At 40.2% G+C, this 115,343-nt stretch overlaps 4 protein-coding genes across 9 annotated transcripts in view; 1 reads left to right on the top strand and 3 right to left on the bottom strand.

Annotated features, from left to right (window-relative positions):
• Positions 1 to 1,922, bottom strand: part of ARMC9 (armadillo repeat containing 9) — a 104,669-nt gene extending 102,747 nt beyond the window's left edge. Inside the window, exon 1 of one of the 3 annotated variants that reach the window (XM_006082633.3) lies at positions 1,776 to 1,922. The gene's annotated coding sequence lies outside the window, so the exon portion shown is untranslated. The remainder of the gene's footprint in view (positions 1 to 1,775) is intronic. The other 2 variants (XM_023762312.1, XM_023762311.1) reach the window with 2 other exon arrangements.
• Positions 1,923 to 20,101: 18,179 nt separating this feature from the next.
• Positions 20,102 to 104,963, bottom strand: PSMD1 (proteasome 26S subunit, non-ATPase 1). Of its 3 annotated transcripts, XM_006082631.3 has the most exons (25): positions 104,791 to 104,963; positions 98,838 to 98,881; positions 97,998 to 98,071; positions 97,644 to 97,813; positions 94,450 to 94,655; positions 92,713 to 92,856; positions 90,134 to 90,360; positions 87,635 to 87,695; positions 85,768 to 85,896; positions 84,800 to 84,888; positions 84,043 to 84,121; positions 83,373 to 83,546; positions 81,757 to 81,868; positions 80,764 to 80,960; positions 79,503 to 79,598; positions 78,384 to 78,448; positions 44,645 to 44,759; positions 40,327 to 40,443; positions 32,985 to 33,087; positions 32,170 to 32,339; positions 29,193 to 29,285; positions 26,706 to 26,792; positions 26,087 to 26,233; positions 22,110 to 22,265; positions 20,102 to 20,325 (listed from the first exon to the last, which is right to left on the bottom strand). In XM_006082631.3, the coding sequence occupies exons 1-24, from the start codon at positions 104,804 to 104,806 to the stop codon at positions 22,119 to 22,121; spliced, it is 2,862 nt and encodes a 953-aa protein (XP_006082693.1). In that variant the 5' UTR covers positions 104,807 to 104,963; the 3' UTR covers positions 20,102 to 20,325; positions 22,110 to 22,118. The 3 variants fall into 3 exon arrangements, with proteins under 3 accessions (XP_006082693.1, XP_023618056.1, XP_023618058.1); XM_023762288.1 differs by lacking the exons at positions 98,838 to 98,881; positions 104,791 to 104,963 and adding an exon at positions 98,212 to 98,275; XM_023762290.1 differs by lacking the exons at positions 94,450 to 94,655; positions 97,998 to 98,071; positions 98,838 to 98,881; positions 104,791 to 104,963 and having other exon boundaries at positions 97,644 to 97,783.
• Positions 54,021 to 71,954, top strand: HTR2B (5-hydroxytryptamine receptor 2B). 2 transcript variants are annotated; one of them, XM_014463637.2, is made up of 4 exons: positions 54,021 to 54,571; positions 55,451 to 56,056; positions 66,546 to 66,746; positions 70,701 to 71,954. In XM_014463637.2, the coding sequence occupies exons 2-4, from the start codon at positions 55,534 to 55,536 to the stop codon at positions 71,588 to 71,590; spliced, it is 1,614 nt and encodes a 537-aa protein (XP_014319123.1). In that variant the 5' UTR covers positions 54,021 to 54,571; positions 55,451 to 55,533; the 3' UTR covers positions 71,591 to 71,954. The 2 variants fall into 2 exon arrangements, with proteins under 2 accessions (XP_014319123.1, XP_023618074.1); XM_023762306.1 differs by lacking the exon at positions 66,546 to 66,746.
• A 5,105-nt stretch (positions 104,964 to 110,068) lies between the features above and the next one.
• The window catches only part of CUNH2orf72 (chromosome unknown C2orf72 homolog), a gene marked incomplete at its 5' end in the record, with an annotated part of 9,939 nt that continues 4,664 nt past the window's right edge, over positions 110,069 to 115,343 (bottom strand). The window contains 1 exon segment of the mRNA XM_006109994.3: positions 110,069 to 112,625. Coding sequence (XP_006110056.1) covers positions 112,486 to 112,625 — 140 coding nt within the window.

Below are 115,343 nucleotides of genomic sequence, written 5' to 3'. Positions count from 1 at the left end.
TGATCTGGAGTAGCGTTGAGAGCAGAGAGAACCTGGGCCCCCCCTGCCGCCTGCAGGCCTGCCAGATTCATAAGGTGGGAGGAGAAAGACAGCTCCTGTTTGAGGACCACTCACCGCTTCCCTACAGCCTTTCTCTGGGCCCGTCCTTTTCCCAACTCCCTTCTACCACTGGCCCATGTCAGGCCCGGCCAATAGTGAACTCCCAGTCACTGTCCCATACAGCATGCTCTTTCTAAGCCCTCTGATTGATGAACTCGCCCCACCTCATAGGCAAACTCAACTCATCACACTAACTTCATCCAGACTTGACCTCCTTTAGGAAGTCTTCCATGAGCCCCTCCCCTTCCTTCCCCATCAAGGCTCTCTCCTCCGGGGTGCCTCTGTACCCTACATCTATTTCTACTGTTATACTCATCACCCTGTTTACCAAGGCAGGAAGCTGTATTTAATTTTTGTATCTGCAGAACCTAGCAGAGTGCCTCATAGGCATGATAGGCACCCAAGATGTTTGACGAATAAATGAAGCCCAAGCAGAGGGAACAGCATTTTTGAAGTTCCCAGAACAAGAAAACTTTGTTATTTTTTGAGAATTCAAGTTCCTTCCTCCCTCAGGGCCTTTGCACATATTGTTCTCCTTGCCTGCTAACACTTGCCCCATCTCCTGCTTCACCTGGCAAACCCCTCTACTTAATAAATACTTAATAAGCAATTTGTGATCATCATTCAAATAGGATTCTGTTGTGATTTTCTATCAGTGAAGGTGAGCCACTCACTATTGGGTATTCTATTATTCTGACATCCTTACAAATTACAGAATTTTCCTCTAAACCTTTATATCACAATAGGTTCATTTATTGAGGATTTAATGTATGCCAGACAATGTGCAAAAAGCGTTACATTTAATTTTCACAATACACCTGACAGGGCAATATGACGTACATTCTCCTTTTGCAGGTGAGGCAACAGAAACTCAGGGAGGTTGTGGTGCTCCCGGTAACTCAGCTAGCAAGTGGGAAAGTGGGAATTTAAATCCAGACCAACATTAACCACTGCACAGTATTATCCAAAGTTTGCACCACTTGAATCCAAATCACCTGGGATGCTTGTGCAAACGGAGGTTCCTAGCACCACCCTGATCTCACTGAACATCACGGCAGGCACGACGCCCCCAACTGTTTAAACAAGCTCTCCGGATGATCTTTATGCACATGCAAGCTTGAGAACCACTGCTCTGCTTCATGCAGAAACTAGAGAAAACTTCTTCACTTTTGAGGGCTGCAGTGGCAGCTTCTGAATTCCTATATAATAAACAGGGTTTGTGACTAAGGGTAAGACTGTGGGATGTGTCTGGAAGAAGAATTTGCACAGCAAGCATCCTGTTTTTGCTTAGAGTGAAGGAAATCTGGACTTCATGGGGTGCTTGGGAAGGGTGGTTAGCTGATGGAGATAACGGAGGGGGTGAATCTAGAAGTCCCAGGCCACCCGCTCGCACCGCCACTACGATCTGAAGGGACCCCCGCCAAGGGCGGCCCCACCGAAGCCAAGATCAGGGACTACTGGCGGGAAGCAGCTGGGCCTGTCCTCGGCCCACGCCGCGGGGAGAGCCCCGGGCCGCAGAGGAGCGGAGGCAGCTACAGCGGCTGCCGAGCTGGCACGTCGGGACTTCTCTCTGGGGCGAGGGCTCAGCACAACCGCGGCCCTCGGGTCCCACCGCTGCTCCTCCCTCCCGGGCGGCGGGCTCGGGGGTGGCCCGGCCCCATCGGGGACGTGCTTACCTGGGGCTCTGCCGCGGGGACCCGCGCCCACCCCGCCCGGCCGCCAACTCTCCAGCCGTCGCCCCGGCAACCGCCGCCGCCTGCTCAGCGTCACGTGGGGAGGCGCAGCCAATCACGGGCACGGCGGGCGCGGCGCACACTGGGAGGAAAGGCGGGAGCTTTGGGAATGCAGGAGGCGACTTTCCTGGGGCGGAAGAGAAGCGAAGTTGCCGCTGGGGGTCGCGGGCTGCGTGTCGGTGTCTCGGGTCCGACCCTCCACCACGGCCGTTCGTTCATCTCCCCACGCGGGGCCCGGGCTCTGTTCCCAGCTCCGGGGATGAGCCCGAACAGGCTCAGGCTCAGGCTCTACCCTCAGGAGCTGGTTGTGTCACCGGGAAAACGGAACCCGCAAGAGAAGATCCGCTGTCAGTGTTCGCGGAAAAAGATGGGCTTCGTGATTTTCATTTTACTGGAGTGACCCGGGACCGCCTTAGGACATGTCGCCCGAGATCTGCTTAACGCTCCAGGCACAAGGGGTCCACTCCACTTCAGCAGGTTCCAGGGATTTTTGGAGAAACCTTCCCACCCCACCCCCACACGAAATTTGTTTTTTAGAAATAAAACTGGAGCCCTGGCCGGGTGGCTCAGTTGGTTGGAGTATTGTCCTGTACACCAGAAGGTTGCAGCTTCGATAGTCGTGTAAGAGACGCAACCAATCCATGTTTCTTTCTAACATCGGTGTTTCTTTCTCCCCCTCCCCCTCTAAAATCAATAAACATATCCTCTGATTATATATATATAACTGGAATGCAAATCCTTGTAATGGTGTTCTTGAACTGAAGTTGCACAACCCTGGCTGGAGGCTGGGAGGTGGCTAGAGATGGAGAAATCCTCTTCCCGACATTGAGGCTGTGTGGCGGGAGCCTCTGTCTTCCCATCTCCATGCATCCAAGAGGGTGAGGCAGGGAAGAGGGCATGTGAAGGTAGGGGAGCCTGCCTTTGGAGAAGCCCTGAGATAGTCTGTGGCCACCATCTGCCCAGCCACCAGTCCCCCCAGCCCCCACTTCCCTGTGCTCTTTTGAGATTGTCTTCAAAGAAAAACTGTATTTAGCAGGAAATGACATCCTCTCCAGGTAATGTGTATTGAAAATAATTTTTCTGTTCATAGTAACAAAAATTAAATTGATTGTCAACTCACTGTGTGGCTGGGATTGTCAGAAAAAATACAGGACACCCAGTTAAATTTTAATTTCAAATACGTTTTTAGTATAAATATATCCCAAATATGACCTTATTATTATTATTGCCTATACAGGACATTATATTAGCGAAATATGGTGACTGTGTGTGTGCCAAGCATTATGATAAGTGAATTACACAGATAAATTTTTTAAATTGATTTGAGAGAGAGAGAGAAAAAACAACAACACACATCCATTTATTGTTCCACTTATGCATTCATTGGTTGATTATGCCCTGACCCAGGGATCAACTTGCAACTTTGGTGTATCCAAATGATGCTCTAACCTAACCAACTGAGCTACCCGGCCAGGACAGATTATTTTAATTCTCACACCACATCCATATATAATGTGGATAATGTTTTCACAGTTTCACAGATTAGGCGTTGTACTTTACCAGAGCCCTGTGCTCGTGATAAACCATAATGGTTAAAAAAAACTCCCTCTACCTCTTTTTGTTCTGGGAAGCGGTTTACCAAAAAGAACTACCTTTCCTTATGTGACTTGGATGAGGCTCACTGCCCATGGAGTGTAAGACTTAACCTATTTAACCTGGTGTGAGTACAAAGAATACTTTTGTCACAAAGGCAAAACAGCTTAGGACTGAAGCTTCACCTGGCACTACCCAGGGTGGCTCTGCTCTGTATGTTCCATGAGTTCCGAGCAGTACACTGAACCCGCTGCCTAAACTTCCCAGTTCTTAAGACTTGCCAAGCATCCCGTTGACCTAATGGTGTCTTGTTTGACACTCCAGTTTTCCCAAGCTGCAGAGGGCCCAAGATGCCAAGATGACTTTCTATTTAGTTTAATTATGAAAATTTCGAACACAGGCAAAGGTAGAATCATTTAATGAATCCACATAAATCCATCTCTCAAATTCTAGAATTATCAAGATATTGCTGCTGGGGAAAACTTGATACCAAATTCAATTCTTGGAATATGCAGAACACTCCAGGGGAACTAACCAGCCTTGCACTGGACATCAAAGCAACGGACTGAGCTCTGCATTCAAGAAAGGATACAGCTGAGTCTTCTGCAGCCGACAGCCCGCGGTGGGCCCCTGCCCTTGAACTGCTTAGGGGTTGGAAGCCATGCATCCCTGTAGCATGTTACACAGCTCTTGAATGAAGTCATCTTTGCAGCTGTAGTAGGCAACTAAATGCCTGGCAGCTGAGACACAAGCAGATGAAGATGGTACAAATCCCCAATGAGGGGGGGAGCTGGTAAACAGTAACCCCTGAGTTGGATGAGGGGGTGAAGCCCTTTGAGGCTGACCTGCTCCAACAAACCTGGCAGCCAGCTGGACTGAACTTGTCTTGGAGCTCCTGCAGGGGGCGCCCAGACCAAGAACATGTCTCGGAGCAAGTGCAGGATCTGGATTTAATCAGCAGGTTGAACAAGCAGCCTACTGAAATATAAGGCACCAAGCTGAAAGATGAGCTACTGCAAGACACTGCTTAGGAAAAAAAACATTCCTTCCAGGAAAGTTGTGTTTTGCCCCAAACTCATGATGTGTGAGGGCTGCAGATCCACCTTTCTTCCTGGCCCAGAGTCTACAATAGAGGTGGAGGAAGTGGGTGTTGGTGTGTCTCACAGGCTGCTTGATTTCTTGGAAGGAGAGCACACCCTGCTGGGAAGACAACCCTCAAGGGAGCTGTCAGGGAGCAGGAACACAGGGAGACCTGAAAGTGGGGGAGGCCAGATTTCCACCTGGGCCATGAGTGCTGTCCTTTGCCTTGTCCCAGAGATGTGAGTCACATCACAGCCCCCAGTAGTTCTGGGGTCTGGAGGAGGTTGACAAAAAAGACCCAGGCCTTAAAATGCACTTCCCAAGGAGCAATCTGGATCCAAGATCATCTCAAAGAAAGTACACTTCTGCTGGGCTCTCATCAGGGGTGTTCCCAGACACAGACACTTCAGATTTTTTGAGGAATATCACTAGTTTCCAAACAAGTTAAAACACACAGTGTGGGGCACGCGAGGTGAGCAAAGAGGATGGCACGTTGGCCTGAACTGGAAGAGCAGATGCTAAAGTGACTGAATTTGGGTGGTTTCCTGAGAGGTCCTCGCACCTGGAGGACCAGCTAACATGGTACACACAGAACATCCGGAGTTATGTGGCTGTCCCTGTCCTTTGCACGGAATGTTTCAGGTGAGATTTCTGGAGCCACTAACGATGCACACCCTGGCCTCCTTGTCCCGGCCGAAGAGCCAGTCCTACCTACTTGCCCCAGACCAACGTCATCATCATTTATTGGGTTCATGGTGAAGCCTATGATGTGAGAGAGGGTGTGAGACAAAGTGATAACTGGGTTACCAAATAAATATCGGATTAATCTTAACAATAAAACGAGTACTTCATGCTGATACAAAGTGCACATCGTTCCATTAAAGCTCCCTCTTTACCCTTCTCCCCAGGGGCTCCGCTGCACCTGGGACCAAAGCTAAGATGCAGAGCTCCTTTCACCCCTGGGTGAAGCCTTTCACTGCAGGACACACGAAACCAAAAGTGAAACTATGGGCGGTGAGGAGAGGATTGGGCAGGTCGCTGAGCCTTTCCTCGTGTGTCCCAAGCGGCCGCAGAGTCACCTGGGGCCTTAGACCTGCCCGTTCTCGGACCTGCGCAAGCATTAAGTCTGGAGGTGCGGGCAGCCTCCTGGGCGGTCGGGGTGGGCGCTCCAAGTGTGGGACCCGCTGGACGGAAGGTCTGGGGAGAGCGCCAGGCGCCTCTGGGCCCGCGGCCCGCCACCGGGACAGATCGGGCCCCAGGCGGGCGCCCCGCGGGGGTAACTCTCTCAGCCGAGCAGCGGGTCCTGCCGCGCGAGGAAGCTGTCCAGACGCGCCAGCTGGCTCGGGGCCGGGTGCAGCCGCGCTGCGCTCCTCAAGGAGGGAGCGAATGCGGGGCCGCGAGCTTTCACTCAGGTGACCTGGAGTCTTGGGCGCGGGCTTCACAGCGGTTCTTCCATCCTGGGAACAACGGGATCAGCGGGGTCTCGGGTACGGTCTTACGGCATCAGCCATCCCCCCGCCCGGCGAGAAAATTTGGCTTCGGCTTGGCCCCAGGGCGGCCGGCCCCCGCCCCCCCCCGCCCCCCTCCCCCCTCGCGGTCACTTCCAGGAACCCGGACTTTGGAGGTGCCAGCCCTACGGTCAGAGCGCGGACAGGTTCCCAGAAATCACACGCGCTCTGGAGCGGAGCCGTCCCCACCCGGCGGCCTGGGCATCTCTGTTTTCTTCCCATCACTGGACCCCAGGCAACACCCCCCACACACACACACCCCACACACCCCGCCTCCGCGCCCCAGCTCAGACCCTGAAGGATGAAAGCGGAAAAGTACGCAGCTGCCTCGGGGACAGCCGCCCAGCCTGCCCTCCGCCTGCCCTTTCGTGGGGCCCCTGCCCTTTCCTTCCCTCCCGCCTCAACTCCTACAGAGTCAGGCCGAGACTCCTCCGCAGCCGGGACAGAAACCCGGCTCCACACAGCTGAACTCAAGGGGCTTTGTCGGTGCACATCACAGGGAAGTCAGAGGTGGAGCCGCCGAGTCAGACGGAGCTGGAGGGGGGCCCCAGCAATGGGCCTCGGCTCTCAGCGCCTCCGCCTCTCTTCTCTGGACTCTGCGTGGGACTGAGCCTGAAAATCAGTTCTCACTGCGGCTTGGCCTGTACCCTGTGAGCCCAGAGCGGGGGGCGGCCTGCACAGAGCTAGGCCCCTGGGGGGTTCTCCCTGGAGACTGGGGATCCCCTGTCTGATTCCAGTGCTTCCGGAGGAGGCTGCACCCTGCCCTTGGCTTTTTAAAACACCTCTGCGTGTAGGGGGTAAAGTCTCCTTCGCTGAGTGTGTTCAAGCTGGTTGCTTGCTTGACCAAGTCATCAGGAGTCTGGACTCCACAGGCTTCTTGCGGGCAGAGCAGGTTCCATTCCAGAGAGGAGGAGAGGCAGAGGGACACGGACATGTGCCCCAGCCTCCAGCTCTGCGACCCCCTCCTACCTCCCGCTTGGAGTCAGGGGAGTGGCCTCCTTCTCCTGTGACTCCATGCCTGGACCAGGTCGCAGGAGGGCCTGCCAAGACCCGGGGGAGGTGCTGAAGCCGGCAGAGATGTTGGAACAGCGTTCCCTGTAGCAACTCTTGTCCTGGCTCAGATGTTTCTGGTAGATAAAGTTGTCACCCCTTCCCCTGAGTATTTGCAGCCCTACTTTGAGAAGGTCCAGGAAAAATGAGTCTAGGAAAACAAGAAGATAGAAGAGCATGAGTCCTGTCACGGGGCACCAGGCCAGCCCTGCACTAACTACCCAGCGCTTTGCTGAGCAGAGGGAAACAAGCATCTGTCTTATTTAAGCTGCTATCACCTTGGTTGTTCAGAGACCTGTGATCAAATCTAATTCACACTAATATGGCCCCTCAGAACCGCTCATGCCGTCTGCACATTTTTCTGTGCGAGGATTCTTGGGTGGGGGCCCTTGAAGGGGGAGCTGAGTTCTCTTTATAGATGGGCACAGGGTGAAAAACAAGAGAGAGGACCTGGTTGCTGGAGCCTGAGGGGGAGGAGCAGCTGACATTTGTCTGGATGAGCCACATGTCTGCTGAGCAGCACTTCCTGTGCTGAGCACTCTGGTTTGAGAGGACTGAGCATCCAGTGATGTGTCCACGAGGCAGAGCCTAGGGCAGGGTCCTGGGAGCATGAGGAGGCTGGACCTGGCCCTCCAGGAAGGTGGGGGTGCTGAGTGACCCACTGCTACAACCGGGGTGCCCCTGGATAGTGGTGCACTATGGTGACCCTGCCCCCAAAGTGTCCAGGTCTTTGTCTGGACACCAAGGCCTTGTGTCTCAGCTGTCTGGGTCTGGAAGGCCAGGTCTCAGACCAGGCCAACTGTGGCCACACAACCACCCGGCCAGGCCTTTGGCCATCTCCACCGGAAGCGCCAAACCCAGAACATAGATCTGGGGAAAAGGCCAAAACAAGGGACAGTTTTCCGTCCCTGCCCTTCATCCTGGTGTCAGGAGCCTTCGGAGCTCTGGTGTGTCCTGACTCAATAGAACCTCTGAACTATGGAAATGTGTGTACATGTGTCTAGAGGGCAGTAATGGGTGTGGACAGGCAATGTTCCTTTCTTGCACTTGAAAGTCTGACCTGCTCTTGATCTGATCAGGGACCCCTCAGGGGCATGGGGCACAGTCAAGCCCAAGTGTGGGAGGGGCCCTCTCTTGGGTGGCTGCTTGGCTCCCAGCCTCCAAAGCCCCACCCACTGCCCTCAGGGCAACCATGAGAGCTGCAGGCGCCAGCGAGGGGAGCCCATTCATTTTCTCTGCCTGCTCAGCCCTCACATGGCCTTATAGGGTAGAGGCAGCCAACAGCCAAGGCCAGGCCCGCTGGGGGAACCGGCAGGGAGGCCTCAGAGGGGCTCTCCAGTGAGGCTGCCTGGCCACCCTGGATGCTGAGTCTCTATCTTCCCAGACTCCCCCTTTAATAACATGTTTTGTAATATCTTCTCTTCTATCATAAAATGAAGTTCCCAGATAACATAGCTTACTCACCCACATAATTTAGAAAAGAATCATATAATGCCCTAACTGTAATAGAAATGAAAGGAAAGCAACTTGTTATAAAATAATATATATTTCCATATAAGTGGTTGGCTAACTACCCAGGAGACAAAAAGAAGTCTGGCGCACGTGGCCTTAGGCCGTTGCTGAGCCTGGTGCAGGTGTGCTGTGGTGGCGACTGAGTAGCTCAAAATGATGAGCAGCTCCCCAGCCACACTCCAGGATGTCCAGTGTGGCAGGCTCCCACCAGGAATGCCAGTTGAGTTCCCCAATCATTGTGGAAACCCAAAATACCCCACCAGTGTGTGAAATGCCTGGCTCCCAGGGATAGCTGCCCCACCTGAGAACCTGTGCTCCAGGCTATGGGAGTGGAGCAGACACAATGTGAGTTGACCAGGTCCAGCCCCAGGAGCTAATAACCGGTGTGGGAAGAGGCACAGGACGCAGAAAGGACAAACAGGTACAGTCCACAACCACCACTCGCTGCCTCTGACTTTGCTCCCTTCCCTAGTGGACATGGATGGGCACGGCACCATCAGCATCCAGCCGGAAGCTTGATATCCCTTCCTTCAATTAGACATTGTCATAACCAGGTTGGGTCAAATAGGCCTGAAATTTCTCTCAAATCCATGTTCATCTTCTTCTCTTCATTGCTTCCTCCTCCTCCTTAGCTCAAGCCTCGTTTCCCTGGTAGATGATTGCAATGATTTCCTCACCCTGACTCCCCTCTTTCACGCCCCCCTATTCAATCACCTCATCTTTCCCCCTGGTGAACCCCGTATGTGTGTCTGCTAGGGCTGCCATAACAAAATACCACAGGCCTTGTGGTTTAATCTCCTCTTCTTGTAAGGACACCAGTCATTTCAGGTTAGGGCCCACCCATATGATTTCATTTTAACTTAACTACCTCTTGCAAGGTCCTTTCCCACATCAGTCATATTCTGAGGTACTGGAGGTTAGGACTTCAACATGTTAATTTTGAGGGGACACAGTTCAGCCCATGACACCCCTCTGCAACGGCTCCTCTTTTGGTATCAAATTCAACTCTAGGCAGCTTGCGTTTTAATTAAGCAAAGAAGAGAACTTATTGCTCCTGGAACTTCACAGTCTGGAGGCAGAGGCACAGCTGGACCTGGGGCTCACAGGATGCCATTTGGATCTGCCTATAGTTCGGGTTCTTATGGGTTGGAGCAACATTCAGGCTTCACGTGGGGGAGGCTCAGCTTGAGGCCACGTCAGAAGTGGAAGAGAGAGTGGTTCTCAGTAGCTAGAACCAATGACCCAGAATTGGTTCCCATTGCCTCGGATTGGCCTGACTTGGGCCGGGTGCTCTTCCTAGAACCAATCACGGTGGCCTTGGGACGGAGTGTAGAAACTCCATTCTGGGCTGAGCTAGGAGGTCATCAGTTCCCTCAGGGAGAAATGAAAGTACAGACATCATTTACCAGAAGGAATGCAAATGGTGGCGGGGCTAAAACATTATAGAAGTTCTCTAGAGAATGGGTGAATAAATGGATGGATGAGCTTTTCTTAGATCTTCTCTAATGTGGTATAGATGTATGAGCTAAATCTAGTCATCTATAGATTTGATTTCCCAGTTTGCTCTGGTCCCATTGGCTTTCTCCTGAGATGCAATGCTTGTCCATATTTTTCATTAGCATCAGTCCACTGCCAGAGCATGGCTTTGTCTTGAACTTGTGATTAGAGAATGCTGAGGGACTGAGCACTGACTAAGCAGCTCTGTTAGTGGCTGGATTCGGACTGTTATTGACTCCTTGCCCACATTAAAAAGAAATACATTTCTAAACCACAAAATACATGTAAGTAAGCCTATTTTCCCCATAAAGATCATTAAAATTACAAATATATGTTGATCAAATTATTTTAAGAAAAATGAAATTATTTTTTCCTGGGCCTCTGCTATGTTGGCTCCAGCAGGTGCTTTGTCTGCTGATGGGAATTCTGGCCCGGCTGTCCTCGCTTGACCCGAGAGCCATGGTCTTCTCGCTTCTGCTTGCTGATGGCTGAGGTGTTACTGGGGGAAGTGAATGCAGTTCCCCTTACAGCGCTTTGGAGAGGCTGAGGCACCCACGTTCAGGCTGTGGTGGGGCCGGCCTGACTGCATGGCATCCACTCACAGGCATTGTGTGTTCGGGTAATGTGATGGTATCACTCACCCTGAGCCACTGCAAGCCACAGTCTCAGGTTGGGGGCCAGAGTGGGGTACTTCTCAGAGTAATTGTTGCATCCTGGCTGCCCCTGCGTGCTCTTCAGTAGGCCAACCCCAGGGTTCTGGGAAAGAGAGTAAGAAGCAGCTCATAAAATAGGCTGCTGCCAGAGTTAGACAGCCCCCAAGTCCTTTAAAAAAATTATTGGATAGAGTGTCGGCCTGTGCACTGAAGGGTCCCAGGTTTGATTCCGGTCAAGGGCACATGTGTGGGTTGTGGGCTCAATCCCCAGTAGGGGATGTGCATGAGGCAGCCGATCAATGATTCTCATCATTGATGTTTCTATCTTTCTCTCTCCTCTCCCTTCCTCTCTGAAATTAATAAAAATATATTTTAAAAAATTATTTTTAGAGAGAGAAGGGAGATGGAGAGAGAAACATCGATCAGCTGCTTCCTGCACCTACCCCCACTGGGAATCTTACCTCAGTATGTGCCCTGAGTGGGAATCAAACCTGCGACCTTTCAGTGCATGGGACAACACTCAACTAACAACCACACCAGCCGGGGCCACAAGTCCTTTTTGATGGTGAATTGCAATTGACATGGGGAGTGCAGGAAAGCCTGAAGGTAGGAAAGCCAGGAGGCCTGGTGCCATATATCACATGTACTACAGAGACCTGTCCTAGGGGCCACAGCCGGACAGCAGTTCCACTTTCTGACATCCTTTTCATTTCTGGTGACCTCTCCTTGGAAATACATTCTGTCTCCAGGTATATTCAAACTCTATTGGTAGTGAGACATCCTTCCTCTAAGGAGGGCTTTTGCTGATGGCTATGCTTTGGGGGTTCTGGGGACTTCCCTATCTCTGTATACACACCCCATCTGAACAGCCAGGGGACTCGTCTTCTAGAGGCAGCTTTGCATAGGACAGTGTTTCTCAGTGTGGTCTCTGGACCATCTGTATCAGCATCATCTGAATGCTGGCGAAACTTGATGGATTTCTGAGTTGGTCTCCAGATCTGCTGAATCACTTCCATAGTAGCTAAAATATAAACATAAGAAAAACCAAAAAGAAACAGATTTTGTAGTCAGCATGACCTGGGTAACTATGTGCACTGATCCTTCCTAAGCCCTTTCTGTAAAATGAAGATAATATTTACCTCGCAATAGAATTGTGAGGATTAAGAATGGCAATGTGAATAAAGCGGTGAACAGAGTGCCTAGCACACAGGAGCTAAAGGATTGTTTGCCACTATCCTCTGTCCATCCACCCATCTGTCCATCCTTCCATCATTTATCTAACACTTACTGAATGCCTACAATGAGCCAGGAACTGCTGCTCTAGGCACTAGGAATACAGCAGTCATTAAAAATAAACCCCTTGTCCCCATGTAGTTCACATGCTAATAGGGGGCGACAGACAATAAACAAACATATAAGTGCCATGGAGAAGAGTAAGTCAGGATCAAGGGCATCACCAGACTCCCCAAGCTAAAGCAATTATTTAATTTGAAACCAGCAGGCGTTATCAAACATTCTGGCAGGCTCTTTGGGGGATACTTTGGGGCTTGCTGTTAAGGAGCTTATATTCATAGACTGGCTGAAAAAGGAAAATCCTACACACATAGGAAACCATTGGAAAACAACAAATTGCTGTGCCAATCATGTGCCATACATGCTTGCAAGCTGCTCGGAGGAGACTGGGTGCTGGCAGTGAGGTGTCAGTGAGTACCCCCACCTGGGTTTTTTTTAAAAATATATATATTTTATTGATTTTTTACAGAGAGAAAGGGAGAGGGATAGAGAGTTAGAAACATCGATGAGAGAGAAGCATCGACCAGCTGCCTCCTGCACACCCCCTACTGGGGATGTGCCCGCAACCAAGGTACATGCCCTTGACCGGAATCGAACCTGGGACCCCTCAGTCCCCAGGCCGACACTCTATCCAGTGAGCCAAACCGGCTAGGGCCAATATATATACATATATATATATATATATATATATATATATATATATATATATATATTTGTTGTTGTTGATTTTACAGAGAGGAAGGGAGAGGAATAGAGAGTTAGAAATATTAATGAGAGAGAAACATGGATCTGCTGCCTCCTGCATGTCCCCTAGGTACATGCCCTTGACCAGAATAGAACCTGGAACCTTTTAATCCGAAGGCCGGCATTCTGTCCCCTGAGCCAAACTGGTCAGGGCCCCACCTGGTTTCTTATCCAGGAACAAAGGAAGGAACTTGCTTAGGGACCTGTTGCCCACCCTTATTTTGGAGAGACTAGTTCATACCCAGCATAAGCAGAAAGCCTTGGATGCCTGTAAACCCCTTAAATCTTTCAAACATGAATCAGGGCTTCTGAAAGATCCTGGCACAAGTCAGAGGCTGCTCGATCCAGGTCATGGGAATACTACTTAATGGGAAATTCTTTATCTCTGTCCCACTCTTTGCCAAATCCCGGCTCTGTGTAATGCCCAAGGTCTTGAAGGCAATTACCTCCCGGATACACTTTTATTACACATAAATAACTTTGATTTGGAAAACAGTGCACGCACCAAACGAACTGCACAGATCCCAGCAAACAGATGGTAGATGCCACTAACAGCGGCTATTGTAGAGGCTGTGGGTGTTTGGAAATACTGCTTCTGTTGACAATCCCTCTCTGATATGGTTTAGGAGTATGGAGGAAGACACTAATTTAGAGCAGAGTGTGGGTATAGGATAGGCAAAGAAATGGCTATTTGCCATTTGTTTGTTGTCAATTTGGATCAAACAAGGCCAGAAAAGAGGCCAGAGACCAGCTTAATGCAAAGATGAACTGAAAACACAAATGTAAAAAATGGCCTTCAATATTGAAGAGGTCACTCTTGAGTGTCCCCATGTGTGAAATGAGGGGTTAGGGCAGGGGTGGGCAACTTTTGACTCGTGGCCACAATGGGTCTTTTTTTTTTTTTAATATATTTTATTGATTTTTACAGAGAGGAAAGGGAGAGAGATAGAGAGTCAGAAACATCGATGAGAGAGAAACATCGATCAGCTGCCTCCTGCACACTCCCCACTGGGGATGTGCCCGCAAACCAGGTACATGCCCTTGACCGGGATCGAACCCAGGAGCCCCCAGTCCGCAGAGCCGACGCTCTATCCACTGAGCCAAACCGGTGTCGGCGACACAATTGGGTTCTTTAACTGGACCGGAGGGCCCGGAACAAAAGCATGGATGGAGTGTTTTGTTGTGAACTAATATAAATTCAAAGTAAACATCATTACATAAAAAGGGTACGGTCTTTTTTTTTTTTTTTAGTTTTATTCATTTCAAACGGGCCGGATCCGGCCCGCGGGCCGTAGTGTGCCCACGGCTGGGTTAGGGCATACCATTCTGATTCAAATAAAACTTAGTGAATGCCAACTAAGTGTTAGGTTCTTAAACATAGATTATTTCAAACAATAGCACTCTCTTCTTAGGGTAGTTGTGAGGAATGAGGACATCAACATGTGTGATTCCTAGCAGTGTCCAGCACATAGTAGGCAGGTAATAATTAGCTATTATCATTCGATCCCCGCAACAACTTTGAGGTGGACATCATTTCCTCTGTACAAATGAGGAAACCACTAAGGAACAAGTGAACCAAAGTTCACTATCTTTCCATTATGCAGCTTGGCTTAGAAGGGCCCTTAAGCTTTTAACTGTAAAAAATGAGAGGGTATAAAGGAACTTGAGCTCTAGGAACAATCAAGCTAAGCACCCTCTAAGGCAGTGGTTCTCAACCTTCTGGCCCTTTAAATACAGTTCCTCATGTTGTGACCCAACCATAAAATTATTTTCGTTGCTACTTCATAACTGTAATGTTGCTACTGTTATGAATCGTAATGTAAATATCTGATATGCAGGATGGTCTTAGGGGACCCCTGTGAAAGGGTCGTTTGACTGCCAAAGGGGTCTCGACCCACAGGTTGAGAACCGCTGCTCTAAGGGATTTCCTGTAGAAAGTGGAAGTGTTGTCTCATTTATGAAGAAGATAAGGGGGTTTGGAGAGGGGTCTGGGACAAAGCCATAAAACCTTCTTTGCCCAAGCTCATTTCTTCTCATCTTATGTCAGTTAGCTTTCAGAGACACGATCTTGTCTACACACACAAAGAAAAGCCAGGGTTTCCAAAGAGTAAAACCAATTGAAAAACAGTCCTCAGGAGAAGTGTTAGTCACTGCGGGAGAGGAATAGGAAGAGACATTTAGACCCCTGGGGAAGAGGTTTGAAGACAGATGAATGAATCACCTCTTACGCACTCATGGGCTGTTCCAATTATTCCTAGTGCTCACTTGTGGCTTTCACTGTTCTGGACAATACAGGTAGTCAATGAATATGTGATCATACATTTTGTGCTAGGCTTATATCGGTGAGCAAGATTAATGTGGAGGAAGATAGGCAAGTCAACTAGGCAAGAGATGATAATATGGTGATGGGAACAATCGGGAGTAATACTGGGTGCTGGGAAGGCAGAAAAACCTAGTCCAGCTCTGGTGGGGGAGTCTGGGGAGGATTTCTTGGAGAAAGTCTCTATAAATGGAGACCTAAAGACCTAGAGCAGCGGTTCTCAACCTGTGGGTCGCGACCCCTTTGGCGGTCGGATGACCCTTTCACAGGGGTCGCCTAAGACCATCCTGCATATCAGATATTTACATTACGATTCATAACAGTAGCAACATTACAGTTATGAAGTAGCAACGAAAATAATTTTATGGTTGGGTCACAACATGAGGAACTGTATTTAAAGGGCCAGAAGGTTGAGAACCACTGACCTAGAGGGAGAGGTGGGAGTGAAGAGAGGAGGGTAATTCAGGCAGAGGGGATGATATGTGCAAAGGCTAGGAGATGGCAATGAATTTTTGGAGGAAGTGGAAGTGGTTCTGAGCAGGAGGTGGGAGGAGAGTGAAGAAATGGGAGGCTGGAGAGGTGAGCAACAGCTAAAGCCTTGAATAACTTTGCACACACAGCAACATATGTGGGCATTATTCAACAAAGAACCACTGGGAGAGTTTAAGCAGGAGACTCATATGATTTGCATTTTAAAAAGCTCAATTTTGGAGAATGGATTAAAGTGGGTCAAGTTAAAGGGAGATAGTTAAGTGCTTGAACTAGGGGCACAAACAGTGGGGGAGGGTGGATGAACTGGGGATATTTGAGAGGAGTCAAGGGTGAATCCTGTTTCTCATGTGGACTACCAGATGGAGGGGCTGTCATTAGCCCCAAGGAGGAGAAATAGGAGGCTGGATGTGCTTTGGATACACTGTTATAACTGCCCTAGAGGCAGCCCAAATAGGAATGCCCAGTGGTTGGATGTGCAGCCAGCTCAGATGAAGATATGGGAGGGATGTGGATTGGGAGTCATGAACACAAAGACAGTGAATAAATAATAATAATAAAAAAGACAGTGAACGAAGGTGTGGGACGGACAAAATTGCTTGGAGATTGGGCAGAATGAGAAAACCCAAGACCAAATTCTGAGAAGGCTAGAGTTAAAAAGCAGTCATAGGGAGTGGGACCTGCCAAAGAGCCCAAGAATCCCTGCACAAAGAAATCCTATATAATAAAAGGCTAATATGTAAATCAGGGGTTCCCAAACTTATTTGGCCTACCGCCCCCTTTCCAGAAAAAATATTACTCAGCCCCTGGAAATTAATTTTTTTGAAATTTTAATAGCAGTTACTCATTGCCCCCAAATGCACCTGTGGCCATCACGGCCCCCCTGGATCGCTGCAGCGCCCACCGGGGGGCGGTAGCGCCCACTTTGGGAATCACTGATGTAAATCTACCGACCGCCTGAACGATTGGTTGCTATGACACGCATTGACCATCAGGGGGTAGATGCTCAATGCAGGAGCTGTCCCCTGGTGGTCAGTGCACTCCCACAGGGGGAGTGCCGCTCAGCCAGAAGCCGGGCTCACAACTGGCAAGCGCAGCGGCGGTGGCAGGAGCCTCTCCCACCTCCGAGGAAGTGCTAAGGACCTCTCTGGGGATGTCCTAAGCCAGGGGTGGGCAAACTTTTTGACTTGAGGGCCACAATGGGTTCTTAAACTGAACCGGAGGGCCGGAACAAAAGCATGGATGGAGTGTTTGTGTGAACTAATATAAATTCAAAGTAAACATCATTACATAAAAGGGTATGGTCTTTTTTTTTTTTTTAGTTTTATTCATTTCAAACGGGCCGGATTCGGCCCGAGGGCCGTAGTTTGCCCACGGCTGTCCTAAGCCGACAGGTGGACATCCCCTGAGGGGTCCTGGACTTTAAGAGGACACAGGCCTGGCTGAGGGATGCCCCCTGCTTCTTACCCCCAGTGCATGAATGTTATGCACTAGGCCTCTAGTGCTCAAATAAAGCTAAATATTTACTCAATCTGTTAAACAAAGGGGGTCAGGGACAGGAGGAAAAAAATTGTCATGAATGCCAAGAAAGAGTATTTAAAAGGCAGAGCCAGCAGTCACTTATCTGCAGATGGGTAGTAGAAAGACGATTCCAGGATTAAGTCCAATCCAAGAAATCAAACCATTTCCTTCCATCTGTGCATCCCACAAGGCTTCAATTCTGACAGTGTGCCACAATGACATCATTGGGAATAATTGCATTCTCCTTTCTTGTTCTTCCTAATGCCGAAACCCTTTAATACAGTTCCTCATGTGGTGACCCCCAAATATAAAATTATTTTTGTTGCTACTTCATAACTGCAATTTTGCTACTGTTATGAATCATAATGTAAATATCTGTTATGCTATATGTGTTTTTCGATGGTCATGACCCACAGGTTGAGAACCGCTGTTCTATAGAATGTGTCAATTCTAGCTCCAATCCTGTCTTCAGACATGACTTATTTCACTTTGGACTTCTTTACTCCTTGGTTAGCTCTCCTTCAGTGCTATGCATTCCTAGGAAATCTAGGGGGAAAAAAATCCCATGAGTCTCATCATAATCTGATCCAAGTAGCCATTTTTCTTTTTAGCTTGTTTTTTTAAAAAAAAAAATATATTTTATTGGTTTTTTACAGAGAGGAAGGGAAATGAATAGTTAGAAACATTGATGAGAGAAACACCGATCAGCTGCCTCCTGCACCCCCACCACTGGGGATGCGCCCGCAACCAAGGCACATGCCCTTGACCGGAACCGAACCCGGGACCCCTCAGTCCGCAGGCCAACACTCTATCCACTGAGCCAAACCAGTTACGGCTTTAGCTTGTTTTTTAAAGCTAGAGCCTCATCATTTAAGACCAAAATATAAATTCTAAATTGCACTGCATACTAGGAACTAATGTTGCCTGCTCCTGAAGTTCAGTCTATTATTTTGGACTGAATTTAATAACTTTGGCCCGAGGCCAGTGAATGTACCACCTCTTCCAGACTACTCAATTTTGGACAATAACATCATTGAGACTTCTGTTTTTTAAACATTTCATATATTAAGGGAAATGTCAGAGATCACTCTGTCTGAAATGCTAGAAGCTTGAATAGGAAGGTTGAACAGGAAGGACATAACTAATTAAGTGTCTAGGAAATGAGATAATCTCTTTTATAGAATCATCTGATATTGAGGAAGCAAGGACTTTACAAAGAAGGGGACACAATGAAATTAACCAATGAGTGAGCCATCCTTTGGGATCAGTAACCTTTAGACCTGGACCTAACAAAGCTGTAGTAGACGGATGTATTAGGGCTGATCAACCTACCCAAGAGTTTGTTTCCTCTAAAAAGTGAAAGGATCAAGGTTGGAGCAAAGAATGATTCATGTATAAATGTTAGAAAAACCCCACAACCAACCCCTGCTCCTCAAATCTAGCTCTTATTGCCATATCCCAGTAAATCAGAGATCCATTTCACATGCCAAGAAAACGAGTTGTCAGAATAATGACCATGCTTGCTTATTTCAAAAGTTCACCTTTCAAGAAAGGTCTGGTAATATAGAAACCAAACATGTACTTGTCAAAACTCATCAAATTGCATACACTTCAAATGTGTCCATTTTAATTACATTTAAATTATATTTCAATTAATAAAAACAAAAAATGGAGAAAGAAAAAAGGTACATTATCAGATTCTGTAGCTAAATGAAACGGAATAATTTATATCTGTTGTTCTTAACAAGGTCAATAGCAGGAAACAATTAAGCAATGATTATTTTTTAAAAAATGCATCTGAATTGCATAAACAGACTACATTTCTCTTGGATCATTAAAGGGACTTCAATAAATGATGGCATTCACACCTTCAATACTTTAAAAAAAAAGAAAAAAAGAAATCCTAGCTGATTTGGCTTAGTGGATAGAGCATGGGTCTTTAGACTGAAGGATCCTCGGTTGCAGGCTCGATCCCTGGCCCTGGTTGGGGCATGTGCAGGAGGCAACCAAGTGATGTATCTCTTCACATTGGTGTTTCTCTCTCTGCCTTGCCCCTTCCCTTCCACTCTCTCTGAACCAGGGTTGATTTTTTTCCCCCTCTTATTTTTCAAATAATCTATGAAATAGTTTAACTGTCATAAATTTGAAAATCATGTGCCCTGGCTGGTATAGCTCAGTTGGTTGGGCATTGTCCCATGCACCAAAAGATTGCGGATTTGATTCCTGGTCAGGGCACATGCCCCGGCTCAATCTCCGGTGTGCTATAGGAGGGAGCTGATCGATGCTGTACCCTCACATCAATGTTTCTCTTTCTCTGAAAACCAATAAAGTATTCTTTAAAAAAAATATATCTATCTATATATATAACCCTAATATGCAAATGGACCAAACAGCATAACAACTGGTCACTATTATGTGTGCTGATCACCAGGGGGCATGCGTGGAACATGGCGGGCATTAGCCACAGTGGGATGGTGGAGGTGAGTGGGGGTGCCAGACCGAGGCGGGGCACTGGTCACTGTCATCGGGTTGAGCCTTTGGTGGTTACTGAAAATTCTTTGCTGCCACGCAACCGTGGTCCCGCCTGGCGCTCACACCTGCTGCTGGCACTGGCCCTGTTTGCACCCGCTGCTGGCACTAGCCACAATTGCTCTGCACAGTCAGTGGGTGTGAGCGGGGCTGGTGCCGTCAGCATGTGGGAGTGGTGGCGGTGGGAGCGGGGCTGCCAGCAGACAAGGGAACAGGGCCCATGGCGGGAGGGGCTGGGCAGGGGCACAGAGGGTGGGCCAAGACCTGCCCCTGTGCCCACTGCAGCCCACAGTTCAAGGTGCACGAATTCGTGCACTGGGTCCCTAGTGTATACATATAAAAGTCATACATATTCATCCTAGCAATCAAGGTTTTAGCTCTTTCGGTTTAGGCATTTCATGAAGGTGGTGGTGGTGGTGATGAAAGGCATTAAGCCCATTTATTTAAAACCCAGGCTGAAAATCAAACAAACAGTCCTTGTCCATCTGGAGATTTTAATATATTTATTTGAAAACCAAGTTCTGTGAAAGCACATACTAAATAGTCATATATCTTCTCTTCAACCCAAGACTTGCAAGACAAGGTTCTTCAGGTCAGCGCAGAGGCAATGATACATGCAGTGAATAGCAGGTCTCAACATGAATTTCCTCATAGACATTTCCAATATGAGCCTGGACAACCTTCTTCAGGTGAGCAATGAGATCCTGGGGGAGGGAAGAAGGGAAGTAAAGCTAGGGTCATTCTTTATTTCAAAAACGGTTTTTTTTTCTTTTAAACAACTAGCTGTTGAAGTCTAAAACTAGCCCCTAACCATGCCTATACAGTCCTCATATGCCAGTTTGTGCTACAATAGACTCTATTTTCACATTTCTATTGGATTGAGTATTTTATCCTTTTGAAAACTATTAAGAATTTAACTTCCAACTAAAAAATTTCTAAACCATCTTGTACTAACTGCCTTGAATGACCTAATCAGGGGTCTTCAGTGAGGTGCTGTGAAAGGAAGAAAGGGCTAACGTGAGTCGGTTATACAGAGACTGGGTGCTCATGGTAGTAATACTGTCATGTGCTGGCTGGGAAAGCTGAGGAAACATCAAGATTTCCTGAAAAGAGAAATTCTCTGAAAGAAAATTTTCAAGAGCAAGTCCAGATAGAAAGGACGTTAGTATAAATCACCTTCTCTCTAAGGTCCAAACTGTCTCTCAGAGGCTTGAATATATTTTCCTACTAATGACAGAGTTTATGCTTTAATATATAGCTGACATTTCTGTAAAAGCTTTCATTAATTGCTAGTCAGTATATAACACTCATGGTGTTAGATCTGTAATCTGACATTTAAATTTAAATATATTTTTATTTTGTAATTAAGTGATACTGTTCTTTTTAAAAAATATATATTTTTATTGATTTCAGAGAGGCAGTGAGAGGGAGAGAGAGAGAGAGAAACATCAGTGATGAGAGAGAATCATTGATTGGCTGCCTCCTGCACGCCCCACACTGGGGGGATCAAGCCTGTAACCAAGGCATATGCCCTGACCGGGAATTGAACCGTGACATCTTGGTTCATAGGTCAATGCTCAACCTCTGAGCCATACCGGCCGGGCAATGATACTGTTCTTACTTTATTTAAAGAGTTGAATAAATTAATATCTGTCTGACAATGTATTTGAACTAGGGTAAAATTAAGGAAGCTTGATCATATATCTTCAAATATGTGATGACCATTCAAAAAAATGGGAGAAATATGAATGACAATTTTGTGAAATTAGATTATTCCAAACTTTTGCCTCTAAACCCTCCCGTCCCCCAACATTGTTAGAATGCTGGCATAATAATAATCTTTTTCAACTGGACAAAGCTTTGTGTTACAGTCTAAATGACCCCAAAGTACCTATATGCACTGTGTTTTATACATACTAGATGTTCAATAATTTCACTATATAAATAAATGTTAAGGCTTTTAGTGCTGAAAGTATTGCCAAAGGAAAGGGAGAGAAGAATCAGTGAGAAGTCCAGGCCTGTGCTACTCAAAGTGTAATCTATGAACCATGGCTGGTCCACAAACTGTAACTGATCTACAACAAGGAGCTTACATCACAATGTAAATCAGCTCCATCATTTAGCAAACTGTTTGTTTAGCTGACTTCTTTTGGGTTGAGGGGGAAGCAAAGAAGCACTGAGCAGATTAACATCCTAAAGCAAGCTCTCTACCTCCTCACAGACCTATAAAAAGTTTGCAGACCAGCTACTTTGAACAGCATTGGTAGTACACTATAGGGTAGATTCAAAGAAGAAAGAAAAAGGAATTGGTGGTTATGATTGTAAGCAGAGATAAAAAAGGGGAGGGGGCAATTATTTAATACTGTTTAGGTAAATAGGGATTAAGCACAAAAGAAAGGGAAAAAGTAAGACAATGTCCCACATAAAAAAACTTTTCTGAAGAACTGACAAAGAGATTTCTCTTAATATACAATTTTGTTCCACACACCTCTGGTTCTTAATCATCAATATACTCAAATGGTTCTGGGGGTTCTGGCTCTTGTTCCTCCTCCTCGATTTTTGGGCCATGGGCTGCCACAGGTTCCACCAGCTCTTCAATGTCTTCACTGGTATCCTTCAGAATGATGACACCTCCAATGGAGAGCTGTCAACACAATGCAGGGAATAAAGAGGCACAAGCTCTACTCATAGTCCAGGTTGCTCCAGAATCTAGAGTGCATATTTGTTAATGATATTTTAAGATTGCCTGAATAATTTGGAAACAAGAACTGGGCTAGAACTACACTTTACTAGGTGAGTCAGGAAACCTGGCATTAGTGCCTGTGTTATGCTAATCTTCCTGACCTATTCTTTTGGGTTAGTGAGGCCTAATGAAGAAAGCAATGTCAATGCCCATTATAACGGATAAGGAGTATTTGCAAACTTAACCCAGTGGCTCTGGAAGGCAGAACAAGTGGTACTGCTCTATTTGGATAATGCATACCAATTTAAGAATAGTATTTACCAGCCCTAGCTGATTTGGATATAGCGTCAGCCGGAGGACTGAAGTGTCCCCGGTTTGATTCCGGTCAAGGGCACATACTTCGGTTGCAGGCTCAATCCCCAGCCCTGGTCAGGGCAAGTGTGGGAGGCAAACCGATCGATGTGTCTCTCTCACATTGATGTTTCTCTCTCTCTGTCTCTCCCCTCCCTTCCACTCTCTAAAAATCAATAGAAAAAATATCCTCAGGTGAGGATTAACAACAACAACAACAACAAAGAATAGTATCTCACAGTACTAGCTTTAGCCTGACTGCAAGGAGAATGTTTACTATCCAAATATGATATTCTAATACTATATTCTAGTACCATGCCTTTCTACTCAAATTGTGGTCCAGGACCAGTAGCATCCTTATCACCTGGGAGTTTGCTAGCAATACATAAAACTTGTTCCTACCCTAGATCTACAGAATCTGCATTTTAACAAGATCTCCAGGTGATTTATACACACATTAATGTTTGAGAAGCACCCTAGTCTAATAGCAGACACTTTATTATTTGTGAAAAAACCATAATTTTAGACTCAAAAGACAATCTACAAAGGAAAAGTCAAATTTTCTTCAGCAATTTCAGAATGACAGAGAGAACATAAATACAACAAATACCTGAGTGTTTTTCACTTTGATCTACAAATTCGTGTGATGTAAGGCAATGAAGACATAACAATTCTATTAAGGCCTCTCCCAAACTTATTAGCAGAAGGTAAATTCAAACACCAAACTCTGGTGTGCTAATCTTATTCTATTTGCTTGCCTGTGTGAAAGGAAATGGAAAGCTGCTCTCTGTAATTAAATCAGCGCACAGTGGCAGGGCACATCTGGAAAAAACATATTTTCTACCAAAGCACATTACTGGGAAGGAAAAGAAGCACAAGAACATTAGCTAAATGATTCACAAATGTATAAGCATCTCTGCAGTTCAACCTAATCTGATTTTTTACTCATCAGAACTCTGCCCTGCCATACTAGAGAACTGGTGTGTCTTCATAAATTTCTAAGCTATTTTCCTTCTCTTAACAACACATATCCATACACTTTAATCTAGATTTTTTGCTCTTAAAAAGTTTGCTTTTCTTAAGAGGAGCCATTTTATGAATAGACCCTACTTTTACTACCAATATTCACCCAAGAACAATCGGAGTACATGGTTTATGGCCTAAAAGTTTACTCAAACCTTCTAAAGCAGCGGTCGCCAACCGGTGGTCCACGGACCAAGGTCTGAAAGGTTGGAGACCGCTGTTCTAAACGACCAAATACTAGAAATACATGTTTTACTAAACGGAAGAAAATACCCATGTTCACAAAAGGACTTCCTACAGTTTGGAAACATTTGGCTTCAGCTTACAACTACTTATTTCATGTTTAGTGAAATGAAATAATCAACTCAAATCTTGCAATATAATCAACATATGGAAAGAACTTTTTATAGATACAGGGTTTAGGCTTACTAATGTGTTATATGTTAGTAAGAAAGTTCAAACTTTCTAAACAGAAAATTAGATATATGACATTCTGTATTCTGAGAAGACTAGTGACAACTGAAGATACACACAACGGAACAGGTCCGGTTGTCAAGAGCTCTACACTCTCTTTAAGACATCTTTTTTAAAAAAAATATTTTAAAAATATTATTGATTTTCAGAGAGGAAGGGAGAGGGTGAGAGAGATAGAAACATCAATGATGAGAGAATCATCGATTGGCTGCCTCCTGCATGTCCCTGACCTGGGGGGCGGGGGGGGAGATCAAGCCCACAACCTGGCCATGTGCCCTGATTGGGAATCAAACTGAGACTTCCTCCTGGTTCATAGGTCAACACTCAACTACTGAGCCAGCTCGCCAGCCAGGTATCACATAGTCTTTATTACAAGTCCAAACAGAACTCAGTCCTATAATACTATTTTGTTCTCTGGCAGTATCTTTGAAATTGGGAAGTATAATTCTTCCAACTTTGTTCTTCTTACATTGTTTGGTCTATTCTGGGTCCCCTGAATTTCCATATGAATTTGAGGATCAGCCTGCTAAGTTTTACAGTCAGTAGGGATTTTGATAAAGACTGTGTTGAATCTGTTATCAAATTGGGGAGTACTGTCATCTTAATAATACTAAATCTTCCAATCCATGAACACTGATTATTTTTTAAAAATAGGTTCTTATTGATTTTAGAGAAGAAGGGAGATTTTAGAGAGAAGGGGAGAGAGAGAAATAGAAACATCAATGTTGACAGAGAGTCATCAATTAGCTGCTTCTTCCATGTCCTCTACTAGGGATTGAGCCTGCAACTGGGGCATGAGCCTTGACCAGGAATCAAACTGTGACCTCCTGGTTCATGGGTCAATGCTCAACCACTGAGCCACACGGCCAGGCATGAACATTGATTACTTATGTAGTTTTCTTTTCTTGTGAGGTCCTTGTCTGGTTTTACTATCAGGGTAATACTGGCCTCACAGAATGAACTGGACAGTGTTTCCTCCTTTTCAATTTTTTAGAAAAGTTTGTAAAAGACTGGTGTTAATTTTTCTTTAAATGTTTTAAAGAATTAACCAGTGAAACCATCTGGTCCTGAGTTTTTCTTTGTAGTTTTGATTCTTACTTCAATCTCTACTTGTTATAGGTCTATTCAGATGTTCTAATTCTTCTTGTGTCAGTTATAGTAGTTTGTGTCCTAGGAATTTGTCCATTTCATCTAGATTACTCAACTTGTTGGCATATAGTAATTCATAGTAATTGCTTGTAATAATCCTTTTTATTTCTATAAGGTTGGCAGTAATGTCCCCTCTTTGTTTACTGATTTTAGTAATTTGATTCTCTCCCCCCTTTTCTTGATTAAATAGATAGGTTTATGTATTTACCATAAATAATAAAAATAATTATAACAATAACCAACTTATTACAATGCGGGGCTAACATGAAACATTCTGTCTTAGAATAAATTAAACGGCATGACAACCCTCTTTTCTAATTGTAAAATTCAATTCTTTCAGTCTCATGAATTAACTGTATTACCTTGTTTAATCTCTGCCACATTCCTATGAGGCAGGGATGATAATTTTTACTTTATAGTAGAGGAAATTAAGGCAGAGAGAGGCTTATTAGTGCCTGATCTAAGGTCACATAGGCTGTCAGTGGTAGAATCAGGATTCAAACTCGGGATTTCTGGCTCCAGTCTATGCTCCTAATCACTACCTTGCATTAGGAACTTCTTTGGTGTAAGTCTCTGGTAGATGAAGGTATTTCACAGGATTATACAAAGGAAAGTTCCCCCATATCTATATGGAATGGAAGAAAATGTTCTCTCTTTTGCTAAGAGATTTATTAGGCTAAGAGCTTTCCCCAGTGCTTTGGAGATTTATCATTTTCTATAAATATTATATTGTCCTATGGGTTAATATCCCTTGGGTATATAGCTAAGGGCCGTAAGTAACTTACTGGTTTGAAAGGCTGGTATCTACAAGTCTCTGGCATCGTCAGAACCTTCAGCTGAGCAGGCATAACTCGGGCTGGGTTATCCAGTAACTGGAAGTTTGGCTCAGGTTCTTTTTTCTTCTCTTTTTCTTCCTTTTTCTCTGCCTCATCCTAGAAAATATTAAAAAATAGCCCAATAAAGGTTCACTTCTGTTCCATATCACTGAATAACGTTGGATAAGTTTACTGAGCAACTATTAGGTACAAAAGGTACTTAGGATTAGATATAATAGAGGTATAATTAAAGTAATATCAAACTCAGAGGAGGGAGAGGGTAACTCTGCTTGGGGGTAAGAATGGTACTGAACTTGGTTTAAAAGAATGAGGTTTAAGTGGACCATTTCAATTGTCATTTCATCCAAGAATTCATTCCTGATTTGTACCATGAAAGATTCTATTCTTCCCATGAATAAATATACTTTCTAAGTCTCTTCCAATTAAAATTATACCAGTGTCTATACTTGGAATAGTACAATTATTTAAAGGAAGCCAAGGGTAAGGTATAATAATATTCAATTAAGGAATAATCTAGATCATACAGAGATGGATAAATCAACTCATGTGACCACCAAGTTATACCTACCACTTCCATTTTTTCCTCCTCCTTTTTTTCTTTTTCTTTTTCTTTCTTTTTAGCCTTGGCAGTAATAGATAAAACAGCTGTGGAAACCTAGAGGAAATAAATAGGATATACCATTGTGACTCCTTATCGACATACAAATGTACAAGTCCAAAGAGAACTCAGTTCTATTATACTATTTTGTTCCCTGGCAGTAACATAAAGAACAAAATAACCGAAGAATAAATGGGAAAAGCAAGCAGGACATTTATTCACATAATTACTACTATGTTCATCAAGTAAAGCTTTAGTTCTTGGAGGTTTGTGTCCAATGTAACTTTTTTTTTTTTTTAAATATCTGCCACTTACCTTGGATACGGATTTGTTGTTTTTATTTATTTGTTTATTTTTTGTTAATCATCAGCCGAGGATATTTTTACATTAATTTTTTTTTTTAGAGAGAGTCACATCGATTGGTTGCCTGCCACATGTGCCCAACTGGGGCTGGGGATCGAGCCTGCAACTGAGGTATGTGCCCTTGACCTGAATCGAATCTGGGACCCTTCAGTACTCAGGCCAATGCTCTACCCACTGAGCAAAACCGGTTAGGGCGGCTATGGATTCGTTATCATATGCTTCTGAGATAGAGATTTGAGTGACGTACCCTTTATTACTTCACAGGGAAAGCACTGGAAAACACAGATTTTCTCCAAACTTGGTTGTAAACATACTCTCATTGGACTAGATGCCCTACATTGGTAATATACAGTGGGTGAGTGATTAGCTTGGAATTATTCTCCTTGATAGATCTCACTGAAATCAAAGGTGAAACCAGGACTGTGAAAGGCTGGCAATATTGATTTAAACTGACTTCAAATAATCAACTGACTAATATGAAACATTCTCTTGAGATGAAGACCATTATCCTAAATATAAGGTATCATTAAAGCCCTGACCGGTTTGGCTCAGTGGCTAGAGCGTCGGCCTGCAGACTGAAGGGTACCAGGTTCGATTCCGGTCAAGGGCATGTACCTTGGTTGCAGGCACATCCCCAGTGGGGGGTGTGCAGGAGGCAGCTGATCGATGTTTCTCTCTCATCGATGTTTCTGACTATCTCTCTCCCTTCCTCTCTGTAAGAAATCAATAAAATATATTTAAAAAAAAAAAAAAGGTATCATTAAAAGGTAATTTTACTGAGAAAACTTCTGGAGCAATTGCAGCTAATTCACCAAAGTCTGATTTAACATGTGTCAACACGTGTCCTCATACACTGTTGGTAGGAGTACAAATTGGTTATATGCATTTTGAAAGGAAATTTGGTTAATACCTATAAAAATAAATAATGTGCATTATTTCTGATCAAGTAATTCCACATCTAAGGTCTTAACCTATAGATATATACTGTACATGTGCACAAATATCTATAATAATAAAAGCTTAAGCAACCATCGCAACCGAACGGACGACCGAATAGGCTGCGTAGGGCGACCAGGCCGGCAGGGGGGTTATAGTGAGGGGCGACCAAACAACCGAACAGCAGGCTGCGTGGGGCAACCAGGCCCGCAGGGGGGGCAGTTAGGGGTGACCAGGCAGGCAGGAGGAGGCAGCTAGGGGCGATCAGGCAGGCAGGCAGGCGAGCAGTTAGGAGCCAGTGGTCCCAGATTGTGAGAGGGATGTCCTGGGGATCAGGCCTAAACCAGTAGTCAGACATCCCCTCAGGGGTCCTGTATTGGAGAGGGTGCAGGCTGGGCTGAGGGGACCCCCCCCCCCCACCTTGTGCACGAATTTCGTGCACTGGGCCTCTAGTATACGTATAAAGACTGTTATTATAGTTTCATTTGTAACAGTGATAAATTAGATATAACCTTAAATGTCTACCAGATAAGGAACTGGTAAGACAAATAATAATATACACATAAAAGGACGGCTTGAAGTTTGAAAAATATAGAATTCAGACGGATTGAAAGTTTTAAAGATAAACTGTTCAAGTGAAAACAAGAAGCAGAACAGTATGTAGAGAATAATTCTATTTTGTGGTATGAAAAGTAATGATATATACAGAGAAAACATTGGAAAAAATTCACAAATTGTGATTCTTGCAATATGGGACTTGAATAATCAGGAGAGAAAAAGGGCTTTTACTTTATAGTCCTGTATATTAGATTTTACCATAAGAAGCATTACTTTAAAAATATCTAATTTAATTTAGCCACGGCTGGTGTGGCTCAGTTGGTTGAGCGACATTCCATGCACCGAGAGGTCGCCCATTCGATTTGCTCGGTTCCTGGTCAGGGCACATGCCTGGGTTTTTGGCCTCAATCCCCAATAGGGGGTGTGCACGAGGCAGCTGATCGATGTTTCTTGCTCTCTCTCTCTCTCTTTCCCTCCCCTTCCTCTGTCTCTCTAAAATAAATAAAAACATTAAAAAATATTTAAAACAAACCCAAGTAAAACACTAAGTAGCTCCTATATATTGAGTACAAATGCTGTTTGAAGTAACAAAGTACCTACCTTTTCCTTTTCTTTTTCTTTTGGTACTTCCAGTGGGGCAGGATATGCAAATGTGGATGGTTTACAGTTTGATTTATACTGAACTTTCGGCATCTGAAGAAATAAAAGAATTTCCCTCCTCCATTAAAATAATCAAAATAAAGATTTAAGTATTATATGCTCTTAACAAGTATACAAATGTAAAGGGATGCCAGAAGTTTCAATCCAGGCATCCCTTTATCTCATCTTTACTGACCATAAACCTGGCTCAGTGGGTTAAATCCCACTTATGGTGTGAGCATCAGATTGTTACCTCTTTTGTAAAGTGTTATCTGATTATCCAGCCTGCATACATAACTTCTATATCCCTTCCGGTACCACATTAAAAACCTATACCAGTTTGTATACAATTTCTACACCACATAATTATACCTTATAAGAATCTAACATGAGCCTCATGAAAAAATCAGCTTCACAGCACTTATTGACCAGGTTTAAAGTTCTCTGGTCTTAATTTTTCTGTTTACCCAGTTTGCATTGATAAAGAATGATCATAAGCATCATATATACTGGGACAAGAAATCTTGTCTTTCCATCTCACTTTCATTGTAAAGAATGGAAATAGATGCTCCAGCTGGTTTGGCTCAGTGGATAGAGTGTTGGCCTGCGGACTGAAGGGTCCCAGGTTCAATTCCAGTCAAGGGCATATGCCCAGGTTGCAGGTTTGGTCCCCAGTAGGGGACATGTAGGAGGCAGCTGATCAATGATTCTCTCATCATTGATGTTTCTGTCTCTCTCCCTCTTTCTTCTCTAAAATCAATTAGAAAAAAAAATATATATATATATCTATATGTATATATAAAAGCCTAAGCGACCGTCCAACCGTCCAGTAGCTATGACACACACTGACCACCAGGGGACAGACACTCAACGCAGGAGCAGAAACCACAGCCACGGAAACATGGAACAGGACTGATGAATCTCAGAAGGAAGGGGAGAGGGGGGAGGGTGGGAAGAGATTAACCAAAGATCTTTCATGCATACTCCAGGCCAGGTGCATGAATCCGTGTACCTGGCCTCTAGTGTGTGTGGATGTGTATATATATACACACACACACTGAATGGCCAGATTATTATGACCAGCCAGATTATTATGACCACCCCATCAGTACTTCGTTGGGCCACCTTTTGCCATCAATACTGTGGCGAATCTTCTTGGCATTGACTCCATGAGATGTTGAAAGGTGATGCAAGGAATCTGACACCAGGCCTGATGAATAGCACTGTCCAGTTCTGTGAGATTTGATGGTTGTGGAACCAGCTGCCTGATGGCTCTTTTAACTTCGTCCCACAAATGCTCAATTGGATTGAGATCTGGTGATTATGGGGGCCACCTAAGCAAGGTAAAGTCTCCCTCATGTTCTTGAAACCACTCCTGCACAGTACGAGCACCGTGGCATGGAGCATTGTCTTGTTGGAAGAAGCCATCTTCATTGGGATACGCCATCAACATGATAGGATGAATCTGATCAGCGATGATACTTAGGTATGTTGTGCTATTCAGACATTTATAATGATCTGGCCCTCTAGCAACTTCAGCGCGAAATTATAGCTAATTTGCCTACAAACGTCAGGTGGTCATAATAATCTGGCCACTCAGTGTATATATAGAATAGAAATAGAGATCATAAAATTATGGGTCAGAGGAAAAAGTCCTTAAAGATTCTACAATATATTTAACCACATGTTAAAGGTTAGGGACTGGGAAACCAAGATTCTTGTTCTGAGAAATAAAACTGCCCAATATTTACACATCTGAGTAATTTAATACTGAACCACTTAAAGGATAATTTTCTGAACAGCTATATAGAAAAAAAAATCAATTCAATGAAATAATCTCTATCAGCCATTTTTTTTTCTTTTTGCCTAAAATTTTTCCACTCTAAAAACCTAATACAACATTTTAACAGTAATGACCAGATATAAAATTATTTAAGGGTCAAACAGGTCTCTGAGAGGATGGAAGAGTAAAAAGTATTGAAGAGCCATAGAACTGAGAAGACCCAAGCACAAGCCCCATTAAAAAAAAAAAAAAAAAAGATGAGCCCAGCTAGTGTGGTTCAGTGGTTGAGCATCAACCCATGAACCAGGAGATCACAGTTCAATTCCCAGTCAGGGCACATGCCTGAGTTGTGGGCTCAATCCCCAGTGGGGGGTCGGGGGGAGGGGGCATGCAGGAGGCATATCAATGATTCTCTCTCATCATTATGTTTCTATCCCCCACTCCCTTTCCCTTCCTCTCTCTGAAATAAATAAAAACATATTAACCTTCATTTCTTATTAAGATTTAGTTTAGGTCCTTTTCTTCCTTGCCCAGATTATTATAACAAATTTCCATTGATACCAGAATGATGTTTCTAAAATGCAAACCTCATCATATTATTTATCTGCATGAAATCATCCAATAGCTCCCAGATTTTTAATAAGGTTCATCAGAGTAATCTATAAAGCCTTTTCATGTTTTTATATTTTGCCCTCTCCCTCACCATTCCCTCTCAATTGATTTACCTAAGGTTACAAAGTTAGTAAGAAGAATTAATTTTTAAAATTTCCACCAACACATTCTACTCAACAGGTGATGATTCAATTTAAGGGGGAAATATCTTATTTAAAAAAAAATATTTTATTGATTTTTTACAGAGAGGAAGAGAAAGGGATAGAGTTAGAAACATTGATGAGAGAGAAACATCAATCAGCTGCCTCCTGCACACCCCCTACTGGGGATATGCCCGCAACCAAGGTATATGCCCTTGACCAGAATCAAACCTGGGACCCTTCAGTCTGCAGGCCAATGCTCTATCCACTGAGCCAAACCAGTTAGGGCGAAATATGTACTGATGGGTACTAACTCATCTTTAAAATTTCATGAAAATATTTGTGAGTAGATAGTGAACAGAATGTGAAGATACACTATAAAACTGAGGTCTCACAAACATACCTTTAAGTCCTTGTTAAGGCCAATGACACAGGTAGGGGTATAAGCCAATGACAGGAAGTGTGAAAGAGGAAACCAGAACCAGAACTGGGTAAAGACAAGGACGCCAACCACAGAAGGCATATGGGTGTGTCCAGTCCTAGACTGTAAGGAGATTGTGACATTATGACCACCTGTAGAAAGAGAAACCATTAACATGAATTTAGGAGGGCAATAATAAAGATTTTTAAGTACTGTAATAGGGAAGCATTAGGTGATTATTTTAAGAGTACAGTTTATAAAATCTAATATGGAGTTGCTGGAATTAGCCAGTGAGCTATCTAGGGTCTCTAAGACTGAAAGTGGCATATTTTAACTGAACTCAGGGTAAAACTAGACTTTCTTTCTATAGAGATAGGCATTTTTGGTTGCTAGAATTTGTCTAAAACATAATTTTTCCTCCAAATTTTTTCAATTTCAACTTGTTTAAAACTAATATATACTAAGACAATTGAAAAAAAAGACAACCAACACTAATTGAACACTTTAGTAAGTGACAGGCTCTGTTCTAATTGCTTTACATGTATTTTTTATTCTTACATACTATGAGGTAGACTTTACAAGACAAGAAAACAGACATAGAGAAAGGGAAATACCTTCTCAAGATCATATGGCTAGTACTGTAAAGGCAATGGGATTCAAATCCTCATAGTATGCACTCTGCTAAATTATTTCTATGAATAATTTACCCCAGACTCAATTTCTACCACATCACACAGTTATTTTATTCGGCTTAGTGTAAACCGATAAATATATCTGGAAGACTTAAAAACACTTACCTGCATCCAATATTCCCTGGGCCAGAATAGCACCAAACTTGGCCATGACATCATCATGTTTATCATTGATGACTTTGGAATACAGTTGTCTAAACTGACTCACCTGAAGGAATAAGAGAAAGAATTATAGACTAACTAGAAGGCCCGTGCACAAAAAATTGTGCAATGGCAGGGAAGGGGGGTCCCTCAGCCCAACCTGTGCCCTCTCACGGATCACCCTGCGGCTCACCCTGCCCGCCCTGCCCACCCCGCCCAAGACACGGCAGGCCAGGATCTCGCCTTGGGCGGGGCAGCGGGATCTGCCTGCAGTATGCAAATTAGCCGCCATCTTTGTTGGCAGTTAATTTGCATATCTCGCTGATTAGCCAATGGGAGCCGTATCGGAGGTACGGTTAATTTCAATCTTTGTCTATTATTAGATAGGATTCTATTCATTTGCTGTGTCATTTTAGAGCAGGAAAAAACAGGTTGCTCAATTGGTAATGAAATTTGAGTCCTGAATTTCACAACATTCAAAGAGAGGAATATGGACCATATTTGAAGGCAACATAGTTCTATGGTTGAAATTATGGTGTTATGACTTTTCTGGTGTGGGAGCACCAGTTCTGTTTTGAGTCCTCATTCCACAGTCAATGACTCAGGCTCAAAGGAATGTTGAATCCAACAGTAAGGCTTTCATTGCACTGTGAATTACAGCTATTCTGCTTACCATCAACCTTACAGATTTCTTAACAGGCATGGTCCTTCCGGTCTACCCTAAAGTAAATTACCCTTCAGTGAAGTTGTGTGAGGTATATTTTGGATTAAGTATATTCACACATACAGCAAAGGTTCATTATGCATAAACACAAATTTTTTGAGGACATGTCACAATAATTACTCTTATGAAAAGGAACAAAAAAAAAAAAAAAAAAAGAAAAGGAACACACTAAAATCAAACATGTGCTGACTCATTTAGGATGGGATTACTGGTAATTTTGTTTGCTTCTTTATTCTTTTCTGTGTTTCCTAAACTTAATATATGACTTTTATAATTAGAAAATAATACTCATAAAATTATGTTCTTAATGTATTTGTGATTCCTTTAAAACGATTTGGATAACAATAAGTGAACTATTTTAGACTTCTTCCACATCTTACAGTTCTCTGTTTTCTCACCAGTGCTTTTCAAATGATAGGTACCCAGGAAGAATTCTGCTTGTTCAAGAAGAACATGATGATGGAGCTCTCCACATTTGCCCAAAGCAGAATATACTGAATTTGAGCTTCCTAATGTGATGACTTTATATGCATGAAATAGTTTCAGATCTCTTCCCTTCTTCATTCATCTTGGCCTGGCAGGCCACATTGTGATAGTGCAGAGTAATATAGAATCAGACAATGCTGGCTTATAAATACCTCTGCTCTAATAAGCTGTTTGGGTAAGTACTTAGCTTTTCCGAGTCTGTTTTTCCTCATCGCTACAGACATCACAGCATCTACCTTACATGGCTGTTATAGGATTATATGGAAAAAAAAGATGTATAAAAGGCATTTTATAGTTCAATAAGCATGGCTCTTACCATACAGAGGCAGAATCCTACCAGTCCTTCTATTATCTCTGTAACCTAAATACAGCTAAAAAATTATATTCCTTAAACATGGTTCTCGTTATTATTCATAGGCAGCAACAGAATGTGATGGAAAAACAATGAACTAACTGCCACTACCAAGCACATGAGCATTAGTAAGCTACTCCTTTCTCTGGGTCTTACTTTTTCTAACTATAAAACCCAGCATGATTAGATCATCACAAAAGTCCCTTCTAGTTTTAAAAAGTCTAAGTTTTGATGCTTCTATTCTGGTTCAGCAGGTCAAATTCCTTTGATTCTGAACTTCTTTCATTTATTTTTCTTTCTTTTTGTTTCCTTTTCTGTGAACTTCTTTTAGATGAACACTTATGTTACCTTATATAGGATGGAAATTTTATGTTGTAAAGAATGTTATAAAATATTTTAAGAACTTATAAAAAGGAATACTGGACAAAGCACAGTATGTACATTATAAGGAAGAATTTAAATATAAAATTACACCTAAAACAATAGGAAAACATCTGGTGAACTGAAAGACGGATTTAAAAAAAATCAATGCAAATACATAATGGGCTATCTAATTAATATTAAGTATACTACTTTAAAAAACTAGTATTTAATCACTTAAAATTTTTTCTTCACATTTTACTACTTATGTAGCAGTAGTTTAATCTCATTATTATGATTCCTCATAAATTATTATTATTTTTGTAGGTTAGGATAATATCTTAAATTTGGAAGTCAACTTCAAGATCATCTGGTGTACTCCCTCTATTTTACAAATGTGAAAGCTAAAGTAAAATAGGTGAAATTACTGGCTTACTTGTGATCACAAACAACTAACTGCAATTAGGGCTAGAATCAGGATTTTCCGACTCAATTTCATTATTATGAATAGTATGCCCCCCCATATAAGAAAGAGTTTGTAGGAAAAGAATCACATTAATTTCCCATCTTATCTATAATAATAAAAGTGTAATATGCTAGTTAGACTTGACGTCCTTCTGGACACCTTCTGGATGAAGCTGCGGTGGTGGGGGCTGAGGCAGCGGCAGCCGCCAAGGCAGTGGGGGCTGAGCCCCTGGCACGAATTTCGTGCATCGGGCCTCTAGTATTATAATCTCACAGAAAAGAGACAGTTAAATCTACCTTCTCCAAATTAATGAATTTTTAATATTCACCCTGTTTTAAACTCTAAACCTTATACTACTGGAGGGAAAACACTCTTAGATGTCAGAGAAAAAATAAAGAATGGGAAGAAGGGAATGAAGTTTCTTGGGAGTCATTTTTGCTGGTACTCATCACCTGGCTATATCTCGTCTTTTCTATTTTTTTTTCTATTTTCCTGAATATAGAACTGTAGCTGCCCATGAGGGATCAGTTTGGGAGTTTTTTCCTTTATTTCCTTTTCTCTTTCTATTACATCTGCTGTTATGACTTAAACTACAGGTCTCTAATTCTTTCCAAGAAGTACTTGAGGCCAGATGAATTTTGGAATTCAGAATTTAGAAAGCTAACATGGTGCATGCACTATATATTAAGCAATACTCAGAGTATAGTGTGGAGACAATGTCCCATAATAAAACAAATTAATGTTTCTGAAGCAGCAAAATGCTTGAATATTAACACTAAACAGAATAAAGGTTACAAATGAGTTCATATTGATTGGGTCAGGTTTTACAGCCAAATGAGTCCTTAAAAACTAAAAAACCTCTTAGTTTTTAGAGCTTTTTGAATTGTAGATAAGAGCTATGCACTTTTAAAATTTCTCTGTGGCTAGTTTCCAAATCTCTTTCTTTAGTTCTGACTCTTTTGCTATGCTCTCATCTTAAATCCAGCAGACTTACTATCATATCAAACTCAACACACCTAAAATAAAAATTCTTTATTCTTCTTTCAAGATATTTCTGTCAGTGCTTTCATGATTTCCCCATTATCAATATCCCAAATAATTTCAGCTCCTTCTCAATTTTATTATTAATATTTTGCTCATGGTAGTTGCTTGTAGCCCTTTCTTTATATTACTACCTACACTGTTAGAGTTCAGGTCCCTATCTTAAGGCAACAGTATACTATAGATTACTATTTACAAATGTGTTATGCTGTAAAATATTACCATATAAGATTATAATTTCATCATATAAAAAAGTTCACACATTTCTCTACAGAAATATTTCTAGGTTACCATGATAGCTCACAAAAGCCTAATCTACCCGAACTGGGGTTTATTTTAGAACCTTAAAAGCTTATCAAGCTTGACCAAATATAATTCTACTTCAAGAAAGGGTATCTTCTCAGTGGTGGGTGAAGTTTCTTTATAGCAGACCAGAGGACAGATGGTATTAGGCGAGGAGGAGCATGAGATCCATTCTTATACATTAGTATTTTTATCTGATTCTATATACACATTCAAATAACTGCTAAAGATAGATTCCATGTCACAAGAAAAAACAAAAGTCAGATCCGTCATAAAAAGCAGAGTTGGGTTCCTGGGAGAAAACAGCTCCAAGGACCTATTCCTGTTTATGTCCAAAGGACATTATTCTAGTTAAATAGTTCTGAGCCTCTGGTCAAAGGGCTTCCTAAATTGAGTTTGTAATCACCCAGGATGTATGCATGTTGCTGGGTATATGTTTGTGAGACTGAGCAAGCAAAAACTGGCAGAGGAAAAGCAAAGATGTACTGGAGTTACTTCAACTAGAACTACAATTTAGAGCTAAGTGTTAAGATGGCATTCTGTAAAAGAATGTGACCTGTATCCTGATTACAAAAAAATATTTCCTTGGAAATGTCAATTATAAATCTCACAAAATATCTGAAATATGTTCCTTCTGAATTCTTTTGAGGAGGGTCTATAGTTTTGATGAAATTAACACTTAATTTTATATTTCAAGGTGTTTCCACTTTATTGCATGTACTGGTTTACAGCCTTTAAAACTTCTATTCAAGCTTGTTAACAGCTTTTTCTTTTCAGCAAAATGTTACATACCACTCCAAATGAACTGTCAATGTTGTCTTATTAGCAATTATCAGATAGAAATGATAGAAACTATAGTCCACAAAGCTTTTTATCACATGTTAATAGCAGAAAACAATGAGAATTTTAATCTCTCCACTCCCCAGGATATTTTTTCATTGCTTTTCAGAGTGGAAGGGAGGGAGGCAGGGGAAGAGAGACAGAGGAGAAACACTGATGTAAGAGAGATAGACAGATTGGTTGCCTTCCACATGCACCCCCATGGGGCTAGGGATCGATCCTGCAATCCAGGACGGGGAATCAAACCTTTCAGTGCAAGGGCTAATGCTCTAACCACTGAGTCCCATTGGCCAGAGCAAAGAACATTTGATTTTTATACTGCATACACAGTTTTGTTTTTGTAGTCTGTGGGGGTACAAACTTGACTTTCCCCACTGAGTTTATATTAATGGCAAGGACAATTAGCTGTTACTGTATTTCAACATTCTTAATCAATACCCAAGATTGTGATACAACCTGAGGATGGAAGTGTACCCCATGTATTTACATGAGCTAATAAGACTTGGCTCAACAATATTTTATAGAATGATTTAAAAATACTAATTATTTAAACTGCTGAATTTTTGTACTTTTTCTAAAAATGAAAAAGTTTTATTTATTAGAATAAATAGTTGAATGTTTTCTCAAACTACAGTCTCCCCTACCCAATCACTCCCTATTCCAAAGGACTCTGCCATTATTGGTACAGAGCTTATGATTATGAAATCCTACAGCAGATGCCCTGGCTAGTTTGGCTCAGTGGAGAGAGCTTTAGCCCTTGGACTGAAGGGTCCAGGGTTCAATTCCGGTCAAGGGCATGTACCTTGGTTGCAGACTCAATCCCTGGCCCTGGTCATGCCACATGCCATAGGCAACCAATTGATGTGTTTCTTTCACATTGATCTTTCTCTCTCTCCCCCATCCCTTCTACTTTCTCTAAAAAAATAAATAAATAAATGGGAAAATATATCCTTGGGTGAGGATTAACCAAAACAAACAAACAAATAAACAAAAATCATCCTACAGTAGAAATGGGAAGATGGTAAACATCTTGTTCACAATACAAATAATGTGCAACTGACATGTGAGGTCAAAGTGAATAAATATCTGTTTATTACCATTAGGGGAAGTATATTCCATTGCCTAAACTTTCTTCTTCTAGTGCTATATTACTCAATTGGATAACCTCCAACTGATAAAGATCAGCAGAAGGTCAAAAGCAAAAATAAAAAATGCAAAAGCTATTCATAACTGCTATATTTAAAACAAAAACCAGAAAGAAATGTGGCCTGTGTGAAAAAATGTTTATGCTCTAGAAGACAATGATTAAAACAGATGAGAAGACTGATTCTATCTGCAATAATGTAATTTTTGGATGTCTTAAAATTTTGACAAAGAGAGAAGCACTGAAAATGAAACAAAAATGATAGTAACTGCTCAGAAAGTGAAACCTATTAAATAAAGTTCCATAAAATAAGAATGAATAATCAAGGAGTTCTGGAAATTTTTCTCTTTTATCCCCATCCCTCATATTAACCTATTTTGCTGAAAAGAATGATGCTGGTTTAGCGCAGTGGATAGGGCATCAGCCTGTAGACTGAAGGGTCCTGGGTTTGATTCTGGTCAAGAGCACATGCTGGGATTGCGGGCTCAATCCCCGGTAGGGGGCGTGCAGGAGGCAGCCAATCAATGTTTCTCTTTCATCAATGATGTTTCTATCTCTCCCTCGCCCTTCCTCTCTGAAATCAATAAAAATATATTTTAAAAAAAAGAAAAAAAAGAATGATGCTGAACATCTGCTTGATAGGGCAAAAGACAATATACTAATGTTTGTTTGTTTTTCTCTGTTGTCAATTTTTTGACTGCTTCTCATATGAGAGCAGAATTAATATGAGGCTGTTAACTGCCCTAATTTTAAGTTAAGAATGAAAAGATCTGAAATTATTGCACTAGCTATCACATCTATTTAATATATATCAAACATGGTAATTGTTAGCACATGTAAATAAGACCTATGCATTTTCTATTTCTCAACAAAATAGGCTTCAGAGGGACCACATGGACTGCTTAATATGAACAGCAGTCACTGTGCACTGACATCTGGCACATAAAGTGAGAGGCATTAGCTATTGACTGAGGGACTAGCGGGGGATGGTAGGGAAGAAGGAAGGTGGGAGGGAAATAGAGAGGGAAAGAGGATGAGAGAGACAAAGGGAAGAGCAGGCAAAGCTGCACTGAAAGGCTATTATACTTCCACCTACATAGAAGAGCAACATATGCAGGGGTGTTTCTTTGGACAGATGTGGGTCAAGAGGGAAAAGATAGCTGTCCTGAAGTCATCTGAAATCCTGTCCAAGAGATTACACAAGAGGGCAATGTCATTTCTAAACTGAAATTGTATGTACTGCCTGAGTTTAACTACATCCTGTATCAGAGGAACAAGTTATCTCACTGAATAGATTTTAAAAGGACAGTAAAGGAGACAAAATTAAAGTTGACTTTTATGATTTCGTGAACTCATGAGTTCTATTTTTCAAGTATGGTTATACAGTTGAATTAACAAAGTGACCATAAATCTGCAAGAAATGCATTTAAAGAGTATTATATATTTAAAGTTTTCCCATTCTCCTATCTCTTGGCTTTCTATGAGTTAAGTGTTCACCACATTTGAGGTAAAAATGTCCTCAAAAGGAGGTAAGTTCCTAAAGGAAAGCTTGAACCAGCTGTATTCTAGAGTCTCGTTTTGTTTGCTCACCTTTGGACAAGTGATTTCAGTCTGCTGGATCATGATGAGAGCCGAAGCTATGAGAGCTCCTTGCCTCACATAGTTCACAGGGTCATTTGTCATTGGTTCTAGCAAATTAATTGCTTCCTGAAAGCATTAAAAAACAACAACCCTTAAATAAAGTTCATATAGCTGGGTTTACAAATTAGTTACGGCATTCTAAGTTAACTATCTTCATCTGACATTGTAATAACAAGTTAATTTAAGACAAACTGGATGCACAGTTCAGAACAGAGTATGCTTTAAGCTTCAATATAACTGATGGCATGTGAAAAGGAAGCTTGTAGAACACGACTGCTCCTGTTTTGAGGTAAAAGAGGTCAAAAAGAAAGAGAAAATGATTAATGTTTGATAAAGCACCCATTATTTCCTAGGCACAGTGGTAGGTATTTTATGGATGTTATCCTAGATAATCCTCTTAAACCTAAAAATAAAACAAAAACAAAATAACAATAGCAACACCAAATAATCTTTATAAACAAAGAAACTGAGAGTTAGAAATGTTAAGTAATTTGCCCAAAGTCACATAAGTAGCAAATTGAGGTCAGTCTGACTCCAAAACCTGTATTAAGTATCCAACTTCCTTCAAATACCAGGGTATGGCAATGTCTTAGGTAATTTTACAAGATGGGGTGGGAACAGGTGGAGGAAGTTAATGGGGGGACATCTGTAATACTTGCAACAATAAAGATAAAGTAAAACACAATCAACTAAAAAAAAAACCCCACTAAATCAAAACAAAAAACAAAGATAAACTTCTAAAACAAAAAAGAGTTTACTTGCTAGTAGCATGGTAAAAAATTTAAAAATAGGACTAGAATTGATTTCATGGTTATACTTCACAAGACCACATATAATGAATGGGACTTTCCAAACTGTTTACCAGGATTTCCTCAATATCATATCCTTCGGAATGTGATCAATACTATGAAAAAAGGATTTCTTGCTTAAATATGCCTGGGAGTTCCTGCATACTATATATTACCTCCTGTTACAGATTCAAATGTATATATCATATCAAAGGTTCTAGGAATGTACAAAAGCTCCAGGCACATAAAGTGATGTGGGATGTTAAAGAAACCACTGGAACTTTTGTTTTTCCCAGTATTTGTCCATAGTAATGTTACCAAGAACTCTTTTCCTCATATAGTAACTTATTAACACCCTGTAGAACATTAACATCCTTTGTTAAGTGCCACTTTTTAACATCCCTTATAAGGTTCTTAGGTATAAACCTGGAGGAAAAGAGAAAAGGGATTTACAAGATTATCAAATTTATTTCTTAATACGTATGCAATTTCTCAAATATTATTTCTTCCAAGGTCAAGGAAAGAAAGAATAAATTGAATTTTTTTTTTTTGGAAAATGACGTTAGATTTCTTTAGATGTGGATTTAAAGTTATATGCCACTTAATGTTGGGGATACATTCTGAGAAATGCGCAGTTAGGTGATTTCGTCATTGTGTGAACATCATAAAGAGCACTTACATTAAAGAGCAGATGGTATAGCCTGCTACTCTAATTGTATGTGCTGTACTTTCATATGACTGGCAGTGCAGTAGATTTGTTTATACCAGTGTCACCACGAACACAAGAGTAATGTGTGGCACACTTACTGATGGCAGTTACGACATCACTAGGTGATAGGAATTTTTCAGCTCCATTTTAATGTTAAGGACCCAAATATCAGTATATGATGCACGACTATATTTATTTGTTTTTAAAAATGAGAGTTAGCGTCAACCCATGAGCCACAGTTTGATTCCCAGTCAGGTCACATGCTCCAGTTGTGGGTTTGATCTCCAACAAGGGGCGTGCGGGAGGAAGACCATCAATTATTCTCTCTTATCACTGATGTTTCTATCTCCCTCTCACTTCCTCTCTCTGAAATCAATTAAAAAATATATATATTTAAAAAGGAGAGCTATTAACAATATTACACATACCAGATGTTTTCTTTCTCCCACTTCATTAAAAACTGTAATGACAGTGTGCAGAGTTTTTCAAACTCATATATTGTCAATATAGTTTATGAAGTAGTCATGATAAAAATATAACCAAATTTCCAACTTGCAAGTTAAAGACACTAACTTGGCTTTTGAGGTCTCCTATATAATAAAAGGCTAATATGCAAATCAACCAAACGGCAGAACGACTGGTGGCTATGACATGCACTGACCACCAGGGGGCAGACGCTCAATGCAGGAGCTGCCCCCTGGTGGTCAGTGCGCTCCCATAGAGGGAGCACCACTCAGCCAGAAGCCGGGCTCATGGCTGGTGAGCACAAAGGCAGTGGTGGGAGCCTCTCCCACCTCTGTGTCTGTGGCACTACTAAGGATGTCTGACCGACAGCTCCCGGACTGTGAGAGGGTGCAGGCCGGGCTGAGGGGACCCCCCGCCCCCGCACGGTTTTCATGCACCAGGCCTTTAGTGTGATATAACATCAAAGATATATTTTAGCATAAACAGATGTTTCAGGTTTTTAAGAAACAAAAATAACCAAAGCACCAAATTTCAGACATGTATTGATATGAAGATCATACAAACTAGAAGTAAAGCAGACTTGTATAAAATTTTTTAATTGAATTAACATATCAGATGCTGTGTCTCAAAGAAGATTTGCTCCAAGATATTAAGTTTAAAATAATCTGGAAAGAAAACAAAAGTCTAATTTACATTTAACTTATGAGGCTTGACATAAATGTCTATTAAAGACCTGAGGGGGGAAATACTTAGTAAGACATTTAACTTATATGAAGGCCAATTTCTATAAACTGCACTTTATATAACCAACGACATTTCTAATAAAAGTGAAGATTCATCTATATATATATAAAAGCCAAGCAACTGGAATGACCAGAACAACTGGTCGCTATGATGCACACTGCAGCTGACCAACCTCCCAGGGCCCCTCCCCCAGCCGCCCTCACCCACCCATGCACGAATTCGTGCACCGGGCCTCTAGTTCTCATATAAAAATTTCTCACCCAAAAGAAATGAAAACATTAAAAAAAAATTAAACTCCGTGAGGGCAGAGACCATGTCCAACTTGTTCACCATCAAATCCTTAAATGATCTTTCCTCTATCATTCATGTGACAAATATTTACTGAAAGTCTACTATGTGCCAGGTCTGACTTTAGATTCTAGCAGTGAACACACTGTTCCCAGGAACTTGACATTTCAGTGGAGAGGAGTCAGACAATCAATAAAATAGGTGTAAAAATATGTTAGGTGGTGATAAGTGCTATGAAGAAAAATAAAGCAGGGTAAGGAGAGAGAATTGAGGATACTGGAAGGGGATGTTGCCATAAATTTTTACACAATTCCTGCTACATGTAGTAAAAATGCCTATTTTAATCCCTAGCTTCAATTATGCTTTATATGGTTAGAAGAAGTTTTAGTATCTAAAAATAATACCCTTCTTAGAGAAAAAGTAAAGCAAATTAAAATTTAATTACTGAAGTCAATCAATAAATGAATAGCTATACTTTGTTTTATTTTAGTTTGAACAATAGATGGTAAAAAACTGACTTCTTCCCTCTGATGTAAAGACTCTGGTAGTATAATCTCTCTCTCTCTCTCTCTCTCTCTCTCTCTCTCTCTCTCTCACACACACACACACACACACACACACCTGCCAACCCTATTAAAAGAAAAGTTCACTAAGCTATGGGCATGTGTGTTATAAAAGATAAAATTTGATATGTTATTGCTGTGAAAAAAAGAACAAAACACAACACTTGTTATTTAAGCAATGACAATGCATTTCTTTATGAATCTCATGAATTGTGTTTTTAAATCATCAACTTGCCCAACCTAACTCTGTCACTTTGGAGGGCTTAACAAATATCAGGTTAAGTTCACGAGGAGAAAATAGGCAAATAGCAATAAAATAATTTGTTTAAAACCAAATCAACCCCAATAAATTCAATAAAAATTAAAACAACAAGAACAACAAAAAATCAAACCAAAGGAATAAAACTGAATTGGTGGCCTCATACGAGAACCTTGATTTCCACAATACTAATTCTGCAAATTAGACATGTAAAATAACCAAAGTCAACAGCATTTTTCCCACTACAGCCACCTGTATAATGTGGTAGTTTGTTCTTAAATGGCTTTGAGCCATCCAGAACAGTAAAGTAATGAAGTTCTGGGAAGCTTTGTGAGGCAAGTCTTACAGATCACACCACTCTTGTATTTTTACAGCTGTTACATAAACCTTTCTGTGAAGGAAAACAGTCTGGCGCCAGGAAAGAACTGATCCCATTGCTGTTGGGCTTTACCTTGTTTCCTGTACCAGCACAGCAGATGCCCAGGGCCATGGCAGCTCCATAACGCACATGAGGATTATAACTCTCTGACAACAATGAAACAACGCTGGGGCACTGTTCAGGGGTCCTGATAAGAAACAGAGGAAGTGAAGACAGTGTTATACATAACACATTTTAAATCAAGATGGGAGAATTTTAACCATTTTTTTAAAGTTATGAGAAACAATAGCTATATTTAACACAGAAATTAAAGAATTAAAAATCTACAGAATTAGAATTATTGATATTAGAAATCTATCTTCAATATTCAGAGAATATGTGCAAAGAAAGAGGAATGTATCAGTGATTCCTCAACCACAATTCCGCCTCACAGAATTAGTCATTCCTGGTGCCTCCTCCATAATCGGGACTAACCATGGGGACCTGAGGGGCGCACACTTCTTGCTCTACACCCATATTCTTATATTTCCTGCTTACTCTCTGTGTCTTGTTTCAGAAGACGTCATTTATAGAGATTCTAGGATGTTTCCAAAACTGCATGAAAGATTTAAATCCCCCAGCATTATCCTGGCTGAATATTAAACTAATAAATAATCTTTGATAATGAGAAAATTCTGATTTTTCTGTCTTTTATGTTGATAAGTAGAGAAATTGTTCTTTTGTCATCTTCGTATGTTTGCAAAAAAGAAACAGGACAACCTTGACTAATGAAGTCTCTGACCTCTAAACGACTCTTGTTATAGTGGTACCCTTGAGGGGTAGCAGGACAGGGGTAGTAACTAGAAGAAGAGAGTGTAAGGAGAGTTTATGGCAGGCTGGTAATGATCTTGAATTATGTACTAGTTATAAAGGTGTATTCAGCTGTGAAAATTCATCAAGTTGTAGGGCAATGATTATGAACACGTTTTCAGAAGTATATCACACTTCAATAAAGTTTGTTAAAAAAATACTATCCTGGACTGAAAGGTCCCAGGTTCGATTCTGGTCAGGGGCATGTGCCTTGGTTGCGGGCACATCCCCAGAGGGAGGTGTGCAGGAGGCAGCTGATCGATGTTTCTCTCCCATCGATGTTTCTAACTCTCTATCCCTCTCCCTTCCTCTCTGTAAAATCAATAAAATATATTTAAAAAAAAAAATACTATCCACATTTACATTTCAATAACATTTTAAACAAAGACTATCCCATTGTGAATGAAAGCAGTTACCACCTATAGACCAATTCAAATCTATAATTCAATGCTGGAATTGTTCTCTAGCCTTAAACTCCAGCTATTAGTAAATTCAAATTTCAAATGGAGCAGAGCCAAGGTTATGAAAACTGTCTATAAAAGTGGAATTTTGCTATAAGGGAAGGTTGGATTATTTCCCCCTATAATAGAGTCCATTAACCTTTCTTAAAAATGTTCTCAGTTTGACAAAGTTTCCTAGTATGAATAACTTGGAAATAATAATAACGGCAACAATATGGAATATACTAACAAGATCTGGGTTCTAGTCCTAGCTTTGTTAATTTTTTAAAACATGACATTAGGCAAGTCAATTACATTTTCCTTTCTGTAATTAGAGATAATTTTTTTCTCCTATTCTGCAGGAATAATATAAAAAACAAATGGGCAAATAACTAAAAATATGGTAATAGCATATGAACATTGAGATAAATAGTAAGTTATATAAGAGGAAGCCATGGAGTAAAAAACCCATATTTAAGTTCCTGTTTTGTCTACAAATAGTTGGGATAATTTAGATTAAGGTTCAATTAACCAAATACTTTGGGGTCCCTTTCCCCTGCAAAAAGGAATGGGAGTAGAAGTTCTATAAGGTCTGCTCCACTTAACAAAAATTCTATGGCTTCAATGAGAAATGTTCCTATGAAATAAAAATGAAATTTAAAGTAATATTACACCAAAAAGACTGTTGGACAGTTATTCTGCAACTGTAGTTGACAGCACCAGCATTTAACTTTTATTTAACTCCTATTAGGTTAGGAACTTAAAGCTCTGTCCATGGTTTGATACCCAAATTCTCGGACAAACAAGATTGCACACGTCTCAAGGGCCAAGAGCTGAGAGTGTCTTCTATATTTCCATAAATTATTAGCACAGTGCTAGGCACTAAAAATAAAATAATTTTTATTTTATTACTTAGTAAAAGACAAAGGGAGCCAAATTAAATTTATATTTAGAGACTTAACCAACAAGTATTTTCTACTAGCTTCAAAGCTTAATGGTTAACCACTGGGAAAAATAATCAAGCCCTTCAGTGTTCCTCTTCTCCCTTAATTTATAATTCAGCTAGATAATAAAAGAAGGTAGAGTTAACAAGTCCCTGTCAGTGTTACTTGATAAGGGCTGAGTGTCTCTGAATTTTATGTGCTTTGAAGTTCCCAGTAGGGAGAGCAAATATAGGTCTAGGGAAGGCTGCTTTTAAAAAGTACAATACACACTGGAACAGGTAACTAAGTTCTGATTTGTAATTTCAATAAAATTTCTTGGCTTGTAGCTAATAGTCATCTTGCCAACGTTACTATTTGTACAAACCTTCCACAGAGTAGGAATTGTGCAAGGGCATATGCACAAGTCATTGCCACATCATCCGACCATAAACTGCACATATGAATTCCATTCTTTCAACATACTGGCTATTAACTACCATTTTTTAATTGAATATTTTCTGCAACCTCAATGTTAAATCATATTAATAAATCAAGATGCTATCAAGAATATGGTGTCTTTGCTCAGCTGGTGTGGCTCAACAGTTGAGCATTGCCCCAGGAACCAAGAGGTCACCGGTTTGATTCCCAGTCAGGACACTTGCACAGGTTGCGGGCTCCAGCCCCAGTAGGGGCTATGCAGGAAGCAGCTGATCAATGATGTTTCTCTCTCATAGATGTTTCTATCTCTTTACCCCTCTCCCTTCCTAACTCTTAAAAAAAAATATGGTGCCTTTTTCTAATTTATCTTTTCCAGGGGAGCAAAAAGTACAGCAATATACATATATAGGCAGAAACACTGTTCTAAGAACCTGGGGTCCATCACAATGGGAATTTGGTGTGGCCATAAATCTCTGGTAGTCCCTTGGTAAAATTATGAATTTATAATTTTCATTAGGCAAGTACCACATGATTAACACAATGGTACAGGAATTAAGATTATCCTCTTCACCACTCCTGTCCTGGTTGGTGTGGCTCAGTTGGTTGAACATCATTCCATGCACTGAGAGGTACCAATTTGATTCCCGGTCAGGACAGGAGGCAGCAGATAGATGGTTCTTTCTCTCTCCCACTCTAAAATCAACAACAGACTCCAAATAATCTGAGTAGCACCCTAAATTTCTAAGTACCTACTGAATATCATTAACTAAATACATTACAAACACCTCAATTGACATACAGAAAAAGGAATAAGGAATACGCCTCCCTTAAATTGCTTCTCCCACCATGATCATTCATCTATATACCCAAGAAACTCACACCTTCAATCATTTTAATCCCTCACTCCCCACATCTAATCTGCTACCAAGTCAAGTGAAACCCTTAAATCTTGTTTCTGTTTCCATTGCAGGTTTCAGGCCCAGATCATCTCTTACTGGAAATAATACAGTGATTTCTTAAATTATCCTTCCTCCTCTTTTCCTCCTTGCCTTCAGCTGTGGTAGAGAGAACATGGGCTTGGAATTAGAAAGACCCAGATGTGAATGCTAGTGCAGACATTTATTAACAGAGTGGCAATCACTACATCTCTCTGAACCTTAACTGCTTTATCCATAAAATGATATCTGCTTTAGTTAATGCATGCTGGCGAGAGTTGGTGGTGTGGTATCTATAGAACAAAAGCCTAAGCGACCTTTACAGCAGAACCAGAACAAGTGGTCGCTATGATGCACACTGACCACCAGGGGGCAGATGCTCAACGCAGGAGTTGCCCCCTGGTGGTCAGTGTGCTCCCATAGGGGGAGTGCCACTCAGCCAGAAGCTGGGCTCATGGTTGGTGAGCGCAGCGGCGGTGGCAGGAGCCTCTCCTGCCTCCTCGGCTGGACTAAGGAGCAGCGAGCCGAGCAGTAAGGAGCAGCGAGCAGGCGGGCAGTAAGGAGCCCGGACTGTGAGAGGGTGCAGGCCAGACTGAGGGACTCCCCCCCCCCCCGCCCCCACCCAGTGCACGAATTTCGTGCACCGGGCCTCTAGTAGTATAACACTATACTATAATCACTGAAATCTAGACATATAACTGAACTTGTCTTTGGGTCAGAACCAGAATTTGGTTACTAGTATGCTATAGTTTGGACTCTTATTTTGGCATACAGAACACTTAGCCCCTTGTTTTTTAAGCAAGGACAGAATATTACAGGGGAAACAGATTCACAGCAAAGTGCTTATCATAAATGCATCTTAAAACTACATTTTACTAGTACTTTATGATCCTCACTTGTTAAAAATTATACTTAGACTAGGGCATTGACAACTTCATGAGATTTAGGAAAAAGAATGTTGCCTGGAACACAAACACTGGGAGCTTTACCTAGTTGATTACCATAAAGACTAAAATAGGTTGTGAGGGCTATAAACTCAAAAGCACATAAAAAATTCTTGTAGATTTCTCAGTCAAATAACAGTTCCAACTCTGAAACATTCTTCAGGAAAGTGTTAAGGAAGGACACATTCTTTAATAAATTAGCTTAGACATTTAATCTCCTCAAAAGTACAAACCATAATATTCTTTGTTTACTTCCATTTTTCAGCAGGTAGCTCTAAAAGGACAATAGAATCTTTCTAAGCAATGATCAGAATGCAAACATTTACTTGCATGTACTAGTATATGTGAAACTTTAAAAAAGTAATGGTTAATAAATGAATAGAAGGTAAAATCATGTCATCATCATTTTGCAACTTGGAATGAATTAATGGATCTCAATGATCAATGACTACAAACTTCATAAAATAAGAAACAATTAGACCTTATTGTACATTGTTAGCCCTACCTCTCCAAAGAGAGAGGAGAGAGAAATTGAACCAACTATCAATTTAAAGAAAATACAGAAGACCAACATACACATATTATACATAAGGTTGCAATCAGCAAAATCCATACTGTGGGAAATGACAGTAATGATGACATGGTTTCTTCAACAAACTGCAAGGAGTGGGGAAGAGAGAGGGGCAAGGAAAGGCAAGAGAAGGAAAGATACCTATAAAATAAAATAAAAAAAATACACCAAGTCTTTAATTTCATTAGACGCTCTTTCAGTCACCCTAATAAAAGGGTAATATGCAAATTAACCATCACTACATCACAAAGATGGCGGTGCCCAGTCCTCTCAGCCGCGCTGGAATCCCCCAGTCCCGGGGGGGGTGGGGGGGGAGAGGGAGGCGGAGCCGGCTGCTGAGAGTGGGCAGTGTGAGCAGCTTGGTGGAATGCTTGCTTCGTTGCCACGGTGACGAGGCAAGTGTTCCACCCTGGCTGCAGAGGACCTCTGGGCCGTGGAGAGCTTCTGGGCAGTGGGTGCGGAGCGGCCAGGCCCCGCAGAGAGCTACTGGCACACAGTTTCGTGCGCAGGGCTACTAGTTTTAAATAATTCTGACACTCCTTAAATCTTAGCTTTTCTATATAAACAGTTATCTCTTAGATAATATTATTATTGGTGGGAAACCCTCTGTGTCCCCACAGATTTCTAGTGGAAGTGGTCTTGTGGTGTCATGAGAAAAGGAATTTGCTGAGACTGACACAGGAGAATGAGTGGCATTTATTTGAGTGGAATTAAACCCCTGAGTTTCCAAGGGCTCCTCTCCCTCTGTCCTGCCATGGATGAAGTGTAGCTGTGTCTTTAGCAGAGCTAGGATTATTGCCGTTTGCTCAAAGTTTCTGTTCTGTTTTTGCACAGTCCAATCAAGCATCAGGCTAGCTTCACTTGTGTTCCCAGCTGCAGTTCATTAGTCCATTGCATGTGGGGTCTACATGGCCATGGGCCATGCGACTTCTAGGAACACAGACGAATGCAAGGAAGCAGGAGGCCTTGTTGAAGTGAGCTAATCTTAGCTCTACCCTGTCTGTATTATAATTATCAATATACCAGAGGGTCCGGTGCAAGAAATTCGTGCACTGGTGTGTGTGTGTGTGTGTGTGTGTGTGTGTGTGTTTTTCCTCAGCCCAGCCTGCACCCTTTAGCACTCCGGGATCCCTTGCTCCTTACCGCCCACCTGCTTGCTATTCCTTAGCGCTGCCGTGGAGACGGGAGCCCGGCTATTCCTGCACTCGCCAGCCGTGAGCCCGGCTATTCCTGCACTCGCCAGCCGTGAGCCCGGCTTCTGGCTGAGAGGCACTACCCCCTATGGGAGCGCACTGACCACCAGGGGGCAGCTCCTGCATTGAGTGTCTGCCCCCTGGTGGTCAGTGCACATCATTGCGACCCGTCGTTCTGGTTGTTCCCGCCGTAATGGTCGCTTAGGCTTTTATATATAGACTAGAGGCCCAATGCATGAAATTTGTGCAAGAGTAGGCCTTCCTTCTCCCGGCTGCTGGCACTGGCTTCCCTTTGGCACCCGGGACCCAGGCTTTCCTCTGGCAGCCGGCAGGCACCCGCGATCCCGGCTTCCCTTGCAGCCTTGGCTTCATCCAGAAGGTTGTCTGGTCTAATTAGCATATTATGCTTTTATTATTATAGATTTGTTTGTATCACCATAAGCTTATAAATTACATACGGGTAGAAAATGTTTACCTTGTTCATCTCCACAGCAAACAGAACTAAACGAATACTTCACAAATGAATGAATATGTAAGGGACAAAATGTGCACATTGTTAAAAATTTCTTGATGGTTGGTGCTTGAGAGGTAAAAAAATATCCTTGGCTCAGATATCAGTTGTCCTCCTAGGCCTATAAAAGATAGTAGACTATCTTTTAAAGTCAAAGATAGTGCCCTAGCTGGTTTGGCTCAGCGGATGGAGCGTCGGCCTTCGGACTCAAGGGTTCCGGGTTCGATTCCAGTCAAGGGCATGTACCTGGGTTTCGGGCACATCCCCAGTAGGGGGCGTGCAAGAGGCAGCTGAATCGATGTTTCTAACTCGCTATCCCTCTCCCTTCCTCTTGTAAAAATATCAATAAAATATATTTAAAAAATAAAAATAAAGTCAAAGAATTTGTTCAATAAATTAAAAAAGCATCAGAAAATTCAGTATTTTAGAAAAAACGCACCAATTAAATTTTTTAGTTATTGTTAAATTAGAGTCTGAATCTCACCTTTAAGCTACTTTAATTAAAATTTATCTGGAGTTCTTGGTAAATGAGAAATTCCACACAAATGAAGTTTTCACATATTTGAAATGTTATTCGACCTTTAAGAACAACACTTTATATCATTTTGAAAGGAAATATTTTTTAAAATGCATGTTACAGCCCAGACTGTGTGCTCAGTGGTTGAGCATCGACCCATGAATCAGGAGGAGACCAGTTTGATTCCTGGTCAGAGAACATGCCTGGGTTTTGGGCTTGATCTCCAGTAGGGGGCGTGCATGAGGCAGCCAAATCAATAATTCTCTTATCATTGATGTTTCTATCTCTCTCTCCCTCTTCCTTCCTCTCTCTGAAACAAATAAAAATATATTAAAAATAAATAAAATGTATGTCACATATTCCTGCCATACAAAAAAGCTGAAGATGATTTAACCTTTCAAGTGTGGTAATTACCACTATGACATCAATTATTTTATCACATATCGTTGTGGAAGGCTGAGTAATATGAGAGCTATAAGTCTCTATTCTGAGTAGACCTACATACCTATACTTTTTAATTCCTGTTTTTTTCAGTTGACTCTGTCTGCCATTATTAAAGTGCTTGTCCAATTTTTAATTTGTTATTCTCCTCTGGACTTGGCAGGGAAACATGTGTATTAAAACTGTCTCAAGAGTGAATTTATCACTGAACATTCTTTTGTAATATTTAGATTTACCACCATGTGCAAATGTTATTTTCACTAAGGAGGGGAAGAGATAGTTTTTGTGTGTGCATACAGCAAAAAAGATCTGGAGTAGGGACTTACAAACTGCCTTCTATCTAATACGAATGAGGTTTTAGAGCATGATTTAGTTATTTGCCAACTGAGATATTTGCCTACCCTTTTATTTATCTCTTTATTATTCTGCTTTCTTTGATTCTCAACTATGCTTCTAATAATTCGGGGTTGCCAAATAAGTGGTTGTAATAATTAGTTATGCTCCTTAGCCATTAAACTAAAAAAATTAAGAATAATCTAAGTACTGCCCTAGCTGGTTTGGCTCAGTGGATAAAGCGTCGGCCTGCGGACTGAGGGGTTCTGGGTTCAATTCCGGTCGGGGGCACATGCCTGGGTTGTGGGCTCAGTCCCCGGTGGGGGGCGTGCAGGAAGCGGCCAATCAGTGATTCTCTCTCATCATTGCTGTTTCTCTCTCTCTCTCTCTCTCTCTCTCTCTCTCTCTCTCTCTGTCTTCCTCTTGGAAATCAATTAAAAAAATATATATATATAAAAAGAATAATCTAAGTACCAATTTTAAGTACTTTCAGTTAAGATTCCTTTAAAAAAGTGAGTGAATGTGTGTGGGAGGGGTTAGTATTGACAAAGTATAATAATAATAATAATAATGGTTAGTATTTTATAATATACAGAATATTTATAAAAATTTGATCTATAAACACAAATAATGAAGGTTTACTTCATACAAGTCTTTTCATTGAATACATTGGTGCTGCTATTTCAATATGATGCCATTTGTTTTGCAAACCTCTATCTACCCGTGTAAGCACAGAGGCCAAAATGTAATTTCATAATAAAACAGTATTTAAAAAATATTTCCATATTCCTAAAGACAAATTCTGGCACACTAAATCCATCTGATTGTTCTTGAGTATTATTTTATTTGTTTTTACCTCAAATTCTTAGCAAATATTTTTTCTAAAATATTGAATTTTGAGTTTTAAAAAAGTAGCAAATATTTAATAAAATCTGAAGTGCTCAGTAGAACTGAAATGAACCAAGTATTTTCCAGTAACTACCACACAAACTAAGAAATATAATTTGAAACAGTAAAAGGGTATAAGTACTACCAGTAATCAAAGTAATTAAATAATTTTAAAATACAAGTGACCTATGATGATCTTTTAAAAAAGGAAACTGAAAATGCTGAAGTTCTAGTATGAGAAACTTAGATAACATAGCTGCTAAGATTTTTAATATCCATTTTCTGCAATAAAGCAGAAATATATTTCCATTACATATCACATGCTTTCCCCAACATACCTGTGGAAAAACAAAAACTGTCAATGAACCAACTCTAAAATTCAGAGGCCATTTGTTTAAAAATAAGCAATGAAAAAGTTTCTGCTAAAACTTATGTATACATGTAGAATCCAGACCTTCCTGTGCTTTTCTATATAAGGCTGCAACCAGAGCAAATTATGTTCCACAGCAAAGGCATAAAAAGCTGGGTAAGAATCTTGTTTCACAGCTACAAGTTAGAATTCTAGAAACTGCTATAAGGCTCACAGGGCAGACTCTTCTCTTCACAGAAATAAAAGCTCTACAATCTCTAGATTGTGTCTTACTTTTCCTCAAATGGGAAAAACAGCCCAGGGTTAATACACAACAAATCTATCTTAAGCTAAAACAACAGAGTTTATTATAATTCCCCAAATATTAAAGAGAGCTCTTAAGAATATAACTTGAATAAGGGTCATGAACTAGTTCAACATATTTCACTGGTGATTTTATTAATTATAATGAATGCTGCTACTCTCTAAAAACGAATATATCCAAGAGGAAATAACCTCCTTGGCATGCTTACAGCTATACAACACATTAGTTTCATTATTTTCAAGTGCCAGTGCTGGAGGCTCAGAATAAGTCAACGGGAGGAGGACTTCAGTCACAGCAGCAAGCAGGTCTACTGAGCAGATAACGGAAACAAGCAAATAAGAGGTAAGTGTTTAATAAATAATAGAGTTAATATATTTTTTCTTCAAAAATTGTGCTTCTATAATCTTTCATTTCTATTTAGTTTAAAAACCAAAATGAAAAATTTACCAATGTTAAATGGAAATTTTTTAATATGGGATCTGTAGATTTTATGAATAAATGGTTTAATCTTCCTCTTAGCTTCCCCTCCTTTCCAAGGAAACTGAGAAAGTTAAGAAAAAAAAATTACTATTTAAAACAAACAAAAAACTGGTTCAAATCTGGCAAAAAGTGATACACTTGGAAAAAAATATCTGTTGCAGAGACATGCTTTCTTTACAAGATGAAATTACTGAAACAATTATTTGGATCCTAGTAATACCTGTATTTTTTTCCCTTCTCTCAAACTAAAGAAGTCCTAAAATGCTTTATGAAAACAGCATTTATATCAGTATTAAGATAAGCCTTGTCCGAAAAATAAAAATTTCTAGCTGGTAAAAAATTTACACTTTAGGTGGGCTGAGAGTGTTTCTAGGTGTGTGGCTGGCTAGTGTGTACCAAAAAGTTCCATTCAGAACTATTTAGTACTTTGATGTTTATATTCTTCTGTACATATTCTAAGGTAAAGTTAACAACTCGTATTTTATTATAAATCACTAAATCACTGAAATATCAGGAACATGTTTATGGAAACTGGCTGCACTGTCACAAATGCACAAGAGACCTACTGTGAAGGGAAAGGCTACTAAGTTCAAGTGTTTGTCCTGTTTTTATAAAGTAAATAAAATAACACAATCCACATATTTTATACCTAGGGAAAACTCTCAGATATTCCAATTCTAACACAACTCTACCACTACAGAAGGAAAAAAAAGAGAAACTAATAAAGTCTTTTTTTTACAGCTATTGTTTTCTTTCACTAAGCCTTCTGAAATGGGAGCCTCTACAGAATACTAAACTTGGGCTTTACCTACAGACATGGACAGATGCATGTGCGCTCTCATTTTAGAGAACTTGAAATTGTTCTGAAAGGAAGGAATCAACTTTGGCTTCAAGTATTTGGCATGGGTAAGAATGCCTTAAAAAAGCAGATGACCAGTTTATTTACTGACCATGCTGACCATTGCCTGGAATCGGATCAAATCACAGAAAAACAGCGAATGGCTTTCTCTTACAGAACATCTGAACAAAGCACAATTACTGAGCTCATTTTGCAGAGCTCATTTGATCACTTAATCTCTTCTAACTGGTCTGGATTACAGACAGAATCGATACCAGAGGAAATGAAACAGATTGGTGAGGAACAGGGAAACAAGCCACGCTGGGCAGCTCTTCTGATAATCATGTTGATAATACCTACAATTGGTGGAAACATCCTTGTTATTCTGGCTGTTTCACTGGAGAAAAAGCTGCAGTATGCTACCAATTATTTTCTAATGTCCCTGGCAGTGGCTGATTTGCTGGTTGGATTATTTGTGATGCCAATTGCCCTCTTGACAATAATGTTTGGTAAGTATTTCACTTTGCTCCTGCCATCAAATCAAAGAACTATGATATACTATACTACTAAAGAATGAATACTTACTTAATCTTTAAAGGTGGACCTTGACTATTAAAACACATAGTGAGTAAACAGTTTGTTTTTTAATAATTTTCTATGGTAGTTTTATTTATTCATTAAACCATTTTTTATTTTTCAATTATAGTTAACATATTATATTAGTTTCAGGTTTTCTATGGTAGTTTTAAAAAGCAAAAATAATTTCTTAGAAATAATTCTACTCCCTCCTTAGCCTAATAAAATAATTTGAAGTCATCTAGCAATATTCATTGATTCTGCATACATTACCAAAAAATTATAGTGAAAAACAGACATATACTTCAACTTTCCCATTATTAATGCTTTTTTACTTGACAAAGCCATAGCTAGGACACTTCTGTAACAGTTATGTGCTGGGTTAATTATTAATGATAAGATCTTTGAACCACTAAATTTTAATTTAAATCACCATTTAAAATTAGAATTATTCTAAAATTTCTTGTTGTATCCTTTTATAGTTTGTGTAATTTAGACTCAAACACAATTCTTACACATGTGTCATGTTTAAGAAAAAATTATGTTTAGATGCTGAAGGAAATGGTCCGGCTCAGAGTGTCCCATCAGATCTCTAGGTTATTAAAGTAAGTGACCAGCACCTGAGTTCTTACAAAAAATGTAGTCTGACACTGAAGTCTTAGTTTGTTATTATAAAAAGATAATATTAAAATGATATAAGTAGTTTCTGATTCAGGTATATTATCTTTAGTTATAGAATTTGAGTAAACACAAATAATTCTGCTGATGAATTATGAAGACTCCTAAGAATCAATATTAAGAGTTTATTTAACTTATTCAATGTTTGGTGTAAACTGGTATTCCCTTCATTAAGTGCTTAAGAAAAATAATTATTTGTAAGAGAATAGGGCTTCCTGGAATTATGCTTATATGGCAAAGACAAAAATATTTCAGGTTATAGAAGTAAAATTTATTTAACTTCAATGCATATTAGGAGATGAAGAAAAACTGCCATTCAAAAATATTATATTCAGGTTGAAACATTACATTTTTTTACTTATAGAAAAGATATCTAAAATTAAGCACTTGATTCCCCAAATATAACCAAATGGTGATGAGCTGAAACTTCCCATTTTAAGCCAATATTTACGCAGGCTTTAATTTCTGTGGCAGAGCAATCAGTGAATAAGTTCTGCTGCTTTAATAGGTTCTCTAATCATTCATACTGTCTATCTATCTATCCTCCTCCCTTTTATAAATTCATAATCTTTTGAATAATCTAGTGTTACACATAACCGTGAAAAATAATTAAGAAATCTTACTCTAAAAGAGAACCTAAACAATTTTGATTCTCAATAAAATTTAAAAGAAATACAGTAAATGAGGATTATGTAGGAACATTTATGCATATTTAGTAAAGACTGTACAGGTACTGGATTCCAGTTCTTATCTCCATATACATAATTGTAGCCTTATATGTAAAATCATACTCCTTAAAACTGTACTTTGCTAGGCATACAGAAAATGTTAAAATGTTCACCTCCTACTACCATAAAATTTAATTGATAAGTTAAATAAATGAGATTGAACAAGTTATGTAGAAGTAAATTTTAACTTTAATGTCCCGAGTCCATAAATATCAAACATCTACTATATATAAAATACTGTGGTAGATATTTATAAATTATCAGCTAAATAGTTAAGGAATTTGAAAAGGCAAAGCTCCATAGTATTAAAGTGAGGTGACAAACAAAACACAAAAATAGATGAGAGGTAATTCCATGTATTCCATGGGAAAAGAATAGGTATCCAGCAGCTGAAAACTAAGGTTATATTATTTAAAGTTTTGGGGCCCAAGATATTTTTAGCAAAAAAAAAGTTAGCAGGAAATCCAACATATTTTAACATACGTAGAACATCTTTCTATTTATGTCCTAAATAATATATGTATTTTTAACTACATTACATTCTTTCAAGTATAGGATATCCCCAAAAAATGTATACACACATTTTGAATAATTATAAAGGCAGTGTTTATTAAAATACATTTCATTTTCAAAACTGAGCTATTAGCTGTTAAAGTGTATATACATTTTTGGGAAGACAACCTGTATTAGTTAATTTTAAATTACAAAATAAAATCTTTCATACCCCCAAACACTTTTACTATCAGTAATCAAGCTGTAGTAGGGCTAGATTTTTTTTTAATGAATTAACCTGAGCACTTAACCACTATTTAAAACATTGCATTAATTCATTACTGAAAACATTGCATTTTTATGTGAAAGTATATGAAGAAAATGCATGCTGTCCTCTTTAAAGCTTCAAATCAATGCATTTAAAAATTGGGAATTGCACATATTATAAGACTTCAAATATTAAGAAATTTTGACGGCCCTTTATATGCTAATAATTAGTAAGACTTCCTAAATTAATTAGTAAGAATTTCTAACTTTAAATGGAACAGATTTTGTATATTTTCTCTCATTACAGAGAGAATCCTCAGAACTTCTGCAAGTCTGTACAAACAAAAGTATCTCTAGTTCTATACACATAAAAAGTTAATTACCACTATGATGATGAGTGATTTTAGTTATTTCAGGGAAATTCAATTAAAGTAACAAAGAAACTTTATATTAGCTAATATTTTAATAAAATTAAGTTTTAAAAAGAAGAGAGCACTGAATTTTAAAAAAGTGGCTCTTATACTATACCAAGGAATATTTTATTCCACCAATGATTTACATAATATTTGATTATATATTGTTTGAATTTTTATTTTACCAAGATTATGACTCCTGGCATAACATGGTTTTTCAAATGAGTTGTGCTCTGTCAACTTTTCTGTCACTTGTTCCTCTCTGGCTTTAACACCCCTATTATACAGTTCTATTTTTTAATTTTTTTTTTTACTGTCTTGCCTATACAAATCTAGGATCACAAATCAGTAACTTATAGCTTAAGTCCTGAAAATGCCTACATCAGAAATAATTAGGTAGGACACAAAGGAAAACAGAACAACATATGCTAATATAAAAAAGGATGTTCACAGTGTAAGAATTTCGCTAAACGTTTCCTTTTCTCATTATATAAATACTAGAGGCCCGATGCACAAAATTTGTGCAAGGGGCTCGGCCCTCGCAGCCCCGGCTTCGTCCGGAAGGACGTCTGGAAGGTCATTCGGCTGTCCGGTCTAATTAGCATATTACGCTTTTATTATTATAGAAGATTTACAGCATTTGGTCATCCATTGGTCATTATTGGTTTATTTATAACTTAAATTTTAATCCATGTCTCATGATCTGTAAGTTAAATATTATCTGTGGTACAGTTGAAAGAGGATGTATAAAATGGCTAAAGGAAAAAAAAAATGGCTAAAGGATTGGGGGTGGGGGGCAGTGTTTGAAGAAAGACACCCAGGCTTTGAATCCTGGTCTCCTATGTTGCCTTAGGTAAATCACTTAACATATCAGAGTCCAATCACCTTATCTGTAATATTGGTTTGCTAAATCTTACATTGCAGGTGTCTTGTGAAATTGTCAAATAGGGCCCAGGACATTATAGGCACTAATAATTGGCAAGTATTATCAGTATAGTATGCAAAAGGGTTTATATCCTTAAATACGTCATTTAGTTTAGATATGATTTAGTTAGATGTGTGTCTGAACAGAGAGGAAACAGATGTATACTAGTAAAATTTTAAAAAAAATCAGTTATAAATTTATGTAATAAAATGCTGCTCTATCCAATTATTAAATGAGGGAGCAAAGCAATTAAAGGCACTTCATTTTGGAAAGCGGAAAATTTAAAAACCAAGGAAAATTTTTCATAAGTATTAAATCACTTGAAACATTTTAAGCACTATTATATCAGACATCTAACCCCAGAATATTTCATATGCTCAAATGTAGTGGAAAAACAACAAATACAAAACAGAAGCTTCATAATAAAAATTAAAGCACTTATCTATGTCCCCCTTTTCTGGAAAGTAAAGATGAAAACAAAAATTTCTGAGATTAAAAAAATGTATACTTGAAAACTATGTCTTTTTTGGATTTGTCCTGCTCTAATCTGTTCATGAACTGTTTACCTTTGTGAACTCCACAGCACAGCCCCCTAGGGGGAAAGGCTTTAAAAATAAATACGTACGTGGTCTTTTAAATCCTCCAAAGGGAACTATCTTATGGTCCAGACTTATAGATTACTGTGAATTATTTCCTAAACTGATGACATAACTCAGTTTTCCAAACTAAAAACTTACCCAAAGGGCAAGCAGGTTTCAGAAAAATGTGCGGACTGAAGGGTCCCAGGTTCCATTCTGGTCAAGGGCATGTACCTTGGTTGAGGGCTCGATCACCAACCCTGGTCAGGGTGTGTGCAGGAAGCAACCAATTGATCTGTTTCTCTCACATAGATGTTTCTCTCTCTGTTTCTCTCCCCATCCTTTCCACTCTCTAAAAATCAATGAAAAAAATATCCTCGGGTGAGGATTAACAAAACAAAAAAAAGAAACACACACAAAAAACTATTGTTTTTTGCAAAAACAAAAACAACAGGCATGGCAATGAATATAGGTTATTTGTGTGTCTTTGCCATTTATATATAAAATAAATTCAGCTTTAATAAAAGGCACATTTTCATTACAAATGAAAAGTTAAACCGGTAAACATGTTCTCATACCCTCTTTTTGAAGTACAGTTTTAAGTTCAATTGGATGGAGGCAGGAGATATACTAATTTTATACTGATGATATGGGTTATTGTTTCTAAGTAGGAGTGTTTTAATGTCTGGGCTCATTGGCTAGTTTCTGTCAAACAATAGTAGTACATTTATTGAGTGTTTTCTCTATGCCAGACATTGTTTTAAACACTTTACATTTATTATTGCATTTAATCCTCAAAGCAACCCTATAAAAATTATTATCATCATCCCTGCTTTATGAGAGGACATAAAAATAAATAAATAACAAAGACATGATTTGAACCCAGGAGAACTGACTAGAATTCACACTCTTAATATGTATTAAACTATTTCCTCAAATGAAATGAGAAATTATTTCAACCAAAAATGTCACATCCAACATACATATTTTAAATCACTCTAACAAGAGGACCATAGAATTTTCTCTAGGGACAAAGGCAGGACACCCAGTGTTTTTTAAAAGTTATATTTCATATTAAATGATACAGAATAACTGGGTCTTAACCAATACGTATATAAATTCTTAAATATTAGACCTATGCATATGATGTTGTTGAACCTTCTCTGGGAGACAAATAGAAATGTATGTAACTGAATGGCAATTCTATCACCCCTTTGGCATGGTTGTATCTAAAGCATACAAGTCCTCATTTTAGACAACAAAACACTTGTGCTACTAATATTTTTTAAATGTTTATGAAAATTTATTTGAGCCAAAGAGAGGATACATCTGGAAGCAAGATCTCAAAAGACGGAGATAAATACTTCCTATGCTACGAATATTTTAGGTAAATAATGAGCTGTCTATAACCTAAGACTCATCTAAGACTTGTTTTGCTTCTATAATTATCAATTTGTGATTATTTCAGGCACTCATAGAAATGCAATTATTCAAACCTTATTGAAATTAAATTCTCTTGAGTTTAATTTGGAAGTGGGTGGGGGAAAGAGGTACACAATGAGATATTTTTCAGAGAAAAGTTGTGTGCTTTCTTTTTGCAGGACAACAAATGCTATATAATTTAAATGTTTTCCACCTTCTGTTGTTTTTATGAAGTCAAATTTAGAGTCCCAGAGTAGCAGTAATTTTTTTATAATATGTTTTCATTGATTTTTAGAGGGGAAGGAAGGGAGAAAGATAGAAACATCAATGAGATGAGAAACATCATCAATCAGCTACCCTCCACTTGCCTTCCTACTGGGGATCGAGCCTGCAACTCAGGCATGTGCCCGGACTGGCAAATCCTTCCTGGGCCGACACTCAACCTCTGAGTCACACTGGCCAGGCAGGGTAGCAGTAATTTAACTAAACTGTCTGATAACTTATTTCCCATAGATTGACTCTTAGATACACCTTTCTTTCTTTTTATGTAAATCTGCAACTGTTCCATTTTAAATACGTTCTTATGGAAATAAGCTGGACATAATACATTACAACAAATAAATGAAACTATAAATCGTTAAAACAAATTGAAACTCCTAATAAAAACAACATAAAGTTTTGGAATAGTTAACCTATCTTGCCATGTCAACTGAATCTTTTATAGTTATTCTGAATAGTAAGAAACCTTTCTTACCTTGAGCCTATGAAATTAATATTAACTGAAAAGATAATTTTAGAATGGAAGCATATGGACTAGAAGAAGTCCCTTTATAAACCGAGAATGTCTAGAATTGTTTTTAATTTGTATAAATTCTTAGATTACCTGAATCTACTTAGGCAATTAAATAAACCTTTTTTTCTTTTTGCTTTGTATAAAAGATTTCTATTAATATAGTCATCTATTTATTTTATGTTAGTTTCATAAAATGTCTATTCACTAGTATTTCATAAAACTTGGAATCATAAAGCTTAATCCAAATGATCCATCTCTCTTAATCCTAAACCTCATAGTCTCTTTCTTTCTTTTCTTGTTTTGTTAATCCTCACCCGAGGATATTTTTTCCATTGATTTTTAGAGAGAGTAGAAGGGTCGGGGAGAGACAGAGAGAGAAAGATCAATGTAGAGAGAGACAGCACGCATCCAAGACTGAAATCAAGCCTGCAACCAAGGTACGGCGCCCTTGACTGGAACTGAATCAGAACCCTTCAGTCCACTGGCCAACGCTCTAACCAATAAGCCAAACCGGCTAGGGCAGTCTCTTTTCTTTTCAGAGAAAATTCTCTTCCATGCCTCCATATTTCTACTATTTTCAATAAGAAAGCATTGAATCAACAAAATTATAGCGATCTGAACTGACTTTAATACATATTTCCTGTTCCAAAACTGGAGTTATAAAATAAATTCATTGGAAAATGAGGCTAACGAGGCTTCATAGGTTTAATTAAATTAGCACTAAAGAACTTTCCCTCTTAGCCCACAATTAGGAATATGTGGGTCAGATAATATAATTCCAAAGACATGGAGAGTTCTTTGTGGCTTCTCATTCATGGCTATTAGATTTATGATCAAAATTTTCCAGATCTTTTTTTTTATACTATTTTTATTGATTTCAGAGAGGAAGGAAGGAGAGGGAGAGATAGAAACATCAATGATGAGAGAATCATTGACTGGCTGCCTCCTGCACACCCCACACTGGGGATCAAGCCTGCAACCCAGGCATGTGCCCTGACCAGGAATCGAACCGTGACCTCCTGGTTCATAGGTCGATACTCAACCACTGAGCCATGCCAGCCGGGCTCCAGATCTTAATTTTAAAAAATATAACCCATAGTTAGAATAGCTAAATAGGCAAGTTTAAAAATTATTTGCAACCCATTAACAAGAACTTATATGCATATATGCATAACCCATGGATAGGCAGTAGTGCAGGGAAGGCCTGGGAAGGGGGTGGGAGTGAGGTGGAGGGGGTCAATGGGGAAAAAAAGAGCAAGCATCTGTAGTACTTTCAACAATAAAGATAAAATTTAAAATAATAATAAATAAAAATAAAGCCTAAGATACGGCATTAATTATCTGGCTTTTACAATCCTTAACTATTATCAGTATCTGTGGATGCAGCCCCAGACTTGAGCATTTTTCTATTTCCTACTCATCCTCAATCTAGAACTTCAGGACAGTTCAGAACACAGCTCACTGTAAGCAGTTTACACTGCAAAACTCTTAATCACACGCGACTCTGTTCCCTCTACTTAGACCGCTGGTTTGCTTAAGCTCAGGGCAAACATTGCTACCTTGGACTGCATTGGTCTTTTCCCACTAATTAACAGAAATCTGAATAAGACAGCTAAAAGGGAGAAAATTTAATTGATTCTTTCTACACACAAATTTTTCTGCCACTCTTTATTTTGAGATTTCCCATAAGTTCCTTTCTGAGGCATTCTGAGTGCCCAGCCTACATTAGTTAATATCAAGCCAGACACAACCTTTCCCAGGAAGTCTTCGAACAGTGTTTCTTAAACATTAATTGCATACATATCATCCTGGTATCTTGTTCAACTGCAGAGTCTGATTCAAGTGTCTGGGATGAGGCCTAAGAACTTGCAGTTCTAACAAGTTCCCAGGTTATGCTGATCCTTGCTGATCTGAAGAGCACACTTTGAGCAGCAAGGCTTGAAAGAAGACTTTCAAATTTTGATAATTAAATGATCCCTCTCATATTCAGAGACTTAACTGTACCTGAATTCACTCATCTGCAAAATCAGTGATATAATCTCTAAGGTCCCTTCCAGCTCAGTGACTCTATAATTTATTATCTTCATCCCTTATCCCTAGCCCCAATTCAGTGAAGTAGGAATGATATAATAGTAATTTACTTAAGAATATGAATTACTCCTTCCACCTGATACTTTAATCCTTTTTCTAAAGAAGCTGCTGAACATGGAATCAAATATCACGCAATAATTTACCCTTTCTGAACAAAAATTCATACTGATTTTGTTATTACGTTCCTAAGAAGAAACATTTTATTTTATTTTATTAAATATATATTTTGTTGATTTTTTACAGAGAGGAAGGGAGAGGGATAGAGAGTTAGAAACATCGATGAGAGAGAAACATCGATCAGCTGCCTCCTGCACACCCCCTACTGGGGATGTGCCTGCAACCAAGGTACATGCCCTTGACTGGAATCGAACTTGGGACCCAGTCCGCAGGCTGACGCTGTATCCACTGAGCCAAACCAGTTAGGACAGAAGAAACATTTTAATATGTTGAACTGGCTATCTTTCTGTGAAGTATCCAAATATTTTTTCACTGAAATCCTACTTGATTCTTGAAAAAAAAAGTAACTAAATTCAAGTCTATAAAACTTCTTTCTCTAAATTATGGTCTTTTTTTTTTTTTTTTTTTTTGGCCCAGGACGCTAATCTCTCTCTACCCCTAGGCTTCTTGAGTTTAAACAGTTTACAATAAAAGGGCCGGTTGGTGCTCTGAAATCCTGAGAAGTTATCTTTGTCCTCCTTCAATTATCTCAATCATCTTATGCCTGTCAAAGTTAGATACACTTGCAAAAACCAGGAAAAGTAGTTTATATTTTGTCAGCGGACATAGGACAAGTTGTAAAAAGGATTTATTTAATCCTCACCTGAAGATATGTTTATTATTGATTTTAGAAAGAGAGGAAAGGGGCGGGAGGGAGAGAAGGGGAGACGCAGAGAGAGAGACAGCAATGTGAGAGCAGAACATAGATGGGCTCCCTCATGCATGTCCCCTATCAGGGATTGAGCCCACAACCTGGGCATGTGCCCAGTCTAGGAATCGAACTGACAACCTTTTGGTGCACAGGATGACACCCAACCAACTGAGCCACACAGGCCAGCGTGGCTCATGAATACATTTTAGTTTGAAACTACAAATCTGTATGTGGTGGGTATATGCATAATACGTAATGTAGCAAATCTCTTTTGTATGGATACTTGTCTAAGTAAATTTATTGGAAAGCTATGTAGAATATTCAATACCATATCCAAAACCTTACATTTTAAAACAGTTTATATTTCTTAAATGCTTAAGACTGTATGAGGTATATGGTGTTTTTTAAAAATAAAGAGTTTGTTAAATAAATTAAGTACTATGTCTAATCCTGAGATTTTCTGTTTAAACCAAAAGTTTGTATCACTTATTTCATCTCCGTAACTTGAAGTGAATGATGGGACTTGAAAGGATAATAATCCACTTTTCCTCAGTATAACCTGAAGCCATTTCTTTTACAAACTTTATTTAAGAGCTATTTCTGTCAAAAAGAAAACTCAAATAATTTCACTTAATTATTTCACCAAATGAGTTTGCTATACAAGGTTCATGTTGCTAGTTATTGCTAGAAGTGAGCCCAAATCCCAGGCATCACTGATAATTTCATTCTAATACTCTTTTTTTTTTTGGCCACATTACATTGCTTCCTCCATATGGTAAAAGATTCTCTTCTTATATAACAGCAGCTTAAAAATAAAATTTTATTTGAATAGCAAGGTCAAGTTCCAGGTGCAACATCCTGTAAATTTTTTAAAATCACAAAAGGAATAGACAAAACAGCAAAGGTCACAATAATGCTACACACTGATTTAGAAAAGGGTTTTAATTATAAGAACAAAAATATATTTAGAAGGTACCATCTGCAGAAATATATTTTTAATATTATTGATTCCATTATCTGAAGTTAAACATTATCTTGCAGTTTGTCATTAAATTTCAGGTAAACAAAAAAAAAGGTTAAAAAATATATAGCACTGAAGAAAAACTGCAGATTGAAGGTTGTCATTTTGCTGAAGAAATGTTTTTGTTTTGTTTTTCTTTCTTTCAGAGGCTATGTGGCCCCTCCCACTTGTTCTATGCCCTGCCTGGTTATTTCTTGATGTTCTTTTTTCTACTGCATCCATTATGCATCTCTGTGCCATTTCAGTGGATCGTTATATAGCCATCAAAAAGCCAATCCAGGCTAATCAATATAACTCACGAGCTACAGCATTCATCAAGATTACAGCGGTGTGGTTAATTTCAATAGGTATGTCGGAAATGTCAGGGTGCAGGGTGGTGTATATAGCCTTTGGTTCCATTTAGCTAGAATTCCAGGCCTGGTGGGTTATGAAACTCAGCACAAAAAGTCAAAGCAGCTTACTGACACATCTACACAAACTCCTATGCCATTACATTAATCATACAGCTTCTAAACTATACTACCAGCAAAAAGTATAAAAAAGCAGAAAAGTTCATGTCCTCAGAAAGATCCATTTTCATGTTTACTGATCTATCTTCCAGTTTTAATTTTGACATGCAGGAAGAGTAAGTCTAAAAAAACAGTTTTCATATTTGTTAACAGATCACTAAGGTCTAGGTAGCATACAGAATCCCAAAATATTAAAATAACAACAAGAACAACAAAAAAGCATCTTAAATCACATCTAAGAAGACAAATAGAAAAAAAAAACAGTCCAAGTATTTTGTATGCAGGTATCAAAGATCATAAATTCATCTTGGAAGGAAATATGTGTACATACTAAAGGCAGTAAATGTCTAAGTGTTTTGAATATGTTTAATTAGAAGTTTTAAGAGAGATACAAATGATGTTCAGAAATGATTTATAGAAAGCAATCATATTTCTTCTGAACAGTTTTATGGCTCTATGCCCATCTTCAATAGCTGCTATAATATAGTATCTTAGCATAAAGTACAGCATAAATAACTCAAACCTCTTATAAGTTAATATTAGAAAAACAAACAAATTCACAACAATTACTATGATCATTCAAGTCTTCATGGTATAAAATATTCAAAGAGGAAAGAAAAAAATCAAGAGATCTAGCATGCTAAAAGGAAAGCAAGAAAAGATGTGACTTCTCTCTAATCAGAAAAGAACACTGGGGCAAAAAAGCAAGACACTGAAATTAAACCTTTATATTCCTGAAATAATGACACCAGGGCCAAACCTCTTAAAAAGCCTGGAGGTAAAAGAAAGGAGTGGTACTCCTCTGGCTTAGGAAAAAAGTAGGGTCAAAGAAAAGTCTATTCAGAATGGAGAGATTTGCAAACAGTTTGGAGGGCAGAGCCTGATTGACAGCAGAAGAGGCTCCCCCAAAGGAAGCTAGGGAAAAGGCATGGAAGATACTAGGTGACAATTACCAATATTTAAAGTGGAGAGGAGGAAACCTAAAATAGTTCACTTCAAAAGACCCACATCTTTTGGGGTAGGGTGGGAAGAATAGGCAAAGGAAGGAAGAAAATAGGAAAAATGAATTCTTAAGAATTAAAACATTTGAAACTGTGAATTATGATCAAGTCAATATATATAAACAGCTTGTTGATAGATGTGGTGCCTCAATTAAGGATGGATAACATGAATTTATAAATTGATCAAAATTGTATTGAGCATCTATGATGTGCTAGGTACTAAGACAACAAAGATGAATAAGAAAAAGAATCTTTGCCCGGCCGGTGTGGCTCAGTGGTTTAGCGTTGACCCATGAACCAAGAGGTTACTGGTTCAGTTCCAGGTCAGGGCACATGCCCAGGTTTCGGGCTCAATCCCCAGTAGGGGCATGCAATGTTTCTCTCTCATTGATGTTGCTATCTCTCTATCCCTCTGCTTTCCTCTCTCAAATCAATTTTTTAAAAAAAGATTTAAAAAAAAGAAAAAGAATCTTTACACTCAAGGAAGGAGATACAGAAATAAATTAGGCTAATACAAAGATATAAGTATGCAGGGAAAAAAAAGAATAAAAAGACCCCAGATTTATGGTGTTGGAAGGAATCTTACAAATCTACACTTTCCTTTTATATATGAGAAAAAATCTAGAGGTTTAAATGGTTGGCTTAAGGATTCTTACAGCTTTTCAGTACCAAGGCCAAGATCAATGCTCTTTTCATTTCATCACACTTTGTCTTGTAGAACCAATGACAATTTAGTAACTTTGTAAAAGAAAAGCTGATGATGGGGTTAGTTCGGTTTTTAAATTCTTCAAAGTACTAAAAAAGCTCACTTTCTTCTTCTGGATTTATGATTATCCAAGGTAACACTTGGCAATAGTAAGATATTAAAGGAGAATAAGAAGGGAAAGGTTTAAAAAGTACCAATGGAAACGTTTGTATTGGCCAACAATCTGGCTGAGAATGTAATGTGAGCCTTGATAAGGTTAACGGAATGTGAAAATAGAGAAGGATGGACTAGAGGTCAAGGTAACAGTAAACAGAAGTTCTACGGTAATGAAGATTAGAAGGGCAAGAAAGGGAAATATAAGAGTTCATAATTTTAGATAAGGGATAATTTTAAGTGGATTTAAAAAAGGCTTCAGGAGTGCAAACAATAATAATTGCAGTTGAGAAGTTCAAGAACATAAAATTAAGGTGTAAGGGTCAACAATGGGATAAGGTCATGGGAGATGTTAGCAATGAAATAGTGGAGAGGAAGACTATAACAAGGAGCTATCAAGCAAGATAACAAATGTCCAGGAGGTTGGTAGATAAATGGAGAATAGAGTGGTATAAGTCAATTAAATAGACTTTAAAAGGGAAATGTTTTTTTGGAAAGAAGAGTAGAATGATTACCTGGAAGTAAGACAGTAGAGCAGGGTTCAGCCAACTTTTTCTGTAAAGGGCAAAATAGTTGCCACAACTATTCAACTCTGCAGCAGAACAAAAGCAGCCATAGAAATACGTTAACCATGAGTATGGCTATGTTCCAATAAAATTTTATTTACAAAAAGAGAAGGCAGGCCAGATTTAGCCTTCAAGTTGTAGTTTGCTGACCCCTAGTGTAGAATAGTTAAGTATACAGAATCCTCTTTCTGGTGATAGTCCTGCAGAAAAGCAGAAAAAGCAGTGGCCTCCACTGGAAAGGGTTTGAGGAAAACTTTCTTGTCAAGGACTCTTTAGCTACCATAAAAAGCTGTGCAGATAAAGGAGTACTTTTAGATTCATAAAACAACACAAGGATTCTAGAGGTTCCTAAATATTAATTCAGTCTTATTTTATAATATCTGCTCTTTCAAAGGGAAAAGATTCAGGCTAACCCTTGTGTTACTTGTCTTCCTAATAAACTACTCACCAAGCAAAATAATATTTAACTATTTATAGTATTTAAAGTATTAGAAAATAAGCATGAGGTACATTTCTTTCATATCTATTAGTGGAATTCAATCCTAAAATAAATTTCATGATTCACATAGTCTCAAAATTTTAAGTAGCATTTTTTAAAAACAATGAACCCCTTAGTTTTCCCTAAGAAGAAGGAAAAGGTTAAAAGACATTCACAAACATCAAAAGGTAAAACTATCTGTTAAAAGAAACCATGTAATGTCAAGATGATACTGATTCAGAATTAATATGTTGTATGAACATACTCTGACATCTCTTAGAACAGTGGTTCTCAACCTTCTGGCCCTTTAAATACAGTTCCTCATGTTGTGACCCAACCATAAAATTATTTTCATTGCTACTTCATAACTGTAATGTTGCTACTGTTATGAATCGTAATGTAAATATCTGATATGCAGGATGGTCTTAGGCGACTCCTGTGAAAGGGTCGTTCGACCGCCAAAGGGGTCGCGACCCACAGGTTAAGAACTGCTGTCTTAGAACAACTAACTACATCGAATAAGATAAAAGCAGAGTCTCTTGAATACCTTTTCCTTAAGCTGAGATAGATCAACAAACAAAAATAGATGATGAGAAGTAGAGAGTAAACGAAGACATTCTCTACTATTCTATGAACATATATTTTTAGGAAAGCTTTAATATAAACCTGAAATCACTAGCCAATGTCTGTTTAAAAAATAGCAGATTTGCTTACTTAGGCTCTATTTTTCAAATCTTCCCTTGATTAAGTGCTTTGACAGATTCTGTATTGTGGGTACCAGGAATTACAATATACTAACCACATAAAGTCACTAAAATAAACTTTAAGAGGACCTAATCTAAGAATCAAAAGTCATAAAATTAATTTATCTTATTTCCTCTTTCTTAGGCATTGCTGTTCCAGTCCCTATTAAAGGGATAGAAACTGATGTGGGTAATCCAAATAACATCACTTGTGAACTGACAAAAGATCGTTTTGGCAATTTCATGCTCTTCGGCTCACTGGCTTCCTTTTTTATACCTCTGGCGATCATGATTGTCACCTACTTTCTTACTATACATGCTTTACAAAAGAAAGCTTACTTGGTCAGAAACAAGCCATCTCAACGCCTAACGTGGCTGACTGTGTCCACAGTTTTCCAAAGGGAGGAAACACCTTGTTCCTCACCTGAAAAAGTGGCAATGCTGGATGGTTCTCACAAGGACAAAACTCTGCCCAACTCAAGCCATGATATACTTATGCGAAGAATGTCCACAGTTGGAAAAAAGTCACTGCAGACCATTTCCAATGAACAGAGAGCCTCAAAGGTTCTAGGGATTGTGTTTTTCCTCTTTTTGCTTATGTGGTGCCCCTTTTTTATTACAAACATAACTTTAGTTTTATGTGATTCCTGCAACCAGACTACTCTCAAAATGCTCCTGGAGATATTTGTGTGGATAGGCTACGTTTCCTCAGGCGTGAATCCTTTAGTCTATACCCTCTTCAACAAGACATTTCGGGATGCATTTGGCCGATACATCATCTGCAATTACCGGGACACAAAATCAGTAAAAACTCTTAGAAAGTGCTCCAGTAATATCTTCCGGAATCCAATGGCAGAGAACTCTAAATTTTTCATAAAACATGGGATACGAAATGGGATTAATCCTGCTATGTACCAAAGCCCAAGGAGGCTCCGAAGTTCAACCATTCAGTCTTCTTCAATCATTCTACTAGATACACTTCTTCTCACCGAAAATGAAGGTGACAAAACTGAAGAGCAAGTCAGTTATGTATAGAAGAAATGACAGTTTTCATTTAATATAATGATGAGTAGGATGATGAAGCAGATATGAATGAACCAAGAATTATGTAAAGAACTTAACTCATGTATCATATCATCTCTTTAAACTAAGAGTTATGTATTAAGAGTATCCAATTTTCTTTATTTGAACACAATTACTCCATGAAAAAAAATCATTTTGTACAGCTGCAAATTAAAATAATCCAGCACCCTGGTTAAACGTTAAGGTATTCAAATGAAATAAAATTAAATAAATCAATACATCTCAGGCTTACAAATGTCTTCATAAGAATTTATTTAGTTCCTACTTGTATGCAAAGCTGTGCTACAAGTGAAATAAAACAAAACAAACAAAGCATTATCCTTGTCTTCAATGCCTTAAAAGCATAAGGTATAACAACAGTGATAGGAACAGAGGACTAGGAATAAGTGTATAAAATAATGATCACTTCTGGAGATAAGAAGTTAAGATTGTCATTTATAGTGTGGGTTAGTTAGTAGTCATAATTTTGCTTTCATCAGGAAATTGCCTTGATGGAAGGGGTAGGGAGGACAGCAGTTGGATATCACACAAAATAATAGGATCTTAGAACTATAGCCGTTTATTAAATAGCTGATACCAGGGATCTATTCAGCAGAGGTGGGTCTACTAGAGGAGGAGAAAACAAATGAAATCACTTTTGGATACCTAAACCTTCTTAAATAACATGTGCAAGCTGGAGGCATGAGACCTCAATCCAGGAACCTAAACTTAAATGGTCTCGTAAGTTGAGATCATGGCTGCCAAAGCTTACCCAAAGACTTGGTTGAACTTCGGGCACAAACATTTTTTATTTACCCTCTCATTTTTTCATTTTGTACCACTAGATCTGGGAATAAATTCAATCTGTCATTTACTAGCTAACTGATTAGATTTAAAGATACTAAATTTCTCTGAGCTGCAGTTTCCTCATTTACATTTCATAGGGTTCTTATGGGGGTAAATATAGTAAATGGTAGACAATTCTTTTTACTTTTTAAAATTTTATTTTTATGCTACTCTCATATATTTAGGCTGAGGGGGTGTGCAGTGAAGACAGCACATATCTTAGCTTTTTCTTTTCATGTTGATCCATTCTTATGCTTCAACCTATTATTCTATTGCTCTCCTTCTCAACACAACTCAGTTTTAAAAAAGAAAATCCTCACTCAGGACATGCTTTTTATTTATTTTAGAGATAGAGAAAGGGAGAGGGAGGGAGGGAGGGGGAGAGAATGAGGGAGAGAGATAGAGAGTTAGAAACATCGATCAGCTTCCTCCTGCACATCTCCCACTGGGGATGTGCCCGCAACCCAGGTACATGCCCTTGACCGGAATCGAACCTGGGACCCTTCAGTCCGCAGGCCGACGCTCTATCCACTGAGCCAAACCGGTTTCGACTTCAAGACTTCAAATGGTATCTTATGTATCTGACGGTATCTATAATTGTTTCAGGAAATCTAAATACTAGAGATAGCAATCACACTGCCAAGCTCTACTTCTAGACAATCCAGAGTAGAAGAACTATCTTCCAACAAGCTCTACATTGCCTCCAAATATGTGTATGTGCTTAAACATACGCTCACGTATAAAATTAACTATTAGACCTTTAAACTATTTAGCTTCAATTTCTGAAAGAAAAAAAACCTCTTTGCTTGCAGTTAGCTGAGAGATCTTTCTAGTTAATGAATGAGGGCATTCTACTATTTCCAGAAGATTCTAGAAAATGGAATACAAACCCAATATAAACTATTTCTGAAAAAAGTACAATATAGCACAATATTTTTACCACTTTGATACATAATTGATATTTATATTTCAGAATACTTTAATTTTTAAGCAAATCTCAAAAGTTAACTAATCCTATGGCAACACAGAAACTCTATTTACTAATCTTACCTTCGAAGAAAAGGACTAGGTTGTACCTCTCTAGAAGAATAATTTTGAAAAAAGAAAAACTTTCATTCTATTCCATATTTATTAATTAACGGAGAAGAAAAACAAAGGTGTAGAAAAAAGAAAGAAGAAAAAAGAAAGAAAGTTATAGCACCCAGAACATAAACACAAAGATACTGAGGCAGAAAAAGAGAACAGCATACCAAAAATATGTATCAAGTTGATATACAATTGTAAATAGAGATATTGTAAAGGTAATTCATGCATTTGGTGCTAACTAGTTGATTGCTAGGGTTCCCTAAAATTCTAAGGATCTATAATGATGCAACATTTTTACATTCAAGGAACCTATTTTTGTGGCCTAAAAGATACCTGCACAAAGAATCTCCCTCACACCTAACAAGATCCATCCATATCTGAAAACATTATACACTTTAATGTATACACTAAGAATTATTTAGTTGCAAACTGTAACAGTGGAAGTAGCAGCAAAGATGACCAAGGACCTCCAAGATCGTTTCATTTTAAGGTCTATGTCAGATCAATTAACTTATTCACCATCATAGCAAATTTTTTTCAATTTGCTATAATAATAAAATCTTGCTGCTAGACTGGTAACAATGGGACCAACAATAATAAAATCTTGCTGCTAGACTGGTAACAATGGGACCAACAATTACCTAATTATTAGATAAAAAATGTATTAGGCTCATTTCAATCTGACAAGAATGCCTTTCAATTTAGTTGTCTATTTTTATCATATACATTATGAACAAATAACCCACAAACTCAGGAGAAAGAAACAGTAAAAATACTACAATTCTTTGGAATATCCTGAGAATAAAGGAGATAATATACATGAGAATTTTTTGTTCCCACAGAGACAATTTCATACTAGTTGCTGAAATACAAATACATTATTTACTGATATGTTTGAAATGGTCTGTTCAATAAGTACACTCTAAAAACAAAGTTAAAAAAAATTAGAAGAAATAAATCCTCAAAACATGGTTCACGAAGGCCAAATGTCTGCAGTTATTTAAAAAATGACATCTACCAGGGAAGAAATGATAAAATGGAACACACTAAGAGAGTAAATGATGACAAATCAGAAAACATTTACTATTCTTAAAAGACAGGACAGAAACTTTCTAAATATTAATGAGGAAATTTGAGAATAAACATGCTCTATCAGAGCCATTTAGGAAGATAGTGTTCTAACAAAAAGGCATGGTAGAGAAAGCATTGGTTTATCATGAAACCTGTTTTGAATTTCAGTTCTATCATTTAGCTCTATAACAATGGGAAATTTTATTAATTATTTTGGAATTCAATTTCTTTCTCTTTTAAAAAATGAGAATATTGGTTAACTTCTAAGTTTCCACTGGAAAAATTAAAAATTCTCACTCCTAGGAAATGGTACTAATCTTAAATTTAGAAAAAACTGTTTTAACTGTAGCTCCTTAGATAAATTGATTACATTTAATTACCTTCATTTATGAAGTTTTAGACAAAACCATCTCTAAAGTCTTTTTTCAGTTTCTACTTCTTATAAGAATCATATTATGAAAAGAAAACTCAAAATGGTCCCTTTGAAATAAAGAGCACATAAACAACTCCTTAGCTGGATCTGACTATCCTATATCCTAGGTCAGTGGTCGGCAAACTGGCCCCTTGAGTGTGGCTCTTCCACAAAATACCACATGCGGGCGAGCAAATACAGTGCGATTGAAACTTCGTGGCCCATGCCACGGGGCCAAAGAGCCACATGTGGCTCACGAGCCGCGGTTTGCCGACCACTGTCCTAGGTAGATCTTAGCAAAGCCTAAAAGCAGCTCGTGGGAGACATCTGTTGCTGAAACTGGGAATTTAGCACATGTGTGAGCTACAGGAATACAGGGCAAAGTGAATTGTTAATTTGAGAGCAAACAAAAAACTTTTCAATTAGTTCATCAACTTCCTATGTGGCAGAATATACACACTAGGCCACTGATTTATATAACTTGAAATATAGTCACTCATAGGGAGAATGAACAGCTGACAAGAAGCAAAACAAAGAAAGAGACTATCATGAGTAGGATTCTTTACACAAGCCAACAGTTACTAAGAGTACACCTAGAAGATATACTTTCCATACTAAAATTATCTAGTTTGAAAATCTTTAAAATACCCAAACCTTTCTGGATAGCAATAATAAAATCATTAGTTTTTGTTTTTGAATTGTGTCTAAACTCTAGAGCAAAGATTTAAGAAGATGAGGATCACAGCTCAGTTAAAACGATATATCAAAGATGACAGGAAAGAAATAGAACTATTCCACTTCTATTTTGCTTCTTCCATCTTTTCTCTCAGGAGAATGATTTTTAGACCAGAAAGATAAAAAGCAATGTGAAGATGGATCAAAATGCAAAACAGGTGAAGAGAATGACTGCCTTAAATGAGTTCAAGTCTCTAAAATAAATGAACCACCTCCCTGAAATAGAACTTGCCACTGTAATCATAGAACTACTGCTGACAAATCTGAGGAAAAATAGAAAATCGCAAAGTTACAACAGTGGCTAAATAAAATATCCCAATGTTCAGAACGAAACTTTTCAAGAAAGTGGATTTGAGAAATTAAAAGTAAAGTTGGGTGCAGATCTTTTTAAAAAAATGTAGAATAGCTTAATATACACAGGTTTTGTTAGATCTTAGAAAAGGAATGAACACTTGACGCATCTATAGATTTACTAAATTAAGAAATAATAAGCAACTAATCACATACCTTGTTTTGGAGGTATCAGACTAGCAGATCTGTGTAATACATTTAGAATTTAGTGAAGGCTCTCTAGTATCTTTGTAAACAAGTTGGACAAATGAGGGTTAGAGGATAATACAGTGAACATTAGTAGTTGGTTGAACAACCTCATTCAATAAAACTCACTGGTATAAGGAGAAACCAATTAGCATGCCATATGGGTCTTTGCTTTGCAATTTTACTCAACATTTTTATCTACAACTAGAAGCCCGATGCATTAAGATTCGTGCAAGAATAGGCCTTCCTTCCCTGGCGGCCGGCATGCGGCGGGGCTCGCTCCGGCAGTCTGTGCAGCAGTGGCGGAGGCGGGGAGGACTGGAGACGTTGGGTGCGCTAGTGCGTTTCACTTTCCCACTGTGAAAGTGGGATGCAACTGGCCCCCTTCCTCATCCTCTTCCTCCTCCGCCCTCCCTCCCTCCACGCTCATTGCCCCTCCCCTATTGATTTGGCAAGATAGGGAGGAGGGAGATCTGATTATTTGAGTTACTGTGTAGGTGGCTTCTTTCATCTATTCAAAACAAAGCTGAGCCACCTGCCGCTGCCACCATCACCCCTTGGCTGGCCCAGGTCTCCCAGGGCACACTAACTGTGCACCGAGTGAGCTCCAGCGCGCGTCCACACCCGCGGGGCTGCTCCAACGCTAGGGTTTTGTTTACCAGAGCAGCAGGGCAGGGGTGGGGTAGAGGGAGATGCCAGACACCGGGAGCTACGACCTCAGGCACCAGAGGGTTGCCTCTGAGGCCAGAGGCTGGGCCACAGGGAGGCTGCAAGGATGGTTGACAGGTGTGGAGCGCAGCAGGGAGGCCCTGAGGAGGCGTGCTGCCCAGAGGCCCAGGGTGGCGGGGGGCGGGGCTGCTGCCACCTTTGTCGGGTTAATTTGCATACTAGCTCCTGATTGGCTGTGGGGGCATCATGAAGTGATGGTCAATTCACATATTTCTCTTTTATTAGATATGATAGGAAGAAAATCTTTTATAGCCTGCAGTAATTGGATAGCTTCCTATCTGGGAGATAATGGAGAAGATCCTGTAATCAGTTCATAGTAGATGGTCAATACATATTTGTCAAGTTATATCACAACTCTCTGTAACAAAGGTTCACTCCCAGGAACTCGGGGTAGAAAATCTATATCAGAGATTAAAAGGATATGAGATACTTGACTCATCTAACATGTACCCTGGGAACTTATTTTGTGTAATTTCATCACAAATAAGCTGTAACAAGCAGTGTCCAAATAGAGCTTAAAAGAAATACTTTTAATTTCCTCTGTTAGATTTTAAGATAAAAACAAAACAGTGGTATTTGAAATCAGAGCTAAGCAGACAGTGAGAACTAATGGAAGAAGCACTACTCCATCTACCACCACTATTATAATTACCACTAACGCACACTTAAACAGCATTTACTATTGCCAGAGCCTGTCCTAAAGGCTTAGATAATCATAAAAAACACACACAAATATTATACCCATTTCACAGACAAGTAATCTGAGGCTTAAGGAGGATAAGTAGCAAGCCCAAAGTTACCAGCTAATAAGTAGCAGAGCCAGGATTCAATACAGGCAGATTGGTTTCAGAATGTGTCCTCTTAATCACAACTATATTATAATACCAAAGGCTTCTCCAAATCTTCAAGTCCAAAAATAGTATTTTTAAGTCTGCAAGTTTTTTTTTTTTTTTTTTACCATTTTGCATTTAAACAAAGCCTATTACCTTTTACTTTCATGAAAGAGCTTCAAGAACTCTATAAACCTGTGTAAGAGGTGTCATCCCATTTGAATTACCAATATACATGGGAAGAGGAATACTGAAGGTGTTACTCAGATTTTAAAAAGTGAATAAGCAGAAACGTAACAAAAAATAAAGAGAAATAATAAGTGATTTTACTCTTTCTCAAATAGGTTCTCAGAATCCCAAGACAAACTTGCTTATTAGTCAGGTGACCAGTACTAATCTTATTGTTAAATGGTCCTTATTCTAAACCTAAATATATTCCTCAGGTATTTGAATTTCTGTTTAGTTACTGACTATAAAAAGAAATGGAATATAAATAGAACTGGAAGTTAGAAATTATTACCTGAATAGAATGAACCCAAGTGATTCTACTGCTGCCCTTCTGACATCGTCATTAACATCGCTCACCTGGGAAAAAATTTAAGAATGATGACATTATACCATGCATTTTATTACCAGATCAAACTTATAGGAACCAACATCATTCAAATATACATTAGACCTCATTAATATGTTATTCTTTTATTAGAATGTCTTTCCCCAATTTAGAAAAACTTGTCTGAGAATGTCTTTATTTCAGGGCTTACAAATTTTAAAACTTGGTGGTGTTTAAGGTTCAGAACTACTTCTAAAGACTATTTCAGCTGTATTATGGCTTTTGTGGGCTACTATGAAATCCTAACCATTCCTTCAATGTTATTTTCAAAAACTTATGTCCTAAGGTTCAAGCAAAACGCAAACATTTAGAACATACCACATTCTACACTGATAAAGGATAAACTACTAGTAAGTACTGTGGGATGTGAATATCTCTGGGAAGGAGTTATGGATAGTTTTAAGCCCATTCTGCATGGGAAGTATTGACCTTGGGTTTATCTCCTCCCAGCATCATGAGAGCAGAAACCTACTGAGTTAAGACATATGTGGGGTGCTTGCTGTGTTACCAGGCAACAGTATTTATTGTTGAGAAGCTATATTTGGATTAGGAGGACTGAGTGGAAAAGCCTCTTGGAAAACATGGGCATTGGCTTTCCTGTGTAATGTTTTTCTTGAAATAGAGCATGTTCCTTAGGGGAGCCTGAAAGCTAGCTTCCCAGGCTGTGAAAAGAAATGGTTCCTATTGTTCATTAGGTTTCCTGGTCCCAGGGCTGCTGCACAGACTCACATAATAGTCTTGTCTCTTCAATGAGGGTGCCCCTTGGAGTTTCAGAAGTCATTGCACCTGAATGATTTTACGGATTTTCATTCAAACTGACAGACTGTTATCCTGTCCTTCATCCTTCTGAAAAACTATGTGAACCTGATGCTTGGATACAGCTGATCATGTCCTGTGAATGAGAATCTGAACCTGAGACCACTGATAGTGGTCATGTGATGTAGGTGCTGCACTCACCTAGACATATAGGGTCCATTTGCAAACTTTCCCTTCCATCCCATCCCCAAGAAAGATCACAGTACTTACAGCAACATGTAGCAGGCGTCGTATAGCTTTGTTGTTACCCGAGCCACAGTAAGCCATGGCTACGGTATACATTCCAGACCGTCGAAGAATTGGGTCCTAAGAAAACAATTCAATATCAATCACCAACTTATTTCAAACAATAACTTCTATAGACTAATGGGCATAGTTGTATGCACTGGGAGAGTTTGTTTTAGGTAGGAAAAGACGAATTCAAGAACTATTTTGTGGTTGGTATTTTCTAAATGAATGGGGAAATAAGACTAACATGAGGAATTAACTGCTTGAAATTCCCAACATTCTGTGAAACATACATAACATTCCTGTTCTGCCTCATACATTCTAGAAAGTATAAACTCAGTATCAACATCTACTGCCCTGTGACACTCAACTTCCATTTATCAAAGGGACACAAAGAAGCCAGTTTCTATTCCATATTCTAACTTGCTTTTACTTTATTATTTAATTTGTTGGCACTGAACACTGAGTAAGAAATACAGAGGTCTGATAGTTGAGCAAAATAATTAGACATTTTATCAGTAAATTATAGCAGTGGTTCTTTTTTTTTAAGGTTTTTATTGATTTTTAGAGAGAGAGGAAGGGAAAATTACAGAGAGATAGAAACACTGATGAAAGACAGACATCAATCGGCTGTCTCCAGCACGCCGCTCACTGGAGATTGAGCTCACAACCTGGGCATGTGTGACCTCTTGGTTCATGGGTTGATGCTCAACCACTGAGTCACACTGACCGGGCTAGAAATAGTTCTTTTAATCAGATTATAGAGGACAGTATACTGCTGACTACTTATAATAATATCAATGTGAAAAGCAAACAAAAGACAATGGAAAAAACCTCATTCAATTAAGTAAGTAGAGATTGGCACTATTTTTTAAAATGAAAAACAAGGAAGTAAACTTTATCTTATTAAATGATTATGAAATCATCCCAAAAACACTATTTCTAAAAGGAATTAACTTGTAAATTACTAAATAAACATTTTTTGATTTATCTGAAAATCACTGATCTGAAATCTTCATTAAATTTAAAATCATCACCTCCTGTTCGCATCTCCTAATCAGTATTTTTGTTTTCTAAATTCTATTAGATTTTATATATCTTATGAAAAGTTGTATTAACAAATGTAGCTAGGTGTTCTGAGGGGAACAGAGATAATTTCTAGTGAAGCTAAGTGTTTTATAAATGGTGGAAATAACTGGAAGGTGAGGGAGTGCCAAGAGAAGAGGATGGATGTGTGATTCACCTTATCACGGCAGAGAGATTCAATGAGAGCATCGGCCTCTTCCATCCTCCCATACATTACTAGTGCAATGCCAACGGCAAGACCACGCAGAATCTTCTCATGTTGAGTTTCTTGTGCATAGCCGACCATGTCCTCAATAGCCTGGGCATTTTTAGAGCCCAACATAACCAAACCTAGGGCCAGGCCAGCTGCTTCCCCTAGTGAGTAAAAAATTAAAGAACAAGAGCTATATATATAAACTCAATACAACATACCCTATTGGGAGCGGCATATTAGCACCAACTATCAAAACAACCATTAGCCCTGCCTGCGTGGCTCAGTGGTTAGACTGTCAACCCGCTAACTAAAAGGACGTGGGTTCGATTCCGGTCAAGGGCACTTACCTGGGCTGCAGGTTCCCTGCCTTGCTTGGGGCACGTTGAGGAGGCAACCAATTGATGTGGCTTTCTCACATCAATGTTTCTCTCCTCTCTCCCCATCCCTTCCAGTCTTTCTAAAAATTAATGGAAAATATTTCCTCCAGTGAGGATTAATAAAAAACAAAACAAAACAACCCAATCATTAGCTTCTGACTGCATTTTTTCAAACCATCTGATAAAAAGGAGGGTATTTTATATAGTTGTATATTTATAGCTTTTTTCTTTTTAAATCTTAACTGAGGGTACCATAGTAACCTACAGTGATTTCAATGGAGACATTATAACTTTTCTACATTATCAGCAGATAGTCCTATGACATAAGTAGGTCACTCTAATAAATTTGTGTTTGTATTTACAAAAGTCAATTATATAGAGATACACACAGGCTATGCCATTTTTCAAAGCCTTTATATTACAAACATTTTTTTGAGTTTGACAAATGGGGGAAAAATCCACTCCCTCTTCAAGTAGAGAATTGTTAGATTTTTAAGAGGCTATACAAATTATAGGTAGAAAATAAATATTACAGTTAAATTAAATAAACCTAAAATTTGTTGTCTTTAGAATCACTTACCTGTCACAGCATCATCCTGATAAAGGTTTGTTTTTAGCAAATCATACACATCCTGGCGTGCAGTCCCCATGGCAGCCAAACCAAGGCCCAGACTGCCACCATGTCGAACAATCTAGGAGAAAAAGCATGGGCTCCATTGATGTAGTACATTGTACTTAAAATCCAAACTTTAATTCTAATTTCAAAATATATTTTGATATAAATATGTAGAGCAGTTGGCTTAGTTAGAATGATCAAAGGATTTGAAAATCAAAAGGCCAATGGTAACCTCAGAAATTTCAATTTCAAAAGAATGGTGCTTGCTGATACAAAATAATAGTGAATTTAGAAGTGAATAAAAGAAGAAGAAAATGTGGAGTGAGACTATAACTCTCAATACATTTATGTAAGAGGAAGAGAAAGATGACAACAACTAAGAGGAAGTAGCAAGTAACAAGGAAAATTTTTGTTAGGATAGGTGAGACATGAATATGCTTATGGGCTGAGGGGGGAAAGACGGCATAGAGGGAGGCTGAAAGGAGAAAAAGGTAGATCTTTTAATGGAATATGGAATAAAGTGGGAGAATATGGAGTCAAGAGCAAAAGTTGGTCTTTACTTGAAGAGGGACACCTGGTCATCTGTCATTTTTTGAATGCACCCTATCTTTTTATTGGTGATAGCACCCCAATCTTGCTTGAAGAATACTCCTCCCCCATTGGTTAATCTTGGTGGGACTGTCATTTAAGAAGCTTCTACCTTCCTCTAGCCAAAGTATTGGCCTATGACCCAAAGATAGGTCAACTGGACGCTTTTCTAGAATTTTAATCGTTTTTAAGTGGAATGACCCAAGGACCAAAAACATTTAAGCTCACTCATCCTGACAGTAGGGCCCTGAAGAGACAATTCCATTATTCCTATTATCTATTTCCCTATAGCTACCCTGGCCCTTAACCGTTGTGAGAACTGGTTCATCAGCTTGTCCTTTAATTACATAAGCTACTTCCAATAAATTACTTGTTTAAGTTAGTCAGAGGTGGTTTCTGTTGCTGGCAACCAAAAAGCTTTGTCTGATAAGTAAGTTTTTACCTGAGACCCGAGGAAGTAAGGTAAAGGTATGTGTAAATGCAGAGAAGATCTTGGATAGGGGGCTTACAAACTGGGACAGATGTTTCTATTGGCCTCAACCTTTTCACTAAAACAGGAGGACAAAGTTTTTTAGCTGACTCAGCTACTCTCCTAAAAGGTTTCTAAAAGAGTCTAACATAAACATTAAAGTCTAAAATCCTATTTCAAGGTACCTTAAAATAAGATAGAGCTAACTAAGGTTTTTCAAAAATTGACATTTAATACTTATCAAAGATAAAAAAAAAACAAGAATTCTGATTCCAAAGAGAGGATATGCAATTTCTTTGGGACTAGTTTCCTGCAAAATGATAGGATTAGACTAAATGTTCACTAAGGTCATCTATATAACATTACAAAACTCTACAGTGTGGGAATAAAACGTGTGTTTTGAAAACAATACTGTTTGGGGACTTCCCAAATATAACAAAATTTCTATTCACTAAAATAATTTGGCGAATGTTTTCCTGGACCCTTAACTAATGAAAATTTAGTTTTCCATTCTAACACTTACATCATTGCTGGCATTCTTAAGCTGATTAAGCAGATAGTCAATTATATCACCTCCATGATTGGCATGAATTAGACCTAATGCATAGAGACCTCCACCTTCCTGATAGGCTGATCCTGGAGAGGTGTCCTTGGGAAGATATGTTGCCATTAACTGTAATGCTTCCTTCTCATGACCCTGTAAATTGGAGCCACAACAAAGGTGTCAGTAAGAGAAAGTAAGAAAAAGAGCTAACATTTTCTATGATTATTGCTTTTCTCCAGCATGTTCACTTGCTAAAAGAGGAGGAGGAAATGGGGCTCTTATACAACTTTATCACTTGAATGAGAGAAGAGCCTTTCAGAGACCCAGTCACATCCTATTTAGAAACAAATGCTTCAATTTTTCCCCTTGTTCTATAACATTTCCCCAAATTCATTTTATATTATGCAAACAACTTATTTCAATTCATCCTTTGAGAAATGGCTTAATTTTCATAGGAAAAGGATTTCCACCTTTTATTAAAAACCAACACATTTATATGTACTTTAATATCTTACTTTATCCTTCCCTATAAGAGGACTGATTTAACAAAATGTACATGTCAATGAATTATAGTAAACTTCTACATTTTATTAATTCCAGAAAGACTGCTCTGTTCTAATGCCTATTCCCACTGATCAGTGTATATTACCTTGTGAATTACACCCAAACTGGCTGTAGCTGTAAATTTTGCCCAGTTAGTGGCCCTGGCCAACCATTCCAAGTTATCTCTGTAAGAAAAGAAAATTAAGTAATTCTACTGAAACCAATTCCCCAGGCATTTTATAATTCTAAAGTCAAAGCATTAAAAATTTACCTTGAACTATTACAAATCTTTCACTGTATGGATCACAAATTACTGCTGATTCTATTTTACCTAAGTTGTTCTTAATATTTTGAAGACTTTTAAAAAATGCATAATATGTAATTCCACTATGAACAAAAGCAAAACTATACTAAATTTCTGAGCTTAATATATTTCATTCAAAAGCTGATACTCAAGCCAATTAATGAAGAGAATTAATTTTGCCTTAAAACAAGTAGGGCCCTGGCTGGGGTAGCTCAGTTGGTTAGAGGGTTGTCCTGATACGTCAAGGTTGCGGGTTTGATCCCCAGTCAGGGCACTTACAAGAAACAACCAATGAATGCATAAATAAGATGAACAACAAATCTATCTCGTTCTCTCTCTCTAAAATTAATACATAAAAAAACTTAAAAAAAGAGAAAGAACTAGCCTCAATTAAAAAAGAAACAAGTAGGCATATGCAATAAGTAAATATATAAAATAGCATAAATAAAATTTAAAATCCAGGACTGGCAGCAGGGGAAGTCTCCAATCCATGTAACAATGTCAACAGAGTTTCTGTTAAAGATGACTGTACAAAGCCGAAACCTTCCAGTATATTTACCTAAGAAACTGGTCACTGGTAGTCCCACAATGCATAAAAGAGTTTGCTATAACAGTTGCCGTATGACATACAGAATTCCGTACTGCATCCTTACAAAAACAAACAGATTTTTATCATTGGCAGAGTATTCATACATATTGCAAACTTACCCATGAACACACAACCAGAGTCCCTGTTTTATGGTGAAACATGAATGAACTGATGGATCTTGGCTATTTCTTTATGAAGATTAAAAACAAACAAGTCAAATAGAGCTTTATTTGTGGTTTTAACTTGAGGTCAATAGATTTTAGGTAGGTTAATTTAGGTACTAGATTTTCTAGTTTTGGTGTTCTGAATAGTTTAACTTAGCATTTCTCTAAACTCAAGGTCTCCAAGGTGCTGGAGTAGCTTGAGGAGCAATGCTGCACCTCTTTTGGCACTGCACCTCTGGCAGCCATCAAGTAATCGTGTGTATTTTTAATAAGACTATATTATAAAGATTAGTTTCAAATAATTGTCATAAGTGCAAATTATGTAAAATTGTATTAAAAGTTTGGAGAAGCATATTACATATGCTTTAATCAACTATTTAGTAATGGAATAGTACATGAATTTATTTAAAACCGGGTAAGTTAAGAACCACTGCTCTTAAGTTTGCAATTTAGTGGAAATACAGACACATAAGCTATATCAATGTGCTGACAGTGCTTTTGTCCAAGTGCTACGTGTATACATTAAAATAACAAGTGAGCTAAAAAAAAAAAAAATGGGTTGAACTTCCCAATGAGAGATTAGCACAAGAACAGGAGCTCAATCAATATTAAGTCTCTTTCTTTTTCAACAAGTTTAAGAGTTTCTCCCATTGTTATTTTTATATTTCCATAATCAGGAATAAAATGCAACGAAGTATTCAGTAAGAAATAAATATAATTACTTATATTCAACAAATATTTTTTAAAAGGCTCCATTACAGATGCATTTCCTACCTTTGTGCTTTTTAGGATCATGAGATCTGTGTTATTATTTCGTATTAAAAATTGCAGATGTAACTCAATAGCCATTTCACCACTTAAAATTTTAATCATTTTCAAAGTCTGATCCTTGGGCTCTGGACTCTGCCAAAACAATAAACAAAGAATAAAAATTCATATATTACTGAAATCCACTAAGGCAACTTTATTTTAACAGCCCAAAACCAGTAAAATTCAAATATTTCATACATACAACAATACTCATTTTAACAGTAGGATCTGGAAAACTCATGTATAATTTATTTATTAGATACCATGATACCAGCTTGATGGAAGAATGTAACTCGTTCTGAATTAGCTTCCAATGTAAAATATTTTTTAATATAAAAAAATAAGGTGTAGCTGAACCGGTTTGGCTCAGTGGATAGAGTATCGGCCTGCGGACTGAAGGGTCCCAGGTTCGATTCTGGTCAAGGACATGTACCTTGGTTGTGGGCACATCCCCACTGGGGGGTGTGCAGGAGGCAGCTGATCGATCTCTCTCATTGATGTTTCTAACTCTCTATCCCTCTCCCTTCTTCTCTGTGAAAAATCAATATATTAAAAAAAATAAATAAATAAGGTGTAAAAGAATAACCAATTACTGGTGATATATAAGGAAAACTTTTATACAGAGCCAGCTTATACTTTATGTGAGGAACTGCCTAATCCAAACTGACAAAATCGAAAGCATCTTTAATCATCACATCTATATGATCTCATGAAATACCAAGCTATCAATCAACAAAACTATCCATCCAGTTAAAGAACAGCTGAAGTTCATACACCTGAGCATCAGAAACCAAAAGTCCTGATGAAGGAAAAATTTATATCCATTAATATTGCTGCTCTAATACTTAGCTAAGTCTTCTAAACACCATGAATACTAAGAAAAACGAAGACAACCAAATTGCCCACTCTACGATAAGTTGCCATTTATATAGAGGCTATACTTTTTTTCTCCCCCTGTGACAGGTAAGTCAGAGTTATTCTGAATGAAGTTCACTCTTTGGTTAGAATCTAGAGCAAGCATGTCAAACTCGCGGTCCACAACGAATATTTTTGCGGCTCAGCCAATATAATGGTATGTAAGAAACGTTTAAATAAAAATTTCATAACTTAATTTTTATAATATCCTGTTATACATAATTACTAATAACGAACTGCAACGTTCACTAATGACTGATTACTATTATCGTGTTGCATTCATTTCCCTTACGCGCCTTATGCGCAGGCACACCGTTTCTCTCCACTAATACTAGCAGCAAATATTTTAGCAGTGATTGCCACGTCATTAGTCTTGGACTGACTTGTTTGGTGTGCGTAACAGGAAATATTTCACTTTCGGAGAACAAGAAAAATAGTCTTATTTGCATTATGCTTATTAATTTGTGCAGTTATTCAGTGTCTGGTAAATTAATGTTCAAGAAAAAATATTAATTTTTATTAAAATGTTCTATTATTTTATGTTAATGATTACTCATTTATTTCAGCCCTTTGTATTCAGCATGTCTCTACGAAATAAGCCTATGTTTCTATGAAAAGTGAAGCTTTTGTTTTTTTGTGGGCCACATAAACTTAAACCTTGTTTATTTGGCCCGTGCTAGCCTTTGAGTTTGACATGCTTGATCTAGAGATTTGATTTCATCTAAGTTAGGTACTTACTGGGATCAGTCTTTAAAATTTTACTTTTCACAGAAAATACATTTTTATAAAATGACTTTGGTGTCAAACCTAGTAATAAACCTCCATAAAAACAGGTGTATAACACTTTAAAATAATTTACAATATACTGTGGGAATATATGTTAAAGAGCATCCATGACTTCAAAAAGCACACTTACCGCTTCTGGTGTCTTTCCTACAAGTACACTACCTGTCTTTTCTTCTGTTTCCATTGACTCACTAAAATGAAAAGAACCAACAGTTACTAATCTGATAAATCTCTTCTGAATAGCATATCTGGGTGATATGTTACCAAATTTAAGATCTGAACTATGTCCAAATTAAATATTTTACAAGGAAAAACGTTTAATCACTTCATAAATATTGCTGTTAAAAAACAGAACAGGCCATAGCCGGTTTGGCTCAGTGGATAGAGTGTTGGCCTGCGGACTGAAGGGTCCTGGGTTTGATTCTGGTCAAGTTCACATGCCCGGGTTGTGGGCTCAATCCCCAGTGGGGGGGCATGCAGGAGGCAGCTGATCAGTGATTCTCTCTCATCATTGATGTTTCTATATCTCACTTCCTCTTCCTTCCTCTATGAAATCAATAAAAATATATTTTAAAAAAACAGAAAACATTCTAATAAGACAGACATGGTTCAGTTATTGAATTTCCTCCAAATATATTCATAAAAATATACAAAACAATTAACTAGGTTAGAAAAATGTATGAGCAACAAAACCAGGTGACAAAGTATCCCCCAAGTTCCCCAAACAAAGGTGGAGATACACCATCAATAGCTTACAAAACTAGTTTGATGTGAAGCAGTTGGGCTGCAATAACTCTCTATTTTTTAAAAATATCTTTATCGATTTCAGAGAAGTAGGGAGAGGGAGAGATAGAAACATCAATGATGAGAGAGAATCACTGATTGGCTGCCTCCTGCACACCCCCTACTGGGGATTGAGCCCACAACCTGGGCATGTGCCCTGACCAGAATTGAACCATGACCTGGTTTATAGGTTGATGCTCAACCACTGAGCAACACCAGCCGGGCTGCAACAACTCTTAAAACTAACCAGCCAACACTCCCTTCTAAGTTGAAGCACCATACTTTGAGGAGGAAATGCTGAGTATAGAATCCAAATTAAAAAGAAAAAAGATCCAAATAAAAGTGAGAAAAAAAACAGAGCCAGGAGATCTCAGAACATAAAACACCATTTGTTTAATACTTCACAATACAACAGAAGAGGAAATTCTAGAGGGACGTGAAATTACAAAAAGCATCTTAAATGAGACTCTTTTGTAAAAGTTTAGGAAAAACTAATTTCAGGGAAGATAAGTCACAGAAAAGGTCAAAGTAAAATCCCATAAAATACTGTAACAAAAAAATTTTCAAAGGAGGTAAAAGACCTTTTAAAAATTATACAAGGTATAAAAGAATATTACGTATCAGAATCAGAAAAACTCAGAAATGAAATAGAACTAGGGGAAAATTAGAAATGAAAGAGGAAAAAGATAATTTCAGAAATGAAGATTAATTCAGAAGGAACAGGTGAGCAAATAACTATGACACAAGAAAAGGAGACACGCCAGAACCGGTTTGGCTCAGTGGATAGAGCGTCGGCCTGCGGACTCGAGGGTCCCGGGTTCGATTCCGGTCAAGGGCATGTACCTTGGTTGCGGGCACATCCCCAGTGGGGGGCGTGCAGGAGGCAGCTGATCGGTGTTTCTCTCTCATTGATGTTTCTGGCTCTCTATCTCTCTCCCTTCCTCTCTGTAAAAAATCAATAAAATATGTTTAAAAAAAAAAAGAAAAGAAAAGGAGACAGTAAGAAAAAAATTTTTTAAATAAAAAAGAAACAAACTAAATGTTAGTCTACTAAGATCTGGAACAAATTAAAGATGTTCATTTTCATCACTTCTATCTAATAATGTATTGGAAATGCTAGCCAACGCAGAACAAGGGAGAAAAGGTATAAAAGTTATAAAGGAAGAATTAAAATTTCTAGTCACAGATGACATGATTCCTATGTAGAAAATTCTATGACAGGATCTATAAAAAAATTTACTAGACCTACTAAGTGATTTAAGCAAGGTTAGTATACAAAAATCAATTGTATTTTTATATATTAATAACAAATACTTGGAAATTGAACTTTAAAACATACCACTTGTAACAACTCCAAAAACCATAATATACTCAGTAATAAATTTAAGGAGATATGTGCAAAATTTCTGCACTATAATCTACAAAACACTGAGAAAAACTAAATTAAAGACATATGTATATTTAGTTCTAATAAAAGCACAAAAAGCTGAGAATGTTTCATATTTCTAAATACCTAACTCAAATCTCTGAAATCTAGCCCACCTGCCCCTCCTGAGGTTTATAATTTATTGGGTTAGATGGCAAACATGCTGCCCTACAGGCCTTCCCTGTCAGAAAATCACTTTCACTTCTTTCCAGAAGGGTCCATTTCTCTGCTTTTCCTTAATGTGCCAAGCACAGTGCAAAACAAAACAGCTTTAATAAAACTTTACAATCTATGAAAGCTAATGGTAAAATTTATTCTTAACATATGCAGACTATGAACATTCCACCTATTCCCAAAATAAAATAAAGATTCTTCAAAATAAAATAAAGATTTTTCTGATGCAGAAAAAGATACTTATACCTGTCTTTCTCTGATCCTGGAACAGTACCCGTATTGGTGGATCCAGGCACAGAAGGGATAGGGGTGCCAACAGTTCGAAGATTCTGGATTACAGATGACAAAAACTGCTGGCTAGCACTTTCATACAAATCAAAACAAATCTGATAAGCCATCAGGAGGTTGTCTTCCTTCACCAGTTTTTCTAAGATATCACTCACAGCCTGGGGATCATCTAAGAAAATTAAGCACTGAAATACAGATAAAGAACAATTACACAGTAATTGGAAACTGTCTATAAGATACTACTTTAGAGTGACAAACAGTCAACATATAAGAAACTTTAAAATATAAGCATAAGCAAGTTGGGGCAGACTAACCAGCTAGTCTAGCACTCCACTTCTAATCCTGGCATAAAGTTTTCCTGAAAATGGAATCGGCCTTCCAAGAAAAATCCATACAAATTATATTCACAGCTCCTAATATTGTGCCTGGCAATTAGCAGTATTCAATAAGTGGTTGATGAATGAATCTTGGCTTCTTTAAATCTTACTCATAATTTACATTTATGTGATCCTTAACTTGTAATTTCTGCTTTACCATACCATAAATTGTAGTAGTCATTCACTCATTTAAAACACAGTGTATTGTGCCTGGCCAGGACAAGATGCACTAAAATGACCATTTTGAAGCATTTCTCTAACTACTCTTATGATCTGCCAAAATAATCGGAATAATGTTAGAATTTTTCTTTTAAGAATTAATTTAAAATTTCTTGTTCCTTTTAGTAGCAAATAACTCAATTTTAGAATGAACACATAATCAAAGTTGTTACAAATTAAGAATAAGAAAGAATGGAAAAATAAAAAATAAATGGCAAGTAACAGGGGACTGGCTTAGTGAGGCAAATACATCCACTAAATGACTACTACACAATCAAGAAAGAGTTAGAACAAGAGTTTGTGAAGAGTTAGAACAAAAAATGTTAAATTGAAGGACATATCTAATTGGTACTGTTTCCCTCCAGCGAAGGGAACTTGGGAGGTAGAAGAAAGGGGTAAGAAGAATTTTCACTGCATACTCTTTGATTCTTTTTGAATCATGTGAATGTATTATTATTTGTTCAAAATATATCTTAAAAATATAAATTTAAAAAGTTTTAAAGGTACAAGAAATAAGAGCTAAAAAAAATATCCTTCTGAGGAATAAAACTGAAGTACACAGAGGAAGAAGGCCGAGGACAACTGCTGTTTTACATAAATTTTTGAAAACTACTTAAAATGCAGTATTAAAAACTACTTAGAAGCAAATACAACTCCAAAAATCTATATAGAGAAAACTAAAAAGGAAATACACTAAAATGTTGTTGACTTTGGGTGATACAAATGTGGGTATTTTTCTTCCAGCTGTTTGTTTCAAACTTACGTTAAAAAGCATTTTTTTAAAAGCATTAAAAAAAGATGTATTGCCCTAACCGGTCTGGCTCAGTGGATAGAGCGTCGGCCTGAGGACTGAAAGGTCCCAGGTTCGATTCCGGTCAAGGGCATGTACCTTGGTTGTGGGCACATCCCCAGTAGGAGGTGTGCAGGAGGCAGCTGATCGATGTGTCTCTCTCATCGATGTTTCTAACTCTCTATCCCTCACCCTTCCTCTCTGTAAAAAATCAATAAAATATATTTAAAAAAAAAAAGAATGAAAAAAAAAAAGATGTATTAATCTAAGTTTTAAAAATGTATACAGGATGAAAACACATAATGAGAACACATTTAACAAACACAATGTATGATAAAATGTTATGCTCTAAGCAGACTACAAAGATTTACACAGTATGACAATTGTTAAAAAGTAAACCCATGTGCACTTCCAGCCAATAAAATATAATGTAGCCACTGAAAAGAATAAGGTAGTGCCACTGTGCTAATAAGTGGAGGACAAACTAATCTATGCATTACCTTTGAGAAAAGAGCTAGGAAAGGAAAAGATATATTTTTTGTTTTAGAATATTTTATGTACCGTCTGAATTTTTAAAAAACGTGTAAGCAAATTCATACATGAAAAGAGGTAAGTATACACATATGTGTTTGGGTAATGAAACCAAAGATAATTTTACACTTGAAATTCTTTCTAGAATGATATAACATAGATATACTATTTTTATGTTTTCATCTACTTTTTTTTTTTTTTACCTTCATTTCCAAAATTTCCTTAAATGCTTGGATTATTTAAAAAATATAAAAAGAATACAGGCAGGATATAAAAGATGATGGACGAAGACTTGACTTGAGGTGGTGAACACATGATAGTGTACAGATGATGTGCTATAGAAGCATGCACCTGAAACTTATAATTATGTTAGCCACCAGCGTCACTCCAATAAATTCAATAAAAAGGGGGGAAAAAGAATACATAGATTATAACAAAATAAGCTTTTAGTTTTGTGAGATTCAGTTTCTTATAAGTAAAAAGGAATGTAAACTATATACCATATCTTTATAGGGCTGTGGTGAAGATCAATTGAGATAGTAATGCAATCAAATGTAATATTATGTATTATAGTGAGGCACAGCCCAACAGTACAATGTAAAGTAATATAATGTAATTACCTGACAAACATTGATAAAATCGGGTTTCTCCAAGTTCATGTAGATTTTAACTAGAACTCTTAGTACTTTATTCCGAAACTGTTTATTCTGCATTAAAGACATGCAGAGCTTGAGGCTATAAGCTAGCATTCCTGAGACATCATTCTGAAAGAAATAATTTAAAGATATATCATAATCTGATTACATTACAAGCAGGCACAGTAGGTATTGTTTCATAAAACAAGTTTTATCTATATAAAGACGTACACTGGGATGTCAAAGTAAGATGCATTTCTTACTCTGCTTTATTCTTTTTTATAACCTTTATCACCCCCTTTACGTTATATGCATGGGGTAGGCAAAAGTAGGTCTACGGTTCCTCTGTAATTATTTGCCTCGCTGCCTATTCCTCCAATGTTCCATTTGGGCAGGAACTTTTTTGTTATCTCCAATGCCTAGAATAGTCTGGCACATAGTAGGCCAGTGATGGCGAACCTATGACACGTGTGTCAGAGGTGACACGTGAACTCATTTTTTTGGTTGATTTTTCTTTGTTAAATGGCATTTAAATATATAAAATAAATATCAAAAATATAAATCTTTGTTTTACTATGGTTGCAAAGATCAAAAAATTTCTATATGTGACATGGCACCAGAGTTAAGTTAGGGTTTTTCAAAATGCTGACACGCTGAGCTCAAAAGGTTCGCCATCACTGTAGTAGGCACTCAAAAGAAAAAATCTTTGTTGAACAAATGAAAACAAGTATTTTCATTCTATTCACATGAAGACAAGGAGAGGGTATAACTACACAAAAATGAAACAGTAAAACAAGGGCCATTCTATCACATTGGGTGGTTCATTCATTTACTCATTTAAACAAATCTTACCACTGCTACTCAACATTGCCTTGGGCTTTGGGGATACAGTAGTGAACAAGGAACAAAATACCTGTCCTTATGGAGGTTATAGTCTGGTAATAAAGATAGACATTAACTGCCTAATAATACAATCAATTAATTACTATAGTGGTGAACACTATGAAAAAAATATAGGTCTCCAAGAGAATAACAAAAGAATTGGATCTAGTCTTTGCAGTAGGGATTGAGGAGAGTATGGGTGGCAGGAATTGATGGAAAGCTCTGTAAACAAGTGACAGTTGAGTTGAACTCTGGACCTTGAACAGAAATAAAGCAGGTAAAGAAAAAAGGAAAATAATTTTGGCAGAGGCATTATTTTTGGCAAGGGGAACAAGGCAGGGTACATTTAGGAGCTGAGAGGAGGTCAAAATGGCTGGAGTGCAGAGAGCTCGCAAATGGAGAATAGCAAGTGGACATGCAGATCAATGTCCACTCAACTCAGTCTTGCATCTTTCTGACCGTTTTGGTTGATGATTTACAATTGTCATAATTATTGCAAAATATTCCCAACCAGAAATCCAGTTTGTAATTTTAGTCATAAGTCTAAGAATATAGCAGTGTATCAATATAGTCTTCTTAGAAAGGGCAGGATAATTAATTCAACCTCCTCATGCAAGACTTTAAAGGAATAAATACAGTAAGATAAAAGTAGATATTCTGTGAACACAAAACACAACCAAGGTTCTTATATAAATTATAAAAATAAAGCATTAGGGCAAAAGAGCACCTTATTATTTCTAAACCAGATTTTCTTTTCACTACCTATGAGATTCTATTTTAATAATTTCCTTCGCTTATTCCTCACCAAAAACAATCTCTAAAATCATATCATCTACCCACCGACTCCAATATAGTCTTTTCAAAGATATCCAGTCTTCGTGTCTCCAAAGCAATGCCGATAGCTTGCTTATATTTGTGATCATCCAGACATCGCTGGAACATTTTATTCACAATGCCTTCCAATCTCTGATCAATTGGTTTTCTTTCTCCTTCAGGCAAATCTGCATTTTCCACGCACTGTTTGGTATAGTGATCAATGCATTTTGCTATGAAGAAAATAAAATAACTCTGATCACCTTGTAAATTGGGCCAAACTACTAGAAAGGACAATGTCAACATTTATAATCATAAAAACGTATGGGATGACTGTAGAGTAATAAGCACATTTCAATATTTTTAAATGCTAGACGTTATACATTCAAATTAATATTCTTCCCTTCATAACAGTTATATTGGAGGGCTACACATTAATTTAATAAGGCTGATATTATTGAAAACATTTCTATCTTGTTACTTTATTTTGACCAAAATTATATTAAACAACTTGACTAAACTACTTACTCAAAAGAGCTGGCTACAAATAGCTGTTTTACTTTCAAAAAACAAACACTTGCTATTATTGATGATATTAAAAAAGACCTATTGTAGCAATTATCACATGGCAATAAATTATTAGACTTCTTTACAATGAAACTATTAGCTCCTTGAGAAAAGTGACTGTGTCTAAATCATCTTTGTAGAATAGTGGTGAAATGACCTGAATTGTGCCACAGGTTCTAGAGACAATTCTAAAGATTTCCAAAATTGTAGCACACTAACTGAAATAGTCATTGTCTCAATGTGAGGTGGGTAGAAGCTACTCACACTCCCTCACCCCAGGAGTCTAAAAATTCATGTAATGGTGTATGTGCACAAGTTGGCTTTCACATTCACAATAATTTGGGTGGAAGGGGAGGATGGAGCCACATACTGAAGGGTGCCAATGGTGCACTTGATAAAAAACACTTAAGACCTAGCCAGTTTTTCTCAGTGGTTAGAGCATCGGCCCAAGGAATGAAGGGTCATGGGTTCGATTCCAGTCAAGGGCATGTACATTGGTTGTAGACTCAATTTCTGGTCACGGTCTGGATGGGTGTAGGAGGCAACCAACTGATGTGTCTCTCTCACATCAATGTTTCTCTCTCTCTGTCTCTCCCCGTCCCTTCCACTCTCTCTAAAAATCAATGGAAAAAATATCCTCAGCTGAGGATTAACAAAAAAAAACCCACACACAAAATAAAAAAAAACAAATAAATAAAAAACCCACTTAAATTTGTTTACAATTGTTACCACTTTGCAATCACACCATGAACTTTTTAGGAAAAAACAAAAACAAGAATTTCCCTAAGCCTTCTTCTACCTTCATATTGGAAGATAGCCACCCATTTTGACTGACATATGCAATAGTACCCTCTCTACTAGTATAATTCATTGCCTTGTTGCTATCTCCTTTAAAGAGAAGAAAGGCTACAAGGACAGTTGGAAACTATAGCCCCAGGAAACAGAAATGATTTGAACTACCATAAAGAACTGCTGTTGAGCCTGGCTGGTGTGGGTCTGTGGTTGAGTGTTGACTATGAACCAGGAGGTCATGGTTTGATTCCCAGTTGGGGCACATGCCAAGGTTGCAGGTTTGGTCCCTGGTAGGGGGTAGGGGGCAGGAGGCAGCCAATCAATGATTCTCTCACATCATTGATGTTTCTCTCTCCCTCTCTCCCTTCCTCTCTGAAATCAATAAAAAAATATTTTAAAAAAGAGGAATTGCTGTCTACTAGATGACCCATGTTAATGGATCTATAACTTCAGGGGAAGCAAAGAATTTTTATTTTTATTTTTTTAAATAGCAACAAGATTTTATGGTTAGGCAAATCAACAAAGGTTACAGTGAGCTCCAAGTTATGCATCTAACTTCTGAAGAGACGATGGACCTGTTTGTGGCATCACAAGGTTTAAAGTGACGTCTGCTGACACCCAAGGGGACTCATGAGAGTGACTGCAGTTTGCTCCCAAATTAATAGGCTTAGAGGAAACTGCAGGGCTGAGGTACATTTCCTAGAGAGCTCACGTCATTAAAAAAATACATAAAACATGAATTTGTAAAAGAGTTAAAAAAAAAATACTGTCGCTGTTTTAATATCTCCTGTTCGTAAGTGAGGCTGGTGTGTCAGTATAGGCTACTGACATGTGGCTAAAACTTGAGCCTGAATCTCACCCAAGGAAACCCAGACCACAGTGGAATAGACAGGAAGTCAGATATTCAGAGCGGGTGGTCTCCTGTGAAACACAGGTGAGTGTACAACAACTCCGAGTCTCCCGTCTCCCGTGCATTCCACAGGGAGAGGCCCCTCAGATCCTGAACTAGGGGCAGTGTCTCACTCGCTGCCGGAGCGTCAGCGCCCTGGAGACTAAGACTTTTATTAAAACTAATAAAAGGATAATATGCTAATTAGGGCGGACACCTTCCGGACGACCTTCCAGATGTCCTTCCGGACAAGGCCGCGCGGCGAGGGCAGGCACAGCTGCGAAGGGCCCAAGCTCAGGCCGGCAGTGGCAGCAGCCTTGGGGTAATGGGGGCGGTGCCTTCCCCTGATCCGCCAGGTCACCTCCCACAGAGGGAGGCCAGACTGCGGCTTAGACCGGGGAGCCGAGGTAGAGGTGGTTAGGGGCAATCAGGCCGGCAGGGGAGCAAGTTAGGGTTGATAAGGCCAGCAGGGGGGCAAGGTAGGGGCGATCAGGCCAGCAGGGGGGCAAGTTAGGGGTGATCAGGCAGGCAGGCAGGCGAGCGGTTAGGAGCCAGCGGTCCCAGATTGGAGAGGGTGCAGGCCAGGCTGAGGGAGCCTCTAGTTGATAATAATCTGACTTAAGTTTCTCATGTAACAGTATGCTCATTGGGCTAGAGATAACCATATCACTGAGATAACTAACTCTGTTAAGTTAGCTGTTTCAGAATCATTTTTTAGATTCATTCTTAAAATGTTTTGTGAGATGTCCTCATCATTGCTGTTATTATCACTGTTCATTATGATAAAAAATAAAGCACAGAATTGGAAATTAGATCTAAAAGAGCCTGCATAAAATTACTGGAGAAAGATTACGAACTTTCAATTAAAATAAAATTTGGCAACAACAAAAATAACTCAGAAAAAAGATGCTATATACACTAGAGCAAGAAAGAAGCTGACGAGATAAAGCATTAGTACATGGAAGATAATTACCTATAATAGTCTCCACATATTCAGAGTTATCATTGACATTGAAGAGGTCACCTGCTCCAAGTGCATAATTCAGAGACTCCTCAAAAGCCCCCAGGTGATAAAATACTTTAGATGCCACTAAGGCTGCAAACTGCCGACTCCGGAAACCTTCATCTTCATACAAAACTTCTCTGAAAGAACAGGAAGTATAGGTTTAGTTCAAACTCTGGTTTTCCTTAAAAATCCCAAATCTAAATATTCAAGCCACAATTTAGTAGCAGCAAATTTCTAAATGAATATAAACCACAAGATCCACATCTATAGATACGTTAAGTTGTTCTACTTTATTTCAATTTATAGAAATAAACTTCTTACATTTTGTCTACAGACTCAGAAATTTCTGCCCAGAAGTCATTGACAACTGCATTCAATTTGTGTAGTGCAAATTCCTGTAGAAGATAAAACCCAAAATTCAATTTTGAGACAGACTCAACATTACACTTCCTTAAAAACGTTTCCAACAAATCAACGGCCAAATTGTCATATTTACTAAAACTTTTATTAATCTATGACAAATATAAAAACTTACCAACATATTTTCTCTTTAGTTTATACATTTCCTTTGTCTTCAATCATCAAACATCAGAATACCATATAATGTCATTCCTTAATATAATGAATATTTTTTCTTCTTTGAATATACAAGGTTGACGTGAGTTGCTAGTTTGAATATATATATGTAAATGAATTCAGGTGTCTAGAGCCACTTGAATTACATTCCAAATTTTTGTCAAATGAAAATTTAAAATATGGGACACAGAAGAAACAAATTTTTACGTGTTGTTGATAAACTGAGGAGTGTGGATTTATGGTGTGGGGGGTGCTCAGGTGCCATACTGAGGTTTATTTGCCTTAGTTTTGTTAAACTCTAGGGAAAACCAACTGCTGTTCTCAAAGCACTGTCCTCTAGGGCTAGATTTCAACTGACTGGGTATAGGCTGGGCAGGATGGCTATTTTATTTTATTTTTTTAATTTAATATTTTATTGTTGAAAGTATTACATATGTCTCCTTTTCCCCCCATTGACCTCTCCCAGGCTGCTCCCGCCCCCCAAGAATGTCTATTTTAAATGATGGAAGATATACAGACACCACTAAATTCAGACAGCTTCACCATATTTGTACTAAGCCAAATAAATTTTCCTTCAACTCATACCTTAAGCTGCGGTTCTTCTTCATCCAGAAGAGAAATAATTCCAGCTATAAGACAAAAGATATATCCTGATTATGAAATATATGATAAAAGAGAAACTAACTTAGTAAAAAATATGATAGTTAGAAAAAAAGTATTTTTTGAAGGGTGACTTAAATAGAGGAATTATTATTTTTCTTTAAAACTATAAAGGTTTATATTTCAAAGTTTAAGAATTAACTGTTATCAAACTCTCATAACATGACATATATCACATTGTTTGCCTAATTCAGTGGTTTTCAAAGTATGATCCCTGGACCAATACCATTAGCATTACTTGGGAATTGGTTAAAAATGCAAATTTTTGGCCCTATCCCACATCTACTGAATCAGAAATTGTGGGGATGGGGTCCAACAATGGGGCCACAAGCCCTCCTAGTGATACTGATGCTTGCTATAGTTTGAAAATCAATGGCCTAATTTAATGAGCAAAAGGGGAAACTTTCCCATATCCTATCCTATATAATAAAACCCTAATATGCAAATCGGCCAAACAGTGGACAGACTGTTCACTGATGCACACTGACCACCAGGGGCCAGATGCTCAACACAGGAGCTGCACCCTGGTGGTCAGTGCGCTCTCACAGGGGGAGCACCGCTCAGCCAGAAGCCAGGCTCATGGCTGGCCAGCGCAGCGGAGGTGGTGGGAGCCTCTCCCGCCTCTGCAGCAGTGCTAATGACCCCTCCGAGGGGTCCTGAACTGTGAGAGGGTGCAGGCCAGGCTGAGGGCCCCCCCCCAAGTGCACGAATGCCGTGCACTGGGCCTCTAGTAATATTAGAATAATATTAGTCACAAAATACACCAACAGTTAGTTATATAGTTATATACAAAAGAAGGGACTATATAGTCATCAACTCACCAGTGTAGAATACTTTTTTAAGTATGAGTTTTTTTATTTTAATTATTTCAAGATGCCTATATAAAGGCTTCACCTTTGTATCACAAGTAAACTAGATTTTGCTAAATGATGAGCAATCTTATTTATTCTGACTTTAACTACCCAAGCACAGTATTCCCCATATGACCTTGAGGTGCTAGCACTAACACTGCAGAGTAAAGAAAGCAACTGCCCTCTCCAAAAAAAATGCGCCTTCAAATACAGTCATATGTGAAAGGGAATATTAGAATAAAGTAAAAGGAAACCAAACTGTCTCTCAGATACCATGTAGGTCTAAAAATCATTCTGGAATGCTGAGTTGAAATTGTGATTTGATTAAAAAGTGTCAAGGCAACTATAACCATTTCTAGCTGATAAGCGTAGGTTTGCTAAATAGCTTCAGCAGTCTTTAGAGAGCTTTACAGAAAAGGATAAAAAATTTAGCAAACAAAACTATGCCATGGTGCCAGCTAGGGCATACTATTACATAGTCTAAAAGTATGAAAGCAGATAAAAAGAACTTCTAGGTTGGTATGACAAGTCCAGAACAGAGACTGAACTGACGGCATTGAAAGAAGACAGGTCAAAGAATGAAATCAGTGTGTGTGTGTGTGTGTGTGTAGGGGGTGGGGGGTGGGGGGGTTGTTGCAAATCCATGATATGGAATAGCTGATAAACAAGAATTCTTTAAATGTAGAGCAGATCATCAAAATACTTGTTTTGAATTGCTTTTACCAAAAGAGGAGACAGATTTTCCTATACTCTACTGACTGATTTCACTTCTGATTAAGTTGTTACACAGTTGTCCTGGCTTAGAAATAAAACCATTGTCTGCAGAACACACCTAAATCAAATACTCTACACTCCACACATGAATATTTTCCATCTTAAAAACAAAACAGCACTCTCCTCTAGAGGGGGAGAGGAAGCAGGGGATGGGAAAGATTAAGGATGCTAAAAAATCTTGTAACAGGAAATAGCTTAAAAGTTGAAAATGATTGCCTCTAGGGATGAGAAAGGGGAAAGAGGAGTGGGAGACTCGTTTTAAAACATTTTAGCCAAGTTTTCTTTTATGTGCCCATGTTGTTAAAAATCACAACCCGAAACCCCACTCAATCTCACATCTCCCTCCAGCAAACACCTATCTCTACCTCTCCACTCCCTTTCTTTGTCAGGTCTCCTGAAAAACTTAGCATATATGTTGACCTCTTATTCACTACTGTGTTCTCAGTGCCTAGTGGATAAATGAATGAATGAAGTGACTAATCCACACCAGAGCTGGTATGGTACCTGGGACAGACCCTAAGCCAATGTGAGCCAACTGATGTGAAACAGGGTGACAAGAGGTTTGGAGCAGAAGCTGATATGTAACCCAATATACGTAACAAGTGATAGTAACAAATACACCCTATAGTATCGTCAGTCTCAGGGTAGGACCTAAAAATCATTACTCCTGCCACACCTGATAGGTTTAAATTATCTGTATTATATTCCCATCAATCCTTTCTGTCTCTATTTCAAACACTCTAGGGCAGGGGTGGGCAACCCCTGGCACGCGTGCCAAACATGGCACGCCAGTAACTTTTGCTGGCCCGCGAAACCCTCTTATAATCTTCCATTTACAATTTTTTTCTTAATATCGACTTTCTTATTTTTCAGATAAATTCAGTGTAGGTGCATCTTAGATAAATAACTATCGCCCTAACCGGTTTGGCTCAGTGGATAGAGCATCGGCCTGCGGACTCAAGGGTCCCAGGTTCGATTCCGGTCAAGGGCATGTACCTGGGTTGCAGGCACATCCCCAGTGGGGAGTGTGCAGGAGGCAGCTGATCGATGTTTCTCTCTCATCGATGTTTCTAACTCTCTATCCCTCTCCCTTCCTCTCTGTAAAAAATCAATAAAATATGTTTTAAACAAACAAAAATAAATAAATAAATAAATAAATAAATAAATAAATAATTTTACATAACAAGTTATCTTAAAAGACCATAGACATGGATTGACGAGAGAGGAGAAGAGCAATTTCTTTTTTCTTTTTTTTAATATATTTTATTGATTTTTTACAGAGAGGAAGGGAGAGGGATAGAGAGTTAGAAACATCGATGAGAGAGAAACATCGATCAGCTGCCTCCTGCACACTCCCTACTGGGTATGTGCCCGCAACCAAGGTACATGCCCTTGACCGGAATCGAACCTGGGACCCTTGAGTCTGCAGGCCGATGCTCTACCCATTGAGCCAAACTGGTTAGGGCGGAAGAGCAATTTCTATGCCTCTGCCTTAACTCTCCCTGTCTTCCTAGATCCGACCAGTGTTTTGGTTTCATCCACATACGCTTGTGAATCTTTGTTCTCAGTGATGAATTTTGTTAAGTCTCGTAATAGGAGTAGCCTGACGGATGAAAGTAGTAGCTCATGCATATCTCTGAATGTCACGAAATATAAACCTGATGTAAAATCTCTGTCATCAGTGATGCAGCAGCAAAAGTCCCACTGATAATATCAAACGGAGTCATAAAGTTTTCTGTCGGACTATCAGTGTACATGTATACATTAAAAAATAAATGTATTTTTCATCATCATATACTGTGTTTTTGTCGCTCGAATGAATTTTATTATTTCTTCAAGGTTCTTCACATACGTACACCTTAAGAGATATCAAGTAGGCGTAACATGTTCTCAAAAAATTAGGGTTGGCACGCAGAAGAATTTTGAGTCAGAGATTTTGCTGGTTTTGGCACGCACTCACAAAGAGGTTGCCCACCCCTGCTCTAGGGGTTGATTTATTCATTCTGGGCATACTTTTGAACTTCAGCCAACTGCTAGGCAACGTTAGTTTCCCGCCCAAAATCCTACCAGAAAGAAAGACAGTAATCAGACAAGTAAACAAAGTAATTACAGGACTGTGATAAAGGGAGGGGACAGCAAGGGGGAGAAAGGCAGCATGTTTTAATAAAATGAGCAGGAAAGCCCTAAGCGGTTTGGCTCAGTGGACAGAGCGTCGGCCTGCGGACTCAAGGGTCCCAGGTTTGATTCCGGTCAAGGGCATGTACCTTGGTTGCGGGCACATCCCCAGTGGGGAGTGTGCAGGAGGCAGCTGATTGATGTTTCTCTCTCACTGATGTTTCTAACTCTCTATCCCTCTCCCTTCCTCTCTGTAAAAAAATCAATAAAATATATATTTAAAAAAGCTTATTGATTTGACTTACCTTTAAAAAAATAAAATAAAATGAGCAGGAAAGACTAACGTTTGAGCTGAGACTAAAGACTGAGAAGCTAAGGAGAAGTTGAGGAACAGGAGTCTAGAAAGAAGGAACAGAATGTGCAGGGACCCTGCAGTAGGAGAGAAACTGACATATTCCAGGCCCAGAGGGAATACCTGTATGATTAAGGTGTAGGGAGTGAGGAAGAGAGTAGGACAAAACAAGACAGAAGCCCTCGCCGGTTTGGCTCAGGGGACAGAGCGTCAGCCTGCAGACCAAAGGGTCCCGGGACATGTACCTTGGTTTCAGGATCCTCCCCGGCCGGGACCCTGCCTCCCTGTGCAGGAGGCAACCAATCCATGTGTCTCTCTTGCATCGATGTTTCTCTCTGTCTTTCCTTCTCTCTTCCACTCTCTAACAATCAATGGAAAAATATCCATGGGTGAGGATTAAAAAAATAATTTTTTTAAAAAAATAAATAAATAAATAATACAATATTTTTTAAAAACCAAGGCAGAAATCATCATGAGGTCTTTGGTTAAAAGCCTGGACTTTAAACACAATGGAAAGCACTGGAGTATTTAAAGCAAAGTAATGATATTATGTGATTAAAGTTTTAAAAAGAAGACTCTGACTACGACAAGAATGAACTGTATGGAAGTAATGGTGGGAAAACAAGAGGCTTAAGGCTGCTGCGGGAACCCAGGCCAGGGATGAGCCCAGGCCTGGGCTAAGAGGTGGCAACGGGTGGATCTGAGATAGAACGAGGCCTTCATTTGCAGGGGGCAAGATACCCGGTGCTCATTTTATCTGTAGATAGCTCTGACTGGTAAAGCTCTCCCTTTTATTGAGCTAAAATTCCCCTCCCAGTACAGGTGACAGCTCTTCCAATCTTTGAAAATGACCTCGATCGCCCAGCATCTCCGCCAATTTCTTAAGCAATGCTCGTAAGAAGATGGTCTGGAGCTCCATCCAAGTACAAGTTACTGTCTTCTGGCCACCAGTTGTTTACAACGAAATATTTGTGGGACAAGTGTGGAGGAAAACAGGATGAGAAAAGGGAAGGCAGGCAAGAAAAAAAAAAAAAGGCACCAAGGCTGTGGACAGCGCTAACTGAAACAATCCGCCGTGAGGGCGTTTAAGGCCCCCCTAGATCCCGTCTCTAGCGTCATTACAGGAATCTACGGGGACGACGGTCAGGTGAGCGGACGACACCTGCTCTGCACGCCCAGTTCGTTCTGCAATGCAGAGTATTTACTGAGCATTTAGCCTCAAAAACCCAGAGCTTGCTTCTCAGCATAAAGCTGCTCCACCCAGCACAGAAGTTCTCTGGGTGCTTTCACCGAACACCTCGCCGTAGGCCCAGACCGACCCGCCTCAAATCCAGCTCCAGGTTCCACTCTAAGGAGCACCGGGCTGAGCCAGGGCCAGGGGAAGACTGCTTCGCCGTCCGGCCGCACCGGGGGTCGTCCGTCCCAACCACCTGCGAGTAAGGACTGGGATGCGACGCCCCACGTGGTCCATTTCGGGAGGATTCGAACTAAGGAAAACTCCTCGGGACCCGAGAAGGACCCAGGGAGCACCTCGGGTCCGGGCACGGGGGTGTGGCGGGAGGGATGCCGAGGCGGGCGACCTGGTGCGATTCCCCCGAGCCCGGCGGGGTCCCAGGGCAGAGAGGTCCGGACGGACTGCCAGTCCCCGGCCCGGGACTGGGCCTTGGGCAGCGAGCGGCCGCACAGGCCGGCGCTCCGCCGGGAGGTGCCCAGTCACCGGCCCTGACTCAGCTAAAAGCCGGCATGGCGGCTCCTCCCTTTCGGCGCCCGCTGCGGTCGCACTCACCGGCTGAGGTGATCATGGCTGCGCCCTGCACTCGCCTGCCCGTTCACTCGCAGTCCGGGCTCCGCAGTGTATCTGTCAACTCAGGACCCGCAGGCTCCGCGGCGCCTCCTCACTGCCCCGGTGCGCTGCTCAGTCAGTCGCCAGCTCGGGCCGCCGGCTCACTTCTCGCTCAGGACCCCGACCGCCCATGGCTGTCCACCGTCCCGCCTGCCGCCCCGGCACAAGTCCTCCCCCGGCCTACGCCTTCCGCGCCACTACCGCCGCCCCGACCGGCACGAAAGAATGCACAGAGAGCTCCATTGTTTTCTCTAACCCTTTTCGAGGTCAGAGCTCTCACAGGGTGGGGACACTTGTCGGCACCTGGGATCAGGCTTCACAATGGCCACGCCTAGAAAGAGGCCCCTCTACCGTCACCCGCCATTGCTGAGAAAGGGCTTTGAGGGGAAGTGCGAGCGGTGCGTGCTGCAGCGCCACCTGCTGCGTGGGGGGCCTCACTGCAGCGCCCACCCTGCCAAGCCTTTGGAGGCTAAGGATGTGGCAAAGACCGTTTTCTTTAAAAAGTGATCATCAAAAAAAGTTTAAAAAGCAGAACCCGTCTTCAAAAGGAATCCTCACAGAAATACTTCATTATAAAGAATCCATTACTTTATTAAAACGTTGAACAATGGACGTTTTTATTTACGTTTGAAATAGTTAATACTGTACATTTACATGTTTGAAAAATCGTAAGTATAAAAAAATATACTGTGAAAAGTGTTCCAAAAGCGAGGGGTGGGGGAGAGTCTTCCATTTTTGTTTTCCATCTGCCTGGTTCCTCCCTGCCCCCCCATAGCAATGGGTTCTTGATTTTTAATATATCTTTAGAAATTGGAAATGGCAGTTGTGATTGCCATGTGCAGTCTTCTACCAGCTTCAATAGCCATCTTACCTCTATAGTACTAAAGAAAGCATTGACAGGTACTAGTGGCAAGTGATGGCATTTTAAAGTCACTAGCCTTGCATTTAATTGGACAATAATCACTAACGCTTAATTCGCAAAACACCGTGACCTAGTGGCACAAGTCAATGTTTTGTGGTTGATAACACATTTGAGTGTATGTGTGGATTTTTAAAAAAATGAGTATTCTTAAGCTATGGTTGTTAAAGTGTATCAAATGTAATTATTAAACACTTCTGAAGAGCTCCCTTTAAACAGATGGAATGTTCGGGGGTATCATTTTATGGAGGCACTTTGGACAGTCCCTCCCACAGACACTCATGTTCCCCAAACTCCTAGAGAAATCGCAAACAAAAGGTAGCAGGTAATGGAAATGAATGAAGCAGGAGCAGAGCAAGAAAATGCTAGCTCAGCAGGATGGTGGATTGCCACTGACACTAGGGAGGCAGTAGGGGGGGTGGTGACGGTGACAGAATGAAGAGTGCGTGCCCATGTAGAGAGCAGTGGCTACTCAGCCCCGGCAGCGTTGCTGTGCAAAAACGCAGGGCTGTTGCTGTCACAGCTTATGACTCTTCCAAGAAAAGCCAAAAATCGGAATTTCATGTGAAATCTTCTGAATTTGCAATGTTGGCAACTTGGACAAGATGGCTGAAGGTGACCAAAAGGTACAAACTTCCAGTGGTAAGTCCTGGAGATGTACGGCCTGGTGACTACAGTCAACAATACTGTATTGTATATTTGAAAATTGCTACGAGAGTAAATCTTAAAAGTTCTGATCACAATAAAAAAAAATTGTAACTCTATGCAGTGATGGATGTCAACTAAACTTATTGTAGTAACCATTTTCCAAAATATACATATACCAGATCATTATGTTGTATGCCAAAAACTAACACAATGTTTTCCTAGCTGGCGCGGCTCAGTGATCCAGGAGGTCACGGTTCAATTCCCGGTTGCACATGCCGGGGTTGCAGGCTTGATCCCCAGCAGGGGGCATGCGGGAGGCAGCAGACCAGTGATTCTCTCTCATTGATGTTTCTCTCTCTCTTCCTCTCTGAAATCAATAAAAAAATTATTTTTAATAACATAACACAATGTTTTATGCCAGTTGGACTCAATTAAAAGAAATGTTGGCAACTAATTCAAAATGTTTGAAAGTGGAGAGGTGGCCACTTTGCCACCCTTGCTCTTCAAAGAGAAGACGTTTTCGATGGGAGGACAATCTTGTCTCTGGCGTGGATGCTGTGCTTGTAATCACCCCAACCTCACTTGAGCCCCATGAGGCCCCTCTCTTCTTGGGGCTGCTGCTCTCCCCCTAGACGGCGGCCCCATATCTGTGCCTTCTCCCATTCTGCACTATTTAATCAGAGCAATCTTCCCCAAACTCAACTCTAACCACTGCCTCTGCTACTTGCAACCCTCAGCTCCATCTTGGGCTCTAGTCTTAATGCTTCATTCTTCTGTGTTTTTGTCCACAGCCGTCTTCTCACTCCCTGTTCTCCCTGCGGGAGATCGATGTTTTTATTGCTAAGGACAAGACAGTGACTCCCAAAATGTACTCCTGCGGCCTTGCCCTCTCTCCGGAGCACTAGACTCACACACCTACCAGACATCTCTGCTTGATGCTCCTTAACCTCAGAGCTGCACACACTTGTCCATGCCTCCAGCCCACCCACCATGTCTCCTGCCTGGATCTCAGTGTGGGGAAGGGTATCCCTCAGCTACGGAAGCAGGACCCTGAGGGGCACCTTGATCTGGTCTGCGCCAGACCTGGTCTCCTCACTCTCTCTCAGACCAGCCCCGTTCCCACGTCGCTCCATTACTCACTGGTGGCCTCCCCCTCTTCTTTTCCCGCTGCGACAGCTTCCAGCAGCCTTGACTTCCTGTCTCCTGTCTCACAATTCTCCAGTCCGCTCTCACAGCCAGCCGAAAGCACTGCCCCAAACCAGGAAGGCAAGGAGCCTCCCCTCCGAGCTCCTCCGGGGCTTCCACCCAACCCTGCTTACCTTCCACCTTCATGGCCCAGCCGTCTGCCCTGGCTGCCATGCTGCATCCACCAGAGCTACTGTGACTCCCAGAGGGGATATGAGGCTATGTATCTTGTCTCTGATCTTCGTACCTGCTCTTCCTTCTGTCTTCAAGGCCCCCCCCTCCCCCACCTCTGTCTAATATGACTTGCCTTGAGTCTCAAACAGCACCTCCTCCAGGAAGCCTTCCTTGCCTACTCCACTACGTGTCCCCTTACAGCAGCGGTTCTCAACCTGTGGGTCGCGACCCCTTTGGGGGTCGAACGACCCTTTCACAGGGGTCGCCTAAGACCATCGGAAAAACACATATATAATTACAGATTTTTTTTGTGATTAATCACTATGCTTTAATGATGTTCAATTTGTAACAATGAAAATACATCCTGCATATCAGATATTTACATTACCATTCATAACAGTAGCCAAATTACAGTTATGAAGTAGCAACGAAAACAATTTTATGGTTGGGGGTCACCACAACATGAGGAACTGTATGAAAGGGTCGTGGCATTAGGAAGGTTGAGAACCACAGCTTTTACCCCACGACAGCTACAGTCATGTCTCTTGGTCTGTGTTCCAACTGAACAAGGAAGTACTCGAGGGCTCAGTGTCACTCAGTTACTGACACAAGGCTAGCATTCAGACCTATGTCTTGGGAGCCCCTGCCCTCCCCAAGACAAGCTCTATTTATTTTCAGCGAAGACTTGGGACTTGGGAAAACCACAGAGAATTCTTACCAGGCGCTCTGTATATAAACAACTCCCTCCCTCAGTGTTAGGAGTGCCACGAACCGTCTCAGAGCCCAACAAGGACAGCCGAGGGCTCACACAGGTAGGGGCTTGTCGGGGCCTCTGTAAGGGCGAAGGGAGGGAGCTCTCACAGGTGCCCCTGTGCCCACCTCCAATCCAACAGGATTTCAGTTCTGAGCTTTGCCAGTGCATCTCCAGGACCCCGTTGCGGCGCCCCCTAGTGGTCACAGTGCTCCGCAGAAGGCGAGGAATTCGGGAAGGGCTGTGCGCCTTGTGAGCACCAACCCCTACCCCCAAACCCCTAGCCTCCTGGCATTTAAATCCTGGGTCAGCGGAGGCCTTAGCCCAACTGTCAAGATCAGGCTTGATTGCTTTCTGAGCTACAGTGCGACGAGGTGGAAAGAGCCGGCGTGGGAGCCAGGAGACCCTGCTCTGCCACTTAGCGCTGGTGGTGGCCCTGTGGTCACCGGAGCCTTGCTATAGGGGGGCAGGTCCGCCTTCCTGGCAAGGCTGCTCTGAGGGGAAGTGCTCTCTGCAGGGTCTGGCATAGAACAGCGCAGATCTTATGTCACCGGGCGGGCCAGGCTGGTGCTTGAAGCTTTTATTCATATGGACATATGGGGCTAAATAAGATATATTGTTAAAATTAATTTCACCTGTTTAACTTCGTTTTTCCAATGTGGCTACTAGAAAATGGAAAGCTACATGTGTGCCTGGCGTTAGATTTCTCTTGGGCAGGGCCGGGTTAGATTCGCCGGAGGTCTTGTTCCTTCCGACCGCCCACCCAGGCCCAGGCCTTTGGCCGGCTCCGCCGTCTCGCCTGCTTTGGTTCTGGCACATGTTCAGACCAGACCGCGTGTGGAGGCTGAAAGTGAAACCCACTCCTGTCGGGGAGCAAGGGGCTGGGAGTGGCTGTCCTGGCAGCCAGGACTCCTGGAGCCGGCAATACACCTGGGGAGTAGGTGGTCAGGGTAAGAACACTAGTAGTTTGGGGTTGGGGCAATGATCCGAGGCAACACCCCGCTCTGAGAAGACCCTGGTAATCAGTGAGGGAGAGAAGAAAGTCAGGGTGACAAGAAAGGGACCAAACTTCTACAACCAGGACTCAAAATGTGGGTCCTGGTTCTGTCTGGGGTCAGAGGGGTTTGTTGAGACCACAGGTTGGGGGGCGCAGCCCTGGGCCCCTTTGCAGGTTTGCCTTGGTTTTGGCTGGACAACCTAGGAACTCCTCTTGTGTGGTTTAATCTTGGGGACAAATACTTTGAGAAGAGAGAAACTGACACAAATATTATAAGGGGCTCTCTGAGACCCAGTTAAGGCCATTCTATCGCGTGAAACATGTGCGTGTGCACACGCAAACATATACTCCCTGTTAACTACCAAGCTAAATACTATCTTTTTAACAAATCTCTTTTTAAGTACTTTCCAACCCCAGCCAGTAAAGTTGCAGAGATGTCCCTCGGGGCAGGACGGGTGGACTTTCAGGCCAAACTATTTCAGAGCTTCCCACCATTTGCCCAAGGGCTCCCGGAAGGAGCACCTCAAGACAGAACGGGGGCGGGGGGGGGGGTCCACTGTGTTTTATTAGACAGCAGTGAGGCACTGTGTGGCTTTATTAGGTCTAAGGAATCGACTCAAGTCAGAAGCAGAACAACTGCCATGTTAGAAAGATTAGTACCAAGAGCCCAGACTGTGACCCGACGGAGGCCCCTCGTCAACGGCTCCCGGCACCACTAACCTAACGCGGGGCCTCCGCTCTCAGACAGGCCCACCCCAGCTCTCAGGCCTCGTAATAGTCGCTGGGGAGGAGGCCCAGCACCAAGGTCCCTCCCAGCACCGAACTCTTCTGTCTGCTGGAAAAGAGCAAAAGGACGGTGCTTCTCTTAGCCACGGGAGCCAAGGGGCCTGGAAGGATGTCAGTCCGGTCTTTACCAGTCGGGAGGCAGAACCCAATCTCAGTCAAGAAAGACCTCCTCTCTTCACATATTCACAGGAAATACTGAAAGTGATGAAAAAATGCGCACACCACCCTTTATAGCAGAGGCTTGCAAACTCAAATGCCCACCAGGACCAGCCCCAGGCGGGGGCCTATATCGGGGAAGTGCAGTAGAGGGGAGGGTGGGAGGGTGAGAAAGGGCTCAAGTGTGTGGGGGTGGAATCACAGCAAAATGAAGACGACGGCACACCCCTCCCCGCTCCCCGAAAACAAGCTCTTTATGTGCAATCTCCCAAGTTTCAAATATTGGCAACAAACTCCTGAGTTTTGAAGTACAGCAGAGGCTTCTGCCTTTCGACTTCTGCCTTAGACAATTTTCTACCTTAAGAGAAGCTCCCTCCCCCCACCAAATAATAAAATTCTAACCAAATCATTACAAAGAAATTAACGGATAAATAGAAAAATAGAGCAGCTTCAACAATACCAGTCCCCATATTTTCAAACAACATCAACAGCAATTCATTGAGTTCACTCTTGGGCAGAAGGCAGTCAATTGGGTCCTTCTATTGGAGATACTTTTGCATTATTAAAGTGACACATGCTGTCAAACCGACCCAAATAAGCTGTCATCCTACCTGCCCATAGGCTCCCTGTTGTAGAAAATAAACGGAGGCGCAGAGCAGCGAGGGTCTTCTTTAACATCACAGAGCCCCCCAGCCACAGGTTTGCCACTCCACCTTTTGGCACTACCACGGTTATTTTGGCAGAAATAACTCAAGGAAGTTATGCAGCACCTGCCAGAATGCTGGGCAAATAGTAGGCACAATTGCATGTGTGCTGAGTGAGTCACCCATGAATGAATGAATGTAACTACTTCCCTTAGATAGTACTTCCTACCGGGAAAAGCAGGAGCTGTCCTTGCCATTCCAAAGACTGGATTTCTCCTGGCGGGCAAGGAAGACAAGGGAGGTAATGCAGAGTTCCTTCTTTGAGTGAACAGATGGTCTTCCTGGCTTTTAAGGGAACATCATTGACCCTGTCTGACTCATAACCAGAGAAAAAAGGATTCCGGCACTCGGCACCTCTGGGCTGGGTCGGCTTTGACCTTGGGTTAGGACCTGAGATTGAGAGCAAGTCCTATGCCCTTGCATTAATCCATAACCCAACTTTCCTTCTGTTTGGTGCCTTATTCTCAAAAGAACTTGGCACAGAAAGTCAATGGCAACATGAGGAAGAAAGAGGGCTCTTTCTTCGCATGGCTGTGCAAGGCTATTTCTGTCCTGGGCCTGGCCCCCAGGCCCCCAGGGGGCAGTGCAGTCTTTATTCTGGCTTGCTCAGGAGCCGAAGTCCCAGGAACCCCAACCCTCCCTGCTCTGGGGGACTCTTCCTAGAATTTGACAAGGGGAAGAGATTGGCTCATCCAATTTCTCAAAGGTGCCACGATTGGCATTTTGAGTGGAACAATTCTGTTTTTGGAGCTTGCCCTACACAATGCGAGATGCCCACTAAATGCCAGGGGCGCCCCACAGTCAGAGTGAAGCCTCGCAACACACACACACACACACACACACACACACACACACACACACACACACTTCCAGTGCTGCTTGCAGGTGGGTAGCCTGGCCCCTGGTTGAGTGACAGGTCTAAGATCTCCCCTCTCCCTGTTTGATAACTCCTGGTCCAGACTTCTTTCCAGCTGCATGTGAAGTGATGGATGCTCATGCACACGACCACGGGATGCCACAGCACCACAGAGCCGCAAAGTAGGCCGCCTTCTGTCTCAATGGCACGGAGAAACCAAGGCGAGGGAGAAAAAACAACCTCACTGTGACCAGAGTGACCAAATGGAGGCGGGGGAGGGACCAAGTTCCCAGAGGATACATTTTCCTAGGTCTGGCTGAGCTGAGGAAGTCCGCTGCCTTGCTGGTATCTGTCAGTGTGGCAGTCCCCTGGAAGGTGGGGCTTCGTAGAGACTGCACTCCCAAGGTCATCGTGGAGGCCTGGGGGCTCAGTAGGAGCTGCAGCAGCCCAGGGGTCCAGACTTCAGCTGGAGTCTCCAGCGGGCTCAGCGGGAGTGTGGGCAGCTCCGTCACAGGCTCCCGACCCCTTTCCAGGATCCTCACAGTCTCCGTTGGGAAGTATGACTGTCAGCGCCAGCTCCTCCTCAGGTTCCCGGAAGTTACCTGAAACACAAGAGAGGGAATCACCCAATCAGAAGATAGAGTCTGTGAGGGAGTAAGCTAGGAACCAAAGGAAGGAAATTGGCCCCAGTGACTATCTACTCAAAAAAACACAACAGAATACATATCGAAAACCTTAAAAATGTACATACCCTTTGACCCAGCAATTCCACTTCTAGGATTTTATCCTAAGGAGATAATTAGGAATAATTAGTGGAAATGCTGCAGTGATCTTGCTACCAGACTAGGGATGAAACAACATGAGGATGGCCCCTCAGAGAGAAGGAAAGAACCTTGATGGGGTCACTGGGCCCCTGAACCAAACGGCCCTGACGCTGAATCTACCTAGACATTCTTTAGCTGAGCTCATGAGTGCCCTTGCTGCTTGTGCTAGTGTGAGTCACAGTTTCTTTATCTGTAACTGAAATCAGTTACATCCTAACTGATTTGAAGTCCAACAAAGGGATTGAATGAATTAACTGGCTCACCCATATAATGGGAAATCTGAATACCAAGATCCGTGGATTGTTTCAATGTCAATATCCCCAAATGATGATGGAGAGGTCGAAGTTACCATTTTTGCAATTAAATTTTTTAAATACCTGATGCAGATTTTATATACGATATAGAAGCAAATTTCTTTTTTTAAAAAATATTTTATCGATTTTTTATAGAGAAGAAGGGAGAGGAATAGAGAGTTAGAAACATCGATGAGAGAGATCGATCAGCTGCCTCCTGCACGCCCCCTACTGGGGATGTGCCCGCAACCAAGGTACATGCCCTTGACCGGAAACGAACCTGGGACCCTTCAGTCCCCAGGCCGACGCTCTATCCACTGAGCCAAACCGGTTCGGCAAGAAGCAAATTTCTTAACATTTAAATAGTACAAGGAGATACAGACAGATGGATGGACAGAACGGGCCTACTCCAATGGATGATTTATAAATATTTGTGTTCCTTCTTTTGTACGTGTTGAGTTTTCAGTTAGGCAGAATTCTCAGGTGGCCGCCAAGATTCCCACCCTTTGGCGTACTCATCCTGCATAATCCCCTCCCTTGAGTGTGGGGGCGACCTGTGAATATGCCTGGATGGTTACTCCCTTGTTTGGGCACCTTATATGGCAAAGGTGATGGAGAGTCACTCCTGTGATTATGTTACATTGTAGGAGCCTGAGGATCCCCGCCGACTGAAGGAGCACCTGCCTGTGAGAGGAGGGAACTCTCAGAGCTGACAGTCAGCAAGAAGGCGGGGCCCTCAGTCCTACGGAGGCAAACAAATGAATTCTGCCAACAATCAGATGAACTTAAAGGAGGACCCGGGCCCCTTCAAGGAATGAGCTGGCCCACGCTGAGGCAGCTGTGGGAGCCCCTGAACGGAGGCCCCACGAAGCCGTGCCCTGACTCCTGACCCTCGGAAAGTGTAAGGGGACAAATGGGTGTTGTTTTAAGCAGCTAAATCTGTGGTAATTTGTTACTAGGCAATAGAAGACTGATAATGATTTTTTTTAAAGAGACACAATAGAAGTTCATTTTAAAGCACTACTCACTTTTTCTATAACAAAGCTATACTATTCAGTGCACTCTGGGTTGGGATCATGTACATTCAACTGGTGACAACCTGCTTTCCTGAGCACAGTCAGGCGCCCCACAACGTTTTGGTCAATGAGGTTATAATGGAGCTGAAAAACTATTGCTCCGAGGCACAGGAGCAATAGGCTATCCCTAGCACGCAGCAGGATATACCCTCCAGGTTTGTGTAAGTGCACTCTATGATGTCTGCACAGCGACAAACTCGCCTAGGATGCGTTTCTCGGATCATATCCTCGTAGTTAAGCAGTAGGCAACTTGTCAGTCCTCTCTGGGTCACAGCAAACTCAGCCTACGGAGTACCTCTGTGGATCTCACTATCTTTCCCTTTCCCTTCTTCCCTCGCCTCCCCTTAGCAGCCTGATGATTCTACCCCAGAAATGGCTCCGGGCTGGTGAGCTCCTTCCTCTCCAATCCAACACTGCCCCCCTTGGGCCAGGCCCCTCATCGTCCCTCCTGGGACTATGCAGTCCCCTCCTGGCTGGGTCTGCCTCTGGTGGCTCCCTGGCCCCCCAGTCCAGTCACCTCTCCAAACACAGCCCTAGTCTCCACGCCCTTGCTCAGAAATCGCTAGTGTCTCAACTCTCTGCTTCAGCCTCGCTCTCAGCAGTCTTCTGCACCGCACCCCTGGCACTCTTAACAGGGGTCCCTTTTCTGAGCATGACATTATGCTGTTAAGCCTTTGTTCATGATGCTCCCTCTATAATCTTCCCATTTCTAAGACAATCCCCTGACCCCCCCCGCCCCACTTGCTCTGTGAGGCCATGGGTCTGACTCCACGTGCCTTGCCATGTCAATGGCCTATCCCAGTGGTCGGCAAACTGCGGCTCGCGAGCCACATGCGGCTCTTTGGCCCCTTGAGTGTGGCTCTTCCACAAAATAGCACATGTGGGCACGCCCTACAGTGCGATTGAAACTTCGTGGCCCATGCGCAGAAGTCGGTTTTTGGCCTGGGCGAGTCTATTTTGAAGAAGTGGCGTTAGAAGAAGTGGGGGGTGTTGACGGGAGACACGGCACAGGCGGGCCGCGGGATAGGGATACGCAGATCGGGGGAGGTGTGCGCAATTAATGCACCGGTTGAGTGAGCCAGTCAGTCAGCAGTCTCATTGTGCTGTGGTCAGTGCTAGTGCTCCGC

Source organism: Myotis lucifugus, unplaced genomic scaffold (genome assembly GCF_000147115.1).
Source record: "Myotis lucifugus unplaced genomic scaffold, Myoluc2.0 scaffold_3, whole genome shotgun sequence".
NCBI classification, from domain to species: Eukaryota; Metazoa; Chordata; class Mammalia; order Chiroptera; family Vespertilionidae; genus Myotis; species Myotis lucifugus.
This window is presented reverse-complemented; position numbering and strand designations above follow the sequence as displayed.

Bases quoted from the DNA above. Each gene is read 5' to 3' on its own strand.
- HTR2B (XM_014463637.2), top strand. From the start codon at position 55,534: ATGCATGTGCGCTCTCATTTTAGAGAACTTGAAATTGTTCTGAAAGGA. The intron at 56,057-66,545 runs GTAAGTATTTCA...TCTTTCTTTCAG, and splicing joins CCTCTTGACAATAATGTTTG to AGGCTATGTGGCCCCTCCCA. The intron at 66,747-70,700 runs GTATGTCGGAAA...CCTCTTTCTTAG, and splicing joins GGTGTGGTTAATTTCAATAG to GCATTGCTGTTCCAGTCCCT.
- PSMD1 (XM_006082631.3), bottom strand. The intron at 90,361-92,712 runs GTAATTACATTA...TCTGTATTTCAG, and splicing joins ATTTTATCAATGTTTGTCAG to TGCTTAATTTTCTTAGATGA. The intron at 44,760-78,383 runs GTAATAATTTCT...GTTTCTTATCAG, and splicing joins CTTGGGTTCATTCTATTCAG to GACCCCTGAACAGTGCCCCA.